This window comes from Carassius auratus, chromosome 22 (assembly GCF_003368295.1).
Source record: "Carassius auratus strain Wakin chromosome 22, ASM336829v1, whole genome shotgun sequence".
NCBI classification, from domain to species: domain Eukaryota; kingdom Metazoa; phylum Chordata; class Actinopteri; order Cypriniformes; family Cyprinidae; genus Carassius; species Carassius auratus.
This window is the reverse complement of record NC_039264.1, coordinates 11626636-11763571: the sequence shown is the minus strand read 5'-3', so window position 1 is coordinate 11763571 and position 136936 is coordinate 11626636. Positions and strand designations below refer to the sequence as shown.

The following is a 136936-nucleotide window of genomic DNA, read 5'->3' as shown; positions in this document are numbered from 1 at the left end:
AAGAAATACATGAGTACTGTTAGGCAAAAGTTGAAAATGTGTCAAAAAAAATAAATATATAGTCATGTTTATGTATGCATTTAGTCTTTTCCTTTTTTTCCACCTCCTTTTTAGTTACCATATGACATCTTTAAATATAGGGACTTTCAATATCAATGGATGTCGGGACTCAGCCAAGAGAGCTGCTTTATTTGATTATTTAATCTTAAAAAAAGCAGATATTGTCTTGCTTCATGAAACCCATACAGACATACAAAATCAGACACACTGGGCTAGAGATTGGAAGGGCAATGCTTCATTGAGCCATGGAACTAATTTAAGTGCAGGTGTTGCCATACTTTTCTCATCCCGTATTGGTAATCAACCAGTAACGGTAGAAATTATGCCTGGCAGGATTTTGCGAGTTGATATTACTCTTGGTGGAACTGATTATACTTTCTTTAATGTTTATGCACCAAGTGTTGGACAGGATCGTGTACTATTTTTTGGAAAACTTTCTGATGCCCTCTTACAGTGCCCTCATGATAATATTGTTGTAATGGGGGGGGGGGGATTTTAACTGTACAATTAATCAATTTTTAGATAGGAATCACGATGAACCCCATCCATTGTCTGCTGGAATTTTGAAAAATCTGATTGACTATCATGACTTTGTTGATGTATGGAGGGAGGCTTTTCCTGGGGTTAGACAATATACTTTGCTGAAGAGAAATTCAAATAGATTGTCTGGAGCCAGATTGGATCGTTTCTATGTTAAAAAAACACATAGAGATAGGTTCTTTAATAGTTGTATTTCTCCTCCTTTTCTCTCTGATCACCATTTTTGTTCAATATCTGTTTCTGTTGTATCTTCTTTAAAATCTATAAATCACAGTGGCGTTTCAATAATAGACTTTTACAAGATCACAATTTCCTTCAATCTTTCAATCTTTTCTGGGAGTCTTGGAGAGAAAAGAGAGATAGTTTTCAGTCATTAAGTCAATGGTGGGATATTGGCAAAGTCCATATAAAGATCTTTTGCCAACAATACAATGCAGAAAGTTTCGGAAGCTTGAAAGATGAAATGGAGATTCTTGAAAATAGCATCCTTGAACAAAGCACCAAAAATGCTTCTGATGATTTAACTTCTGTTGATCATATCACAGAGAATAAGCTTCTGTTGAAAAATCTGTTGGAGGAAAGAGAAAAATTAGCTTTTTTAAGAACTAGATTTTCCCAACTTAATGAAATGGACATTCCTACACCATTTTTTTTTTGGACTTGAAAAAAAGCAAAAAGAGCAAAAACAATTTCATCAATTGAAACTTCCAAATGGCCGAGTGACAACAAATCAACAAGAGATCCAGTCTCATGCAATTTCTTTTTATGAGGACTTGTATTGTTCTGACCAGTGTGATGATCTAAGAACAGACCAATTTTTACTTGAATTGCCAAACATCTCAGAGGAAGAGAGGATAGAGCTTGACAATCCTTTAACCTTTTCCGAGGTTTCACAGGCTGTTCAGGAGTTGAGCCTCGGGAAGTCACCTGGGTTAGATGGGCTTTCAGTGGAATTTTTTAAATCCTTTTGGAGTCTAATGGGCCAGGATTTATATGATGTTTTTGTTGGATGCATTAATGGAGGGACTCTACCTTTAAGTTGCCGGAGAGCAATGTTAACATTGATCCCCAAAAAAGGAGACTTTGGATGCCTAAAAAACTGGAGACCGGTTTCACTGTTATGTGTTGATTTTAAAATCTTGTCGAAAACTTTGACCAACAGGCTTAAACAACATATGACATCCATAATCCATGTGGATCAAACATTTTGCATCCCTAAACGGACAATCTTTGACAATCTGTTTTTGTTGAGAGACCTCATTACTGTTGCAAAAAGACATAAGCTGGACATTGGTTTGCTTTCTCTGGACCAGGAGAAGGCTTTTGACCGTGTAGACCACCACTATATGTTTAAGACTCTGGAAGCTTTTGGATTTGGTCCATATTTTGTATCTTTCATTAAGCTGCTGTATAATGATGTTTATAGTATGCTTAAGATTAATGGATCTTTGACGAGGTCTTTTTCAGTGACCAGAGGCATAAGTCAAGGCTGTCCGTTGTCAGGCCTTTTGTATGCGATGTCTATAGAACCACTTTTGATTATGCTGAGGAAACAGTTGTGTGGTGTTTCCCTTCCTGATTCCCCTGAAATTGCTCCCATTAAACTTACCGCTTATGCGGATGATGTAACGATAGTTATAAAAAATTTAGAGGATATTAACAATTTAACCTCTTGTTTAAATAATTTTCAAAAAGCATCATCTGCTTGTATTAATTGGGAGAAATGTACATCTTTTTTGTTGGGTGATTGGCAAACTGTTGCGCCCCCAAAATTGCCAAAACAGTGTAAATGGGGCAGGGATGGTTTTAAAATGCTTGGAGTTTACTTTGGGAATGATCATTATGAAAAAAAGAATTGGGAGGGTCTAGTTGATTGTGTTAACGGTAGACTTCAGAGATGGAGATGGCTGCTTTCACAACTTTCTTTTAGAGGAATATGCTTAGTAATTAATAATTTAATTGCTTCAATGTTGTGGCATAAGTTTACTGTTCTAGACCCTCCTAAAGACTTGCTCAAAAGTGTTCAAAAGACATTGTTTAATTTTTTCTGGGATTGTTGTCATTGGCTTCCTCCAGGAGTACTTTACCTTCCAGTGGCAGAGGGAGGTCAAGGGCTTATACATCTTGAGTCAAAGATCTTGGCAATGAGGATGCAAACATTGCAGAAACTTTTGTATAGTTCACATGATTTGCCCTGGGTGCATTTTGGGAGATCTATACTTAAGCATATTGGTGGAATAGGTATGGACAAACAATTGTTTTTAATGAAGAAAACGTTTGTCAAAAAGTTTTCTGATCTGTCTTTTAGCTTTTATGTCTCAGTGCTCAAATCATGGGAATGTTTTGATATATTCAGAACTAGTGAAGAGCACTTTGGTGTGGAAGAACCTATTTTTTTTAACCCACTTTTTGAGCTTCCTTCAAATGTATCTCAGTCTTTAATCAATAGATTCTTGAATTCTGGTGTTACTAAAATTATTGATTTGATCGATTTAAGTAGAGGCCAGTGGAAAACTTCACAGTCACTTGCTGATCAAGTTGGCTTTAATTCTCTTAGAGTAATTGATGGGTTTGTTAGGGGGTTGAGATCATCCATTCCTCTATCATTTGGTCAATCTGTCAGTCATGTTTTGGAGAAAGGTGTTGTATTGATGAATTTCCCTAAGTTAAAGGTGGTTCCCAGAGAATGTGGTATTGATGAAACTGGTTATGTTTCCTTACTAAAAGGTTATGGAGAATTGACCTTTGATTGTATAGGGAAAAAAATACTATACCACATATGCATTAAAACTTTACATGTTGGTCAGTTGAAAGAAAAAGTTGATACTAAATGGAGATCTCAACTATCTATACCTGAAAATATTCTTCCCTCTTGGAGACTTTTGTATAAACCTCCAATTTCTAAGAGATGTGGTGATCTGCAATGGAGATTGATCCATTGTATTCTAGCTACAAATAAGTTTATTCAAAAATGAATGAAAATGTTACTTCGATTTGCCCATTTTGTGATGCTATTGATACAATTTTTCATATGTTTTGTGACTGCTCTAGACTTGACCCTATTTTTGTACTGTTGGAAAGAATTATATCTAAATTGGGGTTCCTGTATACTAACAGCCTTTTTATTTTAGGCTGTGGTTATAGGAAATCTGCACAAGAACAATGTGTACTTGCTAATTTTGTCGTAGGTCAAGCTAAATTGGCAATTTTTAAGTCGCATCAAGAAAAAAATGCAGGCAGAGATGTTTGTATGGTGGCTTTATTTAAATCCTTAGTGGAATCAAGAGTGATTATAGAATATACATATTACAAGCATATTAATAATGTTCTTTTTTTTTAAATGGAGATGGTGTGTTAAGGAAGCACTGGTTATAGTGAATGATAATGGGGGGTTGTTTTTTAATTGGTAATTTTGGTAATGCTGGTATTTATTTATTTAAAAATAAAGAGGAAATGTGTGTAATGTGATTGTGATGTAATCCCCCCCAAAAATTGTTTTAACTATGGTGAATAAAAAAAGGCGTGTAAAAGTCAAAGTCTCTCTGTCTCTCTCTCTCTCTCTCTCTCTCTCTCTCTCTCTCTCTGTCTCTGTCTCTCTCTCTCTCATTTTCCTTTCCTATTTTTCTGAACTGTAATTCATAAATGGGTCACACATATTTTTCTTTCTTTCTTTCTCTTGTTCATCATGGCATATTTTCACAGCTCAGAATCAGATTTTGATCAGTTCTTGTATTAACAGGGAACTTGAACTCGAAGCTCAATGCTGAACTTGAAGAAGTTTCCAGTGAAGATGAAGTCCTTCAAAGGTTCGACACAGGTAATGTTGAAGATATGTAGTTATAACTGATTTACTTTAATTGATTTATCCTTACTTTATGTTAATAACCTTATTTATAGTCCTTCCTTTCAAATATTTTGTTCACAGATCATTTCTAACACACTGTCTAAACATGTATGTATTAAAACAACAACAACAACTTGTTACTTTTTCTTTATTCCAGCTGAAAAGGAAGACCATGGGCCTGTCAAACCTTGTTTGTGGAGAGGGATGAATTTGACCATCTTGTGTGTTTACGGAGAAGACCAAAAGCTGCTAAGGCAGATATTTCCAGAGGTACGTCTGTGTTGATCTGAGCACCTCGACAGAACTTTACTGCAGTTACATTTTGCACCGAATTATATGTTTTTTACTTTTTTAAATACCTCACGACCCCTTCAGTACAAACCCCATGCTACGTCAAAGTATTAATTCATATGATATTGTACAAGCGTACTCTCCAGCTTTTCCTCCTGCTGTCATTGACCATCACCTCAGCTCTCATGCAAACTGTGCCCATTGTAAGTAATCAGAGCGTTATATCCTAAAGTTTACATTGAGTCCACTGTATTCTTTATTAGCACAGTCTTAACCCGTTCTAACAGTACATGATATCTGTCCACACCTCACAGTCTGCCTTTATTTCCATGTTGATTTTAATTGAACACATCTGTCTAAAAGCAAGTCAAGAAATGCTGTGTAACTTGTCATGTGACACATCAGGGGCCGGTTGCGTAAACATAGCTATTATGTTAAGACTGTGACCAACTAGCAGTTAACCAAGAGATAATCAGTCTCATATTTCTTAGTAAAATTGGACCAATCTATGTTTTTGTAACTGACTTTAAACAATTAGGACCAGTCTAGAGTAAATCAAATTATATGGCTAGTAAATCAAATTATATGGCTAACTTTTTTAAGATTAGTTTAAGCAGTTTATGCAACCGGCCCCAGGTCTTTAATTTATTTGACCAAATTAGATCAATTAAATGTGTTTTCAACAAGAACAAGAACTATAATGACTATTTTAGCATCGCTACCAACAAATTATAAAGTTCTGTTTATTATTATACACGCTGCAGTTATGTTGTCTTTAACCACTAGCCCGCTGCGAGGGGGAAGTTGTGTCTTAGTGGTTAGAAAGTTTGACTCTTAACCATAAGGTTGTTGGTTTGAGTCGCGGCCCGGCAATACGACTTTTTTTGCCCCAGAAGCAAGGCTTCCAGGGCTGCCTCCAACTGCTCCCCGGGCACCGCAACATAAATGATCCCCACTGCTCCGTGTGTGTGTGTTCACTGCTGTGTGTGTGTACTTTTGATGGGTTAAATGCAGAACATGAATTCTGAGTATGGGTCACCATACTTGGCTGTATGTCACTTCACTTTCATTTGTTGTCAATGTTTTAATTACTCATCATGTGATAAATTCAATTTTTTCCTGTCTTGCAGGACTTCTCCATCAGCTCTCCACAATAGCAGCCCTTCCAAAAGGGTGTGTGTGTGTGTGTGTGTGACCTTTAAGGTCATTTAATGATAGAAATGCATTTTCCAGCTGAAAATTATTTATAAAATATAATTGTTATTAACCGTATTATTTTGGCTTGCATATATTCACAACAGAAGCGATCAGTGATTACAGGAGATTAAGAGGTAATAATGTGAAATATTAGTCTTAACAATATTTTTCTAATTAGTTAATCACTTTTAAATGGAAGAAAATAATATGATTTCAGCTGGTGCCTTGCAAGTCCTGGTTTGTAAAAATATTATTTGTCATTTTATAAACTTCTCTGCAAACAAATTGACAATTTATATTTATTTATTCATTTTTTGTATTTTATATATATTTTTTTTATATTAACCAATTTAGTTTTAAAGGGGCTTTCTATTACATAATTCTGTCTGTACCTATTAGTTACTTAATCAGTAAGTAATTTTTAATATTGTTATATTTCACAATAATATATTATTTTTTATAATAACTGCTTTTTTGTTTTTATTTCTTCATAGTGACAAACTAGAGAGAAAGAATGGTGTTATTGGCATTGTTTGTCTGAAAAGTTTGACATATCAATAAACACTGATATGGAAATTACTACAAATTTTTATGAATGTGTTTTTTAAATTGTATTTATTTATTTATTTTTATTATTATTTTCCTTTTTTTCTGTAGTTCAACTGATAGAGCTAAAAATTGCAAGATTGTAAATACATGTATGTATACATTTAATACACTATAAATATATAAATATAATATTTTTTTTTATACAGTATATGCAAAAATGTTGAGCTTAAATATTGTACATTAATATGAGGGTAAAGAATGTGTATAATGGGAAATATGAGGCCCTTGTTTGAAAATAAATAACTGTAATCAACAAATCCATTGCTGAATCAGGTTTACCCCACAATGCAAATCCGTCCTTTTAGTTGTATATTTAGTGGGTGAAAATAAATTCACCACAAGAACCCGGAAAAGCCGGTCATGAATGGCCGTATATGGACAAGTAAGTGTGTCGCTTCTGCTCAACTGGATTTTCATTGGCTTTGAAGTCCACTTGGCACTCGAGGACTCGCTGTGATTGGACTTTCTTTTAGCCCAAATTAAAAAACGTTTAATGTTGCAAAGTAAATTTTGCTGTTATTATTACGTTAATAATACCTTCAGTTAACAATGGTGCATTGCTATATTTTGTGAAATTACCTCTTTACCGAGATCCTAACCTTAAACCTGAACATAACTTAATTGAACTACAAAAAACAGCGCCATCGATTCACTTTCCATCGATAGAATGGCTAAGGCTTATGGGCAATGTAGTTTAAAATGTTTCATAATGAAAGTCTTTTTTTAACAAAGGGATATCTAAGCATGTTGATTGTGCAAAGTTCGATGACATATGTGAGAGGCAGGCTGAATTTTTTTATTTTACTAAGAGTACTTTTATAAACACATGTATAGCACTTTTCTATGAATGTTTGAAAGCTGTGCCAAACATTATTTAGTAAACATAGCATAATTAGTTGTCCTACCAATTTTCTTTTTGAAACTATAATCAGATTTTGATTTACAGCCATTTGAAATGTTAATTGTTTTGCTCTTCAAGGGGACTCTACTGGGCCCCTGGGGATGGAAGGGCAGGAAAAAAATGCACAGCTCTATTCTCATCATTGGCAACAAACTGTTGAGACACATTTTGTAGGTTGTCTTTTCAAAAGCATACCATTATGTAAGTTGGAAGTCATACTTATCTTAGAATTAAGACACCAGAAAATCAACATAAGTGCCCATTTGGAAAGAGCTCAAATTATTTCATAAGATCAAGAGCAAAAATACAGTGCTAATAGTAAACAAAGACAACAAATACACATTCTGACACTTCATCACACAAGGCCAATGTTTCATTCAGTAAGACAATGTGTGACTGTGCAGTTTATGGTTCCATACAATTCATGCAATTTAAAGAATCATAATATAAAATACCTAATTCATAAATCTCTGTAAAGAATGTCTCTCTTTTTTTGTCCTGCTCAGGAGCTAGACATCAGTAATGTGCATGATCATTTTCATTATAATACAGGACAGTATTCCTTGATTCATCTCCCTTAGTTGTGCATGAAGTCCATGCAGTCTCTTCTAATGCAGCTTTCTGCCAGCTCTTCATCTAACTGAATTTCATTAATATGACTAAATGTTCAAGTCTTAATCAAAACAACCATGGTGATTATATGTGTTGTTTACAAAATTAAATGGTGTATCTACCAAAAACCATCTCTAGTACAGAATGTTCACCATACTTTATTATCCAACACCATACGCAATATTTTACTAGGATGCAGCATAAAGACAGATAAAGTAGCATATTAAGACAAATTATATTCAAGTCAAATAAAAATGGGTTACATAAAAACCATATTATTTTAATCAGATGAAGAAACCCAGATGAAGGCATGGTGAAATGTCTTGAGCACCAAAGAATCACATCCAGTTTCCTTCTCATCATCAGAGCTCTCCTGGTTTTCTTCAAATCCATGTCTCTATCATGATCTTCTTCAATGTCATAAACAATTTGCAACTGTTATCCAGCACAACTGATGAACAAGTCATGTGACCAATTCAAATCAAATCATTTTATTATCACAATACCATGAATGTAAGTATACAGGTGGTGAAATGCTTTTGTGCAAACTGCAGCATGACAAGTACTGAATATATTTGCAACACATATACAGTATTAAAAATGTAAACCGTATACATAAGAGCTCAATACAGGTAGAAAATATAGTGCAATACTATACTAAACAGAGAGAACAAAATGAAAACAATAAACAGCAATCACTGTATACTGTAGATATACCTCTGCCCACTGCTCCGGGTGTGAGCACAAATTCTGAGTATGGGTCACCATACTTGGCTGAATTTCACGTCACTTTCACTTTCAGTACAGTATGAATTAGTGCAAACAGAATATCAGGCTGCAGAATAATAGTGAGTCAGAGTCCAGTCAGTGTAGCTGATAGAGTGTGTGTGTGTGTGTGTGGTGTTACTGGTACGAGTTCAGTTCAGTCTGATTGGAACTTGTCTTGCAGTCTGCTGGTGCTGGTTCTGTGATAACGTCTGTCTGATGGTAACGGTGAGAGCAATCCATGGCTCGTGTGGCTGGAGTCTCTGAGTCTTCACAGTTTCAGGCTGCAGCGCTGCATTTGGTGACCACTGACTCCTCCATCTCTGGCCTCAGACCCGCTTCTCTTTAGTCTGGAGTGAAGACAAATGTTCTCAGTACCAGCTTTCCTTCTACTGCAGTCTTTCTGTACAAGTAGAAAATAATAAAAGCAGTCATAACAAATCAGTAATGTATTGAAAACTCATAGTACATATGAAGACTTCAGATGCAAAGGCATCTAAGTTCCACCTGAAATTTTCTTCTAAAATTCTTCTTAGAAGAACATTTCAGACAGAACTTAGAGGCTTTTGCATCTGAAGTCTTCATATACAACACATCTCGTTCTTCATTTCTCCATCAACTGACTTCATCCTCCTTCAAAAACTATAAGTCCATAAGAAAAATAGTTTTGGTGAATACAGGTGCAGGTGTCAGTACTCACCATATTCAGTCATTTTCTGCCCAAATTCCAGAAATGATGCCCTGGTGATTTGTTCATTCTAGGACTTATAAAAAGATGTATATGTGAAAAATGATAATTGCTGACTTGAATAGAGATCAACATCATATGCTGTACTAATGCATTGCTTGAATACAGACACATCAATGGGGATGAGCACCTTTTTACTCTTTTCAGTTTGGGCACAATAGAGCCATGTTCATTCCTCATCCCCAACAGGACTGATGTTGTTTGTGTTTTTGCTCTTCAGCTGTAAAACAAAAATATGTCTATTAACCCCATGTTTAATTACTATTGCTGGTTAAACATATGAATTAATACAGATATAATTAAGTTAATTCACCAAAAGATTCAGGTTAGAGGATTAAATTAGTATTGATTACAATTTTCTACAAACCTTTCTTGGAGAGGGCTGATCATGAAAAGAACTTGCTGAGCCTCACTAGTAGACGTTCAGTTGATAAACTGAAAGAGGCCAGCATGCATCCATCCGCTCGGTTTGTACCTAACAACAGAGCAAGAGAGAATGTGTGAGTGAGGGGAGAGAGTAAAGGACTGTGAAGAGAAACAAGCAAAGAAAGGCAGAATCTTGCGTTTGAGTTTAACAAAATGAGAGGGAAGAAAGCTGTATCTTCAAGCTATATTATTCTCAATTATTTTCTACACTATAACATGCAGCAGGATTGTTGTAAGCTGTTTAAAGACCTCTTCATACCAAGGATGAGTCCATACTGCAACTATTTAACATTTAATGACACAGAGGAACAACATCAGTGGAATATACTTTCCAGCTGATGAACATTAAACAGCCAATCAAAATGCACATTTAAAAAGCTTGATCATTTAAAGTGGCAGACATCAACGTCGCTGCAGTGTTTATAATAATAAACATAACTTTATCATTGGTTGATGTTGGTGTGAATGCTAAAATAGTTATTGTAGTTACTATTCTTGGTGTGAACAGCCTTAAATGATCTAATTTGGCCAAATTAACTGAAGATCTGATGTGTCACATGACAAGTTACACAGCATTTCCTGACTTGCTTTTAGACAGATGTGTTCAATTAAAATCAACATGGAAATAAAGGCAGACTGTGAGGTGTGGACAGATATCATGTACTGTTAGAACGGGTTAAGACGGTGCTAATAAAGAATACAGTGGACTCAATATAAACTTTAGGATATAACGTATTGTATTACTTACAATGGACACAGTCTGCATGAGAGCTGAGGTGATGGTCAATGACAGCAGGAGGAAAAGCTGGAGAGTACGCTTGTACAATATCATATGAATTAATACTTTGACGTAGCACGGGGTTTGTACTGATGGGGTCGTGAGGTATTTAAAAAAGTAAAAAACATAAAATTCGGTGCAAAATGTAACTGCAGTAAAGTTCTGTCGAGGTGCTCAGATCAACACAGACGTACCTCTGGAAATATCTGCCTTAGCAGCTTTTGGTCTTCTCCGTAAACACACAAGATGGTCAAATTCATCCCTCTCCACAAACAAGGTTTGACAGGCCCATGGTCTTCCTTTTCAGGTGAAATAAAGAAAAAGTAAAAAGTTGTTGTTGTTGTTTTAATACATACATGTTTAGACAGTGTGTTAGAAATGATCTGTGAACAAAATATTTGAAAGGAAGGACTATAAGGAAGGTTATTAACATAAAGTAAGGATAAATCAATTAAAGTAAATCAGTTATAACTACATATCTTCAACATTACCTGTGTCGAACCTTTGAAGGACTTCATCTTCACTGGAAACTTCTTCAAGTTCAGCATTGAGCTTCGAGTTCAAGTTCCCTGTTAATACAAGAACTGATCAAAATCTGATTCTGAGCTGTGAAAATATGCCAATATGAACAAGAGAAAGAAAGAAAGAAAAATATGTGTGACTTATTTATGAATTACAGTTCAGAAAAATAGGAAAGGAAAATGAGAGAGAGAGAGACAGCGACAGAGAGAGAGAGAGAGAGAGAGAGAGAGAGAGAGAGAGAGAGAGAGAGAGAGAGAGAGAGAGAGAGAGCTTCATAAAGAGCTGCTGGACACTGAATGTTGTTATAGGAGCTGGAGATGTATTTGATATGAAGAAACTGCAAAACTGAAAAGAACAAAAAAAACACTGAATTACATTACATTACAACAAGGTATAAAAGGCATGGCAAATTATGTGTTTAATGTGTTACATAACTAAAGAGTACACAATAAGCACAGTTACTGTGGTTAGAAGAATGGTTACGTGTTTATACTACAAATACCAAAGTAAAACTACAGTTATGACGGGAGATACATGATGTTGTGGTTACTGAGGTTTTATAACACGTGACATGGTTCAGCGACATGTTACTATGGTAAATACATGGTAAATGCGCGACTTTTACATGACCTCTTTCCACCACAGGCGAATTTCAAACGAATTTCACAATGAAAACTAACTTTATAAAGCTGCAGAGTTCGATTAAATGATTTGAACGTCAAACTGGTTTAATAGTGTGTGTGTGTGTGTGTGTGCACTTTGTATGGGTTAAATGCAGAGCATGAATTCTGAGTATACAGTAGGTCACCATACTTGGCTGTATGTAAGTCACTTTCAGACTGAATAATATTACATTTCAGTTTGCCTTTATTTCAGAGTCATTACGGTTCAGAAGAATACGAGTTGGGTCTTGAAAGTTATATAGTAGACTTTTCTTACTTTCTTTTTTGGATTACAAAAAAAGTATTTTGTGTTATATTTCCACTTGCACTTATCTTAAAGTTGCTTTGGGTTTGTGTAAAGGTGTGTTGATTTATTATATATTTATTAAATTAAATTTATTTGAATGTTTTATTAATAAAAATTCCATTCAATTCAAGCTAAAGTACATTCAGCTGATACTCCCCTGAAAGTTTTCCCGAATTAAATCAAGTTGACCAACACCTCTGGAAGACATGCTGTGAAAATTACTGCAAGTTACTGAAAAGTACCATAGGGTTTTAAATGGGCACACGCCCTACTGAATAAACAGAATGATCCTTCTGATCCTTCCCCCTTTATTTTAATTGATGAAATTTTAAATGTCTTTCCACACAAGTGTTAATTTAACTTCTCAAAGCAGCTTTACAGAAAATGCATGTCTACATTACAATTTAGCCTGATCTGTACTATAAATACTGTATTTTACAACTTGAATAATGTTGTATCATGTGATTTATAGTGATGCTATGGGTGTACTCACTTCTGTTACTGTCACTTTGTTTGACTAATACACTGGAAGCAATATTGATGTGACATACTGATACAATTCTTAACAGCTAAGTAGTATGGGTTTAAAAGAGGATATGTAGTAAAAAAAGTTCTATGAACATGCCCTCTGTAAAGGGGTGAAGGATCAGAAGGATCAGATTTTTGTTTGTTCCCGGCAAAGATGGAGATGAGATATAATCTCTGTCTTTAGTTTCTCTGCTGCACGTGCATGTAAGCAACCAAGTGAATGCAGAGTGAAGCAGCCAAGCGAAAAAAAGTTTTTTTACCGTATATATGCAAATGTTTGCAGTATGATCATGTATGTTCAATTTTATTTCATTTTTTTTATTGTATTTATTTTACATGTTTGAAATAAAGTTGTACTGGCTTTCCAATGCTGTTGCTGTTGATAATAGGCGTAAGCAAGTGTAGAACGCGTACAAACAGAGTCCATGCAGACGGATGTAGATGCATAACAAATGTATTTCTTTATTACTTGAGCTCCATTAAACATGATCTCAAACTTCTCGTGTCCTCTCCTTGTTCACATGTACACACAAAGCCATACCTTATGGACCGCATACAACTAAAATCCTCCTTGCAAGCTACTCTGCCTTGTGCTCAAAAACTGTGTGCTTCCCAATTACCAACACACACACACACACTTGATGATCAGGACAGGTGCTCTTTTTTTTTATTTTTTTTTATTCCGTAGCAAAATTTTCATCAGTGTTCTAGCAGCTTTTACATACTTAAATCTACATATTTCTATTTCTATACATATCAGTATGATTTGTGTGCGTGTGTTTGTGTTAGTGTAACTGGGTGAGGGAGTGGAAATATATGAATAAAGGGGCATGTAGGGAAGTACAACAGACTTAGACTTAAAAAAGAAAAAGAAATGGTAATAATAGTATTAGCAGTAGTAGTAATGATAAACATTTATTAACAAATATTTCTTCCAGAATGAGGGGGAGGTTAAAGGATCAGGAAAAGGACAAATAAAATAATAGTAGTAGTAATAATAATAATAATAATAATAATAATAATAATAATAATATTGACACAGCCATTGAAAGTAATGATAATAGTAGTAGTTGTAATAATAATAATAATATTGATACAACTATTAATGATAAGGTATTGTAAAGCTGCCTCTGACATCCCTCATGGCCATGGCATATGATAGACCCCCGCCAGCGTCAAGTTGCAAGGGGTTATCAAGGTGAGGTGCTTCGGGGCCCAGGGTCACCAAATCCAAACCCATTCCCAGCCGTCCCAGACATGCCACACTTACCCTGTCTTGTTTTTTTTTTTTTATGAATATGGCTGCTTTCATTGTTATACTCATGATATGATTGTGAACTATTGCGTAATGCATTTAAAAAAGTATGGCGTGCAACATGGAGCCAGCCCAGTGCAAAGCCCAAGCTGCCACGCCCACACCACACTTACCCTATGTGTTTTTTTTTTTTTTTTGGCTTGTTTTATGGTCCAAATGACTTTGTGTGCATCTCATCTGACATGTGATGTATTAAAACAGCGAGACAAGTGCTGAGCCAGCCGGAGACGAGAAATCCCAGGTTAAAAAGTACAAGCTGGAGGACTAAAGCCCAAGGACCCTGGCCCCACATCACACCCACCCACAGCTAATCAAAACCACACATGGTAGGGACCAGTATGCCACAGCCAGCCCGGGTCCAGACGCAGCAAGAGAGAGAGAGAGAGAGAGACGGAAAGAGAAATTTAAATATAATCCTATGAGTATTTTTTTATATATTTGATATATATATTTAATAGTTGGTGTTGTTACCTCTTCCTGACCTCCCTCCCCCCAATCATGTGTGAATATTGATGGTGTATCATTGAAGATAGCTTCAGACAAAGAGGGTCAGTGGATTCATGACTGTTAGGAGTTAAAGAGAGATAGTTCTAGTATACTATTTTGAGTTGAGGTAGACAAGTTTTCCATGGAGATGTACTATATTAGTACATTTTTCCAAGTTGTAATGTGTATGGTGTTCCTTGATTTCCAGTTCATGAGGATAGTTTTCTTGGCGATAGTTAAAGCTACTAGGAGTAATTGACTGTTTGTACTGTTTAAATTGATTATGGATATGTCACCTAATATACAGAGGGAGGGGGACAGCGGGGTGTGACATCCCATAAATATGGAAAGTGAGTTAGTAACATTTTCCCAGAATTTTTTAACTGAGGTGCAATCCCAAATAGCTTGTAAATAGGTGTCTGGAGTGTTTTGTGTGCATGTTTCTGCAGTAAAACCCATTTTAAATAATTTCTGCCCAGTAAGGTGAAATCTATGAAGTACTTTATACTTTATAAGTTGTAAGTTGGCGTTTTTTGTCATGAAGTAGATATTTTTACAGATTTGTGTCCAGAAAGCAGCATGGGGAGCAATGGATAAGTCCGATTCCCATTTAGCACTGGGTAAGCTTAATGTATTGTCTGATTTGGATATTATTTTATATATTTTGGAGAGTAGTTCTTTTGGGGAGGTAAATGGTGCCAAGTTGAAGTTGTTATTAAGGAGGATGTGTTGAAGTTGTGTGATGCCCTTATCTACACATGTGCGCAAGTTGAGTGGCTTCTTGTTAACTATGAAATCTGGGTTATTCCAAATCGGGGTGTATTTAGATGGTGCAAGAGGTGTGTTTGTGATTTGATGAAATTTCCACCAGGCTGTCAGAGCTGCGGCTATTGTTGGTTTTTTAAAACAGTGATGCTTTTTGATTGTCTGATTATAGAAAGGTAAATCTGAAATGTTAATGTCCTTACAAACTGACTGTTCCACATCTAGCCATGTGCTTTCTGATGGGTTAGGATGAATCCATTTATATATATAGGAGTTGATTGTCCAAAAAGTAGTGGTATAAATGTGGAGCTTCAAGTCCTCCTTGTGTTTTTGGTTTCTGTAGTGTAGATAATTTAATTCTTGGGGTCTTATTTTTCCAGTAGAATTTAATGATGATTGAATCTAGTGATTTAAACCAGGTGAGGGTGGGTAGTGCTGGAATCATTGTAAATAAATAGTTTAATTTAGGGAGTAAAGTCATTTTAATTACTGATATTCTGCCCATAATGGATAGTGGTAAATTCATCCAGCGATGAAGGTCATCATTTATTGTTTTAAGTAATGGAGAAAAGTTAAGTCCAAAAAGCTCAGACAGCCTGGGGGAAACATTAACATTATAGTTGGTGAACAAAGGAATAGGTGGTGTTTGGGATGTCATGTCCAAGCTGTTGGAGTGTAATGAAAGCATGGCCGATTTACTCCAGTTGATCGAGTATTCAGAGATATTTGAGAATGGATCAATGAGTTTAATTGTTTCTTGTAATGATGATTGGGGTCTTGTAAATATAGTAATATATCATCAGCGTAAAGACAAATTTTGTGGTGCATGTTTAGTGTTTGAATTCCTTTAATGTAGCTGTTTTGTCGGATGGCTGCTGCTAATGGCTCAATGAAAATGGTAAATAATGAAGGGGAGAGTGGGCATCCTTGTCTAGCCCCCCTTTGTAGTGTGAAGATATGTAATGTTAGTCCATTGGTGATGACAGTGACTGAAGGTGATGTATACCGAATTTTGATCCAATTAATGAATGACTCCCCAAAACCAAACCTCTCTAATGTGGAAAACAGGAATTTCCAATTGACCCTATCAAAAGCTTTTTCTCTATCGAGAGTAACTATGATGGTTTTGGTTTTTTGAGTTGATGAATAATGCATTAAGTTAAAAAGTCTGCGTGTGTTGTTGGACGAAAGTCTACCTTTGATGAAACCGGTTTGATCTGGATGGATTATAGATGGTGTGACTTTTTCTATTCTATGTGCTAGTGCTTTGGCAATGATTTTAATGTCTACATTGATTAGGGAAATCAGATGATAACTTGACGTGATGTTGGGTCTTTATTTGGTTTAAGAATTAGTGGAATAGTGGCCATATTATCTGGGAGTTTTAATTTTTGTTTTGATTCAGTAATCATACGGATGAAAAGTGGCGATAAAACCAATAAAAACGAGTCTTTTTTAACTAATTAAATTAAGATAAATTTTAAATTAAGATGGGTATTTGGCAATAACGAAATTAACATAAAGACTCCACCGGATTTGGGATATCAGGTGGGTTGCGGCCTGATCCGACCTCAGGAGAAGAAGGTGGCAGCTATTCTCTCTGTGCCACGGCCAACCTCTAAAACACAGGTACAGGCCTTTTTGGGGTTGGCCGGATATTATCGGTGCTTCATCTCTAACTTCTCCCCTGACAGACCTGACCAGGAAGGGGCAGCCGGAGAAAGTCGTGTGGAACTCCAGAACAGAAGCAGCGTTTCTCAAGATCAAGGCCACCCTGATGACGGAACCGGTCCTCCGTGACCCCAAAATTGAAGGAACACCTCCCCATTTGCCTTTTAGATGTGGCTCATGTTTATAACAGTAATCTTGGGGGGTAGACTCTTTTAAAATAATGCAATCATCAGGTTTTAGCCAGGTTTCTGTCAAACAGAGCACATCTAGATTATTATCAGTGATCATATTATTTACAAAAGTGCTTTTGTAGAAAGGGACATGATATTCAACAAGCCAAGCTTAATCATTTTTTTTTTTTTATCCGCATTGCATCTGTTTTTTATTTGTTGAACCTCAAATAAGTTGTTACTCTTAAATTGGTTTTGGATGTTTTTTGTTTTTGTATTTTATGGTTCAGGGAACAGACAGTCTCTAGTGTGATATCTAGGTGAAAGAGTCTCTATGTGCTGAGAATTAACTGATTTCTGTGACGTGAGGCAGCTAGCAGACGGTCGGTTTAGCGAGTCTGTCTGCTTCCTGACCTGGGCCCCAGTTAGTCAAGTGCAAACTCTAAGACTATGTGCCATATTTCTAGACAGAAGAGCGGCACCACCCCAGGAGGGATGAAGACCATCTCTTTTAAACAGGTCAGGTCTGCCCCAAAAGCTCGTCCAATTGTCTATGAAACCTATGTTATTCTGCGGGCACCACTTAGACATCCAGCCATTGAGTGACGACAATCTGCTATGCATCTCGTCACCAGAATAAGCAGAGAGGGAACCAGAGTATATTACAGTGTCTGACATCGTGCTTGCAAGTTCACACACCTTTTTAATGTTATTTTTTTATGCAACTGGCATGCTGACTGCATGTCCACCAGAGCTGTTGCCAGTGAATTAAATGTTAATTTCTCTAGCCATAAGATACCATAATAGCCAGTCATCACGCATCTACATTGTTTACCCATTAAATGCACACAATAGGCAGGAGAGCAAGTTTAGTGAGAAACCCATTTATAAAAAAAAAAAAAAAATACAGTTCCCAAAAAGACATGTTAAAAATAAATTTAAATGCAATTCTACAGCATATGAAGGACTGGATTGCACTGTCAAATGAGTGATAAGTGTCTTTCAGTCTAATATTCCTATGCATTTTCTTTTTTAGCTAATTGTTGAGACATTAAAACAAAACAAAACCATTAAGACCATATAAAGTAGCTTTTGTAGCAGACACTGTTGCTTTTGTTCAAGAACAAAAAAAGGGGTCATTTAAAGGGGTCATATGATGCTACGTGCACTTTTACAAGTTGTTTGAACTGAAATGTGTGTTAGCAGTGTGTGTACACAACTACCCTAAAATTCTAAGAATTTTTCACCCCTGGCCCCTCCTATGATAGTTTGATTAACAGTAGCGTTTCAGCACAGACTGGACTGGTGTCTTACTTTAGCTCCACCCTGAGTGAGCTGTTATCAGTCCAGCATGGTTTCACCACAGAGCATATGTAGACAAGAATGACTCCTGAGCGATTGAGGTGTTCTGTTGTTGGATGTAATAATAAACACAGCAGCTAATTTACTCCCCACATCTGAGCTGCTGAAGACGCAGTGGATTACATTTGTTTCTGAAAGGAATGCTTCCCCAATCTACATAAATGTGTCTATGTTTGCACAAATCATTCATGATCCAGCTTCACCTACAGAAGAATTTTTTTATTTTTTTTTATAATCTTTGCTAATTGCCTTTCCTAATAAGTTGCCAATTGTCAAGTTTCACAATGAATGAGGCTAAAATAAACAGTGCCTCAGAGAGCAGCTTGGAAGAGAGGGGCGGGGTCAGCAGAGATCATTAACATTTAAAGGAAAATTATACAAAACTGTGTGCTCTAAAAAGAGCTGTTTTTGACAGGGTAAAAAGGTGTTTTTTTACACTACCATTGAGAAATTGTAACTAAATTAGAAAAGATTTTCATTTGTGGAGAATGGGTACCCTATGACCCCTTTAAGAAGGAAAATTCACCATGATGCATTGATTTAAAGGCTCAATGTCATAAGAGTAGTAGTTACATTCAAGTTCAACCTAAAACCAGTAATAGAAAAATTACGATTTCAGCATGTCTGTTCTGGTAAGACAGATGATACACATATTCTTCTTTACACAGTAGTGCAGAAAACAAATCACTCTTTACAGCAGGTGTCTTCTCCACCTGTTGGGGAGGTTCCAAACAGTCACTAATGAGAATCTGTGCCGGTCTTTAGCTGGAAGAATTGTTGCTGTCAATTCCACATCTCTGCAAGCTCTGCCTGCTTCTCATCTTCAGATTCTGGTTGGTTTTCATCGTCACCATTGTAATTTGCCACATCATCCACTAGATCTTGACCAACACCTTGATTTTCATCTGTAAAAATGCAGAAAATCCTTTATAATAATCATATAATTTATATATATATATATATGTGTGGTGGGCCGTTATCGTGAGACTCTTATCGGGTGATAAGAAAAACTATCGCCGTTAATCTATTCTCAAAGTTGGGTTGGGAGCTGGGTCTATACTAAGCAAGCTATGATGACTTTCACCTTGAGATTTTATATAACCGCCTGGTCGAGACCAGCCTAAAAAGATGCTCAGGACAGTTGACGGGCCACTGCTGCGCATCGTCATGAAAGCTTATCTTTTTCACATGTTTTTAAGCCTTACCGCTTGTCGACTTAAACATTAAAGCATCCAAACAGAAGACGCGGAAAAGCTGAACAGAGTAGCTGGTTACTCTCGCGCTGTGTTCGGTGCGGAGAGAGAGAGAGAGAGAGAGAGAGAGAGAGAGCCGCGTATCACGGACAGCAACACTGAACCTAGCTCTCTTCTGCGAAGTTCTCCTCGAAGTTCCTCCTGCACCCGAACTAACAAATACAAATCCCAGTTTGAACAAACAAAAAGATGTGAAAGAGCCCAATTCAGTACCGCAGTTTTCTGGTGTTCAGGGCTCACGCAGAGAAAGTTGTCTCAAAACACTTGAACATCGAATTTGCTTATTTTTGCTCTTGTGCCGACAAATACATACAAAATATATCAAAATATCCACCTTGGAAATTATGCTCGAAAAAAATGCCAGGTAATTCTTAATTGAAAGTAAACAGTTGGGGAAAAAAAATGGGATGTGTGTTATATTGGATGCATTCATCGTCTCTTAAAGTGACCGCGCCTAATTTAGCTACTGGCTGCTGTAATGTTAATCCAAGAAAATGAAAAATCACTCACTGAATCTCACATATTCTGAATGTCTTCAGCAGAATTCGAATGAGCCATTTTAATCTAGATTGATCTCTAGATTAATTTCAAGATCACAGTGAGATTAATCTAGATTAAAAAAAGTAATCTATGCCCACCACTAATATATGTGTGTATATATGTGTCAGAATTATATCATGTATATTTCAAATTCTGCATGATATTGAAGAGGACCTTTAATCTTGGACAGCTGTTTTTCAATCTCGCCCTCATCCTCATACATAATGGCACCTTCCTTCCCACCTGCAGCATCTTCATCTTTCCTGTCCTCAATGTTGACATCTTCCTCTCTCTCACCTCCAATCCCCAAGTCTTCTTCCTTTGGGTCTCCAATCCCAATGTCATCTTTCTTTTGGTCTCCAATCCCCAGGTCTTCTTCCTTTTGGTCTCCAATCCCCAGGTCTTCTTTCTTTGGGTCTCTAATCCCCTTGTCATCTTCCTTAGGGTCTTTAATCGCCAGGTCTTCTTCCTTTGGGTCTCCAATCACTGTGTCATCTTTCTTTGGGTCTCCAATCCCCAGGTCTTCTTTCTTTGGGTCTCCAATCCCCAGGTCTTCTTTCTTTGGGTCTCCAATCCCCGTGTCATCTTTCTTAGGGTCTTCAATCGCCAGGTCTTCTTCCTTTGGGTCTCCAATCCCCGTGTCATCTTTCTTTGGGTCTTCAATCCCCAGGTCTTCTTCCTTTGGGTCTCCAATCCCTGTGTCATCTTTCTTTGGGTCTCTAATCCCCTTGTCATCTTTCTTTGGGTCTCCAATCGCCAGGTCTTCTTCCTTTGGGTCTCCAATCCCAATGTCTTCTTCCTTTGGGTTTAAAACCCCTGCTTTATCCTTTACAGTATCTGTATGAAGACAGAGATAATTTGTAATGCGTGTGTGTGTAGCTTTGATGGCTAACATTTTTTTGTTACCCCTACCTGCAGCCTTTAAAGCCTTTGCTTTAACATCCACCACTGCTTCTGCAACTTCTTCATTGGCTGGTTTCTTAAGAGTCTCATTCTTATTGGCAAGTTTAGAGGAGGGGATGGGCTGTAAAATTACAGCACCTTAGAGGAGCAGATAAATGTAGTTTAAACACATGGAGAATTTTGTTTCTTCCTGTTCAAGCCAAGAGTGATAACTATAACTATAATAGCATCCATACTTTAAGTTAATCTCATCTGCTGCTTTAAATATTTGTGCTCTATAAAGTCGGGTAGACTGTCATTGTTTTTAGCTGAAAATGTTTGTGCTGAAAGTGATTCCTCTGTGTTTTTACTGTAGTAGTTGTGGTGTGGACTTTGGTCAGTTTTACTTAAAACAAATGACAGACTATAGACCTAAAGTCAACGAGGGGCTGCCACTAGGGTGCAAATTGTATTTTATCCAGAGGTTGCATGTCATGACTTAACGGATGTGGCGACAGATCTTTTCTTCCATACTGTGATGTATAGGGGTGAAACAATATTCAGACCAAACCGAAAACGGTGATACACTACCCATGATACAGCACGTATCACATTACTCTTGGTAAGTACCATGGTCCGCCTCAGCCCCCACAGTAGTGGCCCTATTGAGATGGACCCCACTTGCACCACGGCTCATCTCAAATCTGACAATACGTGTAGAATATGGTTTGTTGAAAATATCAATGCATAAAACAGACCTAGTGGCTTCCCACATTACAAAAGCAATGATAAAAAATGTCAAATGTCAATTGAAACATTCAAGCAAACAATTAGTGCTTGAGAACTCGGAAACTCATTCGTAGTGCGTGCACACACAGAGCGCCTTGCCAGAAAATGTAAATGCAGACTAATAGATTATATATATATATATATATATATATATATATATATATATATATATATATCTCAAAATCACCCAAACACTGTGGGAATTCTCACTCCAAATTTAACTCAAAAGTTGGCAGCCCTGTCTCATCCCTTCTCCGCTTCCATTTTTAAGCACACATAAAAACTACAAATCTTTTAGTTTACCAATAGGGCACGCTGATGACATTTTATTCTTTTATAGTAACATGTGTCATAGCCTACGGGTCAATAGGTATCATTCTCGTACAGTCTGCATGCATGTCCCACCCGAGTTATCAGTTCCATGTCGCACAGTGTGATTTGCAACGATCTTACAGGTTTGCTAAAATCGTGCTGTGCGTGGAAGGCTTTAAGTGAATGTAAACAGTTATGAAAGTCAGTATTAGTGTACTGAATTAATGTTAAACACCTGAAAATATTATTTTATTTGTATTTTTGCTTGATTGTATTTATTTGTGCTGTTGCATTTAGTATGATTTACTATTTTCATTATTTTTATTTGACCATAAGTCCTTTTTTCCCTGAACCGAACTTTGAGCAATCTGAACCGTTACACTCCTACTGAAGTACTGTACATCCAAGTGTAACAGATAATCAGAATCTAATTAAATGCTATATTTTGAGGTGTGGAGTGAAAACAGGCAGATGAACGTAAGCTTGCAGGAATGGGGTTTAAGCAGACAAAATGATTAGAAAAGTCAGGCTTACGTTTTTAGAAAGAAGTCATTTCACCAGAAGATCTGAGTTACGATATTTTGATTAAACATTACAATGTCAAAAAAAAAAAGAAAACATATGCATGGATAAATCGTTCAAGATAAGATTAATAACATGCATGTGGTACATTCATGAAAACCTAATATCATTGTTTTGTTGAGGAGAGCTTTGCTTTTACTCGTCTGAGTGATCTGACTTTCACTGAATAAGGGACACGAGCCATTAATCAACCACCTAGAAACCACAAAGAAGATTTGGCAACTCATACCTTTCTCATCCTTTTCCACTAATAACTTATTGGTTTGGACGTGAGCATCATTTTTAGACTGTGAACCCACATCTGGTTTGCCTTTTGGAGATTCAGCCACATTTTTATCAGAATGGTTTGTAGAGGGAAAATCAGATTTGGCTTTTGAAACAGAGACTTTCCCTGTGGAACCATCAGCATTCTGTAAAGGACAGAGTTTGTGTAAGTGGAAAGGGGGGAAGAAACACCAAAAGATAAGGATCACTATAAAGGAGCCATTTTAGGCCACTTTTTCCCCTTAACCGTACCTGTAGAGCAACCTTTTCTGATGTCTTTTGCTTTTCCAGTTTGGCAGCTGCAATTTTTGCATTGCATTCGTCTTTCGTGGCCTCAATTTGTTTGTTGCACTGAGTCCTGTACAATCCCATCCCACACAGCCATTATCATACTGATCAAGGACTATAATGTATTTTATATTGTAGATTAGAGCATTCAGAATTCACCTACATTTCACTGGTGGCTTTCTTATTAAGTGTGTCCATGTTACTTTGACAGGATTTCAGCTCACTCTGACTTTTATTAACATCCTCCATTATGGACTTCATGCGGTCTAGAAACGGAAAATAAACAGTAATGTGAAGGAAAGGTGATATGCATCATAGAGCACATATAAAAGGACAAATATGAGGTAGACACTTACTCTTCATGTCCTGCAGTGTTTTAATACTGGAGGAAATATTGAGCTTCAGTTTATCCTATGACAGAAAAATGAGTTTTAGAACCAAAAATAGACACCTAGTGTATCCAGTATGACAATTTTGTCCATCAAATCCTAGTCACATGCCTTCCTAAAGAGCAAATTTGGGTATAATATTGGGTATACATAGACAGTAGGTGTGTAACGGTCCACAAACATGACGGTTCAGTTCGTATGTTGCGGTTTGGCATGGTTTTGGTACAGCAGGACGGAAAACTAAACATAAAATAACTTTTTTTATATTTAACAAATATTACATCAGATTCTGCTCTAAACTGTTGGTGAAATAATAATTTACACAATGGCTGTCATAACTTGTTTCATAACAGAATTATTTAATTAAGACTCACAAACTGGTAAAGTAATATAATCAGTATTTAGTCTAACATTTAGCTAAATGCTCTTCTCTAGACTTCATTTCTCTAGCGAACTAATGTGTTGCGGACACTGACGACTTGTCTGAGGTAAATTAAATGCTGTGTGGCTGTTTACAAGCCGTTTTATTGATGAGTTTCCACAGTTGAAACATTGATTGAACAATTACATGAGGCGTGAAAGGTTTATTCATGTTTATTTCACGTTAAAACTAGTAAGTTAGTAAAGAGGAAGGGACGATCGCACTGCCGTTTGAACTGAGGTGTTTATACAGTGATCGCTCGTGGCACATCAGAGCGCTTCAAAACGGCATTTATTGTTTGGATTTCCTAAAAAAATTGACATAATTTGAAAGAAGATGAGACTTTGTTTAGTTATGGAAAACAAAACTAGAGCTAGAGAACGTTTGAATGCTGTAATATAAAATAGGGGTTGTGAAACAATGGTATACAGTTTTTTGTTTATCAAAACAATTGTGAGCTGCCTACAACCAGCATTTTTGGGAATCATAGAATATATGCCTAACTAGACAGCATTTTTTGGCATCAAAACCTGGTGATGCTCATGTTTCATTACTGTTATATAACCCTATATCACCATCTAGCGTCCCAATTTGTACAATGAAGGATCTGTTAATGGCAATTTTAGCAATAATTTTAACCCCAAAGGCTAGATGATTTCGTCACTAAAATTCTTTCACTGTGAAAACCAAGAAACCAAGGCTGCACATATTTGATTAACAAACACAAAAACAGTAACACTGTAAAAAATAAAATAAAACAAATAATAATCACTACCTGTTTTAATTTATTTTAAAATGTAATTTATTCCTATTATGCAAAGCTCAATCTTCATCATTCCTCCAGTCTTCAGTGTCACATGATCCTTCAGAAATCATTTGAATACGCTGATTTGAATTTATAAATTATTAATGATGCTTGATTATTAATAATTGTCCTTATTCAGCTTTGCGTCACAGGATTAAATACTTTTTATGCATTTATTTCATTTATTTACTTTAAATGTTCAGTTGTTGTCAACATTTTATAGTATCTGCAAAATGTTAATTATTTTACCAAAATAAGAGGGTCATATAAAATGCACGTTATTTTGGCTGCACTGTCTATATACACACAACCGTTCAAAAGTTTGGGATCAGACTGATTTTTTTACAGGAGATTCTTATGGTCATCAAGCCTGCATTTGTTTGATCAAAAATACAGGATAAAATTAATATTGTGGAATATTATGATTAAAAATATTGTTTTTCTATTTTAATAAACATTGAACTGTAATTTCTTCCTGTGATCAAAGCTGTATTTTCAGCATCATTAGTCCAGTCTTCAGTGTCACATGATCTTCAGAAATCATTCTATGACATGATGATTTTATTGTCAGTGCTGGAAACTGTTGTGCTGCTTAATAATTTTATGGAACCTATGATAATTTCTTCAGGATTCTTTGATGAATAAAAAGAAAAAAAGAAGGGCATTTATTTACACTACAACAATATACACTACAGTTCAAAAGTCTGGGGTCAGTACATTTTTATTCTTTCTTTTTTTGAAAAAAATTAAAACTTTTATTTGGCAAGGATGTGTTAAATTGTTAAGAAGTGATAGCAAAGATTTATATTGTTAGAAAAGATTGATATTTTGTATAAATGCTGTTCTTTTTAACTTTTTATTCATCAAACAATCCTGAAAAAAGATTTGCAAGCACAACTGTTGTCAACATTGATAATTCTGATAATAAATCAGCATTATAAGAATGATTTCTGAAGGATCATGTGACACTTTATACTGGAGTAGTGGCTGGTGGAAATTCAGCTTTGCATCACAGAAATAAATTATATTTTAAAGGATATTAAAATAGAAACCATTACTTTATATTATAATAACATTTTGCAAGATTACTGTTTTTTTTTGTATATTTGATCGAATAAATGCAGCCTTGACGAGCAGAAGAGACTTCTTTAAAAAAAGTCTTACTGATCTCAAACTTTTGAATGGCAGTGTGTGTGTGTGTGTGTGTATATACACACACACACACATATAAATATATATTAACATTAAAAAAACATACTTATTCCAAACATTTGACTATTGAATATATTGTATATTGTAATTGTAATTAGTTTCTTAAATCACAACCAGAAAGTGAGTGTAAGAGGGGTGCTTTCATACTCTTTCGTGTTTCCAGGTGATGAGAGTGTTCTCCTGCTGTCTCTGGTGTGTTTCCTCCATTAACTCCATCTGATCCTTCTGGCGGCGTATCTCATCCATGGCCTTCAGCTTGCTCTGCTGCTCTTGGTCTCTGTCTGCAGCCAGCTCCCTCATGTCGCCCTTCATCTCCAATATCCTGCTCTGGAGAACAACACACATCCAATCACAGATAACAGCCACACACACCACCGCTTGCCACAGACTCCATCTAAACACGGAGTGTCAAACCTGCAGCTCGCTGATTTTTGAGTTTGAGACCCAGTAGTTGAAGCCGAGGAGCAGGACGCAGGAGATGAGAGCCGCCATCATCAAAGTCAGGGAGCGACCGCCACGCCGAACGTTTCCGAGTGCACCCTTCATGATCATTCACAGTCCCACAAACACCTTAAAAATGGCTTTCTGAAAAAGAAAGCATAAACTTCATATACAGTTGCTGGTCATATAATTAGAATATCATCAAAAAGTTGATTTATTTCACTAATTCTACTCAAAAAGTGAAAGTTGTATATTATATTCATTCATTACACAGACTGATAGATTTCAAATGTTTATTTCTTTTATGGTAATTTTGATGATTATAAATTATATTTTTAATATTTAATATTTAAAATTAATATTTAATATTTAAAATTGAACAGAAAATAAAAATTTTGATAGACATACTGATAAATAAAGAATGTATAGCCTGAATGCACTGTAAGTCGCTTTGGATAAAAGCATCTGCAAAATGCATAGGCCTAAATGTAAAAGTAAAAATATAAAGTCTAAAAATATAAAAAGTTTTTAATTTGTTTTTCCTGGCTATTATTTAATATTTAAGGGTTTAAAATGTGAAACCCTAAAAAAAAATAAAAAAAAAATAAAAAAAGATTATTTTCTCAAAAAAAATTTTTTTTCTATTGTTGTTTTCCGTGTGTGTCATCAAAACCTGCTAAACCACCCAAATCTCCAGAGAACAGCGAATCTCCAGAGTACAGCGAGCGCTTGTGCACACCAGGAACAAGTGGAGGAAACCCGAGTGTAATTAACAGTGACTGTGCAAATAATCATGTTCAACAGAGACTTTACACGTTACAACTGTAACTGTTGTGCCTTTTAAATTAAAATAATAATAATAATAATAATAATAATAATAATAATATTATATATATATATATATATATATATATATATATATATATATATATATATATATATATATATTGTAAGAACGATTAAAAGTATGAGAAAATGAGAAAGTATTACTGTTATAATAATACAAACAAGCCACACATTTAAAAGGTAAATCTATTTAGTACGAAACTGCTTTTGTTCTGGTAGCTTGCTAATACCGCTAATGTTGCTATAATCTTCACGCTTTCCTCTTTATTTCAGATAAATGTTGTATATTAGTGTCGAATTGTTCTTACCGGAGTTAAATGTACCAGGTGTAGTCAAGAAGAAGGATGGCCTGTGGACACTTATTGATATTCGACGGATTCTTCCGGGTTTACGGTTTAACCGGTTTCCGCGTTTGTTATTTCCAGCTGTGAAAACGATCCGCCGCAGATTCGTCATTTCTGCAAACATGTGCAATAAGTCCATTACAATAAAGCGTTCTCACTACGTGATATTGTAATAGTTTGTTAAAAAGAAAATACTAGATTTTATAACCTGTAACGGCAGGAGTACGTTTATTATTATTAATAATTAACAATTAACACGGCCTAATAATAATAATAATAATAATAATAATAATAATAATAATAATAATAATAATAAAAAGGTTTTGGTCGTTGGTTTTGGATTCGAACTCGTCTGAAAGAACTGCAGTCATTTGCAAATTTGACTGAGTTACGTGAGATCTGGTGGTCCTTGATTTCCAAAGAATGAACTATTTTCTGTTTACAATGGGTTGGGATCGTGTTAACTGCCTTATGCTCACAAGCTTATAATATTATGGAACGCAGGCTACCTTATAAATGTCCATTCGGTGAAGACAAACTTGCATTTGTCAGTTATTTTAAGGAAATAAAATAAGAATAATACCGTGTGACACTCACATGTCATCTTCATATATTTCTTGCGAGTTAATATCTCGCAATTCTGACTTTTTTTCCTCAGAATATGTAAAATGTGTTAATATTTGGAATTCCAACAGCTTTGAACTGACATTTATGACAAATCTCCTTTGTGAAAAGGAGTTAATCCTTTCAGGTAAACATTTATAGCCTACAGTAAACCCTTGTCTGAGTCTATGCAAGTGGTGTTTAATTGTGTTTGTTTGTTACTTGGTCAAACAAAATGTGAAAATAATGGGATTTTAATATGGAGGACAGAATTTACTAATTGAGCTTTAATACACTGCAAGATAGTAGCTAAACCATGCTAAAATTATTATTATTATTATTATTATTATTATTATTAAAACCATTTTTAGCTCATTACATTACATGGCATGAAATCATCATTCAAAGGCAAACTGATGTACAGCTCAGGTCTATTCTCGAAGAATCGCTTCTTTGCGACATATCAATAGCATTAAAGCTTTAAGTACAAAATAGTAGTAGAAAACTCTTATGTTTATATATAACTGTACCGATCTACTACGTCAATCTGCCTTTTAACCATTGATCTTTTTTTTTTTTCAATTACATTTGTTTTATTATTTCTTCTTTAGCATACATTACAAAAACATTTATCAACAATACATCCAAAGTCAACAAAACTAATGGAAGAAAAGGAAAGATACAAAAAAAAAGAAAGAATAAACAAAAATACAACAAATCAAGTATTAATCATTGTACAAGAAAGATCTCATCATATCTCCTCAAAAAAGAAATACATTTTTTGTTATTAATTAGTCTTAGTGATTTAATTAAATATTCTACTTCACATAAGAATTCTATAAAATTAGTTTTTTTCTTAAGAATTCTTTGTTTGTGAAAATAGAACTTTGCTACAAGGATAAGAAAGTTAACAGATGATTCTAAAGATTTTTTTGGGATTTCAAAAAAACAAACAACATCCTTAATGAGTAAATTACAATTCATTTTAACTTTAGAAAAACAGTAAACACTCAAATCTTTCCAGAAAAGTGATGAAACATTGCATGAGAAAAATAAATGCCAACTGTCTTCACTCTTTTTACAGAAGGTACATATATCAGCTACATCACAGAATTTAGACACAAATGCATTGCAAGGGTATATATTATGCAGAATTTTAAAGTGCACTTCTTTCACTTTATTCGGTATGCAGTACTTATATGGTAATAACCATGTTTTTCTCCAATTAATATTAGCTATTTTAGAACCCCAAAAAAACTTCCCTTTTGGAGAAATTGAGGTTCGAGATTGAGAAAGTTGACGAATAAATGTATTATTACATTCTTTACTTAAAAGCGAAACACCTCCCAAACATAACTGTGAGAGTTGTTTTGTGCATGAATCATAGGAAAGGGAAGCTTTCATTAGACACATTAAACCAGCAGGAATCACCTTTATAACAGAGTTAAATTCTTTAAACGGAATGGGACATTGATGGATATTCATAAAGCATTCATAAGATAACAAATCACCTTTAGAGTTGAAAAGATCAGCAACAAAAATTATGTTTTTATCAAACCATTTATCAAAAAAAAAAATTATCTGTTCCTAATTGTAATATCCATATTATTCCATAATATGGCTTTGTGGGGGGAAAAGTTGTGGTTGTAAACTAGTTTCCAAGCTAACAATGCTTGTTGATGAAATCTAGCCAATTTAATAGGTAATTTACCAGTAGAGTGGTTGCATTTCATCAAAAAAGAGAGGCCAACATGCCTCTTAAATATATTAATAGGAATAAAATACCACAAAGAATCTGACCCAAACAAACATCTTTTCATCCAATTAATTTTAAATGTATTGTTAGTATCATCAAAATTCAAGACTTCAAGACCCCCCTCACTCCTTTTGTTTGCTAAAACATATTTCTTCAATTTGTGAGATTTATTGCTCCAAATAAAAAAAAAGGAAAATCTTATCTATATTTTTGGAAGTGTGATTATCTACAGCTAAAGACAGGGAAGGGTACACAAATCTGGATAATCCTTCTGTTTTGGATAAGAAAACTCGGCCTAAAATTGATAAATCTCTTTGGAGCCAATTAATAAAAATCTATTTTGTTTTCATTAGCCATTGAGAAAAATTCAGAAATTGTCTACTAATTAATTTTTTTGTCATATGAATTCCCAAATATTTAAGTTCGTTTTTAATAGGTATATTTTCAATTTCATTTTCTACAGTATCAAATAAGCAAATAATTTCACATTTATTTAAATTAAGTTTGAGCCCAGAAGCGTTAGAGAAATCATTGATTGTAGTTAAGACTGGAGAAACTTGCTGTTTATCCTTCAAGAATAAAGTAGTATCATCTGCTAATTGTGAAATTTGAATCTCTGTTAAAGATATCAAGGCCAGCAAAGTTATTATTGTGCAAAATATCAATGGATAATATTTCTACAACAAATAGAAATAAAAAAAGGACTTAAAGGGCAACCTTGACATATTCCGCGAAGAATAGGAAACCTTGGTGATGTACGTGAATTTAAAATTATACAGCTATCTATTTCTTTGTACAGCATTTGAACAATATTTATGAACTTTGAAGGAAATCCAAAGGTCTCTAAAGAGTTAATAAGGAACTGGTGTTTTACAGTGTCGAAGGCCTTATAAAAATCGAGGAATAAGATAATAGCATCAGACTTGATTTCATCTCTATAATCAATAAGATCCAGAACAAGTCGAGTATTACAACTAATACAACCTTTTATAAATCCAGTCTGTGTTTCATTAATAATGTGATGTAAATGTTGTTTTAATCTCTTGGCGAATATGGAAGCAATTAATTTATAATCAAAATTAAGAAGAGTGATAGGGCGCCAGTTATCAATTATAGTTAAGTCTTTGTCTGGTTTGGGGATGAGAGATATTACCCCTTGTTTCATAGTAGGAGTCATTGTACCATTTTTAATACATTCTTGAAGCATTAAGAAAAGCGGTTGCTCTAAAAACTCCCAAAAATGTATGAAGAATTCTAAAGTAAGGCCATCAGAGCCAGGTGATTTTCCCTTTTACATTTATTTCATTGCATCTCTAATTTAATTTAAGGAAACAGGAGCCTCACAGGATAACTTAAATTCATCACTTATTTGAGGTATATAGTTCTTAATCTGTTGCAGGTATGACTTACTTTGGTTTGCCTGTAACTCAGGGGAGTACAGGTTCCTATAAAAGTTTGTAAAAAAATTCTCAATTTCTTCAGGGTGTTTAGAAATTGAATTGTTAATCTGTAATGCAGAGATGCTTTTCCTTTTAAAATTCCTTTTTTCAAGTGAGAAGAAGAAGCTCGTATTTATCTCTCCTTCCTCAATCCATCTGGCTCTGGATCTAACAAAGGCACCTTTAACTATTTCTAAATATATATGGTCTAATTCCAATTGCAAAGTTTTTAACTGGTTAATTTCTATAACAGAGAGATTCTCTTTTTTGATTAAGGTATTAATTTTAATTAGCAAGTCAGTTTCCTTATCAGCATTAACCCTTTTTAAAGTTTTAGAACTTCTAATTGCTAATAATCTTGCTTTATATTTAAAATATTCCCATTTAGCACAATGAGACTCAAATTCATCATTTGAAAAAATTCCTTCAACTAATTCCTTGATTTCAACATTAAAATTTTTGTCTTTTAGCAGATTATTATTCGATTTCCAGTAACCACGGACAGCACTCTCCCTGTGTTTAGTCTGCAAAATCATCTTAATTACTAAATGGTCAGAGAAAGGAGCATATTGGTGACTGATTGCTCCAAGTATATTCCTTTAAATCAGGATGATAATAGCGCCATGCATCTGCAATATGAAAATAATCACACAAAGTACAAATAATAGTATTAGTGTGGCCCATTTTAGGAGGAAATCTATCAGCTGAATTATCCAATACATCATTAAAATCTCCAGCAATAATAATAAAGGCTTGTTGATATTTCTTTTTCAAAGCTTCAATATTCTTCTGTAATAAGAGAAGAAGAGACTTGTTGGCAGATCTTAAGTTGTGGCCATATATATTACAAATTCTAAAAGTAGCATTATCAAGTTTAATGACAATAATAACCCATCTTCCTTCCGTCGAAATCAACGATTCAATAATGTCTCCTTTAAATTTGTTAATCAAAGTGAGAACTCCTGCGGAATGGTTAGATCCGTGACTAAAGTAGGCCTTATCACCCCACTGTGATTTCCAAAAACGAACATCACTCTCACAGGAATGAGTTTCTTGTAACAGTATTAAGTCAGCATTGGTTCTTCTACAGTATAAGAATAAGGCTTTTCTTTTAGTGAGATCTCTCAAGCCACGAGTGTTTAATGATATAATACTTAAAGAGTTAAACTCAAAGTCTTGCATTTGCATAAAAAAAAACAGAAAACAAAATAGAAAAAAACAACAGAAAAGAGTAATTTGAATAACAACACTAACAAGAACACGAAGGTTTTAAAATTTACAGCTGTAAAACTGCGTTGACAAAGAGGTAGCTAACACATACCCTCTAACTTAACCAAAGTGCAACTGTATGGGAGGGCATAACTTACTTCTTATGAAGGAACCACAACAGAGTATTAAACTTACACGTTGCTCCGTTTATCGGACTGCAATTAGTTTGTCTATGCACAGTCCAGGAGACATGTTCGACTGTAGATGCTCCTTTAAGGTAGTCATTAAAGGGAATAGACTATAAAATAAAATAAAAAAAATTGTCCTAACACAAAAGTAATGGAAAAGTGGTTTGTATAAGGAAGACTGATAAAGTGCAACTCCTGAGAACAAGGGTGCAGTCTGTCCGCAAAAACAAAAAAATTTTCGAACTAAATTAAAAATAAGTTGCTCTTTGGACGCAATCTGCGAATATAAACCAGTACGTTGTACATCTCAAGAGTAAAGTTCAAGTTTTTTCCCACCGACAAAAGCATGGGGACCCTTCCATGAAACCTTCTTCCCCTCCTCACGAGCTTTCTTAACCAGTGGCTATAATTTGTCTCTAGCCTCAACATCTTGTTTGATCAGCGCCTCCTTGATCCGAAGCTTGTTTTCTTTTAAATAGCGAGAGTCTTTTGCAGCCCGCCATACCACGTCTCTGAGAGCCCGGGGAGCAGTTGGGGGTTCGATGCCTTGCTCAAGGGCACCTAAGTCGTGGTATTGAAGGTGGAGAGAGAACTGTTCATGCACTCCCCCCACCCACAATTCCGTCCGGCCCGAGACTAGAACCCACAACCCTTCGATTGGGAGTCCTACCCTCTAACCATTAGGCCACGACTTTTCACCTTGCAATTCCTTAATCTCCTTTTCAAATTGAGCGATCTTGACAGCGTGCATCTTGACCTCTTCACTCATATGTGAGACTTTTTCAGACAATTTGTCGAGTTTACAGCAAGAAACGACTACCGTTTTATCAATGGAGATCACCTTGTTGTGTGTTTCGTCCACTTTAGCGGTTAGCTTCTGAATCGCGTCAAGGAGTGTATATAAGGAAACTTCGTTCCTGCCTTTTGAACTCACAATATTCTTAGATGGAGTAGAGCAAATAGGCCTCGCATCAACCTCTTCATTGGCACCAATTTCTGTCTCTAGATTAATATTCTCCATGTCAGTCAACTCCGTGCAGCATTCTTCCACGAGGTTTCCAGCTAGTATAGCGCTTTCGTCAAGGGACTGATTTTTCATTTTTTTGCCCATTATATCACGTCAGAAGGTGCTAGTTTAGCCAGAAAAATATTGGAAAAAGCATATATTTTCACAACTGTACCTTTACATATTCAAGTTTCAGTTCGTTAGCTTCAAACTCCTCAGACTACTTTAGACGCATATAAAACGTGACCATTCACACCGCTGCCATCTTGGCTCCTCTTTTAACCACTGATCTATAATATAGAACTGGATTGCTCTTGGCGTCATGAAAGTGAAGCCGCCTCGCCGCCATATTGGTAATCCCTAGTGTGCGTAAACGTTCTATTGAATTAATAGGAAATTGTATGATTTTAATGAGAAAACATCACCTAACAAGTCAGCGTTTATCAATCTGAAGTATTTCTGTACATTATTACAATGCAAGCACCCTAGGCATGTAAACAGTTATTTTTTAAATGTCAGGAATTTTCCCTATTTATTAAAAAGCTACGTTCATTAGTGAACATGAACACAATAAACATCAGACGGACACGACCTCAACATACAGCCATGCCCACAAATATTGGCACCCTTGGCAAATATGATCAAATAAGGCTGTGAAAATTCATCTGCATTGTTAATCCTTTTATGTTTTATTTGAAAAATTCACAAAAATGTATCCTTTCATTGGATAATAAGAATTTAAAATGGGGGGAAATGTCATTATGAAATAAATGTTTTTCTCTAATACACATTGGCCACAATTATGGACACCCTTTTTTTGAATTATTTTTTAAACCTCCATTTGCCAGTTTAACAGCTCAAAACTGTCTCCTATAATGCCTGATGAGGTTAGAGAACACCTGGCAAGAGATCAGAGACCATTCCTTCATCCAGAATCAGTCCAGACCCTTCAGATTCCCAGCTTCTCCTCTTCAGTTCACTCCTCTCATGTTCTGTAGGGTTCAGGTCAGAGGACTGGAATGGTCATAGCAGAAGCTTGGTTTTGAGCTCAGTGACCCATTTCTGTGTTGTTTTTGAGGTTTGTGTTTGGATTATTGTACGGTTGAATGATCCAAACATGACCCATTATAAGATTTCTAACGTTGCAATGTTTGGTCTCCAAGAATCCTTCTTCCTGGAGCCAACAACTCTCTATGGTGGAGTACGCTCACAATTCGTTACCAGTGTCAGCCACGGGCCTCTCTCCGTTTCAGTGCAGCTTAGGTTACCCACCACGCCACACCTTCACCCAGTCGTTACACAGAGCCCTGCAGTATTAGATTGAACCCTTATTAAACACACCTGATCCAACTAATGAAGTCCTTCAGGCTTATTTGAAAACTACATGGTATGTTTGCTGGAGCAGGAATGGAACTAAACTCTGCAGAGCTCCTGCCCTCCAGGAACTGAGTTTGACACCCCTGCTATGAAGCAATTATTAACAGTTAACAATTTTTTTACTATAGCATTTTTGCAATCTTTGTTGTAAAAATATGACATTTCTCAACTGAGAATGCTTCATAAATTTCTACTCAATTCCTGAATTTGAGGTAGAAGAACCATGCTTAATTTCAATAAAATTTTATATTTAAGGATGTATTATTAAAGGGGGGGGGGGGGGGTTGAAATGCTCGTTTTCACTCAATCTCCTGTTAATCTTGAGTACCTATAGAGTAGTACTGCATCCTTCATAACTCCAAAAAGTCTTTAGTTTTATTATATTCATAAGAGAAAGATAGTCTGTACCGATTTTTCCCGGAAAAACACAACCGGCTGGAGGCGTGACGTGTGGGCGGAGCTAAAGAATCACAAGCGCCAGTTTTGCGTTGAGCGCGTTTGGAAGCTGTGACATTACCTTGAGGAAAAAAACCATCATCCAAAACAAACCACGGCTAACAGTCAGATTCAGCCGTTTATTTATGATCCAGAGGCAGAAACTGAACGAGAGCAGCAGCAGCAACGACTCGCTCCGAGCGGGGCTCGAACCCGGGTCTCCGGCATGTGAGGGGACACACTAACAAGGAGGCAGAGATATTTGAAGCAGTTTTACTCACCGCCTGCGGTTCCAACACACGATCGTGACCCTTTTTCGTTGGGATTGCATCATCCTTAAGAAATAAACGATACGCAAATCCGTCGTCAAACTGGGCCTTGTTTGTAAAACAAGCATCTTCGAAATGCAGGGAACAAACACAAACACTTGCACAACTCCGTTGATGCTCTGTAAAAATAAACTCCATCCACTGGTCCCTTAATGCTGTTTTTTCTTTGGTAATCTGTGCAGGGTTGTCTTGCCCTGGCAACCAAAAACACACTCCTTTTGTGACATTTCGCGACGCTCTCGCTCTGATCAGTGAATAGCTCTGATCAGTGAAATGTGTGCTCAGCCTCGCTATACGGGAGCGCGCGCTCTTCCGGCAGAAGTGCCCTCAGGACCCATATAAGGAAATTCCGCTCCATCTAACGTCACACAGAGCCATTCTCGAAAAAAACTTTCTGAAACTTGTGACAAACCGGAAGGAGTATTTTTGGAACAGAAATACTCCTTCAAACGTACAACTTAATTTTTGAAACTTTGTCCATGTTTAGCATGGGAATCCAACTCTTTAACAGTGTAAAAAACTCAGTATGCATGAAATAGCATTTCACCCCCCTTTAAAATAATAATTTAACCACTATAGCTTAGTTTAGTTTTTAGTACGACATTCTATCTGTTTAACCATATTGTAAAAATAAGATGAACATAATAACCAATATTTAAAATGCCATCTATAGATATTTATCTATATTATCTATATTTACCTATCTATCTATCTATCTATCTATCTATCTATCTATCTATCTATCTATCTATCTATCTATCTATCTATCTATCTATCTAAACTTAATTATTTCAATGTGTAACTTTAAAGTTTTCTGAAAATATACATTATTGTAGGTCCTCTATGCCCCGCCTCTCTCAAACGTGTCATTTTCTACAAAGTCCCTCCTTCAGACAAGTGCAGTCTGCTCTGATTGGCCAACTGACCCAGTGCATTGTGATTGGCCGAACACAGAAGGCCAAATAAAGTGCTTTTGCTTTCTCCTAGAAACACACAGCATCTCCCTGACATGGTTGCTTTAACTGTGTTACTGAAACCATAGCTCCTTTCTTTGAGTGAACATTTGGGCGGCATTATGCAAATATTTCCACACAAGTGACGTAGGACCGCAGGACCGGACAGTTAATGTGGTTTGAGAAAGTTAGCTGATTATCAATCATAACTCCAAGGTTTGTGTCTGTTTTTGAAGGAGTTATGGTTGATGTGTCTAATTAGATGGTGAAATTGTGATGAGTTCTGTGGATTATTGTGAGTTTGTATCAGCTGTTTGGACTCTCATTCTGACGGCACCCATTCACTTTAGAGGAAGTGGAAAAAACAAACTAATCTATATACTGGATTTTCATTTTGGGTGAACTATTCCTTCACTACCATTCATAAAGGTCAGTACATTTCTCAAAAGCTTTTAAAAGAAGTCTCTCCTGCTCACCAAGACTGCATTCGTTTGATCGAATACATTAAAAACAATAATACTGTGAAACAGTATTATTACAATTTAAAATAGCTGATTTCTATTGTAATATACATTTAAATATTTTAATTCTGTGATCAGAGCTAAATTTTCAGCATCATTACTTTAGTCTTCAGTGTCACGTGAGTAATGATGCTGAAAATACAGCTTTGATCACAGGAATAACCTTATTTTTCGGACTAAAAGTCGCACCTGAGTATAAGTCGCATCAGTCCAATTATTTAGAACCAATAACCAAAAGAAAACATTACAGATTCAAACTTTCATTAGCTAACTGCTAAGCCACAGTTCTCTAACACTGGTGTTTTAGAAAGACAAATAAATGTACATTCAAAAGTAATTCATTGTTTGTACATGTACCTGTACAACAGGTATGACGAACGCCAATGTCTTTCACTTCCTGTAGGTGCAGATACACAGATGTCTCTGGGTCTGAAAACACAAAGATAAATGATGCGCTGCTATCTTCTAATGCACTTCTGCTGCTCAAACAAGTCAAGAAAAGTTTAGCTTTATTGTCATTCCGCTAAATGAGTGGACATACAGTGGAACGATATGCCGTGCCTCACAGGACACGCAACATAAAAAAAAAATCATACAACAATGAAGTAAAACAGTATAAACCCATATACAACTAACTGACAGATTTTGACTATAAATATACTATATATACATGTTTACCTATACATAAACAAAAAAATACAAACTATACAAATGCTACACATAAACACTGTGCCTGTACACGACTAACCTAGTGAGAGATTTTGAATATGAATATACAATATATAAATGTTTACCTACACATAGACTGAAAAAGAAAAATATAAAGACTGTATGAATGCTTCATATAATACTGTAAAAGTGCAAAGCAAGCAGCTGGCTGGGGAACAGTGCAAGACGATTTGTAGTGCACGAGCATGTAAACACACATATTACTGAGTCTTTTGTGGGATTATGTTCATACAGCAGTGTGTGTGAAAAGTGTATAGTGCACAAAATAAATTTGAATTGCAAAAAAACAAAAAACAAACAAGGAGCATGGCACTAACAATGACTAAGCCCCTCATGTAAATTGCAGTATAACCATCTTTGTGTTTAATACAATGGCCATAAATCATCGCTCCCTTTAACCTGGAAAGAAGCTCTGTATCCCGTTAGTTTCTATTTTCCTCAGCAGTGTGGGACAGATGCCTTGCACCTCACCGATGGGAACGAGGTTCTTCCTAATGTCTCTCTGAATGAGGCTGTGCCAAACGCTAGAGCAATACTTTTTTGACCTGCAACTGTGCAGAAACATTTCTTTACAGAACACCACATTCAAAACAGTTTCATTCAGAACTTAAAGATATTTCCCATGCTACCTTTTGCACGGTCTTCTCTTTAAAGCCGGTCTGCTGCTTCTGCTTCCTGACTGATCTGACTGTCCACAGACTCTTCAGTCTTCTTACTTTCCTCTACTGTAGGTCACTTTCACTTGTTTCTGTGATTTCTGTGATTTCTACAAACTTATTATATCATTATCAGATGTATCCTATTTGTGGTAAAATGTGCCAAAATGTTTCAAGCCCACCAAAATCAACAAGCTCGTCTAGATTGATTTAAAAATAACCAAACATAGTAGTAAGGCAGCATTACCCATATTTGCACTCTCATATCCTGTGGACAATGTTTGGTGTTTTTTCTTCTTTTTAGCTGAACTGACAGCTTCATCTGCAAGAGCTGTTTTTCCTCAAGTTTTCACTCTTTGTTTTTTTTTACACTGTATTCCCTGTAGTCTCTGGTTCTTCACATTTTCTTTTCTTCTGTTCTTCATCCAGTCTGTTGTTCTCTGGCTTCGACACGCTCCTGAAGTTTCGCCAGTAAAGCTCTGGAACGAGACTCTCTGCTGGATTCACTGCCTCCTCCTCCTCCTCTTCCTCCCCTAAATATACCTGACCACATCAAAACACACGCATTCAAATGGGATGACAGGTTGCAGACAAATAACTTTTTTTTTTTTTTTTTTACCAACAGAGTAGTTTAAGTGAAACTGTATATATTAATGTAGTGTATCTTATAATATTTTTGTATATTTTTCATTCTTTTTATAACCTTTTTGCAATTGCTTTAAACAGCTCTTGCAGTGTGACATGAGAGCAAGTTGCATGTAAAATAAGAACCATAGAAAAATAAGGGGAGGAAAGTAAATCTAAGATGAAGTGTCCTAAGTCAGAATGTACAACTGAACAGAAGTGTGATGTAGTCTGCATCGAACTTATGATTAGAAATAAGAACATCTATGAACTAAATCCTCTGCCAGCACTATACTTTCAATGTAATGAATGTATACCTATTGATCATAAATATGCCATCAAGTGACTCCTGGCTCGTGTCAGAACCAAGTGGACCCTTATTTCAATCACTGGGTCAATCATAAATGATTATAATTGCTGCACGTATCTATGCATAGTTTTCAGAAATATAAACTGTGGACAGTGTACATCACTGTTGCCGACTCTCGCTTCAAAAACAAGGCCAAAACAAACCCAATATTTTTGATGATTTATTATCATCAATATTATTTTTTATCAGTTAGGCCTATTTATTATCAATAAATGAGCCTGCGCCACATTAAACTGAAACAACTCTTTTATCTGAAAATCAAAAACAGAAGCTGTTTTACAAAAATCAGCAAACAGCGATTGAAGTGGGAACAAAACGCATCTCCAATAACCTGCGTGCAGAATCAGATTGGAAAGATGGAAAAGGAGAAAAAACAAGAGCTTCATAGGAGAGCTGTAAAATAGCCACATATTTATAGCCTACTAAAATATAGACTATTTCAACCACATTTCCTCTCATTACTAGTATAGGACTACTTGTTTATATATATATATATATATATATATATATATATATATATATATATATATATATATATATATATATATAATTTTTTTATTATTATTATGAAGTAATATATATATATATATATATATATATATATATATATATATATATATATATATATATATACTGTATAAATAAAAAATCAGACAAAAAGAAAGTCGTCCCACTCCTGGAGGAGAGGGCGGAACATTTCGCAAATTACGCTGCAGCACTTTTATATTATTGCACTATGGCGTTATTTAAATGTCGAGAGCGCATTATTGTAGCGCGAAAGCACATTAATACAATGAGCTTGCTTAACATCCAGGAACCCGCGACCAGGGATTTTTTTTATCGCAACTTTGCTAAAAAAAAAACAAAAAAACAAAAACAAAAAAGAGGACCGAAAAAGAAGAAGTCACGCGGACTTGGCAACTCTGGTGTACATGGGCTCGTGAGTGCAGTCGTCAACTGATGACGTAAAGAACGTTCACAGATTGTTTTTATTTGTATTGAACAAACCTGTCCTAAAATGATTTCCTCAGAGATTTTTGAATTCTATAGTTCTTTATATAGCTCTTTTTTTCTGTATCAGACTGTAATATTCTCTTTGATAATATACACACTAGCATACCGCAGTTAGACCAGGAATTTAAAGACTTGTGTGAGGCTGACATCAAGATAGAAGAATTAGATAAAGCAATAAATAAATTATCTTCAGGAAAATCTCCAGGTCCTGATGGCCTTACTTCCGAATTTTATAAATTCTTTAGGGAAGATTTGAGGGAACTATTATTTCAAGCCTTTCTCGAATGTATCCAAAATAATTAACTATCTTCAACCATGAAACAAGGTCTAATTACTCTTATCCTCAAACTGGGTTAAGATGCACGACATATAGATGATCTTCGCCCCATCACTTTACTCAACTGTGATTATAAAATTCTAGCGCATATACTTTCCAGTAGGCTCAAGAAAAATATAGATCAAATAATTAGTGAATCACAGTCTGGTTTTATAAAAGGTAAGTCAATACATAATAACATCAGATTGGTTTTAGATATTTTAGTTTACCTTGAATATATTGAGGATGAAGGCTATATTCTCTTTTTAGATTTTAAAAAGGCATTTGACACGATCGAACATAATTTCATATTTTACTCCCTCGAAAAATTTGGTTTTGGCATGAAATTTATTTCTTTCATGAAAATGTTATATAAAGACATCAATAGTTCTATATCCCTTTCATTTGGAACATCCCAGAGATTCAACATTTCGCGAGGAATAAGACAAGGATGTCCCATTTCCCCTTTTCTATTTATCTTGGCAGTAGAAATGCTTGCTATCTTGATAGATAAAAATAGCAACTTTGATAGACTTAGTGTATTTGGAAGACAAATTGTCAATTAGCGGATGATACAGTGATCTTTTTAAAGGACCAATTTCAGATTAATAAAGCCATTCAACTAGTTAATCTATTTTCCAAAGCATCAGGCCTATACACTTAAACTTGAACAAGTGTGAGTTACTTGAAATTCATGGCAGCGAATTAGACTCTTTATGTAACATACCCATAAAAACATGTGTAAAATATGTTACTATTACTACAGATAGTAATCAAAGTGTCCAAGAAAATGTTGTTAAAAATCTTTCAAAAGCAAAAGCAATTCTCAATAACTGGCTACAAAGAGATATCTCAGTATTTGGAAGAGTCTTATTGACTAAAATGGAATTGCTCTCCAGGTTTGTTTATCCAGCCTCCTCCTTAGCTATCCCGCCTCATTTACTGAAAGAATCTAATATTGCAATGTTTAACTTTATCTGGAAAAATAACCATCACTATATCAACAAAAATGATTTAGTTCACAATTATGAAGAATGGGGATTAAATGTTATTGATTTAGAAATAATGAATAGTGTTTTGAAAACTAAGTGGTTAAGATCATTTCTTTGTAATTCAAACTGCTTATGGTTCATCGTATCTTCTTCAATATTTGGGAAGGTAGGTGGCTTGGAATTTTTGATTAGATGTGACTTTAATATATCCAAATTACCTCTTAAATTGTCTGCATTCCACCAACAAGTTCTCCTATGTTGGAAATTAGCATTTTCTCACAATTTTAGTCCACACAAAACTTGTATTTGGAACAATCGTTTTATTTTGCACCATAACAAATCTTTATTTTATGAAAACTGGTTTCAATATAATATTCTTTCCCTATTGGACATGACAGACAGTTATGGAAATGTTCTCAATTACAAGGATTTCTGTTTAAAACATGGATTTGCATGTCATCCTAAGTTTTACAGTGTTGTACATGCCATACCAAAAAACATGGTATTATTGGTAAAAGGGATTCTTTCACATTACTCTGTAACATTCTCTGTCCCATCTCCTTGTCTGGGTGAATTGTTTATTAGAGATCATAAATGTAATAACAAATATATTAGAAATGTCTTCATTAATAAACTTCATCCAAATAGAATAAAACGATATTATGTTTTCAAAGAATTATCTTACCTTTCCAAGTCTCCCTAAAGTGAAAGAGCTTCATTTTGAAATAAGAAACCACTGAACATATTTTTTTTTTTTATTGTAATTACTCAAAGTTGTTTTGGGCTCAATTGTGCAGTAAAATGTCATGTAATTACATGGGTAAATCCCATTGAATACAAACAAATTAAGTTTGGTGTACTTAAGAAAGATTACTCACAACATTACTTCATTAACAACCTTTTTGATGTTGCTAAATATTTCATTCATAAATGCAGATTTCTGAAAACCCCTCCATCCTTTCCTCACTTTTCTAATGAACTCAAACTTTTTGCTGCTTCTCTTGATGCTCTCTCAAATGAAAAAGCTACTGCAGTTGCCAGCTTCTTCAGTGAAGTGCTCAATAACTACTTGCTACCCCTTGTAAGAAATTAGCTATCTATAATTGCTCTTTTATTTTATTTATTTATTTTTTTTGTAATTTATTTATTTTATTTATTTTTGTTATTTTTTTTTTATTTATTCCTTTTTGCTATTCATGATTGTGCATTTAATGTATTACATCACTATTACATATTGTATTTGCAACTATGTCTGCCTCAAAGAATTGTTAATATTGTTTATTCTGTACCTGTTTTGTATGTATTTGTTTGCTAAAAAGAAAAAAAAAATTGTATTGAACAGTCATTGCATCTAACTGATACGATTTGATATAAACCAGAAACTGTTCCTCATATTTCCTGGCACTGTCAGTATACCAAAAGGTTGTGGTGGGAAGTTTCTACATTTATAAATAACAAATTAGATTGCAATTTTCTTTTGTTATACGAACATGTAATATTAGTTTTTTTACAATATGAAAAGAGTATGGCAAAGGACGTGAATATTATTAATCTTTTGATTATTTTAGTTAAGTTTCATATTCATAGGTGCAAATTTACTAATCAGAAACCTTTTTTTTTCTGTGGTATTGAAAGAATTAGAAAATTCTATGGTTTCCATTAAGGGCAGTACAAACAAAAAAGCTGTTAAAACCATGTATTTGTTGAATAATACATTTCAAAGCCTTTAATTCTCTGTTTGGTTTATTTAGTTTTATTTCATTCAATTTTTGTATTTTACATTTGTGTATCTTTAACCCAGGCATTTTATTTTATTTTATTTTATATATATCTTTTTTTAATTTTTTAATTTTTTTTTGTGTGTTCATGTTCTGTAATTGTTATTCATGCAATAAATAAATAAATAAATCATTAATGTACTAACAACTCGGCTTTATCAAAACATCTTCACATTACAATATACAGAATAGGTGCATCTAAATACAACAGAAAGAGAGATAATAAAATGAGAGAGAGGGAAAATAAATTAAATAAATAAAAGAAAATTAAAAATAAAAACTTTAGCGTTTTTATTGTAGATCACACTCCATAATAATAGTAAACAGAAATATTAAATTTTTTGTCTTTCATCATTTTACGGGTTTTGAATACAAAACAAACTCATTATGAAACGCATAAAAGGCTGGTTTAACTTTCGAGAACCTAGACCTACGTTCACAGAAATAGAAGGATTGGTTGATTGGGCAACATTTCGTTATTTCAAATAGACGTGAAAAATTATACTGAGTTACTACTTGTATTATTATTTATATTGCACTGTATATTTTTTATTTCTTTGTTATAGTTTATACTTGTTCAGTTATATGTTAAAAAAAATCAAATCAAATCAAATGATTGCTGGTAAGTTACCTTAGAATATGCGGATGGGGGTCTAGAGGTCAATTTTAACTGGTCAGGTATATGTGTAAAAAAAAAAAAAAAAAATCATTATTTAATATTCTAAATATAGGTGATGTCACTAAGGAACATGTACTTTTCTTCGTCCCCTGCAGGAAGAACCACACATAAGAAACGCCTATTAGATATTTTCCCGCCCACTTGGACCGCCAGATGGCAGGGTTTATTAATTTTCTTTGGTTAATTTCTTACCCATCCCTTTACAAACACAGAACTGGACAGAACAAATATCATTGTACTTATTATAGTAGTTGTTATTCTTTAATATTATTTAATAATTAAACAATGTAATAATATTCACTTACAATATACATAGCTTACCAGTCAAGTTTCTTTCTTTCTTTCTTTTTTGGAAAGATGTCTCTTATGCTCAGTAAAAAAAAAATGCAGTAAACATTGTGAAATAATAGTATTAATCATTTAAAATAACTTTAGTTTCAATTGTAACTTATTCATTTCCATCATTTGCAGTCTTCACGCTCACACGATCTTGATGATTTGCTGTATTAAATCAACACAATGACACCTTTTAAATAAGTTTCGTTTATTGTTAGATACAGATTCTACACCAGTGAGTGTTTTGCATAACTCAAGTATTTCAAAAGACAAGTGCTTCCAGATTCATTCACAAGGCCACCAAACAATCATAAGCATAAAAATATATGAACAATCCCCAATCTCACACTCATATAAAAAACCTTTCCACAAAGAGCAATGTGGACCTAAAATTCACCTCCTGTAATATAAACTTTACCTCAACTCTTAGTGTTAGTGAAAAAAAAAAAAAGTGTATCCTGCACCTGCTATTTTAACAGGTGTACTGAAAACCAATGCGGCAGAAGAAATGTGGTTCATGCAATCAGATTGAATTTGAGCATATATGCATACTGCATTTAATAACTGATTTAGTGGATACTGTGACCAGCAGAGATAACAGCGTCTTGTTCCTAGAGCTGCCGGTGTTTACACATAATAAATGGGAATGTGCAGTGTGTGTTTATAGCCTAAATAGAAAACAAATATTACACTGAACAGAATCTAAGTAACATTCTATTACGGCCGTGTGCAATATAATCCAGCATCGATTGGATTTAATGTCCAGCCCAACACTAACGTGCCAAATGAAAAACATCATTTTGAACACTGTACTTCCATAAACACACTGTGCACTAGATTCTGTGTTGCTTGCACAATATTTAGAGCCTATGTCTGCTTGCCTTTAATTTGTTTTCATGCTAAACATGATGATCAGAAGCAAACTCGATATTCAGCATATGGATAATCTAAAAGGTTTTTTAAAAATAGATTTTAAAACTGTCATATATAATGTCAAGACTGCAATTCATTCAGGTTTTTGCAGACATAATTTCCAATTATTTAAATTTTTTTTTAGTTAAAGCAACGTTTGACAATTTGATGCTTTCGCATTTAGTTGTTTGTATAACAAATGCATACAGACATAATACATCTGACAGACATAACCTATCCAGGTCACATTTGACTGCTAAAATCACAAGAAAAAGTAGAGGAAAAGAAAAAACATATAGTTCTTCAATAATAATTAATCTTATTTTAGGACCATTGAGATAAATATTACTATTATTTCATTGTAACACTAATTTGAATGAAATTACCACATATTTATTATTTTAAAATATAAAGTATACCATGCCAGTAGTATTCTTGTACTGAATTTATACCGATTTGAATAAATAAATAAAAAACATAAAGGTGAAAATAAAAACAATTTTTATTGCATATTATATTAATAAGAATTTGGAGGGAAATTGTCATGAAAAAGTAACAATTTAAAAAAATCTTAATGGTGCTTAAAATATGTAAAATACAAATGTGGGGTGAAATATGACCTGGACATTTCTTCCTGAAGGTAAATAATTAATTTAAATTGTCAAGGTATTTTCATAGCCCAGTGGAAGCTGACAATTTTGTGTGTGTGTCCCATAGACTGTAAAAAAATATGGACGTAGTGTCCGTGACGTCACCCATAGACTCCTCAATAGCGGTTTTGAAGCCTAAAGTGTGCAGAGCGTGCCGTCGCCATCTTGGCAGAGCGTCACCGCGCGACTCTCCCGGATAATCAAAAATGGGCAGAAAGGCGGGAGCTGATTGCTGAAGCCACGCCCACCTAAAGCCACGCCCACCTAGCACAACGGCATTGTCAACAGCGGCAATCCACCTGTCACTCAAGTGACCACGCCCTTAATTATGCAGAACTGTAAGGCTTAATATAATTTAAACGGATGAGTTAAAAAAAAAAAATCACCCCCTCACAGTTGTCATGAAGGGCAAAATTAGCAATATAGCCCAAAATCATTTTTTTAACCAGGCTGTAAACATGTTTTTTTCTGCTGTAAAGTTGGGCATTTTAACATGAGGAGTCTATGGGACTGACTCCCTTCTGCAGCCAGCCTCAAGCGGCCAATCGATGAATTGCAGTTTTAGTCACTTCCTTATTGGCTTCACAAGAGAGAGCGCAAGGTTGCCACTCGGTGTTTTCTGAGAGAAAATCAAACTTATTACATATATTTTATTATCATTGGACAGGATGTGTGACTCTGCTAGTGATAGTGGAAAAACCATCAGTAAAAGGATGGGAAAATAATACAAACATTTCATAATAGTGGAAATAATTCTTGCTGAATCCGTTTTCTGTGGACATGGTACATACACAGGACAGAAATGAAGCTCAACAGCATGAGAATGATCTGAGGTAGCAAAAGATCACAATCACAATCAAACGCTGACCCAGAGGTAGACCACCAGAGGCCATAAATGTGCTTCATTCTTGAATAAATTACACTAAGTTTACAGCATTTCATTATCTTATGCTTGAATCATTTAGGGGGCCAAAGTAGTACGGTCCGGTTTCACAGATGCCATTTCCTCAGTGTTTCTCTTGACGTCCTTTAAGGTGGAAGGGTGCCGAGACAAACGGGTCAGCAGAGGTCACCTCAGACGTCACAGAGCTGTGTTCAGGGTCTGTGTTCACAGGTCCTTCGTAGTGTCGGGAATACTTCGAAAGTGCCTGGGGGCGAAAGGGCAGAGGACTCACTTGGCCGAGGATGCTCTGGTCAAGGGAAGAGTTCGGATGGGAATGTAAAAATCTTGAATTGGTGTAAACCTTTCCAGAAGCTTCCTTCTTCCTACCAAAGGGCGCCTGGAGGAAAATATCAGGCTGTCGAGGCTGAGCTGGAAGGCGAGGAAAAGGTGCATTGGCGAACACGTCCCCATCGGCGTCTACGTCTTGTCCGGTTCGAAACGGAGCTTTGGAGAAGACGTCGGTGCTTGGATCTGCGCCTGAATGCTGGGCTTGTGATTGCGAGTGGTTTTGAGAAACCAAAGAGGACTCGTTTTCAACTGGTTCCTCAGATTGGGAAGACATCTGGAGGTTTCTTGAAGATGCTGGACTTTGGTCGTCGTCGTCATCCGAGTCTTGAAGTAACGGTCTGGAGCCACTGCAGTCTAGACTTGGCGTTTCTTCGCCACTCACTTGTGACCTCCCTGGTTCTATTTCTCCATCGTCTTCATCGCTAGAATGAAGACAGCCCTCCTCCAAAGGGTTCTCGAGGTCACCTCCCTCCAAAAGCGATCCATATCCAACACTCTTGCCTCCGGCTTCTGCAAAACAGAAAACCGTAAAAAGGAAATTGATAGTTAATGACATTTTCACCAATACACTAGAGTTTGAATTCAATAGCAGGAGGATCATTTTGAACAATCAATGATTATGACCAAAAAGTATTTAAAATAAAAACTGCGACCTTCTAGAAATACACAGAATTAAAAAAAACTAAAGATTGGAATATCCAGAATCCTCTATTGTTGCAGCCATTATCGGGGACAATTGTTGCAACATTCACCCAAAAATCAACATTCTGTCATCATTTATCCCCATGTCATTCCAAACCCGTATGACTTTCTTTGGTGGAAGACAAAAGCCATTCTGAAGAGCGTTGGTATCCAAAGTGTTTTGGTGACAATTGACTTCCACTGGATGGGGGGGGGGGAAATAATTCTCAGAATGTTCCATAGAATAAAAGGTCATACAGGTTTGGGAAAATATAAGAGTGAGTAAATGACAGGACTTTAAACAAGTGAATATAAAAATGGGGAGTCCTCTGTCACACTCCACTACAAGATGATTACACAATGAAGCAATAAAGCACAAATAAAGCACATTCCACTACAGTATAATACACAGAAATACAGTACTAACTAATACCACAAACAATCAATGTCTATGACAGTTACCACTGACAAACACCAAACTTGTTTCCACAAACTGTCACTATTAGCCTTTCAATAAACCAAACACATTTCTGAGAAATTTCAGAAGTCTAATGAGAGAGAGAGAGAGAGAGAGAGAGAGAGTGTGTTCTCCCACTTCCATTTAGTTATTGATGTATCTAGCAATAGACAAATGACCCTAATAAGCATTGAGAGCCATGGAAACAAGAAGGTTACAGAAAACACAGACTGAACTGAGATCAGAGCAGAGACATGATGGAAGTCTTACCTTCATGAAGAAGGAAATGGTTGGCATTAAATTCAGGATTAATACAGCGGCACACTAAGAATTAGTTAATGCATCAGTTTTAATCGGTGTAAAATGTGACAGTATCTGTGAAAAATCTGTGAAAAATACTTACACAATAGCATTCATGAGGCAGGACAAATTGCTCAATATATGAGAAATGCCACTAAAACTAAAGCTTGAACACTTGTGCAGATATTGCATTGATTTGAAAAGTGTGAACATATGATGCAGTGCAAAACTCTAAGATGTGGGGGGGGGGGGGATTTCTTTCAACATTTGTTCACCTTCGTGTGTATGACTCAGTTTTTTCAGTAGAACATAAACAAAATATATATTCTGAGAAAAGTCTCAGTGTTATTTTGTCCACACAATGGAAGTCAATGGTGATCAAACATTCTTCAAAATATCTTTGTTTTTTATAGAAATAAAGTCATACAGGTTTGAAATGGCACGAGGGGGAGTTTATGATGACAGGATTTTCATTTGTAGGGAATTCAAAATTCAGTAGCCTCACATTTTGAATGCATGCTGTTTATGAGGTCACATAAAATTATATTTTGATAAAAGCAATGTTTCAAAATTTTAAATTAGCATTTAACTGGCATGCTCATGTAAGCTAACTATCAATCCCTCATTGAACAGGTTATAATTTATAATAATTAATCAGGACAGTGTGTGTTAAGTTAATTTTAATCACAACATGGGCATATTCATCCCTAAAGTTAGAAAGTTTAATTTTGCACAACAGGACCACACTGTACACCCAAATGTTGTCTTTACTTAAATATTTAAGTAATCTTGACCAGACGTTACATTACGGGTCCATAAATCAAAAACCTTTGTGTAACATTTTTACATACAAAATATGTAAACTTAAGATTTCTAGAGTTGTCAACTCAAAATACTGAATTATTAAAACGGCTCAGTCTGGTCTTTATATAATGTGATTTTGTCTGTCTCTCAAGATCTGCACTTACCAGTTGGACTTCATTTCATAAAAAATACTGAGATTTAACAGAGATTAAGAAGTAAATGCTTAACTGAAAAGACACAATTTAGTAAAGTCACCGTGATGGAGATGAGTGTTTGGTTTAATTGGGACTTGATTTCTTAAACATTACTTTTTCTCTTGCTATCTAAAACACACAAATGCAAGAAAAAATGTGATCAGGTCATATTGGTTACTTGTTGTTGATGATATAGTCATCATTTGAGTCAACTTATTAGGGTTTTCAGTGTGATCCAAGTAGTGTTTAGTCATATAGCTTGTTTAGATTTGGCCAAGAAAATAAAAAGATAAGCAAAAATCTTGCTTAAAAAGGTGTGAAAGCAAAAAAAAAAAATATGACATTTAGTCACAGAATTTGAATGTGGCATGATAATGATAATCATGATAATCCATGAACACAGACTAGGACACAACTATCTGTTCCCATTGACACTTTTATTCAACATCCTTCTTTTAACATTTTCATTGGCGCATAAAAGATAGGGCTACAGAAGGAAAAAATGGATAACACAATAGCATTCCAGTATAGATAAGACCTTTTTTGTTGTCGTCATTATTTTCTCCTGACATGCGCTCTAATACACACTACAACAAGATAGACGTCAGACTACTTAGCCACACCGCTAGGTGCATATCTAAGAGTAACATGAGAACTGAAGTCAGATTGCATAGGTCAGCCACATTAAAACAAGCAAAGGGAGGAAGAGGGGAAACAATCACATAATAAAATAATATCGCCAACTCAATCTCATGACATTTCATAATGTCACGTTTTACGATTTGGTGAAATGTTACCTAATTTGTATTAATTTTTACTCAACCCTATGTTTTTTCTATAATTTGCTGACGTCCCACTGATGCTTAGATTTAAGGTAGATCTTCACGCCTACATTTTAAATTGCACGTTTGCATCAAACGAATCACACTGCAAAATTCATAGTAAATCGGCAGCTTGTAAAAGAGTTACATTTTCTCATGAGATTGGGTTGAATATTACACAACAATGTTCTACCAATGCAACATTTGCACAAGCTTTGAACAAAACAATAACTCAAATCATTTAACAAAACAACATTTAGGTATACTCTATAAGCAGTTATATCTCAAAAGAAATGACTGTGTTTTATTACTGCTTCCACATATCTAATCATGAAAATCCAAACGTCATACATATAGTACAGACAGACATATTTTCTTATTGAGCTTTGTATAGTTTTACAATTGATTGTTGGTAAATGTTGCGTTTGCAGAGATTCGTCAAGAGTCAATGTCATGTCTGACACCTGCAGATAGTGATATACCAATATATAGGCCAATATTTTGAGATATTTGAACCGATTGATACTAGAACTGTTTAGCTAATAAACAGAAAATGTTAACCTGAAAAATATTAAGCTGTTTCTTTTGTCAACTTTTTATTTTTGATAAAATCCTGAGTTCATTTCAGAAATTTACAATATCACATTTTTAATTTTGTCATTATATAGGATTATAAGTATTAGTATCCGCATTATCTATGCCCTGCTTTCTAGAAAATTCATTTTGTCAATTAATTTTTATCACGTTTCCATAACATTATAAGTAATTTGTGATTACTGAATAATTGATTCTCATTTGATTCAGACAAAAGCAAATGATCTATTGAGGGGTGTGTTTCCCATAAAACAGTTTTCCTAAAACAGTAGTAACATGTTCACACATCTGTGGTTTGAACCATGCTGGTTCAACAATACTGGACTGTTAATATTGACGTCATGCGCAGTAATATATTTTGCAAAATAAAACTTTATATAGTTCATTTACACAAAAACAACTGAAAGGCATTAATTTTTAAACCAAGTTTACATGCAGTATGTAATTGGTGTACACTTTTTTCCCCCTGTAGGATATACATGTTGTTCATTCAGTTTGAAGTTTACTCCACTTTCTCAGGAACATGGCATCTGAGGACTGTTTGATAATTAATCTTTCTCTTTATTTTTTTTCTTTATTTGATGTTGGATTCATGCATGTAACCACAGGTCAAGGCCTGTGGCACTGCTGTTTGCGAATATTCATTGGAACTACAGTATGGTTTCGGGAAACTCTGAACTGTTGGTAACTAGCAACCATAGTTGGCTAACAATGCTTTTGGGAATCACACTCCAGTTATGAACCAGTCTGAACTAGTGGTGGGCCGTTATCGGCGTTTACGTGCTACGTTAACAGGAGACTCTTATCGGGCGATAAAACAAATATCGCCGTTAATCTATTGTCAAAGTTGGGTTGGGAGCTGGGTCTATACTACACGAGCTATGATGACTTTCACCTTGATATTTTTGCGCAGATGAATACCTAGCCGAATCGATAGGGAGTCTTTAAACCTGTGTGTATGCCTACTGTGAAATGACCACATCAAACGTGACTTGCTAACATGCATGCAGCTAAGATGCTGCCGGGATTGCTTAAATTTTTTCTTAAAGAAGCTTCCCAATGGAAACCTCGACAAGACGCACGCCTGTTTCACACATTATCCGTCTGCAGTGCGTATGCAGTCTGTGTGCGTTACGTATGTGGTGCAGGAGCAACACGGACTCATACTCATTGTGCTTTCACACTGGACGCGTTTGCAGTCCGCTACTCGGTACGTAAACGATCCAGGAATGCACTGACGGACCGCAACCGGGTGAACGCTGGAATCGGATTGCAGATGGATTATGTGTGAAACAGGCGTAAGGTTGTTTGCACCTTGTGCAATGTGGAATTAGTGTACAGCTTTCTCAAGCAGTTTGTGATGCATTTTGGAAACAGGAGATGAGCCCCTGGTCTAATGCACCACCTGTCTTGAGAAACCCGTTATCAAAGACTAAACGTTTCTTTTAGTCATTATTTTATTTGGGTAGGACACATAATCAGAACGCCTTCGGCAGAATTCAAATGAGCCATTTTAACCTAGATTAATCTGGATTAATTCCAAGATTACAGTGAGATTAATCTAAATAAATAAAAAAATTATCTATGCCCACCACTAGTCTGAACACAAAAGAACTGATTCAGTTGAACAATTCACTTGCAAATCAGAATCACAATTACTCAAAAATAAAGTAATATTTCGGCATAACTAGGAGAAATTATATTCATGTTGCAATATCCTGATTTCCAAAAGTATCTGTATTGCCTGTTGAAAAACACAATTCAGTGACAACTAATTTTGTGACGGTAACTCCAGAATGTATCATTGATTATTTTATTTGAATCTCTCATTTCTCGTGAACGTCACACTGTAGACCAGACCTCAGGAGGAGCAGTCCGTCATAGGCTGGGTCTAAACACATTTACTCAAAGTGAACTTAGAAAACTTACAAACACATCTCTTAGGTTTAGATTCAAAATACAGCTAGAGGCTATTTGAGGAGGTAATGAATAAAAATAAATAACGCCTTTAAATGCTGCCTACCGCCACAGCCCATGAGATTTTGGAACAGCTTATATTTATTCACATTTATCATTTCGAACTTGATAGATGAAATGTAATAGAACACAGAATCTTTTCAAAACCGCAGAACTCTGATAGTCTCTATCTGTATATTCAAGTTTATCCAAAATAGCCTTCATATGACGAAACACACAGACAGAAAGAAAATCCAACTGACACTTTGTGCTCTAACATACAGATAAATAATCTTTACATTATTACATTTATCTTGAGTATAATATGCATTTATACAGATTCTCAGTTTGTACATTTATCCTGTACAATCACAGCCTAATTCACCCTCGATACGTTTCCTTTTCATCTAAATGTGTCGTTACAGGGGATAATTCACAACTGGATCAAAATTATAAATATTAAATGTACACTATAACGGTAGCACAGGGCACAATGTATGTCAGACAGCAAAAAGCAAAGAAAAAACAGAAGCATAGGGTTTAAATGAACAAGTGAAAGAAGGAATGAATTAAGGAGAAGAGACCGAATGACAGAAAAAAAATAAATGAGGGGATGAAAGACATCACAGAGGACTGAATCCAAGCGATAAATACAGCTATGCGACTGTTAATAATAACCGCAAAAGAGAAACACCTCAACAAGTGTTTATTTACAGCAGTTTATATGCTAATCTGTGATGCTGCATGGCTACTTTGCAGGACACACTAAATCTAATAATGTAAACCTTAACTTTACCACTTTTAAGGACCTGAACAAACTCTGCATAAGTGTGTGAATGCTTACACTTCTGTTTTAATGGCATAGACCTCTTTGGGTACTGTGGTGTGTTACCTACAATACACTTGCAATGACTTCAAACATGTTAGACACTGCTAGCATGCTTTACAGTATCATACACGAGTTTGGGGTCAGTAAGACTTTGTTTATTTATTTGTTTATTTTTAAATTAATTCATACTTTTGTTGAGCAAGGATGCATTCAATTGATCAAAAAGGGCAGTAAAGACATTTATAATGTTGCAAAAAATATATATTTTAAATAAATGCGGTTCTAACTTTTTATTCATTACAATTATCCTAAACACACAATAATAATATTAATAATAATTATTATTATTAATTTAATTCATACTGGTAAATCCTGTTATACATGTAATTATATATCTATATCTATATATTATACATTATATATTCAAATGAAATTTCTCAAAAATATTGATGCATTTTGTGCATCACACTAGTTCTTCTGTAGTTCATGTATAATTTGAAATGTCAAAGAATTTCTCATTTTTATAATTAACCAAATGGGAGGTAAAGGTATGATAACATGGCAACTTTAAACATTTACATCCTTGCACAGTGACATGTTGCTAAGACATTATAAATCATATGCAATATAGTTCTAGTTGAAAATCATTACATTTTGAATGTTTTATAAGCTTAAATTCCACCGTAGTGCAAAAGGTTTATGCTGATTTTGAAAGCAGCACAACTGTTTTTTTCAATACGAATAACAATAATTTAGTTTCTTGAGCAGCAGATCAACATATTAGAATGATTTCTGAAGGAAAAAGTTCAGCTTTACCATAATAATATTCCACAGTATTGCTGTTTTCACCCTGTTTTTATCAAATGACTGCAGCCTTCGTGAACATCAGAGATTCCTTTAAAAAATATTTAAATATCTTACCAACCTCAAACCTTTCAACTGAAATGAAATCAAATCCCTTCCTCCATTACTTGTCATTGAATATGGTTTTATTTTGAAAGATAAATCGATTATGAATTTTCCAAATCTATTGATCACTGACTTTCAACTAAGCGGAGTCATACATTTCATACATGTTTTAAAACCCTGAAGTGTGAAGCATAAATCAATGATAGAGTGATGAGCATGTTTATGGATCAGCAGAACAGAAACATACAGAAAACGTGAAAAGGAAACGTCAAAGGAAAATATGTGCAAGGACACTCAACAGGTTGGACAGGGTTTATGCGACTACTTAAAACTGAGATTTCTAAACTCCCTCTCTCTGTTTTTTCTACAAGTCGATGAGTTGGTCCACCAGCAGAAGGGAGCGTGCCAGCGAGGGCAGACTGGTCTCAGAACTGCCACTGTTGCTGCGCGAATGACCACCTAGAACATCCCGGAAAGAGGAAGAGAGAGAGAAAAAGAGAGAAAGGAAAGGAGGTGAGAAATGTGGGAAAGAATGAGGACGAAAAGAAGATGTTGATGGAGGGTGAGTGAGGGATGAGGCGTGAGAAAAGAAAAGAGGGAAGAGAAAAAGCAAAAACCAGATGAATAGCAGGAAAGAGAAAGCATAAAACGCTAAAAGATAACAGAGCAGCATCAAAGTAAGGATCATGTGTGGGAATAGCAGAATATTTTAAAGAGCATGGCAGGCCCAAAAAAGCTTGAAGGGTGAATTCTATTCGCTGTAATGCTACTTTAAGATCATAGATTACATTTTAGGTTTAGTTTATAATGTAGTACATGACACCCACTTACTTGAATTTCTAACTTGAAAGTCATCTTTCATCCCAAAATCAAAAGAAAAGAAAGTGCACAAAGAAATTACAAAAATTCAAGCCAGTTTTATTTCTCCTTTTTTAACAGTATTTTTATAGGCATATTGTCCCTCAAACGCTCATTACAAGGAAGTAAAATAAATAGAAAATATATACAGTACTGTCAAATATTTTATTTTATTCTCAATCTATGTTTGATTTGATCAAGAATACAGTAAAATGTTGGAAACCTCCGTGCTGCTTGAACTTTTTGTAAAAAAGGGGGAGCAATTATTCTTTGATGAATAGAAACAGAAACAGAAAAGCATCATATCTGAAACCAAAATCTTTTGTAACATTATGTTTTTGATCAACTAAATGTATCCCTGCTGATTAAAAGTATAATTTACTTAAAAAAATATAGCTAATTGACCCAAATTGCACATAAAATAAATATATATAAATAAAAAGTGAAATAATTAATGTAAACATTATTTTTTTTTCTTTAATGAGAATAACCATTGACAATAATGGGTAAAAGGTCGTTATGACCAAAGAATAAACCATGACAGCAATCTAAGATATTACAGTATTGAGAATTTGGCAAAATAAATGTCACAATGACATAATTCTTCTTCTTTTGATTTTGGGGCGAAACAGGGCGAAGACAGTTTGTAATGCAGAAGTGAAATCATGCGTGTCCGATTCTATTTCACAGCTCAAAGCCAGGGTCTAACAACCATACGTCTGCACTTGGATGCATGTGCGCTCTTCCAGAATCTCCCTTACCTTGGCTGGAGCTTTTGGAGAGAAGCACTGGAATTGGGTCAAACTGGTTGTCTGAGCTTTGGTCCCCAGTCTCAGAGGACTGGAAGACTGAGAGCAGCTGAGCAGGATCAGAGGCTGAAGGAATGAGGTTAGTGCCACAGCAGACCGGCAGAGAGAAAACAAAAACAGAAAGAGATCAGGGAGAAGGTTTAAGAGACGGAAAAAGAGAGTGATGAATTTAGATAAGCAAGAGCAGGTAAGGAGTGCTTAATTCGTCAAGGCCTATTCTGAGCACAAAGCACAAATTTTCATCATTTGACTCCGCTTGTAGGCTATTTTGTTTAATTGTTCGGCAAATTAAAATAGTTTTTTATTTCACAGGCTAATTCAAACTGGTTTCTATTTCTGCTGCAGGGTTGAGAAAGTCATTGTGAAAACATGCAAAAAAAAAAAAAAAAACACAATGCGTGTTTTGACAATTAAACACAGAACGTGTAAAATCAACATTGCATATCAGTGTCATCCCAGGGTTTTAATTTACTTACACGACATGCCACTGAGGTGATCGTGCATCTGTTTCTTACCCTGGTGGTACGGTCCACTGCTCAAAGCAGTAGTGGTAAACTGGTCCATAGATGGTGCAGGGAGAGATGAGGGTGATGAGGCCAGAATTAGACCCCCAGTGGAGGGGTGGGAGAGAAGCGGCCCGTCCAAAAGTGAATCCTGTCCCACCAAAGAGTCTGGAGGACACAGGGCAAGCGTGAAGAACAAAGAAGGACAGAGATCAGAAAGAAGAGTTACCAGAGAAAGAGATTACTGAGAATAGAGAGAGAGAGAGAGAGAGAGAGAGAGAGAGGTGCAGAACAAGAAGACATCTACCAAGTACAGATAAGATTAGGGAATGCAAAGGAAATATGTAAAGACCAAGGATGGGTAGAAGGTGGCAGTGAGAATGGTGGCAGAAGTGGATGAGGCCCACAACATACTCTACGAACGCTTGATTTTACTGGATGCTGTGTTCAGAATGTGAAAAAAAAAAACACAACTATGTTGTTTTGGTAAGTGTTCTCTGTCAGGTCTACTACTGTCACAGCGGAGCGACCTTTTAGTAAAAAGAAATTGCACACACGCCTAAAATGTTGGTTTGTTTTAAGCAACATATCTATGAAATCTGTTTTTTTTTTTTTGGATTCCATTTTAAATGTTTAATTCAGTTTTAATAAGGTGTCTCATCAATTGCATTCATGGAACATTAACAATTTAATAATTATAACAAAAATAGTGCTTAATGATTTTTTCCCCCTTGTAAGCTCTGTGTTGTCCATTTCACACACACACACACACACACACACACACACACACACACACACACACACACACATAAATGTTATTATTATTATTTTTTTTACTTTGTTTTATGATTTAACAAATTTATATATATATATATATATATATATATATATAAAACTGTCAATTAAATTTGAACATTTACTTAAATTTTTTGGAACACAAAGTGCAGCACAACAGGGGTTTACGGTTTACATTAAACCATAGATAAAAACTGTGTGATATTCCTTAAAATACAATGTTTTAATAACTGTATAATAAACTGTACATTCTAATATTATATTTTTTTCTAAACCTTTATTTTGAAAACCTGTGTGTATCTGACAACAGTTTTATCAAATGAAACCATGACCTGTTTGTGAAGGGACACTCAGAGCAGCTCTGGAGATGAAGCTCATGTGTTCATGTCCTCATACAGTGAGACAGATGCTGAAAACACCATGAGCTTCAGTATGTGTAGTAGACAAAACTGTGCCGCTCACTCATTCTGAGACACACTTACTAATGAACAGATTTCATATCAGTGATCAATATCACAATCTGAAGTGTATAGCCCTTCTTATTTGTTCATCCAAATGTGACCAATATCTCTGTTATAGTGTTATAAGACGATTTTCCTGTCAAAAATAATGCTACTAAGTTTCAAAATAGTTTTTGGGGTCACAACAATGTCGTTGAAAATACCTCATTATGCATGATAATGCAACAAATAACCAATAACTAAAGGCCCATAGAGACACACTCGAAATAACCCCAGAGCAGTTATGTGAAACACACTGGGATGTACAGTAGATAGCCATTTGGTCACCAGGTGGCCCTACTGACAATATAAACACACAATAACACAGTCTGACCTGGAGAGCATGCATTGATTTCAAGAAAGGTGACACAGCACTTTGAGGCTTTTAAAGAAATGTTCTGTAGGTCATCACGCTAGTATGACCAACAATGTGCCATTTGTTCAGACTTTTTCCTGCCAACATCATCAAGAATTTATCATTCAACCAAAGCCATCCACATGTTCTCATCAACAAGTGATGACAAGTTATATCCCTGCTATGTGAGCTCATGTGGTTACTGTGCAGAACAGAACGTATCAGCTTGATTTCATCAGTGGATAGACTTACTGCTGTTATTGATTTCTCTTTTTTAAGATCGCCACAGTGAACAAATGACTGTAATGCACCAAAGAGCCTGCATTATTTCCTGCTACATAGAAAAAGTAGTTAATCTAATAACTGCTAGCTGAAGAAGAGCAGGAAATGTGCCAAAGCAATCTCAATAAAACAATAACACTAGGCCTTATCCAGCAGACCAGTAACCTGTGATCTATCAAGTCCCACACGACCACACTCTCCATGTGCTGCTTCAGCAGTGGTCTGCACTGAAGAGTTATATTTACAGTAAAGGGTTTGTTTAAAACCATAACCTTTTACAGGGAACTTATAGGTAGTGACATCCATGCTACCTACTTATTGAGCTGCTAGAGTAGTTATGTTATCCAGAACACCTCGCAGATTTTCCCAGCCTGACGTCAGCTGAGTGATAAAGAATAGGAGCATATTTAGAGAACTGCTGACCTGGAAGTGCAGCTGACCCAGGATCAGTCTGGAGAGGATCCAGACCAGGGATCAGAGAATCCATCCCAGCTGCAGAAATGAAAAAATAAAGAAAAGAAATCAGACAAATATGATGCTTGGTGTAACAAAGGTAAAGGAGATATAGATGACCATTGTGACATCAATTCACTCCATGCATCAAGCAGCTCTCTCTTTCAAAGATATACTGATGTTTGAGGAAGAAAGTTTACAACAACTATCCAAGCGGAGCGATGAGACCACAGTGGAGATTTGAGTACAGGACAGACAGACAGGAAGTAGTCATAAAAAGGGACTATTCGGGACGTCCAGGAGTTCCAGGTATTGCTCTGAGCTGAACCGAGAAAACAATCAGCATTAAAAGACCAACGGAGTCCCCTGAAGACCGCGCTGTGTGTCGGCTGTGGGGTTACAGCCAAAAACAACAACAACAAAAAACAGATAGTTGTCTGATTACCATGATTACAGTCTGCAGGGCTGAAGGGGTCATTCAAGGGAAGGTCAGGGAGGATCAGGGAGGAAGAGGGCTCTGGAGACTTCAAACCCTCGATCAACTTCTCTGCTCCATGAGAGAAGAGGAAACAATGAAGAGAAGATGGAAAGAGATGAAAGGAGTGAGGAGAAAAGAAGAGGAGTCAGTAAAGGGGTGATGAGAGAGGAGACAGTGAGAAGAGGAGAAGGGGAAAGAAAGCAGAATCAGGAGAGAGTGAGGAGGAGAGAAGGAAGAGAAGAAGCAAGGACACCACCGTAAGGAGAGGAGCGTCAGCAAGTGATAGAGGAGAAGAGAGAGTGAGGAGGAAAGGAAACCGTGAGGACAGGAGAGTCAGTGAGGAGTGCAGAGGAGTTAAGCGAAAGGTGTTGCTCATGAGAAAAACACAACATTTATTAAGAGAGTTAGTATAAGCATTTATCATGCTGAATCCTGCTGGTAAGAGAGGAATGCAAGAGCACAAACCACTTTAACTGAACAACCCAGCAAAATCCTTTAAAACAAGCACAACAGAAGGATAAACGGCAAGAGAGAGAGTTCAGAACGGCAAACTTCTTGCACTCTTCAGTATGCTGCATGTATACAGTGCACAGTATGGCATAGCATAGTTAAAATGCTTGGAATAGCCAAATGACTTTAAAGCATACTATGGTCTATTTTCTATTAACTGTTAGACAGACGATCTTTATTTCACAGGCCTAGGGTTATAACTTGAGCTGGAGGAGGAGAAGGTACTCTATTAGTTAAACTGGCACACGGTCACGATGCATGCGGATCAGCTGAGAGTAGGACTCTTCGTTACAGTGCTACAGTTTACTTACAGAAAGGAAAGGACTTTGGGATGAGGGTATGGGGGAAGGAGGGGGTACTCAGGTCACAGAACAGCAGAACGCCCGCTTTCCCCCTTTCACTAGGGCAGAGAACGAACCATCAACCTTTAAACATGAATTAAGTCAAAGTTCTTCAACTGCTTTGAATAATCGGATGCAGCTAGAGTGTTGCGAAAGGTTGCCAGGGCATAACTACACTGTTTCTCAAGTATTCAGAGTAGTTTTGATCATATTGTTATGCAGTTTCTATAGCGTTAAAAGATGATTGCTAACTGGTCTCTCAATTGGTCCCTAGATATTGCTCCTAATTATGTCAGGAAAAGTGTGCATGTCATAGATCACCAAGGAGCTAGTGTACACACGACTGCCAATTTCATGACCTTGCATCCCATGGCTCTCGAAAGCTTTACCTGTGCTTTTAATGTACCCAGCAATCTGGTGTGTCATCAGAGAGGATTAGCAGACTGTGCTTATGTAAGACCTCCAAGCGTTAATCCATTCTCTCTGCTTTCTGCTGAGAATCATCATGCATCTCTATTACACACAAATTCTAACACTCAAAATTTCAAAGAGATAACATTTAAAGGGATAGATCTCTACCATAATGTGCCATTTTATACAGTGTAGTAGAATATGCTGTTTATATAACTGCTTTTATCATGTGGCACATGCAAAAGAGGACCTGAAATTCATAAATAATGTTGTGTTTTTACAAAGGTTTTGAATTGTGAACGTTTAGGTGAAATTAAGTTTAAGTATAGAGATAGAAATCAATCAGGATTCATTGAAGATATCTCCATTTGTTTTTCAAAGATCACCTAAAGTGTGTTGGTCACACACAGCTCTCCTCAACAATCCCTTTCATGCATCATTAAATGTCAGTGTCATAAATGGTGTTAAAGGATGAGTTACTCACCTAAGTCTGTCTAAATGCCTAACCTTAGTTTTGAGCAATACTGAAAAAGCCTCATCTAAAGATTCATTCTCCTTTTGATGTACAGAATTAGCGAATATCTGTGAAGAGAAACTGTACTTAAAAGGTCTCAATAACAGTTTTGATCAAAGTTTGCATCTGATTACTGACTTATTGTTTCTATCTACAAAGTTTACAAGAAAGCAGGTGGAAGTGGAGTGCGCTATCTGTCTTTTATCTCTATAAATAGGAAGAGGAAAGGCTTATCGCAAGGCTGCCAGCAGGTGAGATGCACAAGTTACTTTATTTCTGGAAGGCTCGAGGAGGTCAAGTACATTAACTGCTTTTTAAAGTCACTGAAAAAGCCAGACTGTTTCAAAGTCACGAATCAACATTCACACCCCATTTTACTTCTGCAACGTGGCATGTTTCTGGGTGAAATTGGGAATTATATGGACTGTGAAAAAAGGGCATTACATTCTAGAGTTTGCAGAAATTATGAAAGAATGTCCCCCTTCCTGAAAATCCACCAGCACCCACTGGTTGAAACTATTCCTGCTTTCAAAGTAAAAAATAAATACATAATCGAACACATAGATGGATAAATAGACTGTACCTCCTCCTTGGAGAAAGCCTTTACTGGAAGACACAGACTGCAACCCAGAAATCAGATTTTCAGGACAGGGTCTCTCATCGGTCTGAACTGGAAGTACATACACAGCATTACTGTAGTCTCTCTGTAGAGGGCTGTTTGGTTAACTAAAATAAATACGGTGTGTAAAAAGAACTTGGAAAACTTGATTTCATATACAAACACTGGTTTTACCATCCAGCTTGGCAAAATCCTTGTTAAGCAGCTCTTCTGCTGTGAGTTTAGCAAAATTGTCATCGCCAAAAGGGTTCCAGGATGCTGTGGCTCCAGCCGAGGGTCTCGAAGCCTCCCCTGACTGATAAACACTCTGCTGTGATGAACACGGAGAACCAGAGGGAGTGGTGCTAGCTGACCTACAGCGGAGAGGGGAAATAACTATCAAACATTCAGTGTTCTCTCGTGACCTCAGCATGTTGCTAAATGTTGCTAAACTATTTGCATTTTCAATTAGATCTTTGCATAAAACTCCAAGGCCATGACACACCAAGCCAACAGTCGGCTGCTGGCCAAAGTCAGGTGATCGTTGAGTGTCTTTCAAGCCAGATTTTGCAGAGTGTTGCAAACATTGGCACTAGTTGGACCACAATCTGAAGTTTTTTGGCATAATGAGCTTGCTGAATGGGCTGCAAGTAAGAGGGAGCGCTCTGATTGGCTGTTCAGCTTAGCGAACGAGAAAAAAAAAAATGAAAGTGATGAAAGCTAGCAAACGATAAGTTAAGCGTGCAAACATAGGTTCTTCTCATTTCAATTTATCTCACCATTCCAATGTGTGAATATTTTCATAAAGACATGGCTGTGTTGATTGTTGAAAGTGAAGACCAACTGATATTCAAGCTTTATTTTCAAAATGGTAAGCAGGCACCCCTTTGTTTTATGGTTCATAAATCAGTCTTAGTTTTGGCTTCCCATTTTGAATGGAGAATATAAACTACTGCCACCTGCTGGTCTGGAGAGTTATTTTCTCTCAGGCTGGGGCAAGTTCTCTGATGTCAGCTTGGTGTGGCAAGGCCTTAAAACTTTAGCAATCCAAAAATGATGAATAAACCCTGCTAAAGAAATAAACAAACAGCTTAAAACAGCATTAGAATATATGTTTTTCTAATCCCAGCTTGGTGTGTCTGGGATGTTGGCTTCTAGAGGTTTTGGGCACTTTTCAGTTAAAGCTGGGATGCCAGCGCTAGACCACCTAAAACCTTTTCAGCAGGGAGGATCAAGATGTTAAAAACCCGTGGCATGAATAACTTCCAGTTGATTCGTCATACTGGAACTGAAAGGTTCCTTTCGAGCACACTGCATATAGCAGAATATAATACTGAACAAACGTAATGTCTAAATACTTCAAAAAATCCAGTTTTTTTTTATCTGATTTGACCCTTTAAATGGACCCCTAATGTTGCCATTTTGCTACTTAGTTATCACTGTTAAAATGTAGAGCCACTCTTACTCCAATATCGTCTTTATTTTGATTTTGCTCAAAGCTGGACAATGTAATGGTTGAAACTAAACAATAACATGATTGATTAGGTATTTCCTTGATTTACTTAGACTTGTTAACGCTGGCCTCTGCAGCAGCAGCTTGAAGCAGTTGAGTGGACTTGCTCACAGGAACTCCAAATATGGTGCTGTGTGTGACATCACTCAGGATTCGTCTGTGGCCTCCTTTTGGGGCGGTCTTTGGAGAAGAGGGTGGAGTCAAGGAGCCGACTTTATGCACCCCACAACTTCCGCCGACAGACTTTTACAGAAAGAAAGGTATAGAGACAGAGCAACATTAAACGAAGTGAAAGCTGAAGGATATTTATTAGAGAGTTACATTTTTTATATATCAAAACAGACGAAGATGGTGGTCTTTGAAAGGTAATGACAGAGAGCTTAAGATATACAAAAAAGACAAATCTAATATCTCAGTGACTTGTTGAAAAAAGCTAATCTGTGAAATGAAAAAAACATCTAAAAAGATTGAAAGGTGGAAAGTCTGTTATCAGATGGATCGGTCATTTCTTTTCACTTTTATAGAAATTCATTCGCCCTCATGTCATTCCAAATCCACAAAAACTCATTTTTTACATACTTTATTCTTTTCTTTTACTTTATGGGGGGAAAGAGGCAGTGTGAACATTCAACTCAACTTATCCTTTTGCACGTTATGGAAGAACAACAAAAACTATATGACTTGTATGACATGAGGTTGTTGAAAGATATGCAGCACCATATTTAATTTTTGATAGGAATGAAAACAAGGATTTTTGACAATTTTGGAAAATTACTAATCCTATATATATATATAGATGTCCCTCAATTTCATCAGTGTAAAACTCAATTTCATTACAATGCTAATTCTTCCTTTTTTTCCCTTTTTTTTTTTTTATTAAATAGCACCCGAAAATCATAACAACGAAGTGGGGATACTTCACAAAAAGTCTGTCATCATTTACTCACTCTTATGTTGTTTCAAACCTGCATGAAAAGAAGATATCCTGAAGAGTGCTGCTAACCAAGTTGCTGGCAGCCATTGACTTTCATAGTATGGAAAAATAAATAGTATGGTAGTCAATGGGGACCAGAAACTGCTGTGGTCTTTGTTCAGCAAAATAAATGTATACAGGGTGAGTAAATGATGACGAAATCATACTTTTGAGTGAACTATCCCTTTAAGACGCAAGGCAAACCAACAAGGGGAGTTTAAAGACTTTAGAAAGCAAGAAAAGAAATCACTCTAACAGAGCAGGGACAGATGTTCGGAGGGTTACCCTCTGCTCTGGGTCCACTTCAGAGCCAGCGGATGGTGCTGAGGCGGTTTTAGGCGGAGGAAGGGTGGAGGCATGTGATGCAGGGGGCGGAGGTGCCATAGCTTTGGTTTTAGGCTGGGCAGACACGGTCGCAGTGATATCACCTTCTACATTATTACTTTGTGAACACACTGGGGGCGGAGCTTTGGTTTTTGTCTGTGTGGTCGCTGATAATGTTGTCAGGCCTTTGGTTTGAGGGTGGAGCATGGGTGGAGGGGGAGCCCTGTTCTTAGGTTTAGACTGTGTAGAAACAGGGGTGGAGGATGATGCAACCGTTTGTGCAGATAAGAAGGACGTCTGCGCTGAGTGATGCTGCTAAAATAGGATGTAAGTGCAACAACTGGCATCACGTTTGACAAAAATGCAAAAACCCATCATGAAAATTACCAGCATTTTCCCAGATTATTTATTTTAAACCCACATGAAACGGCAATTACAAACCCATTTACTTTCATAATGTGACATATTTGAGCAAATCGCGCATTCGATGAGAAGAAAAAAAAGATCTATTTGGCTTCGATTGGATCAGAGTCAGACCTGAATCTGAGTTTACAGTGGTTTAAGGAGGTCACAGTACGACATAAATGGGTTCAAATCTTATTTCATGTTGACTTAAAATGTTAATTTTATTTCCAGAACTGTTCATGTAGCAGTTACCTGTTGTTGAGCAGTAAAGGCTGTATTTTGCTGCTGCAGAAAAAGCTGTGCGTGCTGGGGTGTGGTCTGGGGTGGAGAGGGAGTGGCCTGCAGAGGAGTGGGCGTGGCTTGTTGCTGACTGACAGGAACCTGCGATTGGGCAACAGGCTGGGAAGCTATGTTAATACCTGTGAACCAATAGAATAACACAATATATATATATATATATATATATATATATATATATATATAAATGCCAATCAATGCAACGAGTGAAGAGTCATCACGAGGAGAAAATAAATAAAAGTGGAAAAAAGAACGTGCATAAATGACTGAAGCCACATGCACGAGTTTGTTAGAATGTGGACGCCTATATAGTGTTTGATTTTGGTTGAAGGTGGATAAATGAACACTCACTGATTGGCTGGCTGGCTGCAGGTGCATTGGCTCTCTTGCGTGGGGTGAGGGCTGGTTGGATGGGCAGGATGCCTGCGATTGGTTGAGCTTGGCCAGCCTTGGGACGTTGGCGTGGTGCTATGGATGTCTCAGTCGCAGGGATTGGATCAGTGAGCCTGAATGAGCAGAATAAGAACTACCAATCTATAAAACACTAGATGCATCCTAAAACTAATGGAAAAAGTATGTGATAAAATGCAAAGTCACTTCAAACCTCTGACAACACACAGATGAATGTCAGTCTCACCTGGCTTTGTTTTGACTCTTCTTGGCCACGGCTTCACTGGCTCTGACCGGCTCTGGGAGTTTAGCTGGAAGAGGTGCATTCTAGTTGAATGAGGGAAATATTGTTTAATATTTAGTAGTTGGTTGTATTTAGTCAACATTAAAAACAGTATCAACTCATTCCAGTGAAACAGGAAACACACCCTCATTATAGCTAATGTAAATAAAGCTGAAATGAAATAAAATCTAAACATTACTGATAAAAAAATAATAATAATAATAATTAAAAAAAAAAAAAAAACACTTACGGAAACATTAGAAATGTTGCCTTGGCAACAGAAAAATGCATAACATTACTAAAATTAAAAATAAAGTTACAGAAAAATATAAAGAAATTCTAATACTTTACAACAAGGTTAATTAGTAAACATTATTTAACTACTTTAGTTAACAAACTAAGCATGAGCAATACTTCTACAGCATTTATTCATCTTAGCTTATATTCATTTAAACATTTATTAATGCATTATTAAAATCAAAAGTTGTGCTTGTTAACATTATTTAATGTGCTGTGAATTAACATGAACTGACAGTGAACAAGTGTGTTTTCATTAACTAACATTGACAAAGATGAATAAATACTGTAATAAATGTGCTGCTCATGTTAACCAACATTAACTAATGGAACCTTATCGTAAAGTGTTACCAAAGAAACTTTTAATAATGACAAAAGCGCATAACTAAACTAAATGGAAATATAAAAATAAAAGTGAATTCAAACTATTAAAACACTCCAGTTAATTGTGCATTAAGACCAGAAACATGAACAAAGTATTTCAGTGTCATTTTTGTATTTATTTCAGATTGACTTATACGTTTTAAGTTAAGTTATTCAATTTTTACCACTGTGAAATCATCCTTCTTACATACATTAATTTTCATGATTGTGTAAAAAAAAGTGAAGACGACATCCTCAACAACAAAAAATGTGCATGTCTTTGGCACAAACACAAATGTGTAACACGATTAGCATGATTAGTTCCTGTATTGAACTCTAAACAGCATTTGTGGGTGTCAGTGTTAATATGTCTTTGATTACGGCTCAATGCTTCCATTATGTTATCAATACTGCCCCGAGAGGGAGGGGCCTGTGGATGTGTGCCAGCTGGCAGCCACCAGCGATATTCCCCTTCCTGTGCTACTGCAAGGGATCGCATGAATTAAACAAAGATTAAGAAGTATGTGCCTGAATAAAGAACAAAAGCTCTGTGGAGTGTGAAGAACGGGTGAGAAGATCAGGGCAGGTGCACATGGTAGGAAACAGGGCGAGAGATCTTCCCAGTGTGAATGAGCAGGTCTTACGTGGATATTCTGTACTGGGCAGTCTTTCCGAGCCAGTTTAAAGGCGAAATATGACACCTGGTAGATATCTGGCCTTATGTCAGGGTCTGGCTCCAGCATGTAACCTGAGACGGGAGGAATTACATCAAAACATTAAAGTGTACAAATGATCTAAATATTGAAACATAGATTTTTCTTGTCCTAGAGAAAATGAACGTGAATTTTGTTAATATAATTATTTTTTCTTTTAGTTATATAAAGGTTTTAGGTAACACTTTAGAATAGGTAACACCTATTAGTTGCTTATTAGCATGTATATTACTAGATTATTAGCCATGTATTAGTACTAATTAAGAGCATATTAATGCCTTATTCTACTTGACCTTATTCTACATCCCTAATCTTACCCAATACCTAAACCTAACAACTACCTTATGAACTATTAATAAGCAGCAAATTAAGAATTTATTGAGAGAAATGTCATAGTTAAGTTAACTATTCTAAAGTGTTATCAGGTATTATATATATATATATATATATATATATATATATATATATATATATATATATATATATATATATATATATACACACACACACACACACACACACACACACACACACACACACACACACACACACACTATGTTCTAATAATTCATCGGCCCGTTGTCAGTTATTCCTTACTTATAATACACTATACATGTAATAAACTACTCTTCAATAGGTTTAATATTTGGGTTCAATATTCTTGACAGAAGTCTCGGTTGCACTTTATTTTACAGTATGTGCACTAGGTAGGGGTACAGTAGGTTTAGGGGTAGGTTCAGGGTTAGTACCTAGTTATTACATAGTTATTGTAATTACTATAATAAGTAAATAGTATGTACATGAGGAACAGGACTGTAAAATAAAGTGCTACCGAAGTCTCTTATGGTCGCCAAGGCTGCATTTACTTGATATAAACAGTACAATAAATACAGTATAGACAGCAATGTTGTGAAATATTATTACAATTTAAAATTCATTTTTTAATATATTTTAAATAATTAACTGCAACTTTTAAGCAGTCTTTAATCGAGTCACACGATCCTTCACAAATCATTTTAATATGATTATTTGGTGGTCAGTATTAATTTTTTATTATTATCCATGCTGAGAACCGTTAAGTTGCATATTTTTGTGGAAACTGCTGCATTTTTTTATATTTTTTATTCTTTAAGATAAATAATGCTCAAACCAAACAGAAATAGGAAAATATAAATATTTTTCTAACATTATAAATGTCTTTACTGTAATACTTTGATTTATTTAATGCTTTATCTTTAATAAAAAAATAAAATAAAAATAAAAATATTTTACTGATCCCAAAACTTTGAACCGTAGAGTGCATATTTTTTTCATACAAAACATTTAAATTCACAATAATCTAAACAAGAAGGAAAACAAACTACTTTAATATTTAATGTGTGAAAAATTGAATTTTTCTAAAAGTTATGACTGTCCTTAGTTGATCCACCATCAGTTTTGTCCCTAATAATACTTTTATTTTTTATTAATGCATAGATTTACACACGTGAACAGAATATTTGATGACATAATTCCCTATCAAGGTGTAATTTTTACCAAATTACATAAGTGAAAATACAGTAATACTTTAGGATATGGATCACTATTAACTAGTCGCTTATTAGCATGCATATTGCTAGCATACTTGGCAAATTTTTTGTATTTCTAAAGCAGATATTAATGCCTTATTCTGCGTGACAGACGAGCAATCCTCAGCTGGACTTACGGATGAGACAGTGCATGTCGTGTGAGTAGCGAGAGTTGTCTGGGATGGTGAAGCTGCCGTCACAGATGGCCACCTGACTCTCTCCAAACGGCAATGTGAAATAACACAACTTGTACAACAAGCATCCCAAAGCCTGACGACACAAATGAGCAGGAGTCATTAAAACATCCTATATACATATAATAATCACCTACAGAGACAAAAGCTTTGGCTGCTGCTGAATTTTTCTCTAGTACTCTTCACCTCTTTGACTCACCCATATATCTGCTTTAGTAGTGATAACTTTGCCCCCATATAGATTCACCATTTCTGGGGCCCGGTATGAAAGCGTAGTGTACCTTAACACACACACACACAGAGTGTAAGATTCAACTGATATGAACACCTAAAACTGGTGTAAAGCAACAAACCGAAGCTCACTTCTTGATTTCTTCTTCTACGGCCGCCACACCTTCTGTTTGTGGATTCTGGGAGCGGTTAATGGCACTGCCAAAATCACACAACACATAGTGTCCTCTGTCATGCAGCAAGATGTTCTCCACCTAAAGAGACACAAAGAGAGGACACACACTTGTGTTACAGTCAGATATGCCCTAGAGTTTTCTAAACATCACAAATGAGCTCTAAGATGGCTTTGTAAAAGGGTTCATTGTAAAAGGGTTCAAACATACAACATTTTTTTTTTAAGCTTTGACTGGTTTCAATGGAGACCCATTTCCATCAGTGAATAAAACAAATAAAAAAAAACAAAACATGTAATTGCAACTTTTTTATCTCACAATTCAGAGTTTTTTTCTAAGAATTGCGTGATATAAATGTGCAATTTCGAGTTATAAAATAAGAATCCTGAGATATGATTATTTTTAATCTTGTAATCGTAACTTTAAAGTTTTATTCTCAAAACTGGGATTTCTATCGTGCTCTTCTGACATATTAACTTGTAACTGCGGGTTTATATCACGTAATTCTGAGGGGAAGAAAAGTCAGAATTGCAAGATAAAAAGTCGCCATTACCTATTTCAATTTTTATTTTCTATTCAGTGGCAGAAATTGTCCTCCACAGGTTTCTTTATGCTTTAGTTGAATGGAAAAGTATAGCACAGTAACAGTATATATATGTATTTAATGCCATGTCAGGATCAATGGCTATTTTGATGGCCAAAAATAATATAAAAATACAAATATAACAAATACAATACAAACCAGCAAACAAACAAACGCAAGTTATATCACACAAGATTGATTACATTAACGTGATGAAAATTCTAAAACATTTCCTGGCAAAATCTTGTTAAAAAATATTCAAAATTTGACTTTTCAATGACCTTATGTTCCAATATTATTACAAGAATGCACATAAAAACAAAATAAGAATAAAAATCTATTCAAATTCAATATTCAATATACAATACTTTGCTATCTATATGTTTTAATAATAAGTACAATCTGTGAGTGTGCCAGACATTACTCCACTCAGAGAACATATACTGAATATTATAGTTTATTTAACCAATTTTATTAACTAAACTCGGGACCTGAATTTCATTTTGGTGTACAGAAAAATACAGAAATTAAATAAACTGTAAATTAAAAAGAGATGAATCCTTAAAATTAAAGTTACAAAAATTATTTGGTCAAAACAGTGATAGATTTTTTTTGTTTGTTTGTTTTGATTAACATTAATGACAGACGGCATAGATTTATTGGGCTGCTGTCCCTTTAAGACTGAGTGCATTGATCAATATTCATATACACACGTTTTCTTTTTTCAATCTTACATTCATTTAAGACAAAACCCAAATGTTTCATGAGGGTACCTGCCGGGATGGGCACTTTGACATCATTTTGAGTGTATTCAGCTGCTAAAGCTTAATAAGCTGCAAAAATAACTCAATTTGGTATCATTGAGGTGTTTGCAAGACACTCAGAAAACCAGTGTGGAGTCGCTAAAACCGAATGATGTAAAAGTATTTTAAAAGAACTTGTTTTGTGATGATGCAATAGTGATTAAAGAGAGAAGACGATGTGTATATGCCTGATTCTGCACCGACCCGATTTAAAAATGTCTTCTATGGACAGAAATAGACTTTACCAAAATTCATGTTTAGTGACTTTTCCAGGCCTGGAAATTGTCATTTTGAAATTTCATGACTTTTTCAGGTGTTTCATGACCGTACGAACCCTGCACCTATTCATACGGGTTTGGAACAACATGGAAGTGACTAAATTAATATTAAAGGTGTAGAGTTCATACCTTGAGGTCCCGGTGGATGATGGGAGTTTTGCACTGATGTAGTCGAGCGACAGCTTCACATGTGTCACAGAAGATCTGCAGCACCTCCGTCTCGCTGAATCCTGTCTGTAAGCGCTGGTTCATCAGGTTCACGACCTGGCCACCTGGATTATCACACACAAACAATGCACAGTACGTCCAGACCACCAAAACCTCTGAATCTCAAATCACATACTGACCTCGACAGAAGTCCATCAATATGAGAACTTCCCAAACATCTCCTGATCCTACAGCTGTGATGCTGGAGTCCAGGAAACCAACGATGTTTTTGTTACCCACAAGATCCCTCTGTTCAAGAAAACCAACAGATTCAGACGGGAAAAAACTCTCTCTACGAATGTCAAGGAAAAAATATTATGAACAACTATATGACTATTATTATATGATGAAAAGTGACAGTAAAAATATCTGTAATGTTACGAGAAAGTCCCATTTCAAATAAATGCTGCTCTTCTTTTGAACTTTCTATCCTTGTTTCCACAAAAATATTGTGCAGCACTGTTTTCAATGCACAAAATCTTCATTTAAGACTGATTTCTTAATTTTTCATGTGACACTAAAGACTGGAGTAATGATGCTGAAAATATAGCTTTGCATCACAGGAATAAATACTATATTCAAGTGTATAATCAGTTGTTTAACATTAAAAATAGCTGTCTGTAGTTGATAAAGGTACAATTTGTAAGATATTTGCAGTAAAATATCCAAAAACCGCTAGGCTAGTGTTATATATTTTGTCCAGCTGATTACTAACAATATCTATATTGTTTTCAACTACTTGTAAATCATCAGAAAATTCCCATCTAAACAGTGACACGGGGCAGTTTAGTCGCCTGTCAATGACGTTAGTTCCCCTTTGTTACCGTCTTTACTGACGTAGAAATCACATGACAAAGGTTTCATGTGCGGAAGTAGCTTCGCGTCAAACTTCAACTAGAAAGAGATGCCGATCTCGCTTGTGTTTTACTCGACAGGTGAGTTGTTTTGATTCGTATTTTTACAGGAAACGTATGCTATTATAACGATCAACAAGATTAGTATTATGGGGCATACACGCTAATGCGGGGCATCACGTCTCTAGACCCACGCGAGGACGTGTCTGATCCATCGTCTGATCGCGTCTTTGCATTGACTTTGTATCTAATCTACTCGCGGAAATCACTGAACTCGTGTTAAATCCATGATTTATCTTTCCATCTGATTGATGGCCGTCAGCGGTTGGGTAGAAGACAACAAATCCCATCATTCCACGCTCTTTCTTAGCGTCATCAAACCACGCGATTGTTATTGTTTTGGTAGTGCGCCCTCTAGTGGCAGGTCCTACAACCTGTACCTTTAATACGAAGCAACTATTGCATTCTTATTTAATAACTTAAAGATTCGGTATAAAGACTCCCGACTCACACTTTGTGCATACCCGCCATTTAGTGTACAAACAAGTACTTTGTAATGATTTTAAATGCCTGGAATGTGAAAGCTCACTTAGTTTTCTGACCATTTGCTAAAAGCTCAGACAATGGGTCTTTGAGTCGACTAAGTCAATGCTAGTTTTTAAATGAAATAGCTTAGCTGTTCAACGTCCTTTCAGATCGACTCATTCATTCACAAATTTGAAATGCCCCTGTTAGCGGTCTATTTAGGAGCGCACTGTGAGCAGCTGCTCATTTGGAAACAGAAAGACCCTCTGTGATCCTGAAACAGTGCTGACATTTTCCTCTTGTCCATTTAGTAGGGCTCACAGTGAAGTACGGCGGGTTTCCATTCTGAAGTCAGTCTCGGAGGACACGAGTGACCTTTACCAGCACTGTACTGTTCTCAGCACTGTATTTACAGCACCACGTGCGAACCGAGGAACAGGAGAGCTCAAATGCATGGGTCCGTTTTGAAGATCTAATCACAGTGGTATTAAAAGGAGCTAAGACTCGTCCATTTGGATGCACTGTAGTGACCGCTGAAGCCATGCAATATCTTTGTGTCAGCAACAACCATTATATATATATATATAATTTAACAATGTACAGCCAGTTGATTTTTAATCCAAAAATGAACTCTGAAGGGTTTTATGGAAATCCTCCGGTTTCATTTTTAATAAAATCGACAACAGAGATGCAAGGTGGCACCAGGTCATTTGGTTCGAAACCAAAAAAAGGTTATAATCAATCCTCTATGTTGTCACTCAAAACATCTTGGTCAGCAATGACAACACACTTCTATAGCTCTTGTGCATTTTGTGACCAAATGTCAATGCCTTTGATTAACTGCAAGATTAACTGTTAATAAATAGGTCTTTTAACGAGAGCATTGGAAAAACGTATGGAGGACCAGCCAAAACAAGCATGAACAAGCCCACAATGGCTTTGTCCTAATCCCTCCTCCTGAACACAAAGTCGTGTCTTCATGAAATTTGCTAGGCATCATTTTGAATTTGAGGACATGCCAACTTTACAAACGGCAGGTGAAGAACCGTGCATTAGGGAACGTCTCACCATAATCTGAATTTCCCTCTTGCATACTTGAAGGTCGTGTTCATTGTTGACATACATTCTCTTCAGTGCACAACGGACGCCCTGATGAGTCCTCACCAGAAAAACGATAGCAAAACCACCTGTGGAGAGAAAACCAACAGCCTGAAACTCTTTAAACACAGAACAGTCGAGCTACTGAGAGCTCACATGCTGAGAAAGGCAAATCGATCTCATTTGTGATTCAGCTAATGTAACACAAGGAACACAGACAACCTTTGTGCAGGGAAATAAGGAGGCATTGGACACTGGTTCCCTTGTGCTTTCAGACCAACCGTCAGTGGCACACAGTACATAATCATGTAATTAATAGGTTAAACTCATTTTAATAATGTTAGGCCTGACAGAGGAGTTGTTACAATAACTAATGCTCACACTCTGTGTTAGCCATTTAAACCAAAAATCTAACTCCCAGAGTTAAAGTCCAACAAATAAGTCATCTCAGACCATCTGTGCTAGGAATATTACCTCAAACCGTGTGGCTCATATTAGTTTGATATTAATTCTAGCTCATATTAATTTAGGTTTCTCTTGCACACTTCACTGTTGAAGTCTTTATTCAGTAGTAGTTGAACAATAAGACATTATATTAATGCAATGCAAACAAAAAGAAAAGAAAATACTGATACCAAGATCTAAGTAAATATCATGAGGGAAAATCTTTTATAGAAAAACAGAACAGCCCGACTAGCAACCACCTAAATAACCCCAGAAAAATAAATAAATAAAAAATACATACATAAAACTAAAGAATTAGAAACGTACTAATATTAATATTAATTATAAAACAATATTAGTGATAAAGCATAGCTCTTTTATTTATTTTAATTAACGTTGTGCAATGATTACAAAATATTTTCATGGTTAAGTCATTATTTTTATATTTTTACAACTATTTAAAAGGCTGTAATGTGAGGTTTATTTTTTTATGGAACATTTCCAAAGCTTTATTTGAACATTCACATTAGATACTGTAACTCAACATGCTATTAAACTGTTGTCAATGGGCTAGTTGCATATCTCCGCCATCTTGGATTTCCGGTCTTGCGAGTGTGTGCGTAGATATTTCCGGTTGTGCTTAAAGTCAGTGCAGAAAACTGGAGGTGTCCAAATATTACCTTCTATATGTTTACAGGATTTATAATATCACTTCATATGCAAATAAGATATACACTGCTATTATCACTATACTACAAATGTTAACTGAGCCAGTGGATTTGAAACGTGTGTATGTTTGGGTCCGGTGAATGATTTAAATACACTAATGTTCACTACTGTTCAGGAAATGAAAGTTGAACTCATGGCGTGTATACACAGCTATATAATGTATTTTATCTTACCAAATATGTAAATGTACAAATTACTTATTTCTCGAAAATGTTTGCATTATTATTATTATTTTTATATTAAATATTTACCTCGTGAGACGTGGTCTGCGATTTATCTTGAGAAATATCTATTTCTCAATTGTACACATACATCACTCTGTTTCATTTTCACAACATATTTTATTATTTTACACAGTAAAAAATACGTGACTAATTTTAATATGTTTAATCTGATAATTAATGCAAAACAATAACAATATACATAGACAGATAATGATTTATGCTACATATCTCATAAAACAAATAAAAACACACATGAATGCAAACAGCGATCTTTTATTTAATGCAAACATACCATAATTATATTACGTTTAATTGTACAGTTAGTTATAAATTATGTTATCAAATAAAGTTAATAAAACATGCTTTATCAGAAATCTCTGTGCGTCTTGTTTGACAGTCAGAAACATTTATCTTACATAACAGAACAAAACCTGCTCTTCAAAATGAAAAGTATTGCATATTTGAATGGTTTGTGTTTGAAAAAAGAAATCCCTGTGGTCCTGACCTGACGCTGATCCGCATAATCAACAGAAGAATAAAGCAATCTCCGCGTTGTATCTTGATGAATTTCCACACAGATGTACGCAAAATATAGGGAGGATGTTTCCCCATGTTTTTGATATACCACTATCGGCTGTTAAATTTGAAAATCATTAATTATATACATCTAGCCAAGATCCGTGTGCAAGTTTCCATTACAGTCAATGCGAGCGTCGCAAGACCGGAAATAAGTACGCACACACTCGCGTCGCTGAAGCTCACCGGCGCCATCTTGTGCACCTAGCCCATTAAGTTGTCATTTAAAATCTGAACATCATTGGTAATATTATTGTTTTAAAAGTTATTTTTCTTGTTGTTTGTTGATTTTTTTATTCTTTTTATTTGAACGCAGAACTGTTCAGCTGCACTGCTGCTGCAGGACAATAAACACTGCTCGGTTTATCCAATTAAATTGAAAGTGCATAGTAAAAATTATTTTAAAAAATATATATTTTTAATATAATTAGTTTATAATTATTTTTTTTAAATAATATAAAAAAAAAAAACTTTTGTGTTAAGCACACTACAAATGTTGATTTAAAAAAAAAGCTGATTAAATCAAATGCTCCATGAAACAGTAAGCACACATACAGTACACAGATCCCTGCTCAGATAAACACACTGAAAATAGCAATTACTTCAAAAACAACAAACCACGCCTGTGCCCTTGCAGCGACACACACACACAGACACACACACACACACACACACACACACACACATACAGACACACACACACAGTGCCCTCAGACGAGGTGTGGTGTAGCAGTAAGTAAATGGAGAAGCTGATTATGTAAGGATCTATAAATAGCACCCCACTATCTTGTTTACAATGAGGAATCTGTTAGAGGGAGGACTGAGAAGCTTACTGTACTCAGAACTGAAGCATCTTACAGGAATACTTAACATTAGACGCTCGTTAACATTAACTCGGGTTGGCATGAGATGACAAATGTACATCCAATCTTTCAACTTCCACCATGTCGAGCTACTAAAGTAAATTCGGTGACTTCCACAGAAGAAAGGGACATGGAATGGGAGTAACTCTTTAAATGCAGCCTAACAGACCTGCAGAGTTGGGTCATTTTTATAAATTCAGGACAGTAATAAACAATAATGACCAAAAAAAGAAAACTACTCACATGCCATCATTTATTTCTTTGTTACAGTTTTTTTTTTTTTTTTTTTTTTGGGAAAACTACTTGGAAAAGCATGAAGTAATATTTACTTAATTGAGACACAGAATGCAATATTCTGTTTCAATTGTTAACATTTAAATAAAGTTAAATAAATTTAAATAAAGAGTGGAGTCTGTTCATATTCAGGTTTTTGCCAACAATTGTATTATGCATTGTGCTGTATGCAATTCATAAATGTCAGGAAAATGGTCTAGAAAAATAAAATACAATAAAAAAAAAAAAGAAAAAAAAAAAAGAAAACTATATATTTTTTTATAAATACACGGTGCCAAAATTCATTTTTATTTTATTAATAACATTTTATTTTCCGGACTCCTTTTTAATGGTTTTATGTTGATTTAATTAAAATCATGAAACTTATACAATTTAACAACTTTAAGTTAAGTTGAACAAAAACTACGTTTAGGGCCCCATGAAATGTTTTACCTTCCTCACCTTATGTTTTATTGTTATAAATGATGTGTTTTTATGTGTCTAATTATTTGAATGCATAAAACAACTTTTATTTATTCTTCCAATAAATGTATTTTATATATTTATCTTTCTCAGGAATTCTGTGTTGTCATTTTAATTTTTCAGGTTATCAAATGAAGGCATAAAACATTGATTTAATGTATCTTTTAATTAATGAAACTAAATAAACTAATTGTATAATTTGCAAACAAAGGGGATTTATTTATTAAATTAACATTAATTTAAGATTATTAACTATTAACTATATATTAAAATCAAAAGTTGTCCTTGTTAACATTAGTTAATGCGCTGTGAATTAACATTGACTAACAACAAACAAGTGTGTTTTCATTTACTAACATTAACAAAAATTAATAAATGTAATAAATGTATTGTTCCTTGTTTGTTCATGTTAGTTAATACAATAACTAAAATTAACCAATGGAAACTTGTGTTACCTTCAAATAAAAACATGGAAGAAGTATTGTGTGATTAATCCTTAAAAAATAAAGTTTAGGTAGTAGTAGTATTACATACAGAACAATATTTCTAACACAATGTCTTCAAGTTAAACCAAACTTTTATTCAGATTTTTTGTAAACATTGTTTTTTTTATTTTTTGTGCCACCTCTGAAACAGCTTTACTCTTGGCTGAACCTCAACAAGCTCCTCTGAAATCAAGCAATGTTGTCCTCAATCTAAAGCACACTTCTCTGGCTGTACTTTGATGTTTCTGTGCCACCTCCATTGTGATCTGATCCCTGTGTCCCAGCATGCACTACTCCGGTTTCTTGACTGTGTCTCACATGTCATTTCTCTATTGTACAGTTTTACAGAGATAGAAAGATAAAATTACATGTTTCCAATACTCAAGGGCAAATGATGACATTGTTGAACAACGCTAAGAGACATTTCTCTGTCCTCACAGATTTTTAGTTCATTTCATTTCTGAAGTGCTGAGTTGTGGACTTTGTAGTAAGTCAATCCATTTCTATTAGGCATGGTACGGCACGGTCCGGTTCACTTTTGGGGGGTTTTCCACTGGGTACAGTACATGGTACTTTTTTTAGTACCACTTCAGTTAGGTTCCAAGTGAACCGTTCAGTTAGAAAAACATAATGTGTAAGCTCTGCTGATGACAGATTAAATCTGCACAGCCGCAGTGAAGGATTGAACGCAACTGTTTTGAACAAGCGCACCTTTATTTAAGGTGGGGGGTACAATGCTGTTTCATGCATTCAGAGTTGTTTACACTGTTAAAGAGTTGCATTCTCATGACAAAGTAAAAAAAAAACTATTTTGACATATGATGGAGCATTTTTTCGCAAACATTTTACTTCCGGGTACGTACAAGTTTCAGACAGGTTTTTTTTTTTTTTTTTTTCTCAATCGTGGCTCTTCATGAAGTAGACGAGAGTGGAACTCCTTACATGGGTATTTCTCCTGGAAAAACATGCCTGTGCATGCATCGTCCGGAACGAGAGCGCGACTATCAACAAGCTTCATCTGGTGACAGCGCTGCACGGGACTTGCTTGGGAAGTATGTCTCCAAATATTTTTTTTTTTTTGGTTTAAGGCAAAGATAACTCTGTTCAGCTTCCTAAAAGAACTAAAGACTTTTTGGAGATATGAAGGATGCTGTACTACTCTATAGGTACTCAAGATTAACATGATATTGGGTGAAACTGTGTATGCCCCCTTTAACAACCAAAAAGTGTCTGTTTCATTCTCTGATGAGGAAGTACAGACGTTCCTCTCGTTGATTGCAGTGGAGCGGAGAGCGAGAGACTGATGGGGTGACGCGGAATGAAAAAGTTTTTCAGGAGTCGCGACAGTAGAGGCGGCGCAACTATAACGACATGTGAATAATCCCGTCCACTCTATAACGATAATAAACTGCAGTGGAAACGCAAACTGAGCTGTGCTGAGCAGAGTCTTACCACGCAGTGGAAAAGCGCCATTAGTCTGACCCATTCTGTCCATTTTGCAAACTGTGAACATGACAAATGGCCATTCTCACAATGAAATGGTGATCAGCCCATTATAACATGATGAAGACACCTCATCTCACTTGACATAATGAAAGAGCTCAATGAAAACACAATGAGCTAAAATAGGTCAAATTCAAACATTTGCAGAGAGATGCAGTGAAATCCCCATATTTTTTGAAAATGGACAGTACAGGACCTCAAAAACGAAGATATCAAAAGTTTTTTTTTAAATACAGAAGGTATACTATTGAGATGTCTTTAGTGATTCTGGATACAAACTTCGGAAAAATAATATTTTAAAGAGCCACACAGATGGGAAATCAAAAATTACCTGTATTACAGTGTATGATGTAGCTGTCCATCAGTGTAAACAATGTGCAAAGTAATTAAACCAAAAAGTACACGATTTATTAAGTTATTGGCTTCTAAAGTAAGGAGTCGACTCTGAATCGCTGAAACGAGTCGTTATAGATTTCAAATCTTTTGCCCATCTCTATGTATACTGGCTCTGTCTATTAAATGGCGCTCCATTTGAAAGCAGGTGATGCTGATGTACCGCTAATCAGGAAACCGGCTTTACTGACGAAATCCACGTGACAATCGCATGCAATATATCACCAATCCCTAGTATCAGCTATATGCAAAGTGACCCACATTTGGTTCTTGACCACTGAACGTGTACAATTTAACACTTTACTCAAGGAGCCACATTTAAGATCTCCATATCTTATTCTTTGGAACTGAAACTTACAGGGTCTTAAAAATGAAGAGTACAAAACAAAAAGTTTGTTAAGACCTACCATCTAAAAGAAAATTGAGATATCTCGAATTGTTCTTGAGTTAAAGGCATGAAAACTCTGAAGAAAAAAAAAAAGTGTGTTTCACTTTTGCTGAAGTTGCTAATATTAAATAATAATGCAGCCATCTTCTTTTTCTTCTTTGTCTCTTCAAAGAGAAAACACCCCAACTTTAAATGAATGGAAGTAAATCAAACTGCCTCACAACAGCAACAATACAAACAAACGTGCACAAATATAAAAACACACACAGACAGTGACTCAGGACAGTGCTAAATTTGAACAGCTTTTCTGGGGAGGAGGTATCGTTTCCTTTCACCCTCCATCTCTCATTTCCTGTCGTCTTTCTGGTGTGTTATAAATATCCCCACAGGAGGCTGAAGCAGGCAGAACTGGCAGCAATACAACTATGACTCATCCATTCACACACCCACCAAAACACTGTGGACCTGCATATACAGCACTCAACCAGCTAATATAAAAACACTGAGATTACGTTTCCATTATATCCAACCAAAGCCCCAAGTATACTTCATTTTTGTAAGAGTACCCTAGCCTATGCGTACAGTCGAATGCGTAGCCTTAAAGTATACTCTATTGGATGTTGTGTGCAAACACGGGGGGGTCGACACTTGTGCTCTTGAAAGCTTCATCCATGTCTAGTGTCTGCTCTATTTTTTTCCCATAAGTTATAGCCAATACCAAATACTCATACCCTCTCACTCACAAGTGTTTGTCAAAGCCACCGTCTATTGTTGTTGCAGTCAGAAACAGCAGTTTCCTCCAGCAAAAATCTAATGGCCTCTAAAGTTATAAAAATCAAAAGTTTTTTCACCCCATAGAATGGTGCCCGGCCAGTTATTTATATATTTTGCCATAGTGTGTCAGTAGAAAACATCAGTTTACATTTCCAAACATTCATTTTGCCATTAATTATAATAATAATGTAGTGAGATGGAGCACCAGCTGTTGTCAGACTCCCTGTGCATTAAAAAAATCTCACTAGAATATTATTAAAATAAACGGCAAAATTAATGTTTGGAAATGTAAACTGATATTTCCTGCTGACACAGTACATCAAAAGATATAAATAACTGGCTTAAAACCCTTTTTTGGGGTGAAAATACTAATGTGCCTAAGACTTTTACACAGTACTGTACTTTACTAACGACATTGTTGCTACTTTATAAAGAATGAGCATACAGTAATTCACAGAACTGATTAAAGACTGTGACAGACAGCACTCATCTTAACTAAATATCAGAGCGAGTGACAGAGACACAGTAGAAACTTTATGTGTGGTTTTGTATTAAACAATAACCCAGATCATGAAATACATTTATTAGCCTTAGATTAAGGGAAGCTTGGGAAATGAGAGAATACAAGGAGCGTGTGAATGCTATGGATTTATTTGAAATATTTTTAATGTTCTTTAATGTTATCCATAGCTTTTTGTGGGTCTTTTTATTTTAGTATCAGTTTCAGGCACCGTTTAAGCACCAGTACTGTTTTAAATGTATCGAAATGGCACCAGTATCGTAAAAAACTCTAGTCCTCGCACCGCCCAGCTCTGAATATTTCGCACATCTCTCTTTGCTATCACACCTAATTCAGATAATCAGCTTGTTAAAAGTGAGCTCAAATTTACCAGTAAATCAGTTCATCAAAGAGTTTACCGGTATTTCAATGTGAAAGGTCTCTTAACAGTAAAACAACAGAAAACTGTCACTTGTGTGTGAACAGTATATATAGTGCAAGGTCAGTCTGGTAATTTTATAATTTACAATGTGTGGAATATAATTTTCATGTGTGAAAGGGGCTACTGTTTCATCCACTGGAATATTCCTTTAAGAAAGACTCAACCTTTCAAGACCAGACTAAAGCGAACCAAATCCACTAACACAAATCGATGGAAACAAATACAGCAGCACACACTGAGGACGACAGCTTAAGGTCGACAGATGGTGGCCATTAGAAACATTAATGAATAAATCAGTTGCTGTCCATCTATTATTCACACACACACACACACACACACACACACACACGTCCCATTCAACTTTCAGAATGAGGCAAAGACGCTCTCTGATGGCAGTGTGATGTCTACTCAATGACAAAAACATCAACAATCTCCCCAGAACCTCAACACAATGAACGTACATGGGACTAGCCTAGGAAAGCCGGGCACATATGGTGCATTCAAAGTTTGTATTCATGAGTTTGGAAGTCGCAATTATAAAGTCAGGAGCATTTAAATCACTTTATTATGAACACGATGGTGATGTACCTTTTCTGCATCAAAGTCTATAAAATCATAAATAGAAGGAATGTGCATCGAGTTTGTTTTCACTTTTTTATTGTATTTATGAAGGAGCTGTAAATTGAATTGTGTATTCTCAGAATTGTACAATACAATGAATTTTAAGGTTTAAAAGGTGCCATATGCAAAAATTTAGGTAAAAATATCCATAACATGACCTACACGCATTAAAAAGAATGAGAAGAAATAAGGGCGATGGATGTCATAAAAAAATTTCAAGTTATAGTGCTGCAGAGATATCAACCTTAATTAGCATTAGCATTACTAGCCCCGGCCCGACAGGTGTCGTAATACCAGTTTCGGCCAATGGAGGCGGTATGCGGGCAACATAACCACCAGCCAACCTGCAATACACGAATAACTCGCACGGCTTGTGGGCGTGTACTTGAACCTGATGTCAATCGTGTGGAAAGTATAGCCCACTACTTCATTTCAGTTCAGGGATGAGAGAGAAATGATGACTCAAGCCCTTGGCAAGAGACCCCTACCACCATCACCCGCTACAGGGAAACAACTGCGCTCGGAATCACAAATCAAATCCGATAAAAAAAGGAGCCGACCCAGAGTAAACATCGGCACTGTTTTCAATCACTGGAGACAACTGATGGACCATAAAGAAATGAGGCTCAACTCTGAACTTGCAACATTTCTAACAGTAAGTTAGTTGCTGTTAGTATTTCGCTAGAAGTTTGTTTTATATGTTTGTGTATTTGTTTTCGGGAAGTTATAACATAGCAATGTATCGAAGGCTGTTCGATAAACGTGCTAATGTTAGCGATGGCTAACCGTAGCTGCATTTGATAATTAGCTAGCTATAACTTAACATTACCCATTTTATTATATCATAACTAACCTGCTCTGTCTAGTATGTTGGTCTCCGTGTCCTCTTTGCTTCGTGGTTTTTCTGTGCGTGAAAAAATTGATGTGTGGCGTGAAAGCGTGTGAAAAGAGTCAATTGCGTGTGTCTCACGCTGAATGCTTGAGAGTTGGCACATTATTTCCCAAGCAGAATAAAGGACAGGTTGATTATTGCTGTTTAGCATTTGTATTAATCTATGATGTGTCCCTGTTTGAGTACAGGGACATAAAAAAATAAATTAAAAGTGATACGTGGACCAAGGTGTCTGAGATTGTTCATTTTAAGTAAACGATCCTAATATTTAGTCCACAACAATATCTTCTACCATCAGACTGCTGAAAGACCTTGGCATCCATGGACAGGCTCTGCGACAGACAATTAAATCAGTCTCTGAAGCGGCCGAAAGAAGCAGCCAGTGGATATGGATTAAAAGGAAGGACCCTTGTTGGGCTCAAAGAGCATCAACATGACCCACTCACTAATCCCCCCCACTCTATAACCCACTTGAGAACCCAGGTCACAACCCTCCATGAAGAGGGTGAACAAGGTATGCGGTCAGCTCTAGGCTTGACTCAGGGAAGAGGACGCCTCCTGCCTTGCATAGTCCCGTGGGCTGCGCCATTTAAACAACTAGGCAATTTTCATGATTGGGCATGGGACACAAGCTCAGGTTTGATCACCCTGTTGCTGGCCACCTTTGATGAGGGTGTTTAGTATTGAAAGGCCGAAACACCCCATGATTCAAAGGCATACTACTGATGATGTGTCCCAAATTTACATCTTTCCCATATCTGAGGTACAGCTCCCGCGCCACTCTTAACATCAAGGCAAACCTCATGTGCATACCATCCATTGGCACAATGGACAGTTTAACATCACGTCCCGTGTTTTTTGATTCTGAATATCTGGACTTGTCCAGTGACCGCTGTGAAAGGACAGCTGACAACATAGGAAAGTCTGTGTGACAGCTTGGAGAGACTGCTGACTGGAGGGAATAGTCCCCACTGGGGCTGTCATGGGCTAGCTACCCATGGCGGCAGTCTCCGACGCTGCTTCAGTTTGTTGGAGACACCCGCTAAATGCTACAGAAAGTGAACAAAGGAACATACCCCCAGAGCCTGCGAGAGCGGGGGCGCAAGATGGCTCAATGACTGACAGCATGGTTACAGACTCAGGAACGGACATGACTACGAGCAAGAACACGGCACATGAGACAACCACAGCAGCAGCTGGACATTCTCTTCAAGTGTGCACCTGTGGCTGGGCGAAAATAACATCATTCAGGGGATTGAGGACCCACCAAGGAAAGAGAGGGTGCTTAAGAGAGCAGAGACAAGGGCCTCGCATTGACCAGTACTTCCTACGAAGCAATCAGTCAAATCAGTCGATTGAAGCACAGCGACGGGATAAAAACCAAAGTTCGCAGAGCATCAGTACCAGTGTCCCTGAGGAGGATAATACAAGCACAGAAATGCCGGTGGAGGAACCCACTCAACCACAGAGACCTCCCAAGGAGGAAAAGATCAAAGGGCACAGACCGAGTGTGAAGTGGCCCAAAGCTGTTGAAAAGAGAGAGTGGGAAATAGTCAACAACGACCTGACAAAAATCCTGGAGCAACAAGTGGGCACAGCAGGGAAAAAGCTGGAAAGGATGGTTGACATCATCTACCACTATGGAGAAGAGCGCTTTGGAGTAAACGCTAGGAGAAGCAACAAAGCAATATCAGCACCAGCCAAATCCAGGAGGCAGCAAGAGATCGAAATTCTGGTCAGAGAGAGAAGGCAGCTGAGAAAGCAGTGGAAGAAGGCCTCTGATGCAGAGAGAGAGGGTCTCATGCTACTCCAGGGGGACATCAAGTGTCGGTTGGCAACCTTGCGAAGATCAGAGAACCTGAGGACACTTCGCAAGAAGAAGGAACACACAAGAACACGGTTCTACAAAAAACCCTTCAAGTTCGTTAAAGATCTCTTCGCTAAGGAAAAAAGCGGAATCCTGAAAATTCCCAAGGAGGAACTGGAAGAACATCTGGAAAAGGGCAACCATGACCCAAAAAGGCACGAACAAATAGTTATCCCACATGACATCCCACCTATTCAACCTCCCGAATTCAATCTGGAGACTGGCCCTCCAAAATGGAAGGAGGTAGAGAGTATAGTACGGCGCGCAAGATCAGCATCAGCCCCTGGGCCAAATGGAGTATCGTATAAGCTCTACAAGAACGCACCAGATGTGCTACGCTATCTTTGGAGGCTCATGAGGATAGTGTGGCAGAAGGGAATAATACCTAAGGGGTGGCGAAGGGCTGGAGGGGTGCTAATTCCCAAGGAGAAGGATGCTACAGACATTGGTCAATTCCGGCCAATCTGCCTTCTCAACGTTGAGGGAAAAATCTTTTTCAGCGTGATAGCACGGAGGTTGTCCACCTACCTGGAGAAGAACAAGTACATTGATACATCCGTACAGAAGGCCGGCATTCCTGGGTTCTCTGGTTGCTTGGAGCATACCAGCATGATCTGGCATCAGATCCAAGCGGCGAAGAAAGACAAAAGAGACATCCATGTCATCTTCCTTGATCTGGCTAATGCCTTTGGATCAGTTCCCCATAACCTCCTCTGGGAATCCTTCAACTTCTTCCACGTTCCATCATCTGTCACTAGTTTAGTAAAAGCCTACTTCGAAGACCTGCAACTGTGCTTTACAACAGCCGACTTTACAACATCATGGCAGCGCGTAGAAGTAGGCATCATGGCAGGCTGTACAATCTCACCCCTGGCCTTCACAATGGCCATGGAGGTCATCATCAGGGCTTCAAGATGGGTTGGTGGGGGGTGAGTGAACTAAGAACGGGATCCGCCTTCCACCTATCCGAGCATACATGGATGACATGACCACTCTGACCACTACTGCAGCATGTACCAGGCGGCTACTTGGTAAACTGCAGGAGAACATCAAGTGGGCCCGGATGAAAATCAAACCGAACAAGTCACGAAGCATCTCAATAGTTAAGGGACAGCTTAAAAATGTGAAGTTCTGTATTGGTGATGACCCAATACCAACAGTTTCTGAGCAACCTGTCAAAAGCTTGGGTAGATGGTACAACGCAAGCCTCGGAGACAAAGACCAAGTGCAGCAAGTAAGGCAGGACATTACCAACAGTCTGGAAGACATCAACAGTACCCTACTGCCAGGGAAGCTCAAGCTCTGGTGCCTGCAATTTGGACTTCTCCCTCGGGTAATGTGGCCACTCACTGTTTATGAGCTCCCAATAACAACGGTGGAGAAGATGGAGCGAACCATGACTTCATACATCAAGAAATGGCTCGGCGTCCCACGCTGTCTGACTAACATCAGCCTCTATGGCAAAGGGGTCCTTGAACTGCCTATCACAAGCCTCACCGAAGAGTACAAGTGTTCTAAAGTGAGACTCCAGATGACTTTGAAGGACTCCAGAGACCAGACCATCAGCAATGCCGTTCCACTCCTGGTAACCGGACGGAAATGGACACCATCTGACGCGGTGCAGCAAGCTACCTCAGCCCTGAAGCACAGTGACATTGTAGGGCATGTCCAGTTGGGAAGAGGAGGCTTTGGCCTTACGGCAAGTAAGCCAACTTGGCGTAAGGCCTCAACATCAGAAAGGAGGAAAATGGTGGTCGAGGAGGTGCGTCGTCAGGAGGAGACGGAAAGAAGCGCAAAGGCTGTCTCTCTTGTCAGACAGGGACAATGGATGAGGTGGGAAGGTCTGGAGAGGAGAAAGCTTAGCTGGAGGGAGCTCTGGGAAATGGAGGCAAGCAACATCCGCTTCATCATCAGAGCCACCTATGATATGCTCCCATCTCCAAAAAACCTCAACCAGTGGTATGGCGAGGACCCTACTTGTGCCCTCTGCCCAACTCCAGCGACTCTTAAGCACATCTTGGCCGGTTGTAAGACCTGCCTCACACAAGGTCGTTACACCTGGAGACACAACCAGGTCCTCAAGAGTCTGGCAGCAGCTCTTGAGAGCCAGAGGAATACCACTAACTCCCTGCCCCTGAGAGCGATCGATTCCATCACGGCCCCAACCTTCATCCGAGAGGGGCAGAAAAAGCCCAAACATCCCCCTACCAAAACAGAAGCTGGACAGCTAGCCATGGCCCGGGACTGGAAGATGCTAGTTGATATTGGCCAGCAACTAATCTTTCCACCTGAGATTGCAGTCACCACCCTCAGACCAGACTTGGTTCTCTGGTCCCCTTCATTGAAGACTGTTTATATCATAGAGCTTACAGTCCCATGGGAGAATTCAACGGATGAGGCCTATGAGCGCAAGAAACTGCGCTAAATAGAACTGGCAGCAGACGCTCAACAACGAGGATGGAAAGCGAAAGTCTATTCGGTTGAAGTGGGATGCAGAGGTTTTGTAGCTTCTTCTACCATCAGACTGCTGAAAGACATTGGCATCCATGGACAGGCTCTGCGACAGACAATTAAATCAGTCTCTGAAGCGGCCGAAAGAAGCAGCCAGTGGATATGGATTAAAAGGAAGGACCCTTGTTGGGCTCAAAGAGCATCAACATGACCCACTCACTAATCCCCCCCACTCTATAACCCACTTGAGAACCCAGGTCACAACCCTCCATGAAGAGGGTGAACAAGGTATGCGGTCAGCTCTAGGCTTGACTCAGGGAAGAGGACGCCTCCTGCCTTGCATAGTCCCGTGGGCTGCGCCATTTAAACAACTAGGCAATTTTCATGATTGGGCATGGGACACAAGCTCAGGTTTGATCACCCTGTTGCTGGCCACCTTTGATGAGGGTGTTTAGTATTGAAAGGCCGAAACACCCCATGATTCAAAGGCATACTACTGATGATGTGTCCCAAATTTACATCTTTCCCATATCTGAGGTACAGCTCCCACGCCACTCTTAACATCAAGGCAAACCTCATGTGCATACCATCCATTGGCACAATGGACAGTTTAACATCACGTCCCGTGTTTTTTGATTCTAATGAGGTTAACTTATAACTCCTTGTGGTTAGTCTGCACGAGATCAACAAGCTTGTTTGCTTTGAGGCCGCTTTAAATACAAAATATGCATTCGATCTACGTCAGAGCGTCTGAGCGCTCACAAATCTTTCTGCAGGGTCGTGAGCAGAGCGGTAAGAGCGATTTTTAACGCTCTAGATGCCGGCAGTGTGAACGCACAGTTACCCCTGTTTTACACCGCAAGCGTGAGCGGCGCGCGAGCAGCGCATATTTTTTTCGGCGTCCATGTTAATCAATGAGTTCATTCACACCGGGACCATGAGCAGCGCGTGAGCATCAAGCAGGAGCGTTGCGTGAACAGCAGTGAAGCGGGGTTTTCGGCTTCCGGTCTATTTTTGCTGTGCTGCTCACGCTCAATTAAAGTGAAAGCACACTTTTGATGGAAAAATAAATATGATTTTACACAAAACTTGTTCAAAATGCACAGAATAAGCATGTCAAGAGTTTTAACAACAACGACAATGTCTAGTGTTTTAACAATTATGCCAGAAAAAAAAATTAAGTATAAGAAATATGTATTTACCAATTTAAACTTTTTAATTATTAATTTTGGGTGAAAGTATGGTGTATTGTTATAAAAACAAATGTTGAAAGAATTATACCCATTGTTTGAAATGGTTCTACTGTCTGCCGAACACGCTTTGCAGCCACTGCTGTGATGCTGTACTTATACGCTTCCAGTGTGAATTCTCGCAAGAGTCTGCTGCTGCAGTGACGATGTAGTTGCGCGGACGCGCTGCCCGCGCACCGCTCACACTTGCAGTGTGAAACAGGGGTTCGGCTTCGGCTATGGCTGTAGTGTTGTTGTGAAAGTAGGGGCGGAGCATAGAGACTATGCCGTTTCTCGTTTGTTACTCTAGAGTAGACCAATTCACTTCATTGAGGCATACTGCCCCCATCTGGTATGGAATGTGCAGTATGACTTGATTTTTTTTGCCAAACATAACAGATGGCACCTTTAAAGGGAGCGTGACCAAAAAAGTTTGAAAACCACAGCACTAATGTTAATTATGAACACTTGGTTGGACAGATAGCATGCAATTTGGAACGCAGCAATTTAAACAGCTAGAAATTCTAGAAACTCAACAGAATGGATTAACCTCATGATGTTTGAGACGTGTCTTGTCAAGTTTGAAAATAAATATGTAAATTTGGACCATTTATTATTATTTTAATTGTAAGTTAATCCATAATGCCATGCAATGTAAAGTAACCTGTGGCAGTCTGATCATCAAATAATGAAACGAAAACTGATATGGCCTCAGGTTTGTTCTTCTCAGTTGTCAAACTGAGGATCAGATGCAATGTGCAATGCAGTGTAGGTTAATTTTGCATATTAGCCATAGTACACATTCGGCATACTAATTTCTTTAAAAAAAATATCTCTCTGTATATCAATGTGAACATTCCCTGCACATGTCTGCCCTCTTTAGTGGTGTGGCATGCATGTATAACCTTTTTACATTCAGGCCATAAATATTCCTAAGGCCAAGGTTATGGGTGACACTCACAGCTGTTGACATTGACTCGTCCTGTTTAAATTAAGATCATGTAACAGACAAAGTATGTGCTGAAGTTATGGGTGGAGATACACACAACCTCTCAGTTTCATGTAATTAATTGAGCCAGGTCTTCATTTCAATGTCTTCAGTGTGTTGATCCAATTTACTTCCATCCGCTTGTACAGTTCAAAGACTGTATGCTTGAAGTCAAGCATCATCGCAGAGTTTACTGCAGCTTTAATTAGTCTGAAATGAGCCTACAGTTGCATCTGTAGATTGGATAGTTAATTCCTAAATAGTTATACTTAGCATAATAATTTAAATAATAAGTTTTAATTAAAATTTTTTGGATTGACCATCCATTTAAAGGGATAGTTCACCCAAAAATGAAAATTCTGTCATTAACTCCTCCCCCCTGTCTTTCTGAACCTGTCAGACCTTCGCTCATCTTTGGAACATAAATTAAGATATTTTTGATTAAATCTAAGAGTTTTCTGACCCTCCATAGACAGCAAGAGGACTTCCATTTTCAATATCCAGAAAGGTAGTAAGGATATTGTTACATTATGTGACATCAGTGGTTTGACCTTAATGTTATGAAGCTGCGAGCATACTTTTTGTGCACAAAGAAAACAAAAATAACAACTTTATTCAACAATTTCTTCTTTTCAGTGTCATCTTTTGCCGTGTGTTCATAAGAGTAGCATGACGCATGTATGTGATGATGCTGCTGACACAGAACTTGCGCTGTGGCTGGTTTCCAAGAAGAGGTATGCATACACATGCGTCGTGGTACTAGGGCTGGGTATCGATTCAGATGTTCCAGATCGATTCGATTTCGATTCACAAGCTCTCAAATCAATTCTATTTCGATTCTCGATTCGATTTTCTATTTTCTATTAGAGCTGTAATCGTGCCTTAAAAGTTAGGCCCGACAGGACCCGAGCCTGACAGATTTCGGTCCGAGCGAGACAAGTGTGAATCTAAAATTTTCATAGTCATGAAAATAAAGAAAACTCTTTGAATGAGAAGGTGTGTCCAAACTTTTGGTCTAGGGCTGGGATAAACGATTATTTTTTAAACGATTAATCTAACGATTAATTTTTCAGACCGATTCGATTTCGATTATCTCCCCATTAATTGACTACTAACAATTTAAACATGTTGATTTACATATCTGAATGAAAAAAAAAACATTAATTCCTTAACATTGCAATATATGTTTATTGCTCTTAAAATCACAAAATAAAAGACTGAGTAAGAATGCATTACTTTGCACTTGTATAGAGATAGCATTCAATAAAACCTTGAAGCCTTGAAAACACATAGCTTACTGAAACAAGCTTATTGAACACATAGGGCCTAGCTTACTGAAAAAAAAGTTCTTCTTTCAGATGAAAATAACAACAACTTGATGTCTAGCATTCAATAAAAAAGTCAGAGAGAGAGAGCGCAAGACAGCACTCGTGTAGTTTGAAGACTGTGAGTGCATGAGCACGCGTGAAACTTTGGTGTTTCGCCCTTTTTCTATCGTGTTTAATGATTTTGATTAATATGCACAAGGGAGAGAGAGAGCAAGAAGCGCTCGTGTTGTTTGAAGACTGTGAGTGTGCGTGCGCAGCCAGGGCTCTCTCTCTCGTACACGCCCTGTTAGGCGCAGAAGTCATTCTATTCCACATCACTCACCGATCAAATAAGGCTTTGACAACCGCCAAAAAAAAGATCAATGCAGAAAAACCCCTGGATTGGTTATATAATGTTGGACAGAATTTTGATCCGGCCATCGCGTATATTCAGCGCACATAAGGTAAATGTTTTGCAAACGTTTTTTAGAAAAATAAAAACAGTTTGACGAATCGATGCGCATATTTTGCGTCTACGTTTTTTTTGGGCAGACGTCATCGATGACTTCGACGCGTTGTCCCAGCCCTATTTTGGTCTGTACTGTATAACTGATGGTGAATATGCCGCCGATATTAACGTATAAAAAAATAATTATGACTATTTTGATTAAAATTATAATCACGATTATTAATAACGATTATTCTATCCTGCTGGAAAAAAACCTGCTAAAACTAAACTAAACTACCTGCCTAAACTTAGCTGGTTTAAGCTGGTCAAACTGGTTTAAGCTGATTGTTCCAGCTAGTCTCTCAGCCTGACCAGCACCAGCTAAAGAAGTGGTCAAAACCCCTCTAAAACCAGCCTTCTGACCAGCAAAGACCGGCTGGATGACCAACTAAAATCATTCAACCAGCTGTATACTGTAACCTAAGTATAGTTCCTTTATCCTATATACAGTACCAGTCAAATGTCTGTACACACAAATGGGAAAGTGTCCAAACTTTTGACTGTTACTGTACTATAATATACACAAAGAATACAGGCCGAAATATCTCTATTGGTCTTCTTTTACTTCCTTATATCGGTATCGGCCCCACAATAATAAAAAATAAATAAATAAAATAAAAACATATCGGTCGGGCTCTAATGTTTATACCAATGTTTAATGCAACTGCATGCCATATTTTTATATGGAAATAAACAAGCTGAAAACACTAACTGAAAAGTGCTTCTCTATGGTATTAAGCCTCAAATGTCATTTGATGTCATATACATTGGATTGGTTCCTTCTAAAATGATTTAAATAAAAATATGAATGGTATTATAAAATGTAAAAACCCTTAAGATAACATAGAAAGAAAAAAAAAAATCTTAAGTATGCAGAATAACATTCGCTTTGAATTTCAGAATTGTGGCATCCATTATTGTAATCGCGATTAGAAATTTGATTAATTGTGCGACCACTATATTTCCAAGTTAGAAATTCCAGTATTATGACAACACTAACCCTACTATGTTTTGTTTGTTTGTTTTTTTCTAAAAATCTAAAATTTCATACAAACCACATAGTATGAATTCAAACCGAAATGCAACTCATAAAACAATTGTGTTTTCTCATCTATCCAGAAGCTGAGGATACCTTGAGAGCTTTGCTGAGGAAATTAACCGTTCGTTTGGTTGTTGACTTGTTCATAGATTTGCATTGAATTTTTTCAGGTAAACCACAGTGTGTGTGTTTCTGTAGTGAGCGACAACCTGAGTCAGTGATGTAATAGTTTAACAACGTTGAGTTAAAGCTCGAAGGCCTCATAAACTCATCTGAATGACTAGGCGGAAGTCAAACATCCACTGAACTGTGCTTCAAGGTCAAAGCCTGTAGACCTTGACAGTTTTCCCTTCACAAAATGGCTTAGACAGCACAACGGTCCACTGTCCTGAGGTGGCCCACTGCCATGATGTTGTTCTTCAGAAGAGCCAGCTGTTGTCAACCAGTGAACAACTTAAGGGTGAGTGAAATTTCGGTGTGAACTTTCCCTTTAAGAAATGCCTCTGAATGCCCATGAAAAGTCTGAAATGCATTCAAAACATGTTTGACTTGGATGGTAGTGGAATAAAAAACAAAATCAAAAGCAGATTTGTAAAGCCCTGTTTTGTTAAGATGTACAAACAGCATCAGTTCGAATGAGAAGTAGATCAGATCAGGACATCACAATGCACTGCTCTCCAGTTAACAGCTGCGTTTCCAACAGAAGCATTATTCTATAGAAAAATCCTTCATTGACAAAAATATCACCTCATACTTACATATCACATACTCAGTTTCCCTAAAAACTGGCAGGAGGCCTTGGGTATCCCATGAGACACAGTGACTCAAATTGTGCTTACAGGCAATAATGACTTGTGTAATGCATTCATAACTCTCTTTGCACTGAGATCATGACATGAACATATGACAGCCGATTCACTCTCTCTGCCTTGATAATATCGTCTGTCTCTGTAGCTCTCACAGCGTAACCAGTGTTGAGTTCCTGACACCCTGATTATGACACATTACTAGGACTCTTCTTGTGACATCTCAGAGCATCAGTGGGGGTAAGACTTCAGATCTGCTTAAGAGACTTAAAGCTGGTGACTCATGTAATGCATCCAGAACTCTCCACGCTCAGCTCCAGAACCACAAAGGGCTGCATGCAAGTTACAGAAACAGATTTTAGAAGGATTTACTGTTGTCATACGATCACATTTATATCCTTCTGCCTGTATGACTTACTTTATTCAGTAGAATATGAAATTATGTATCTTGTAGAATATGTACAATGCTCATTTCCATACTACAAAAGCAGAACAATGGTCTAAAATGACTGAAAAATACATATTTTAATGATAATAACAATAATAAAAAGTGAAAAGTTAGTCTGGGCTTTTTATTTCCATGGCAGAAAGTGGGTTTGGAACGACATTAAAGTGAGTTCATTATGAAAGACTTCGATATTATGTAACCTCTTCCTTTTATGATCAAAAGACACAAATATGGCTTATAAAACAAAAGAAACAATATGGTTTTGCTGTTGACTGTGGACATGCAGGCTTAGGGCATGAATTAAATTGAAACTGTTCCTAAATCGAAAAAAAAAAAAAAAAAAAAAAAAAACATGGTTTTGAGAAGACTTGTATTCTTGAGTCACTTTATTTACTTCAATGTCACTTTCTGGAGCTTGACCTTTCCAGTTTTCATCCAAATCTCACCATATGGAAAAGAACAGCTTCAATATTCCTCTAAATTTCTCCTTTTGACCTCCACAGAGGAAAGTAAGCCACACAGACTTAGCAAACGATCTACAAACTTTCCTTCTGGAGTTAAATGTTAAAGTAAACCTCCTCTGCTGATGCAGCAGATATTGAGATGACGCACGAGTGAGTGACGTCACAGGCTCAGATTCATTCATCAGGCAGCATTATTTATTTATTTATTTAACCACAGACCATAAAAGCATCACCAGCACGATCATTAAATTTGCTGTTTGTCCATAATAAAGCATAAAGTCGCTTACCCTCCGCCACAGTCTCCTCCGCGGTCACCTGATATCGTCCAACGGAGAAAACGCGTCCGATAAACGCGCCGGACCCCGCGCCGCCCACCCCAGCGGCTCCAGACGCGGGCCCGGAGCTCACCGTCTCCCGTCGGCCGTCGAAGAACTTCTTCATTGTCCAACCGGCAGCACTTTAACACATTAAACCGCGAACACCCGCCTGACTCTCTCTCTCTCGCGCGCGCGCTCCGGCGAGGTTTGACGGACGCGCAAAATATAGAAAAGTGCGACAATCTCTCAATATAATAAATACCGTCCGGATAGAGACTCCCAGGGTCATGCGAGCTCAGCGCACCTTCATCACAATATCGTTAAAGTGTAGATCCAAAACAACTGATCAGGAGGAATCGGCAGGATGAGTCACCACTGACATATCTTCATATCTTTATACTCATAACAGCAGCTCATAATAAACTTAGTACAGTACTAGCTTCATCTGTACTACAGGAATCCTCTGTCACAGTGCACTTGTTATTCCGCAGCACAGCATTCAGGAGTCTCTCTCTCTCTCTCTCTCTCTCTCATTCAATCATCACAGCTGATCCTTGCCCGGAAACCCGGAAGTGCAACGTATGCATCGGGAAACAACAGGTTCGACGGGGCTTTCCTGAATAAAGGTGATTAATCGTGTTAGCGCATTGAGTTTAAGTCACGAAAGGAGCCGTGCACCGGTTGAGAACGAGAACGAAACGGACTCGTCCGCTTGCAGTCAGTTGTAGTTCAACAGGACGCGGTGACGTCAGGGGGGACGTGCACGTGCGTGTACGGTAACAGCCGCTAGGGGGGCTTCACAGTACGCCACAAAATCATTGTTGATGCATCACATTTTAATCCTAACATACACCAAAATTGAAATAGAATGACTTGACTGTCGCAGAATTTACCTAGTGGAATAAAAGCACTTATTTAAATGCATTTGCCAGAAACGACCTGTTTTTATGCAGTATGGAAACGTGCAGTATGTGACATCGCTGCCCCCTACAGGGACATATCTTTCTCCACACTAACACAAAACTAAACCGGTCTAGAAATAGCTTTCACTTGGAGAAACAATAGACACATTGAATTAAACGTTGAAGTAAAAAAACTGAAATTTCTTGCAAAAAAACAAACAAAACATGGTTGACTGTTATACGTGTTGTTCTATTTGTTAACACATTCTCTGTCAAATCTCATCAAACATTTGACAGGCTAAAGTTTTTAACTAAGTTTTTAACTTTTAGCTAACTGTTGTAGCTGTAGGCTTGTAACAACAACTGACACATCTTATCCCATACTCCTTCACTGTTCAGAGTAACTGTGAAGGAGTAGTTCGGAGTAGCTCAAGTGTTGTGTGTGCAGATGCCAGCTGTTTTGATGTTTTGTTATCTAATGCAATGTCATTCTTGCATTTTATGTGGAAGTGTCTTTTTGCAGCTTCTGTACTCTAGGTGCAAACGTAAACTTCCGTAAGATGGTGTTTAAATCAGTACTACATGTGCATTACAGATTTATATTTACATGAAACATTACTTTTAACCTCATCTTAGTTTCTGGCTCAACCAAACATAGTGTGGTTACACTTTTTAATTTAAGGTCTCCTTCATACAGTATAATTATACCCATAAGATCCGAGTTAAACTATGTATTTGTTATAGGGTTAGGGCTTGGTTTAGGGTTAGCTGCCCGTAATTATGCATAATTTACTGTTATTACTATATGTGTAATGTGTAACAAGGACATTGTAAACAAATAATATCGATGTAACTCAATGCATTCATTAAATAAATATATATAAGTAATGAACGGTGAAGGGACACAGCCTTTTAATAACATTTGAAGAGGAAACAAAAATGACGCTTGGTTATTAAAATCATCTTATTTTCTCTTAACCAGCAGCACAAGAAAACCTAAAACATGCAATGTCTTTAATCAGGAATTAACAAACCTACATTTGTGTTTTGATGAAGATTCATTTAATACAGTAAAAATGCTGTTGTCCAAAAAAATAAATAATAAAAAAAAAAGCTTGCTATAACCATAAGTTTTATATATATATATATATATATATATATATATATATATATATATATATATATATAAATCCTTCCAAAAAAAAAAAGAAACTTTATTAGGAAAATGTATCTCATGTCCAGTGCTTATTGAAGTTCTTTCCATTTGCCTTTAAAAACAAAAAAACAAATCTATACTAGTTATGGCCCAGCAGAAAAAAAAAGGGGGGGGGGGGACCCCAAAAGAACAACGACCTTCAACCCTCTCCATCCATTTGTTATAGTTAAAGCACTCAACTTTATGTTTCCTCTGTAAAAGAAAAAAGAGAGAAAGTTTTACTGGGAATGCCTAAATGATAAAAACATACAGGCAATATTTTTGTATCATACTATTTTAATGGAATGCACACTTGCTTTAAAAAAACCTGATGTACAAGGTGAAGGGGTTTTAAATGGTTCACTACTGAAGAATAACTTACAATCAGCACACATGGATGTGATTAAGGTGGACAACTATGTACAAAATTAAATACAATGCTACAGCACATTAAGAGAATTACAAATGTTCATAAAAGGCAAATATTAACATGTGGCAAGATGGACCTGATGATTAATAACGTCTGCCCCCTCGTGAGAGCGTCTTACGTTCATCTGAATACTGAATCTAATGATATTAACTATGGAGGACACCAAATGTACCACGGTGTGAATATTAAACGGTCTCTCTTATCATAGGGGTCATAAAATAAATCAAATCTGGCTTGTTTCCCATCAATATTAATTATACAAATGACAACTCCCCCCACTATTTTATATTGTGTAACTTTGTAAATAATCATGTGGACCCACAATTCACTTCATCCACCTTCATTTAGTTCCAAACCAATATGACTTTTACCACTAGTGAAAGAGATTATATTCATGCTGCTATTTTCCATAACATTATACAGGTACAGAAAAAAGCAGCATGGACATTCTGCTAAATATCTTTTGTTTTCCACTGAAAAAAAAAGCCATACTGGTTGAAAAAGACATGGAGAGTAAATTATATATAAAAATTAGCATTTACAAGTGAACTACCATTTTAAAACCTATACTGAAAAGACAGTTTATTAGCTATGAGAGACCACTGAGCCAAAAAAAAAAAAAAAAGTAAAATCTCATACCTAGTTGTCCAAATATATTAAAATTTGCCAGTGTAGAAGATCTCAACAGCATTTCTCAAAGGCCCAAACCCTGAATGCTTAAAGGCAGCATTACAGTTTCATTGTCGATCAAAACAAACTTGGCATTTCCTTACTCAGAAAAAGAAAGAAAGCAAAAGAGAAAAAGAAAAAAACCTCAACCCCCTTTACGCACCATTCTTCATCAATAACTTTAATTTCGGGAAGGGGAATTTTAACTAGCAAAGGTTTTCCCTGTGTCTTCCTTGCCTCTGTAAGTTCTCTTCCCATGTGTGAAGGGCAGGTATCTATACTTGATCATGTGCTGCAGAGGAAACACAAACAGAGTCACATCACTGCAGTTTCTGGACAAATAGAGCTCTATATTTAGATAACTAGAAAAGCTTCCACTGCTGTACCTTGATCTGCCGTTTCATGGTGATACAGAACAGCATGATGAAATACATTACGAGGATGGGCCAGAACACTGGCACGTTAAAGGCTTCGAAGAATGTGCAAATCATAGCGATGATGATGCCTTTCGTCGCTGAGTGCCTGAAACATCAACACGCACGTTAATCAATGCACTCGGAACCAATATAAAACACTTTACATGTGAACATGGAAGAAACAGAAAATAACTCTGGCTACGTCCACACGAAGCCAGAGCTTTCCCGATCCCAACTTTTTTTTTTTTGCTTTATCTCAGGAAATATCTGCTTCCACAAGAAACCGAGACAAAACGATGTAGTTTAGATGGCAGACCTGTATGTGGCACAAAAAAATATCGGTTACACTCTCCTAAAACGCCGGATCCATGTGGACGAAACGCCTAGACGATACAAAATTTATGCTTATAAATATAAACGTGTCTCCTCCTGGAGTCTTTAAAAACAAAATCAGTGTGGGGGGAAAATATTGATGGAGGGTTTACTGATAAGTTTCTCTGTTTTGACTTATTTTACCTGAAATGAAAATCCCAGCACAATGAAACTGAAGGTTGAAAGACGAGCAAACATGCAACAATGAGCTGAAAATGGAAAAAACGCAGTGCATCGGTCACTTTCTTCGACATGAATTCTGTTGAATTTGCATAAAGCGCGCGAATCGAACTTCAGATTTATAGAAATTTTGTGGAGAGTGGAGATGCATTTATGTGGCCAAGTGAAAATGAAACCTTTTTAACAAGTCAGACAACTATCCAATCAGAGAAAATGCATGAAGTTACCAGGTGTTAACAGGTCCTAAAGAAAACTCATCAAGTGATTTCAAGAGCTCTTAAAGGGACAGTTTAACCAAAAAAGAAAATTTGGTCATTGTTTTCTATAGGGCTCTCACTTTTGAGAAAAATCTAATTCGAACGGATAACAAATATCATACAATGTATTAGAATATCTACATGACACCCTCAAGTGTCTGAAGCTGATTGGTTAGTTCTTGTCACATGACCCGCGGTGCACTTAAGGGCGTTCTAAAAAGTTGAGATGTTTTTAACTCGGCTACTAGCTCTTATTCGCTTGATTTGGTCATGAGCCTTACGCTACAATACGTCTAGAGTGCCCTTTATCTGATAAGATGGCAAAGAATAAAACAAAAATCAAACGGTCTAATCATAGATTGTAAAAAATGCGATACACATGGCATTTAAAAAAACGGATATCTTATTTATAGTTCGATTAGGAATATTTCAAGTCATGTTCGAATGCATATTCGAATATCGAATAAAAAGTGACAGCCCTAGTTTACTAACCATCAAGTTCTTCCCCAGCTGTATGAATATCTTTCTTCTCTAACACTTTGTTTTAGGATGTCCTTGTTACATGTTCTTACTATTATAATAACAATTAATTATGCATAATTACATGCAAGTAACCCCAGGCCAAACCCTAGCCATATAGTATGTACCGTATTTTCCGGATTATAAGTCACAGTTTTTTTCATAGTTTGGCTGGTCCTGCCACTTATAGTCAGGTGCGACTTATTTATCAAAATTAATTTGACATGAACCAAGAGAAATGAACTGAGAGAAATGAACCAAGAGAAAACACTGTCGTCTACAGCCGCCAGAGGGCGGTAATGTTTTCTCTTGGTTCTAAATAAATGCGACTTATAGTCCAGTGCGACTTATATATGTTTTTTTCCTCATCATGACGTATATTTGGACTGATGCGACTTATACTCAGGTGCGACTTATAGTCCGAAAAATACAGTACATGTAGTTAATTAATATTACTCAGTACTTTAATCTAGAATTACTCTATAACAAGGACATCTTAAAAACAAAGATATTTTAAGAATGTTGGAAACCAAACTGTTGCTTGTAGCCACTGACATCCATAGTACTTTTTTTCCAATGGCTACTAGCAATTGTGTTCAGCAGAAGAAAGAAACTCATACAAACCAAATGATGGTCAAATGTTCATTTTTTGGGTGAACGGATACCTTTAAACTCCATAATGTGCCAACTCACCAGAATTTGAACTCTGGCAGCCTCCTGATGAACGGCCGGAACTCTTCATTCTGGTTCGTGGGTAGTTCTGGACCCTCGTCTAGTGAAGAGACATCAATTAGGGAAAGAAACAACACCTCAGTGATGACAGTGAGATCATTTTAAATCTCAGTCCTACCTGGATCATCCAGCAAGGAGGGATCCACTTTAGGTGAGAGGAAAGCAATGAAGAGGTTTAGATGGTAGATCCCAAGAGCATATGTGACTATGTACCACCCCTGACAAAAGACGCAAGCGTTTAGTTACATTTAATTCACCTTTTGTAATAAAAAATGCAAGAAAATTCTCATCAGTCTGCAACGGCATGATTGTCAAAGCATAACTGAATCGGATCAAACCGATGCACACATTCCTAAACAGATGTGAGAATATTATCGGTTTTACCTGTAGTATATAAACTCGGATCATATATAAGGCCGTTAGGATAACAGTGACTGTCCATCGCACTGCTGAGAACGGCGTTGACTTGTCCAACCATGACTGATAAATCTGCATTTCAGAGAGAAACAGTTCTCATTACCCGAACACTCAAAATCAGTCGAAGAGTCATTTCCAAGAGCCTGACCTGGCCGAGCCGTTTAAAGAAGTTTCCTATCGCTGATGGTTTCCCATGGATGGATTCACCGGCACTGTCTCCTTCTGGCATTCTGTCTGTGAATCCAGAGGAACATACTGAGCGCACAGAGAAAACAGGAGTATACTATTCACAGTTAGATCACAAAACTAAACACTACTCGGTACTCCCTAAAGATCAAGTCAATCACATGGGGACAGACAAGATTTTTACATTGAACGAGTTTCTTTAAAGAGAATTTGTCTGATTGGTAATCACACTTGTCCTATGTGGTAACAATTTCTTCTGAATTAAAAGATCAGCTTCATTTGTGTGTCACGATGTGTCAAATCCAGTACACATTCCTCAAGGATTAGTTTTTTCTGTCTTTCTTTGGATCAGCTGATTTGCTGTCAGTGGGTGAGGTTATGGGTGGTTTTCAGTTATGTTTTGGGTTTAAAATGCAAACATTTGTTTACAATATGATCTATCCTGACATTTTCCCCCATTTCCGTCAATGATAATAGAATGGACTTAATGATATTGGTTTCTGGTCGTAAACAAGGGGAAGCCTCCATGTGATAATAACCTACAGATGTGATCTGAGGCAAAGTCCAAAACACAGCCACGTCAATGAACAAGAGGATATTAGAGTATAATAATCCTCGGAAATCAAGATCCTTCACTAAAAAAGCGCATAAACTGAATGAAGAACCGGTTTGGTTACTCTGTAGAAGCCCCAAAGCAGCTCATCGGCCTCGTCTTTAACTCACTGTTACGCGATCTCATGCATTAATCTGATGTGAATTACACACAAATGCTTTGTATGTCAAAAGCTATAGTGATGTCAGTGCTGGGTTCAGATACGTGTCTATTTCCTGACGTTACACCAAACAGCACAGAACATGGAAATGGACAGTAACGTTAGCTTTAGTAACTTACAGAGCTATTCTCAGTCAGCTGTGATTAGTAAACCGGTGCGACAGACACTTACCTCAAAATGTATTACATAAACTCCCTATTAATATAACCAAATTACTTGAAGGCTAATAGTCAGACCTTGTAAGCTAATTTGCTTTTTAGCATCGGTGGTTAGCCTGAGCTGAGTGATTCCTTTAAGGCGCAAAGCATGTTGGTTAGTGTGGTTTTTAGACCAGGTATTCTACGTTGGACCAACATGCGAATCACAATATATAAACTACACTTCCCATCGCCCTACACGAAATCATTCGCCTCAGGCGGAAACACACGGGTTGTAGTTTTTATATGTGAACGTGTAATCGAAACTAATCCAGGGAGACACCGAGAAGAAACTACAAAGACCAGCGGACAGGCGAAAAAGTGGACAACTCACATCCGGGGAAATCCAAACGCAGGCGTTTGAGGGGTGAACTTTGAACATTTTCTTGTTAAAAATATATAATTTTATCGCCGCGCCACTGGAGGACAATACAATTAGACGGACGGTTAGCACAGTCGAGTACTCGCAGCGCCAGAGAGAGGTTCAGAGTATGAATGTGATGAGGGAGATGTGTTTGTCTTACCCGCTCGCGCCGCTGTGTCACTCTCAGCTGCCGCTCCGCGTCGCGCTGCTGCTCTACTGCGCATGCGCACGTCAGTACAGCCTGCTAAAAGCGCAGCCGCGCAGAGCACAGCAGCAGAGCACAGGCAACTCAAAACTCAAACCCAGTTACCTGAATCCACACAAATCCACATGTGTTGGTATTCACGTTATTGTGGTTTGCGCACAGGTGTTTTGGCCAGAAGCGACCGTTTCAAGTTACTAGATGTCTTACAAACATGCAGCTTTTGGCTTCATAAAGCATTAACTGGTGGACTGGAGTGGTGGGGATTATTGTGATGTTTTTATTAGCTGATTGGACCCTTTCACTGCAGAGGATCCATTTCTGAGCAAGTGATGCAATCGCTCTATTTCTCCAAATCTGATGAAGAAACAAACTCGTCTACATCTTAAATGGCCTGACTCTCTGTCAAAATATAGTGATGTCTCCAAAATATCATTGTTGTTACATTTTCCTTGATTTTCATATCCATGTATTCACATTATTTATTACATATTCATTTAGGCTATTCTTGTATTATTCCACATCACATAATCATTTTTAAGTATGTAGCCTACTCATTATTGTTACTCATGTATGTTTATCTTTTATTTTCATTTTGGTTTATCTTCAAGATTTGTAGTATTCTCTAGGAATATGTGTGATGCCCTCACATTTCACGTGTGGTAGTGAAACTGATGTTTTGTTAGACATTGAACATCTTTCAGCTGTGCCTACTCTGATTCCTTACTTCTTACTTTCTGCAGATATCTGACTACTGTTGAGATTTATTTTAGTCTTTTACTGTATTAATAATTTGACACTTTTATTTAATAAATTTGTTATTCCTCTTTAAATTGCTCTCTGAACTAATCATTACTCGTCTTCCTGGATCTCACTGCATCGAGTTATTATAGTTGCTACTGTAAAACCATAATGAATTAAACAGAGATGATAGGCTAATATTAATTAAACCTTCAGTTAATCAATATTTTGCTGCTTTTTTCTTACTTTTTAACTGCACCTAACCAAATGGATAAAACGAGCCAGAACTCTCATTATAATGTAATTCTCCACTCAGATAACCAGTGAAAGGCATAAACAATAAGTAATACAGGAATTGTTTATCTATTAATATATTCATACATTATTCATATATATTTATCTATTATATATTAATACATCTTTGCTTTGCTCACTTTAGTATTTATTAGAAAAAGAAATCACTTTACATCATTCAAACATGGCGATATAAAAAAAGAAAGTGTTACAGCTCTTTAATGAAAACAAGATTAAAAAAAAAAACATTTCTTAAATCTGTAGTTGTCAAAATGACACAGCATGACATAATACTGACTGATATCAATTGTGAATATAACATCATATACAATATCCTAAATCCATAAAGTGCTTTGATCTATATGACGGTATTTCACCATCACGTCCAATTTCAAAACATTATTTTTTCCTTATTTACCTCCTGGGACCCAGTTTAAAATGTGTTGTTCTTATTACATGAACAACAAGGAATTATATGGGTAACACTAGTTATTTACAAATGCATTTTCTTGTTAAATAAAGATGACAGATGTAGCTCTGACCACATACAATCCACCAAACAATTCATGTTCAAACGGCCTTTAGTTCAGTTTTATACACAGACTTTAAAGGGGATACCCATTTTCCACAAGCTGATATGACTCTTTAGGGTCGTAAAGAAAAGTCTGTAACATAGTTGTTAAAATTTCTCAATGGTAGTGTAAAAAATTTTTTTTTACCCTGTTAAAAACAGCTAAGGTAACATACCCGTCCAGCCTGTGCTGAAACGCTACTGTCATCAAACTATGGTGGGAGGGGCCTCTGAGATTGGCTCGAATTTGAGCAGATAAAAAATGTTTTTTATCAATATAGGTTGGTTGTGTACACACACTGCCAACACACATTTCAGTTCAAACAACTTGTAAAAGTGCACGTAGCATCCCAAGACCCCTTTAAAGGTGTTAGAAATATAAATATATTCCTTATATACCACAGAAGACAATGTTCCTGGATGACGGCTCTGTGTGTAACACTTTCCTGCTTTCCTCTGTTATTATTATTATTATCATTATTATTACTTTATCTAAACAAGACACAAGCAGTGGCTTTTGATGGGTTCACATCATAACAATTGTGTGGGTTTGCTGAACAAAAGTACTTCAAACTTATTAGTCATTTTCTCATTACTATTAAAAGTGATGTTAAACTGAAGCTAAACAGTACATATAAGACTTTGTTGTTTTGTGTTGGAAAGGTGAGTCTTAAAAAAATATGTCAAGGTCTTTTTTCTTCTCCAAAATAGAAAAAATGAATGATAAAAAAAAATAATAATATTTTGATTAGAGACCAATTTTATATATTTATTTGTATTTCTTTATTTGTATTTGTTTAGTTTGAACAATTTAGCACATTTCTCCCAAAATTCTTATTTGTTGTAAACTATTTTTATTTATTTATATATTTATATTATATTATATTATATTATATTATATTATATTATATTATATTATATTATATTATATTATATTATATTATATTATATTATATTATATTAGCAATTTTGGGATGAAATGTCACCTGGATGTTTTTGTAAGATTCATCTTAATACCTTAAATAATTTGACTCTTTGATGAAAACATAATAAAATTAGAGACAACTTAACAAGACGGTGAATCATGTGCTAAACGACAGTACAGCATGATAAATACAACCTTGTCCTGCAAGGTTAATACCACAAAAGAGGTGAACTTTAAAAGTCTGACAACACCAATGATGATCCAGTGTGTCCCTGTCAACAACATAACGCTTAACAGATCATACGTAAAAGAAAAAGAAAAGAAAAGGTTGCAATGTAAAGCACCACTTAAAAAAAAAGTCAGTTTAAAAAAAAAAAAATAATAATAATAATAAAAAGTGAATAACTTTTATGGCGTTTTCTTCATCAATGTCACTGTTAAACTTTGATGAACTAATTATAGGTATGGTAATGACTTATTAAAACAAAGTGACTCTGATAAACCTGTGTGTTTTTCACAATAAGTAAATAAAGGAGGATTTTGTGGGTCAAGCATCTACTTGATCTATGGGCATTACTTTAGACATAATTAAATATCATACATGATTGCACAATTATTATTTACACCAAGCCGAAATAAATAAGGCAATGTTTAGAAATCATACACTGTATTTAACCGTTCATAACTATGTCCTAATAATATAGAATTCATTTTAGCTAATGGATAATTGGTAATATGTGATGTAATATTAGCATAAGGCCACAAATGACAATCAAACAGTTGGATTCATTTGAACCCTAGTCTTAATAAAAGGGAATTGTTTGCAAAAAGATTTTTTTTTTTACCCTCAAATAATTTGTCATCAAATATGGAAGTGCTATTATATGGAAAATACAAACTGTCCGTCGCAGTTTACGAATGCATCTGGTTCTTCTCAGTGAAGGTCGCTCTCTGCGAACTCCTCTTTAATGGAGTGCTTGTGTATCCTGCAGTCAGGCATGTCGAAGCCGAAGTCGGCCCACTCCTCTGCTCCTGTGGGGGCGCTGCGGTTGGGGATGGTGATGGTGTGCCGCACTCTGAAGTGCACGGCCTCCATGACGCGCTGCCGCTGCAGCTCTCCTCCGGCGCCGAGGGCCATGCTGGCCATGTTACTGCTGGAGCGGATGAGCTGCTGGCCATAATCCTGGCCCTGCTTCATGTCCTGCAGGCCCCTCCAGATCGCCAGCCGGAACTGCTCAGGGATCTTCAGCGCCCCAAGGTCCTGAGGAACACAAGAGTGCCACATACAGTGACTGCCATACTATCAAAGGGCTCCATTTCATGGCCTTTGTGAATAATATCATTCTTTTACAAGAGTAATAGGTGTATCCCAGTAAATTTAGGGTGGTTATATAAAAGTATCTGTCCACAAACACTGGGTTTCCGATATCGGTTCAGTTTCTCCACAGATAAATGTTGAGTTTATAACCTACAATACTTTGAAGAAAGATCTGTTGTGAGCTATGAGGATAATTGACTTGAAAAACTGCGAAATTCCACCATATATATATATATAGGTAGACCTGTCCAATTGCTTGGTAACACAAATTGATAATCAGCCAATCACATGGCAGCAACTCAATGCATTTAGGCATCTAGATGTGGTGAAGACGACTTGCTGAAGTTAAACTGAGCATCCGAATGGGGAGGAAACGGGATTTTAGTGACTTTGAATGTGGAATGGTTGTTGGTGCCAGACGGGCTGGTCTGAGGATTTCAAAAACTGCTGATCTACTGGGATTTTCTCACACAACCATCTCTAGGATTTACAGAGAATGGTCAGAAAAAGAGCAAATATCCAGTGAGCAGCAGTTGTGTGGAGAAAAATGCTGTTGATGTCAGAGGTCAGGGGAGAATGGGCAGACTGGTTAGAGATGATAGAAAGGCAACAGTAACTCAAATAATCACTCGTTACAACCAAGGTATGCAGAATAACATCTCTGAACCCAAAACACATCGAACCCTGAAGCAGATGTGCTACAGCAGCAGAAGACCACACCAGTTAATGCTCCTGTCAGCTAAGAACCAGAAACAGAGGCTACAGTTTGTGCAGGCTCAGCAAAATTGGACAATAGAAGATTGGAAAAACGTTGCCTGGTCTGATGAGTCTCGACTTCTGCTGTGACATTCAGATGGCAGGGTCAGAATTTGGTGCAAAGAACATGAAAGCATGGATCTATCCTGCCTTGTCTCAACTGTTCAGGCTGCTGATGGTGGTGTAATGGTGTGGGGATGTTTTCTTGGCAAACTTTGGGCCTCTTAGTAACAACTGAGCATTGTTTAAATGCCACTGGGACCGCTGGAGACAATGCTCATGTCCGTCTCCAGCGGGTTATTCGATCTCAAAAGATCCAAGCTGATCGACACAGACGTCTACATCCTGAGTATCAGCCAGGTCAAATGGTGTGGCTTTCCACTCGTGACCTAAGCCTGAAACTCCCGTGCAAGAAATTAAGTCCAAGGTACGTTGGTCCTTTTAAGATTATACGTCAAGTTAATCCTGTTACATACTGTTTAGAGTTGCCTGCTAATTACCGCATCTCTCCGTCCTTTCATGTGTCCCTCCTGAAACCGGCCCACGGCCCATTGAGCCCCGAAGACACTGACGAAGAACCGCCTGCACCGCTTGAGATCGAGGGAGCTCCTGCCTACCTAGTCCAGGAGATCCTAGATCCTCGCAGGAGGAGGGGTCAGATGCAATATCTCATTGACTGGGAGGGATACGGCCCGGAGGAGAGATCGTGGGTATCAACTAAGGACATCTTGGATTCATCACTTATCAGAGACTTTCACCAAACTCACCCAGATCGTCTGGCACCCAGACCAAGGGGCCGTCCTAGAAGAACACCAAGAGGTGTTCCTAGGGGGAGGGAATCTGTAACGTTTGATCAGGCTCCAGTCAACCAGAGGGAGCCTTCACCTGAATATTGAACTCTGCCTCTTCCTGTTCCTGCCACATCATTTCCTGTCACCATGTATATAGTAATTTGTTTGTACTGCCACTTTGCGAAGTATTGCCAGTTCACTGCCTTACTAAGCGTTCTTTCATTGTTCCATTGTTGATACTTGTTATGACCTTTTGCTTTTGCTCTTTTGACTCACGTTTTTGGATTACTGTTTTGGATTTGTCTGCCAGTGGATTGTTTTGCCTGTGTTTTGACCCAAGCCTGTGACCTGGCCACGAGTTGTGACTATTGTTTGGATTTTATGCTCAGATCCTGTAATAAAGACCCACTTATGGAATCCATTCAGCCTAAATCCTCCTTACAATAAGTACTTATAATATAACTATTTAATAGTGAGAATTATCCTTAAACTAAAGTATTACCATTTTGTATTTTTCTTATTTTAAAATAAATCTTTTCTTTGAATCAATGTTTGCAATGTGATTCACCTCGTAGCTAGCTGGTTTGATTCATTGCTTTTAACTTTGAATGACTTTTTTTTTTTTTTATCCCTATGGGAAAAAATAATTGGAAAATAGGATAAAGCTGAAATCATGTAAGAATGAAAAGAGCGTATTGAACTGAAGTGTTGGTTTACCTCCATGGAAAGAGTCTGAAGGTGGTAGACACTCTGGAGTCCCTGTGACGTGAAGTAGTCGATACAGTTTTGGCAGCCCAGGCTGGTTAAGAAGCTGTTCAGAGAGAAAAGGAACCCCACTAAGACCAAGCGGCTGCGTCCTGTGAATTACATATTCACTCATGGAGAACATAACCAGCAAAGCACCACGGCGTTTGCATCTGCACAGGGATCATGATCAAGAACTGATGGAATGATAATGAGAGCGCATTTAGGCAATCCCATACTTAATTGAAATAAAGCATTTGTATTGTAATCATAATTATGAATAAATCAGTTATGATATAAATACCTTATGGGGGTGAAATATATACTACCATTCAAAAGTTTGGTAAGATTCTCTCTCGTTTTTTTTTTTTTTTTTTTAAGATTATTATTATATATGTATAGTATTTTTTTTTTATATATTTAAATATACTTTAAAATATAATTTATTCCTGTGATTAAAGCTGAATTTTCAGCATCATTAATCCAGTCTTCCGTGTCACATGATCTTCAGAAATCATTCTTGTTTTAAATATTTCTGATTTCAGTTAAATACTTGTGCTGTTTAATATTTTTAAGGAAACCATGAAACTTTTTTACAGGATTCTTTGATAATTAGAAAGTTCAGAATTTATGGATTTTATGTAAATGTAAATGCATCTGATCATCAATGCATCTTTGCTGAGTATAATTAATATTATATGAATTATATATATATATATATATATATATATATATATATATATATATATATATATATATATATATATATATATATATATATATATATATATTACTGACTTCAAACTTTTGAACAGTAGTATTGTTAAATGAAATGCTGCATGCAAATGTTTGTGTATTCATTTTTCTGAAAATAATTTAATAATTTAATAAATGATTAAAATAATTTAAAAATGCAATCAAAACATGCAATTACATTAATGATGCATAACAAGTTTTTCATTGTATTGATCTTTTTATTATAAATATTTCACCAATAAAATTCATACTGTTTTTTTTGATACAATCAAAACAGGAAATGTTGTAAATACGTAAAGCTGACAGAGTTATTTTAAAGGTAGAGCAACTGAGATAAACAAAACTACAAGAAAGTGAGGAAAGTATGTGTAATCTCTGCATTTTAAATCATATTAAACAAAACATGGATTCAGAAACATTCGGCTGCTTTGCCACAATTATAGACACTGCTTTTTAAATTCACCGTGATACATTAAGTATTAAATGTAGATGGAACATTGGTTTTAATAATCAAATGTGACAAAAGACTCTGTAAAACATTGCAATGTGCATCGAAAATGACACATTTAGTTGAAAAATAAATCTTACTCTAGGTGCCAATAAGACTTATGACAGTAGCACAAATGACAATGCGATTAAATGAGTAAATAATGTAAACAGATATCTGGGTGGAGGTACATCTCAAAAAAACCTCTCTTGAAAAAGTAATCCAGGGTCATATTTCTCTCCAACTAGGAAATTATATTTGGCTGAAAGAACCTTAATAGTTTTAGCACCTTTAAGATTTTTTTTTTTTTAGATTGTTGCACCACTTTTAATGATATTTATTATATTACTATCTTTTATATTACACATTTTAATTATTATTCTTAATTCTGTGATAAAACTATAAAGATGTTATTTAAATTGTAAATCATTTATAAGAAAGTACCGTATTTTTCGGACTATAAGTCGCACCTGAGTATAAGTCGCATCAGTCCAAAAATACATCATTATGAGGAAAAACACATATATAAGTCGCATTGGACTATAAGTCGCATTTATTTAGAACCAAGAACCAAGAGAAAACATTACCTCTCGCGGCTGTAGACGGTAATGTTTTCTCTTGGTTCATTTCTCTCGGTTCATGTCAAATTAATTTTGATAAATAAGTTGCACCTGACTATAAGTCGCAGGACCAGCCAAACTATGAAAAAAACTGTGACTTATAGTCCGGAAAATACGGTAGTATTTGTTTTGCTGTCTTTAATGAACATATATTTAAACAACTACTCGAGTGAAAAAATTGCTTTTTCAAGTTACTGAAAAATTACCATTCAAAACAACGAGAATCACACACACACACACACACACACAACTCACAGATTAATGGCAGTAATGAGTATTTCTGGGGGGAATGAGCTTAACTGTCATGAAAATAATTGTAAAATGCAAAAAAAAAAAAAAAAACTTAAATGGTGCTTAAAACCAATCAAGCTAAATATAATTTCTATTATTTTTCCTTTGATTTCAAAAGATTCACCCTACTGATGAAATTGCACAGGCCATTAATCAGAAAGGCACCTCGCCACCCCCATCCAGCCCGATGAGATAAATAACTGTATGTGTACAGTCGTATGTATAATCATGAAACATAAAGTGGTTAACAACTGACATGACATGTATATTAATGTTTTGCACACTGAAGTGTGATTTGAAGTCAAAAAGCTCTGACCAGCAGAGAAATATTTAGAAAGATATTAATACTCTTATGTACAAAAAGTTCAGTCTGAAAAAGAAACCTGAAGCCTCTTTAAAGCAAAGGGCTCATTATTATCAAAATCCTCTTTTGTGTATTAGCACAAAAGAAAAAGCATTTTTCCATGTTTCTAACTATGTGAAGACAAATGATGAAGTGGAGGAGAAATAGAGATGCATCTAAAGAGTCATTTAAGGCTGCTTTATCTTAATATAACACGACAACCTGAAGCTACTGTTGATAAAACACATCAGGCAGACTTCAGTCACTCTTCTGTAAAAATAAATGGCTATTTAAAACTGCAGTATTGTAAAAAGGAGCCGTACATCTTGTGTAGTGTGTGTGTGTGTGTGTGTCAGGTTGGTGCTACTGCAGGGTGTAGTACCTGACGAGGCTGGGGTCGGGGTTGTAAGGTGGGGGAGGGGTACAGTGAGAGGTGGACACTATAGACTGTGATGCATGAGCTCCGTTCACATCGCCGTTCGACTGCATGTGGTGTCCACCCAGCATGTTCGTACCTGCAGCGACAAACCCACGAGACCCAAATCAACAAACACCACAACTAATACACACACAGACATCAACACTCAACTAACACTGGATGAGACTCACATGGGATTTAGGGAGTAAATATTGGCCACTGTCCGGTAGATGAGTGCAAATGTCATTGATAGTGTCTCACTTTTTATTCAATACAATCAAATCAGATCAAACAGGTGCCCTTGTGAAAAAAAAGCATGCTTAATTGTATTGGATGTTCACGTGTAGTGTACTTTAAATCGTATAAAAAAATAAATAAAAAACTTTGTTTGCAGATTATATAATATTACTTAAATAAAAGGCCATTTTAGTGTACTTAAAGTGAGATACTTTCATGTTTTTAACACAGTGCTTAACAGTGTTAAATTTAATGTACTTTAAAGTACATTTTAAATCATAGTTTTATCAATATTTTACTATGCTTTAAAGACTGCAAATTAACTTGATTTAAATTTTTCAACTGTAGTGTGTTTGATATTGCTTTTAATAAAATTACTTAAAAATAACTTTTTAGATTAGGAAACACTTTTCACTAATAACTAGTTGCTTATTAGCATGGATATTAGTAGAAAATTGTCACATTGACACATTAATGTCATTGGTTCTTGCAGTAAATAAAAAATTAACCAATGGCAAGACAGCAGAGCTGCATGAGCCTATGGCCACAAAGCCTGCCAAAGCCTGTCCACACAGAGAGGCTTCCCCCGTCTTCTTCACTCAGCCAGACTAGCATCTGCCAGTGCAAGCGACCTGTTCTCGTTCGGTGGGAGTGACAATGAGCTGCTCGATGACAGCGGAGGAGCTGATGGGCTCAGTTAATGACCCAGCCCCATTTGCCATCATACGATCGCGGCCTCCTTCAAAGTTGAAGACTCTTACCCTCTCAAGACATTTCAGAAGATGACATCTCCAGTGCTACAGCTGGGCCTCCTTCGTATGTGGCCCTTTCAGTACCGGCTGAAACCATGAGTCCCGTCCCTCGCCTGTCTATCAAGGTGGACCAGGCTTGTGTGGCAGCTCTAGCTCCTTGAAAAGACCTTCAGTGAATGAAGGAAAGTTGTCTCAACAGCGTCCAACACGGGTTGGGGAGCTCTGTGCAATTGCAAACCGACTTTCGGCCCTTGGTTGAAAGAGGAAAGTTGGCAACACATCAGCTGCCTGGAAATGCTGGTGTGTTGGGCCCTTCAGACCTTCTTGCCAGACCTAAGGGGACACCACGTTCTAGTCCACTCTGACAGTATGATGGTGGTGTACTATATGGTGTTAGCAGCTTCTCATGCTCCTATAGCCTGTCAGTTGGTGGGCAGGAGCAACGTTTTTTAAGGGGTCCAATAGGCTTAACCCGGCTCGCCCTTTTACCATCCCTACATGGGATCTGCCCACTGTTCTCAGGAATCTTATGAGTTCTCCCTTTGAGCTGCTACAGTTGACTGACCTTTGGCTCCTGTAGCTGAAAAGCACTCTGCTACGGTCTTAAGCATCGGTCAAGTGAATGGGAGACTTGCAGGAACTCTCTGTGAGGCCTACCTGCCTTGAGTTCAGGCACAGTGACTCTAAGGTCGTCCTGAAGCCAAGGCATGGTTATGTACCTAAAGTGTTCTCCACTCCATTCAGAGCACAGGTCATTACACTCTCTGCACTTCCTCCCTCGGAGGAGGACCAGGAGTTTAATTTACTCTGCCCTGCCAGGGTGCTGAGAATTTACATTGTGCGTTTAGGCAGTCGGAACAACTCTTTGTTTACTTCATCCTATCACGGAGACTTTTCCGATGGATATCTGATGCTATTATGCTAGCATACTCTTCCTTGGGGCTGCAATGCCCCACTGGAGTACGAGCCCACTCCACCAGAGGTGTGGCCTCTTCTTGGGCTTGGTCTAGTGGTGTGTCTATCTCAGGAATCTGTGCAGCAGCAAGCTGGGCCTCACCATCCACTTTTGCTAGGTTTTACAGGCTAGGGTCCTTTCTGCTTAGTTTGCATGCACCTGCCAGAAGGCAGAACTAGTTCCTAGAAGGGTTTGGTCATAACACACTCAAACTCATCAGGATTGCTTTACTTCTTGTATGTTCTTGGCCCTCTCTAAGTGGCGAGGATGTACAAGTTTTTTCTGGAACGACTGCTCAGGCTGGGCGTGACCTCTGTGTGTTTAGCCCATTGCCACATGAAGGTCTTACCCTATTATACTTGTCCCTCCGGGCCCCTTGGGTGCTTAAGGCAAGTTCACATATCATTCATTCCTCTACCAGAGCACAGCATGATTATAATGGTTCCTCATATTGTCTTAGTGATGCAGTATGAGTAAAGTATCGAAAGGGAATGTACTCAGTTACTAACATAGCCTCGGTTCCCTGAGATACGGAAATGAGTACTGCGTTGCTAGCCATGCTATGTAGCTGCACGTCCTATCCTATATCCGCGATCCTATACCAGAATGCCCGCTTATATAGCCAGATGGCCCCGCCATATTGGCAGGCTCTGGTGGGCTTCGTGGCCATAGGCTTGTGCATCCCCATTGTCTCGCTAATTGTATAAATATGTATATAAAGACATTGAAATCTTACCCATATGTGACATGGACGCAGAGGGTCCTGCGCTCTGGTGAGTCTGTTGTGTCACGAGCTGATTCACTGAGGGAAGCTTGCTGATGGGCCCGTGGATCTTATTCATGTTATTGTGTGTGCCATATGGAGACGGAGAGGCAACATAACTCCTGTCAATCACATGAGAGGCATATAATTAATATACAGCCCACGATGTGGAACACTAAAGTACTGAATGCTAAAGAAGGCATATCACGGATAGCTGAATATGCTTTCCTTTTATGAATAAATCTAACACATGCTCTTATGTGGACATAATCAAACAATTATATTATAAAGCCTCCTCCTCAGTTTACCAAGCCTTTTACTGAAACTAAGCTGGCTTTTATTAAATTTATGAGCTATGACAGTTATGATATTACCATGAAATACAATCTGTAACATATGACTCATGTGGTCCACGTGTACTTCTCAAGACCTGTATTCAGCAACTTAGCAGGTATGTTTTACTCCATAAAAAAAAGAAAAGAAAAACCTGTTACTTTTTTTCTTTTTTATGGAAAATAATGCATTACATTACTTTTGATTTACTTTTTTTGTCACCTGGGTTGGGCTTACTTATTTATTTATTTTATTAGCAAAAACCTTGACTTTGCATTACCCCCAAAACTTGATGCTACTAATGTTAACAAATACAACTTTTGATTTGAATAATTTATTATTTATTGTTTATAAATATTTTATTCCTGTGACGCACAGCTGTGTTTTCAGCATCATTACTCCAGTCTTCAGCGTCACATGATCCTTCAGAAATCAGTCTAATATGCTGATTTGCTGCTCAAGATCCATCTTTTCATTATCAGTTTTGAAAACAGATGTGCTGCGTCCTATTTTCTGGAAACCATTTTTTTTATTTGATTAATAAAAAGCTTAAAAGAACAGAATTTATTTGAAATATAAATATTTTGTAAAATATGTTTTACTGTTACTTTTCATTTATTTAATGCATCCTTGCTAAATAAAAGTACAAATTTCTCAAAAAAACAAATCTTACTGAAGGATAGTGTATGATGCCTATATAAAGACTCACTGTCTCTGTAGGAGCTGCTGTTGTTGTTGTCTGTATGAATCCACTAACTGTTGTGGTACAAACTCCACAAGTTCCAGACTGTCCTTTATCTTCATCAGAATGTCAAAGTTTTCCCGGCCTCGCACCTTCAAAACAATCCAAGAAATATTAGAATTTGGCCTTAAAAAAACACACACACATTAAAATAAATCAATCTGCATGCTTCCACACTCACTGGTAAATAATACGTCTCCTCTTCTCCATGTCGCCTCTTCTTGATGTTGATGCAAGGGCCTGTAATATTGGCCGGCGTCTGTTTGAAATCTGTGAGATCAGAAACAGAAGCTCTAGGTAGAACCAGAGATAACACTGTATGAAGAATGAAGTCCTTGCAGAAATACATTGATGGCTCACTTCGTTTATTGACATTTCCATTTTTGGCCACGCTCTCGTTTAGAGCCTGTTGCTCCCTGAAATGTTCCTCGTCTGCCTTGCGGTCCCGACCTGGACAGGCACAAATCCGGCCTTCAAACGAACGCCTGCCGAGAACCTGGCCACTGAGGAAAAACACAGAAGAGTTCAGCTTTAACCTCTGATTTAACCAAACCATTCGGCCTGTGTCATGTTAATAAAATGCATGTTGCTGACATGCAGTTCATAATTAAGATGAAACCGTTCAATGCTAAATCCTAAGCAAATTTTCATTCACAAATTTTGTTCAAAATCATTTAAAGGGATGGTTCACGCAAAATTTAAATTAGGTCATCATTTCCTCACCTTCAAGTTGTTCCAAACCTGTATCTTCAAGATATCCTGAAGAATGTGTGAAACTAAACCAATAACGGTCAACCAGCATTGACTTCCACAGAACTATTTTTTATTCTTTTTCCGTACAATGGAAGTCAATGGCTACCAGCAACTTTCTGGTTACACACATTCTTCTTTTGTGTTCACCAGAAGAGAGAAACAGGTTTGGAACAACTTGAAGGTCTGTATGAAAGAAAGAAAGAAAGTAAAGGCTCACTAGTGTTCCAGTAGTTCAAGTGGTAGAGCAAAGTTTGGGGTTCGATTCCCCGGGAACACACGATAGGTAAAAATTGATAGCCTGAATGCACTGTAAGTCGCTTTGGACAAAAGCATCTGCTAAATGCATACATTTAATTTGATTGAATTTACTCACTCTCGTGTCTCCAGCGTGATGATGATGAGGATGGGCCTGCGGTTCATTCCACCGACACAACTGCTGTTGCACATGAAATTATACAGAATCGTTGTGAACTCGGTGCCCACCTTGAGAAACAGATAAAAAGAGAGAGTTTCCAGAAGCATTACATTATATTGCAAACACAGCATATAGTTCCCTGTTCAGGGAAAAATATTGGCATTGAGAAGTTCACTTTAAACTAAATTCATAAAAAAACGGGAACACTTTACAATAAAGGTCCATTTGTTAACATCATTGAACTACATTAGCTAACAAACGAACGATTCTAAAGCTTTTATTAATCTCAAATGGTAATTAAATGTTAAATTAAAGTTTATCTGTCGTACCTAACCAAACATGAACTAACAATAAACAATCATATTTTTATTAGCTAATGTTAACGAACAATAACAAATACTGAAACGAATTAATTGCTCATTATAAGTTCATTTTAGTTAAATAATGTTAAAAAACGAGGCCTTCTGAGTCATCAGTGATGTTCAAGAAGTCCCTTTTTACTTGACGTGTTCTTTCCATCTTTTGTTTATGACTTTTAAAAAAAAAACACTTAATGCATTTATTTGAATAAAACGTTAAAAAAGCAACGTGTTTGTTGACCGAACATCAGCACTGACAGTGTGTGAGAAATATACACCTCTAGATGGCGCCAACCATGTGATATTTAACGCAGATGAAGCAACAGTGTAAAAAGAGGAATAACTGCAGGTATTGTTACTGAGAATAATCCCTGGGTTATTTATATCCAGTCAGAACACGTTAAGCATCCTGAACTCAATGATCGCGGCATGCTTCGGCTCGTCAAAAACACGTATATGTAAACTTGTGCATAATGCATTTGTTCGCAGAGAATCTGCAATAATAATTCCCAGTGTGTTTGTGTGCTGCTGTGACTGCAACAGTCAAGTGTTCAACGATTGAACTAACCTGCGGATCCTCATAGGGAACGAGAACGCTCTGTCGGCCCGTCACAGGATCATCCACATACTGACACAGATTACTGCCCTCCACCCGAATCAAGTGACTGGCAGGAGCCGTCTGACCTGGACAGAGACAGCAGGACAAGGACGCTTCTGAATTAGAAGTGGAAGGACAACAGGAACGGTTCCTTTTGTGGCACAAATCAAAGTGACCAAGTGTAGACGAGTGAGCAAGTTAGCTTTATTTTAACCATCTCAATGTCCCGTTTCAGAAAACAAGAAAATCTTTGTTTACATTTTTATCTAGTGAATTTAATATGAGTGAACGAGCTGAGGAAGTCTGAAGTCTCTATAACTGTTGGTTTCACAAGTTTTACAATTGATCTGAGTACACTTTAAAAATTGTAACCTGAATAGTTTACTTTATAATTTTTTTCCCCTACATGATCTAACAAATGCCTTTTGTTCATGTAACCTTTTGTTATCAGGTTGGTTATTCTAATAATAAATAGTAATTAAAATTAGTTCGGTTTAAAAAATATATTAATAAAACCAGCTGATAAAAATGTTTACTACATTAAGCACATTTTGTTATAACAGAATTATACATATAAACAATCTATTCTACTGTTTTATTAATTCTGCTGCTTTATGACTGGGACTGACTGGAAAATTATGGGAAAAACATATATTACTTATAATAAACTTATTTTATTATTGTGTGTATTTATATAAATTTTTTTTTTTGATTTTTCATTTATAAATGCTTCCACATGTCTGATCGTAAATAAAATATGTCTTTTTACCACTAACATGAACAGTGGAATAACAGAGAAAGAGACATACTTTCATTGAAGTCCCGTCCGAGTTCATGGTTGGGACAGCGTTTGACCACCTCTGTGACGTGTTCGGCCTTCTTGTAGATGGGCATGGCTCGTATCACGCCGCCGTTTGGGGGCGAGGAAGCCAGCTTGATCTGAATCGGACAGGTCTTGGCAATCTGACAATACAGCTTCTTAAGCAATGGAGAGTACTGCAGGAAAAAAAAACAAAACACAAATAAACGCTTGAAATATATCTTACACAGTGAATGACTCTAAATAACCACACTTTACAAATTCCAGTTCATTAGCATCTGATGAAGTCTCTCTCTCTCTCACACACTCACACACACACACACATACACACACAAGCATGTCAGAGCTTGTCTAAATCGAAAAAGACATCCCAAATATTCCCTCAAAAACCAAATGTACAAGCCTGCTTTGTGCGGACTTGCATTAATGTGATTCAGATTTTATGAAAGGGAGATTTTACGCCAGGTGCTGCAACAGAATAAATATCATGAACACTGTTTGCCGAATGCAACTGGTGTTGCAATCACACTTTATACAGTCGTAAACGATTCCCACCAAATAAAGCTCAAAACTACATTAGAAAACCACACTGAATCATTGTCTAGCTTAAACAGTACAAGTGACATCTCTGACCAGAATTAAAGTGAGTGTCAGAATGAAATACCTAAATGCAAAACTAAAATAGCTGAGTAAAAGGAAAGCAGGAAATATATTAAAAAAATATTTGGAATTATTAAATTGTTTTAAGTTCTATATATTTCTATATATCTTTGAAGAAGCACATTACAATTTCCAAAAAAATAAATACAAAGAAAATAAATAAAAGTGATTTTGATTTCCCTGCTAATCTCATAAAACTATTGTAAGTGGTGCAATTTCGTCTGTCTATATAGTGTTCAACTGTAGTTGTTTTACAGCACTCACACACTTTCGCTGAGAGATTATGTAAATTAATCACACACACACACACACACACACAGGCAGGGGAGAGCAGCATAAATCATTGGGTGTAGGTGTGTGAGCACAGGCAGACGTCTCAACACGCCCATCTCACACCCTTACACACATCACCCTGCCACTGTTTCACACTCAAGCCATCTACTCAGCATTTCACTCAATTTCAGTTGAAATGATCATTTAGTTTAAAGAATTTAAAAGACTTAAAATAAGGCTCGAAAGAGAAGGACATTAAAGTGCTGACAGCACACAGGAAGAGGAAGAGCTCCATTAGTGATGCTCCAATAAATGAATAAATGAATAAATAAAGGTTTTATTTATTCATTTACAAAAAAAAAGAGGTTTTTTTTTTTTGCAACAATGTCACAGAAGAGCATTTGCAAAAGAAACTTTCAGGACCAGTTCTTAAAATAAACTTTTTTTTGTTCTTAGTGTGCAGAACATTTTGATATTCAGAAGAACCATGTTCCACTATAAAGATCATTTTGTGCAATGGAAAGGTTCCATGGATGTTAAAGGTTCTTCATTGAATCTTAAACAGCATTAAACTTTTAAAACTGTTAGACAGATTGTTCCTTCGTAGCACATCTTAGGTTCAGCAATGAACACACGTGTTATCAAGAACCATATTTGCTGCAGGGTTTCTAATCGTTCTTGAAGATACATTACAGGTTCTCCAGATCAGGGTTTTCAGTTCTAGATTCTTTAAATAACTTAAATATTATGATGAACTGGAGAATACATAGTTACTGGCATAAAGTTTTTCTTACACTAAAATAAAGGGGGGTTTCACAGCGATGCAAGGGAAGAATCTTTGGGTTCTCAAAATAACCTTTCAGTGAACTGTTCTTAAATAAACCATTTTTGAAGAACATTTTAATAGTCGGAAGAGACTCGTTCTCCCTATAAAGAACATTGGAAAGCATCCATGCATGATAAAGGTTCTTCATGGAACCATAAATTGCAATAAATAACCAGTTTTAAATGTCTGAAGGTCAGAACCCACTGCAGGATTGAAAGCTGGACCCACCTGTGTGAAATTCTCATTAGTCAATGAATGCTTACATCAAGAGTGAGCTGCGAAAAGTTAAAAAGCTTGAGTTGCATGAGCATGTGCATGTAAAGATTTTTTTTAAACAAAGCCCTTTACACTGCAAGCACGCAAGACGGAGCAGGAAACATGCATTTGGTTGATTGATCACACTGTCAGCGCTGCACGGCTCGCCTGCAGAGGAGACCCAGTCTAAGTGCTGTAAGGTGGAATAAGATGATGGGATGGAGGAAGGTGAGCATTGGGAAGGCGCAGGTTCGGGCAGGCTCGGCGGACTAAGTGATAATGACGAGTCTGACAGCCTGATGGACATGTTTCAGCATGCCACCCGCAAATCCAGCCAACTCCCCATCACCGTCAATAAATTCACAAATGTGCTGCCTATGCTAACGGCTGTGAAATTGCAGCCAGCATCACATACGCTAGCACTCCATTGTTCCTCCCAATACACGCTGAGAGAAACAGAAATGAGAAAAAGAAAACAAAATACTCAAAAGTGTTTTGAAAATGAAACAGTAATAAATGCAACTTAAAGTACACGAGCAATAAAAATCATATTGCAGTAAATAATATAAAAGTTAGAAAAAAAACGTAGATAGCATAGACAGTTAAAATGAACAAAGAGGATTTTTTCTTTAGGTAGGAGTTTATTCAACCAAAAATAAAAGTTCTGTCATCGTTTATTATCCCTGTATGAATTTGTTCTGTGTAACACAAAAGAAAATATTTTGAAAAATGTCCACTGTTGTTTGGGACCCCATTGATTCTCATTGTATGGATGATGTCAGATGTTTTCCCAAAAATCTCCTGAGCGCAGAGTACATAACTCATTTCCATATTTTTGGAGGGCTGTACTTTGGAGTTGGCTGCTGTTTGCTGACATGTGGAAACAAGTATTCTTTACAGGGAGGGACAGACCTTTTTTTTTTTCTTAAAACAATTCTTGTTTTGTTCAAATTTCACTTAAGAACCCCAAAAACATTTCTTTCCAAATTGTATTGTAACAAAATGTAACATTTCTTTCTAAATTGTAAACCATTTTGCTTTGCATGTTTCAGTTTAGTGCCAAAACTCTGTTGATGTTAAAATTACATTAAAAGTTTAGGTTAAAATTGTTTAGGAAAATGTATAAATAAATAATATATCATGGATGATGCAACTGATATGTTTTTGTAGAATGTCCCTCTTTTACTGCATGGGAAAAAAATAAAATAAAAAAGATGGTCAATCGGCTACTTTTTTTGTGTGTGTGTTCTATGCAAGAAAGAAAATATTTCGGTTTGTAATAACAAAAACATTTTCATTTTTGTGTGAACAATCTGTTTAAGTTCAATCGATTTTATACTTAAAAATTTACATATTTTGCATTCCTTCTGCAGTGTCTGTGCATTTATATGAAATCTCACCAGTTGTGTGTGTTTTGTGATTTTGAGAGGAAGGATGCACTGGCTTTGGGCCGTGTTTAGACCCGCTCGCTAACTATGAGGGTAAAAGCTGAGAAGAGCAGCCTCAAATACTCCAGAAGCACAGACGTGCTCGGACTTGCCCTACTTATATGCCAACAATAATAATAAAAAAAAAAGTGTGGGGGTCTTTATTGGAAAAGCTGAGGTGTCAGATCTCATTTTCATCCCTTATGACAGCTCTTGCTTTAAGCCTATAATGTGTGTTTGAGAGAGAGCTTTTAAACAGTTATCCCTAACACACAATTTGTTTTTATGATTCAGTCGGTGATATCATACCATAATTGGGGCTCTAAAAGACAGAGGCAAAGGCCCAGGCAGAAACAGACATGATTCAGGAAGATAGAAGAAAAGGAGGAAAAAAGGAAAAAGCCCCATCATAGGACCTTGCACAGGGTCATCTGAGAAACACAGCTGAATGAAGGAAGGACTTCAGAACCAAGGACAGGGACGTGGACACACATACACAGAGCATTACACATTATTAGTAAGAGAATGATAAGAAGAGAAGTGTTTGAATAAAAAAAAATATATATATATCATTCACACTCAAATTGTTTTTGCCAATTTGAAATATGCCCAAGTGCAAATGAGATTTAAGTGCTGCTATATATATATCAATGTTTTCAAGCAATAAAGATTAAAACTTCTGATCTCTTCTCAGAAGACTTGGAATATAGTGCACAAGTGGTATGGATCTATTTCAAATAATTTGTTTGTTTGTATTTTTATTAATTTATTTTTGGTCATTTTGGAACCTTACATCCATAGTTGTTAACTACAATTAAAAGTATTAAAATCCTTTTCATGAATTGAACTAAATCTGAAATACAATGAAATATAAATGTAAAATTAAGAATCGATTTGCCTTGGCAAATAACCTAAATTAAAAGAACTACAATTACTAAGTGAAATAAAAACAAATTAAAGCTAAATAAAAATATTTTAAAAGTGCAAAAAAAATGAGTAAAAATTTACAAAAGCACCTAACAAAAACTGAAAACTCAAAAACCTGAAAATGCTATTCAAAATATTAATAAATACTATAACAGTATGACAATAATTTATTCAGTTCATTCTAATTCTAGACAATTCTAACCCAGCCGATAGAGCAGTTCACGAATGGTTCATCCACGAGGTTGGCTGAGAGGAATGCTGTTTCAGGTAGCGGTAAGAAGCCCACTGCGGATCAAGTAGATTACAGTCAGATGCCCTCATGCCTCTCCCAAAGCATCCCGAGGCTACACAAACTCAAGAGCATCATGCTCTTACCACTTATACAATAATCCCAGATATCCTCAGCCTGCAAGCCTTTGTATTACACCTGGAAATTCCCCCAGTTTGAGGCTGCATGGCATTCCACATATCCTGACAATAATCCTGAGCCATTTTTCCCTTTCTCCGCTTCTTTTAGAGGACAAAGTAAACAATTTAACCATCTTTAGAGTGGGAGGCAGAGTGAAAACGAAAGCTGTCACCAGAAAAAAAAAAAAAGAAAATGAGGCAAGCAGCTTCTTGTCTTCCTGTGACGGACATTTACATCTAGTAGATGTTCTGAAGTTACAAAAAAGGCATAGAATCTATGATATCCCTTAAATTAATCTGTGTACAGACTAGGGATATGCCGGTATCAAATTTTCCTGTTGCGATTAATTGCTAATGTTTTTTTATCACGGTATACGGTATTATCACGATATTTAAATGTAGTTTTAAACAAGTGGTTATAATACAGTATAACGGGTTAAATAACTTTTTTCTTATAACAATAATAACTGGACATTTAAATGCCAATACAAAGCAATACAGAACAAAATATATAAAGTTAAAAGTTTTACACAGATTAAAGTGCAAAAGAACTATAACGACCAATCTATCACTTTACAATAAGACCTCATTAGTTAACCTTAGTCATTTGCTACAGAAGTTATTAATCTTTGTTGAAAAATACAAGTCTTAGCTCATTAAATTACACAGCTGCAACTTTCGATTTTAACAACGTGTTATTAAATACCATAATACCTAAGAATAATGAATGTTCAGAAGAATTTTCATTGACAGTTTGTTAACTAATGAATTAATTAATGTTAACCAATGAAGCCCTAATGTAAAGTGTGAAATAACAATAAAGAATCAAAACACTTTCAAACAATATCTAGAGCATGTTGTAGTCCAAAAGGAGGAAAAAGTTAAATAAAAAAGAAAATAAATAGCCTATTTAGTGTAAATATTTAAATATTTGGGGCTGTGATGAACACCATAGTAAATACACAAATCTGAATGGCTATTTATATATGTTTTAGAAAGTTGTGCAGCTGCTTTATTTATGGGGTTTCCAGAGTAAAGGCTGCATTTTCTACAGTTTAGCGCCATCTGCTGTCAGAGAGTGAATGTGCTTTCACTCAGCATCTCTCACATGTTCCTCATGTGTTTCTCATGCGTGCTTTCAAGCAGCATACAGCGGTGTTGTTCATTTTGACCAGTTGATGGAGAAATTATTCTTAAAATGCATTCCAAATTCTGGATAATTTGTAATATATAATTATTCACTGTATTTCGAAGTGACCACGATAACAATATCATGCATATTCGTTACCGTGATATTATATCACATTACCGAATACCGGCACATGTCTAGTACAGATAAGGCTTCAAAGACCTTTTGTGGTCTTTAGCATGTATCTTAGCTTTGACTGCAACTGTACCCCAGCAACTTAAATTTTAGCAGACAGAAAGTTAAAATATTTAGTAACACTTTAGTATAGGGTCCAATTCACAGTAATATATAGTTGTTTATTAGCATGTCTATTATTAACATATTGGCTGTTTATTAGTGCTTATAAAGTACATATAATGCATGACATCCATAATCCTCCCCAATACCCTAAACTTAACAACTACTTTATAAACTATTAATAAGCAGCCAATAAGGAGTTAATTGAGGAAAAAGTCATAGTTAATGGTTAGTTAATAGTGAGAATTGGACCCTAAAATAAAGTGTGACCAAATATATATTTTTTTATTTTTTTCATTGCATTATTAATTTTTCTATTCCAATAAAAAAAAAAAGAAAGATCAAAAATATTGATGAGTAAACATATTTCTGTCCAATTAAATGCAAGAACGTTGCTATGATGTCACCTTCAGATGTCACTTTGGATATAAGAACCAATATTAATTTATGGATTTGCTTTCAATTTGTATATGGGATGAAGACTTAAAAATAAAGGTTCTTTATTGTCATTGTTGGTTCCATTAGGAACCACTGATGGAACCTTTCCACTTCACAAATGTTCTTTATAGTAAAAATATATATTTTTAGATTGTTAAAATGTTCTTTGTTTCAAGCTGATGTCACATAATCAGCTAAATGGTACTTTCTAAATCTCGATAGCCCTCCTGTTACTGGATTCTTCAGGGTACAAAGAATAAATAAATCATGGGACAATGAGATTTATTCTACAGTGGCACATTGCTAATCTAGTTTGATTGCGGCATCAGCTCTAGTAAGTATCAGTATAAAAGTCAAGACTTCTGCCATATCATTCAATGCAATGAAAACTAAAAATATGTGTTTTTATGTGGCACTGGGCCATACAGTCATATTGAATTTATACTGACAACTAGTGACATGGAGAATCATTTGCAAACAGCATCGGGCAAAAAAAAGCGAAATATTTCAGATAAGTATGCCATTGCAGAAATGCTATTTTTTTTTTTTTTTTTCACTTCACCCAAAAATCAAACTTTTATTACTTATCATTTAATTGCTCTCATGTTGTTTTAAACCTGCATGTCTTTCTTTCTTCTTCAGAACACAAGTTAAAATAAATAAAGAAAAAACATGAGACAATAATAATAATAATATCACAAAAAAGAAAAAGAAAAAAGAAATTCAAACGGGTTGAGAATAGATTAGGATTATAGTTCTTAATCACCTGAAGAAATATCATATATAAATAGGTATGACATAGTAAAGCAAAATCATTTTTGATCAGAAACGCTAACATTGATATTTTGATTCAGTAGCATTATAGCTATGGTGCTAGCTCAGGAGCCAAACACTCTCAAATGTTGGGCCCATTCTCTAATCCTCAAACGAAAACAGCAATCTGTGCTGAAAACTCCACTTCTGCCCATTTTAAAAGCTTTACTGCTGTGATTGGAGCTCTCAGAGAATGGAGCGTGACGGTGTGACACTGAGTGATGACCCTGGGACCGCTATCACCTTACACGTCCACAGAGAGTCAGAGACCAAGCCTCACGCTCCACTTCATCCTACAAACATCTGACAGAGGAAAGAGCCCCGTCTCCTGTTTCAGAGAGCCATCTTCATGACAGACTGATGTAGCACATTTCTTCAGGGCGACACTGAACTTGCTCTGGTTTCAAGCTTCCCTGCTTGACATTACTGATTTTTTTTTTTTTCTATGTGGATGTATGTTATGAATGAGATAAACTTATGAGTGGCATCTCTCTTGTAAAGATCTGAACTAACCCATAACCCTAAGTATTTAACTTTGTTACATAATTCTGTAAGCAGCCAACCAGAACATCCCAGCAACCACCAAGCAATGCTCTAGCAACCACTCAAAAAGCCCTAGCAACTGCCTTATCCACATGCTAAAACATGTAGAACACCTTACTGTGATTAAATACTAAAGTAACGCCCTGGCTTAATGGTGCACAAGGACATTTTCTCTTTAAAATTTCAGAAATGTGCTTGCAAAGTTTCATTAGTTTACTTTAAAACTCCATGAACCACGTGCAAATGGTGACTGAAGAGTGTCTGATGATACACTGTAGATCTTTATCTAATAACTTGCTTCAAACTTCAACAAATTCTAAAATCCAAAGCAAACAATGTTGGATGCAGATGCACTAAAACAATGTAAACGTTACGTTTCTGTCCTTTTAAAGGTTTACTAAGGGATTCAGAACAATCGTAGCATTTCAATAAAACAAACTAAATTGCATTGAACATAAAGGATTTGCATTTTCTGAATAATTGTTTCTCAAAGAAGGGGCTGAGAACTGGATGCAACAGTTTACTTTAAATCTAGAGTCATAAAAGTACACAGGAGTAGCCCAACTGAGAAACTAAAAATGAATACAAATAAAGCTGACAAATAACACACCTTATTTTCTTAACATCAAGTATCAATTTATATGTATGCTGAAGGAAAGGAATATCTACTTCTCATCATTTTTTTTTTATATTGTCAAATTTTTGCAATTAAAAAGTTTATTTTGCAGCTCGTAAAATTCCTAAAAACTAAAAAGTCCATAAAACTTCTCAATCTGAATCAGGACATATAACTGCTTGTATAATAATAATAGAAAAATGTTTTGGGGTAAAGTTTAGGGTCAGTACGATTTTTATTAAGAAATAATTTTTTTTAATAAAGCGGGGATGCTTTAAATTAATCAAAAGTGACAATCAAGACTCTTACATAGTAACTAAATAAAGTTATATTCTCAAATATATATAAATCTATACTTAAATAAATGCTGTTCTTATGGATTTTCTTTTTGTCAAAATTAAGTTTCCATGATAATATAAGAACGATTTCTAAAAGATCATGTGACTGGTTTTAATAGCTGCTGGAAATTCAGCTGCACCATCACAGGAATTCATTTTTTTGTTTAATAAATGTAAAGAGTTATTTTTAATTGTAATAATATTTCATATAAATGTAGCCTCTGTCAAAATAAGAATTTTCTTTCAAAACCATCTAAAATCACACCGACCCCAAACTTTTTAGGAGTAGTGTAGGTTATTCGGAGAATAATGGCATGTCACACCACGAGACACTGCTTGAAATTTCATGTCAGCTGCTCCTATACAGATGTTTCGTTGTAAGATACACGTTTAAAAAGAGGAACAAAGCGGGAACGCCGCCAAAATGAGCGTCTAGAAAATAAGCCGCCAAAAACAGAGAGCGAAGAAAGGGCAAACAAGGAACAGAAGAAGAGTAGTATAACGTACGCCTGCACTTTGCAAGGGAAGCCATCGGTGAGTGTGGGAAAACAAGCTCACGTGATACGGTTGCACCACGGCCGAGACGCTGTACTCACCGTCCAGGTGGCTGACTTGGCCGTGCTCGACTGCTGGAAGGTGACCTCGAAGTTGTGCGGCCCGGGGTAGTCAGTATTGGAGGGGATGGCCGGGGCTGGAGACATGGCCTCGAAGGTCGAGTTGGGCTGGGAGTAGGGTGACGGCGTTGGCACGTTGGAGGCGGTCTCTGAGTTGTAGGGACTGCTAGACGCCGCTCTGTTCCCCAAACCTTGTTCCATACTGCTGCTCAGTAGGCTGTACTGAGACTGAGAGGAGACGAGAGGCAGAAAGAGACAGGTAAAGGAGTGGGAGGGAGGCAGGTGAAGGAGGGAGGCAGAAAGTTGACATTAAGTGAAAGAGGGAGGAGATAAGACTCCATCCACTCAACTTCTCGAGCTCCAGTTACACCGCGCCGGGACGTACGAAAGGGAGTCATGCCTCCAGGCCAAGGGTAGGTTGTAAAACACAGCCCAAATCTGTCCAATGTCTAATTGCCTGCCATTCTCTTATCTATCTTACAAACACAAGACTCACAGATCATGCCCACCACACATAAATTAGGAAGTGTCTCCATGCGTTGTGCCCCAACAAATGTGTTAAAAGTAAAGCTCAGCTGGACATTATGAGATGATACCTTGTGCTAATTTGGTAACGAACCATGCTTTTGATGAGCCCACACTTTTCTATGTTGTGTTTTATTTGTTTCATATTTCTATGCATTTTGAACAAACTGTTTAGAAACGTTAGCATCACTATTATTCATATGTAAGGTTAGTGGATTACTTTAATCTTCCCATACCATTTGTATGAAAGCCAGTTTTTGCCACTGCATTATTACTATTATTATTATTTATTTTTTGCAACTTTTATTCAGAACTGTGAATTTATATCTCAATTCTGACTTTGTTTCTCAGAATTCTGACATTATAACTTGCAATAGCACTATTATCTTTTTTTTTTCATTATTCAGTGGCAGAAATGGGCTTCCATATATTTGCATGGACATAAATGAATTATGCAGTTTGTTGAAGAGATGTGGGTTATTACTTTTATGATTTTAAACTGCAAAATAAAAAAATAAAAAACACTCACACGCACAAAAAAAAATTGACTTGGAAGCCAGAGTTATATCTAAAAACCATAATTTCAGAAAGGATCCACCAAACAACCACCCATAACACCTAAGCAACTCCCTAGCAACCACCCATAACACCTAAGCAACTCCCTAGCAACCACCCATAACACCTAAGCAACTCCCTAGCAACCACCCATAACACCTTAGCAACGCCCTAGCAACCACCCATAACACCTTAGCAACACCCTAGCAACCACTCAGAACAGCCTAGCAATGGCATAGCAACATTTAAGCAACCACAACTTAACTGTCAAAAATTTCACACAAATCAAATGTAAAAATATTTACACTGTCATTATATAAATCCGACATAATATGATCTTCAAAACCTCAAAAAAAATAAAAAATATCAGAAATGCTAACATGTTCACTTGAATCTTGCAGACATGTTTTGATATAACAACTCAAAGTTCAGGAAAAAAGACGATGGGTAATGATTCCCACAAAACCTCTGAACCAATGTGAAATAAGATAACCAAACTGCAACACGAGTCAAGCGAAGAGAAAAGTCGGTACCTTCTTTTTCACATAGTACATGATCCAAACTGACAGAATCACATGTCCTCGGCTGATGAGCCCACAGTGAGTAAAACACTCATCAATCAGCTGAAAACTAGAACCGTGTGCTGCTTCCTGCTAAATTCAGCACCGAAATTCAAGGTTGGTAAGTGGTTATTTACAGGCCCGAGTCAAAAGCCCAACCCAAATCTCAATATCTCTACTTCAGTGTGAATCTATAGGACTTTTCCACCTGTTTTTTTCATCCACTAGGAGAAAACGCCAAATCTGACCACTACAACAAGCCACATCTCTCAGCAAGCTGCAAGATCTGAAGAATCATTCATGCTACTTTTGATACTTGCCTTTGCATGCATCTGCACTGTAATCTATTTCCTCATAACAGATTTTGGTAACACTTTACAATAAGGTTTCATTTGTTAATGTATTAACTAACATGAATCTACAACGAAAACAGCACATTTATTACAGCATTTATTCATCTTTATTATCTGTTTGTTGTTAGTTGATGTTAATGCACAGTGCATTAACTAATGTTAACAAGCACAACTTTTGATTGTAATAATGCATTAGTAAATGCTGAAATTGACATTAAAATGAATAAATGCTGTAGAAGTATTGTTCATGCTTAACTAAAACAGTTAACTAATGTTAACTAATGAAGTTTATTGTAAAGTGTTACCTGGATTTCTAATAGATTTCAGTTTTTGCCTCATATTTATGAACATTATAATGTGAGAAATAATATTTCAGATCAACCACACACACACACACAGACACGCACGCACACACACACACACACACACTCAGGAGTGCCTCATCATCAGTAAGTCTAAACATGCTCTGTGACAAGTTGAAACAGAACAGAAGCATTGTTGTGTGTGTGTGTGTGTTTGTGTGTGTTTGTGTGCATGTGTGTGTGAGTGTGTGTGTGTGTGAGAGAGAGAGAGAAAGAGAGAGAGAGAGAGAGAGAGAGAGAGAGAGAGAGAGAGGGAAAGTACATGCATGTCATGTGAACTTGTGTATGTCTGTGTGAGTAAATGACTCAACATTTCAATTTGGGACGCACATGCTCTCTCTCTCTCTCTCTCTCTCTCTCTCTCTCTCTGTCTCTCTCACACACACACATGCACACACACACACACACACTCTCTCTCTCTCTCTCTCTCTCACACACACACACACACACACACTCTCTCTCACACACACACACACACACACACACACACACACACACACGAACACACACACACACACTCTCTCTCTCACACGCACACACACACACACACACACACACACACTAACTCTCTCTCGCTCTCTCTCATTCTTTCAGTCTATCTGGATACAATTAATGAATTGTCCTTTAAACTAACATCCATGTCATCATGAAATGTTAATATTCTTTAACTATAACTGACAGCATATGTCTTTAGGAATTGTGTGGTTTTTGTTTTTTTGTGATTTTTTTTTTAATTTTAAGGTTTAATGGCAGGTATTATTGTGACAACTTACACCATACAGTACTGAAATTGTTCAGTGAACTACTGAGTGTGACCATAATATATATATATATATATATATATATATTTATACATCTGACGGATATTAAGATAACATATCAGCATGCAGATGCGTCTGTGAGCTGCAGAAACCTTTACTACCCAAACATGTAGAAACAGCCCCCTCTGCAGCAAACTGAAAGGACTGACATTATCACGTCTATTTCAAACCAAAGCTGTGCTCAGAAAGAAACAGCTATAGCATCACAACGGCTGAAGGCTTTCTATCAAGCAGCATGTTCAAGTCACTTTAATAATACATCAACATGCATTTAACTTTAGACCATATGAAAGCTGCCTTTTGAGGAATCATTAAGCATTTCCACACATCTCTGCAATCCATAATACTAGCAACTATAAGTTGTATATTTATCCTTCATAATCAAATTATTATTTGCAAATCAATTACAGAAAAACCTAGTAATGAGGATTTAATTAAAAAAGCAGACTGCTATTTCAAAAGATGTGTCATAGGGGATCAATTTCTAAATGTAATTTATATAATGATTAATAATAAATAAAATAAAATAAAATAAAATCTCTGAAGTTGTTAAGCCAGGCACAATGAATCTGTGGTTCAGAAACTGCTGACCTACCGTGCTGTAGTGAAGAGGCAGGTCACGGACACACAGCATTGTAGCGCTGCTCTGTGCAGAAAAGACAGGGGAGATGCTCCCACTGCTCTGGTCATGTGACTCACCCTAAACACAGGTGAGCTCTGCAATCCTCAGTTCTTCACGTCTCACGCCTTCACTTCAGACACTCGGAGTGAAACTAACTTGACACAACAACTCCAGGAAGGGAAACGCACTCCGAGTGGGTTTTTTCTGATTTTCCGCCAGCTCTTCTTGCTCTGTCAGCTTCTAGATGCAGCCAACAACAAATCTTTGGTCCTCCCACTTTTTGTCCTCATGACTATTCATTAACTAAAAAGCAGGCCTAGACTTGCCCACTTGACTTTTAGACTATACCACTTTTCGCAAAGGGAGATGGTTAGATTGTTAATTTTATACGTATATATAAATATATAAATATATATATATATATATATATATATATATATATATATATTAATTTTTTAGATTGCCTACACCTTTCATTGCTAGGAAAAAAAACGAGATTACAAACTTGGAGCAATTTACTAAAAAGCCAAGTGAAAAACAAACATCTGCAAATCAATACATTCTTGAAATTATTTGTCTAAGTCTAAAAGTGAACAACCACAACATCTCAATAAAGAGAAGAAATCCATACGACCTTGAAGAGATCATTACCAGAATTCTGGAACTACTGATGCAGAAAGCAACGCACAACATATATATTACATTCATTTCACAAAATGTGTCTTTGTAATATGTTTGCGTCATATTTCACCCCAAAATAATAACACGTATAATAATAATAATAATAATAATAAAAACTAATAATTAAAATACATATGCTATTTTAGGACAATTATTATGCACAGTAGATATGCTATTTTTGTTTTATTTATTTTGCATTACAGCAATATATAAGCACATTTCCCCAATTCTAATTAAATTAAAAAGTAAATGCATTTAATTTGTATTTTATATATATATATATATATATATATATATATATATATATATATATATATATATATATATATATATATATATATATATATATATATATAAAACGAACCTGTCTGCCTAAATATATTAAAATGATCCTAATGGTCCTAAAATAGGCTTCCTTTTAATGCTAATATAATTTCTTATTTCTTTGTTTTGATTTTGGGGTGAAGTTTGATCTTGTGAGATCCATCGATCTCTCCGTCCTGTCTCCTGCTCTCTGTTTGTCCCAGACGGGAGGCAGGAGCAGGTGTCTTGTTCGGGGCTTGGCTTTTCTCTCTAATTAAGCCTCCCCTCAAACACTGGGAGGGAGGGAAAACAGCACAGGAGAGGGAAACTGGGGACTGAGGAGGGAATCCTGATGGGTAAGGAGGGAAAACCAACACAGTTCGGTATACAGGCTGTGTTTTGTAAATGGGAGGTTGACTGGACATTGCTTTATTCTCACTAAATCTCTTCACTTTATTTTTTTTTTATTATTGTATAACTAATAAACCTTACATGGAGTTAAAGGGATAGCTGACCCTAACATTAAAATCCTGTCATGATTTATTTACCCTCAAGCTGTTCCAAAGCTGTATAAGTTTCTTTCTTCTGATAACTTGTGTTGTATTTCTTTCCATACTATGGGGTCGATGGGGACCATCAAATGTTCTGCTATCCACATTTTTCAAATGATCTTCTTTCATATTAATACACTAGCCTACATTGTGCATTATTTAATTTTTTTTTATTTCATGTGTTGTGTGTTTGTAAATCAGCATGCAGTGAATTCTCCATCGGCTTCTTACCATGACGTTGTCGTTCATGTCTCTCATGTGGTAGACGTCCATGCAGACCTCAGCGCGGTTTCTGGAAGGCACCCTGTCCCTTGAGTGTCCCGCCTGAGGAAGCTCAAAATATGTGCTGTCTGGCTCACTGCAATAACACAGAGAGAAGAATATAAGCCCGTCCAGAAAACTGCTACTAACATCAACATAAACTGCATTATGTCAGTGCATGCAAATGAACTCACAGGGTACTCCACAAGTTTTCAAAGGTTGTACCCTCATCAGCGGTGGACGACTGGGACATCTTGGATGTTGGACAGTCCACCACTGGACAGATCACAGTGAAAATCACATAACAGACCGGGGTTACCAGGCGTACATCCTTAAAGCAAAAGAAACCTTTAAAACAGTCAAATGTTTGGTGGAGGAGAGAGCTCAATGAAAAAAACACCTGCAAATGAACAAAACATCAGTTCGACAAAGCACGTGCTGCAAATACTTACAACCAAATACAGAAACGAGCTGGAAAAATACGCACAACACAAACAAATACAGACATGCTGCAGAAACAGGAACGCGCTGCAAACACCCGAATACAGCACTGTAAAGATGCACAGACCACATCGGAAATGTTCAAGAACGCAAGAAGTGACGAACCTGTCTGGGACACACTTATCAGCGTCTGAAAGGAGAGGTTTTTATTTGTTTAAACATCCTGATCACATGATTCCTTAGCTTTTTTTTTTTTGGGATATTAGCCTAAAAAATCTGACAAAATACAGATTTACCGTAACTGTGAAGCCCTGTGTAAGCTGAATGACTTACTTTTATAACTCATGCTGTACTATAAAAAAAAAAAAAAAAAAAAAAAAAACATTGTTATTATAGTTAAACCATGATAACCAGAAATGAACCATGGTTTTGCTACACAAACAGTTTAACCACAGTATTTAAACAACTACGGTTCCTACACTTTGACTATAATAAAATGATGGTTCATTTTCATAAGCATTGTTGGGGTCCCCTTAAAACATTTCACTTATGAAAATTAACCATGGCTTTGTTATAGTAAAAATGTAGTACTCAAGGGTTTTTGACATATTTTACTACCAGGCATTTAACTACAGTTTTACTACAAATATCATGGCTAATTTGTGGGTTTAACTATAGTAACCATGTTTTTTTGGTTTTATTTCAAGTAAAACTATGGTTTCTTTTCATTAGGGTCCCATTGTCGTCTGTGCTATTTGCAACCTGTTTCTGTATTTGGTTGTGTTGAGAGTTTTAGTGGTCTAAATAAAAATATTTAGGTTGATCCAGCCATATTAAATTGACTTAAATAAAACCAGTTATTTCCATTTTAGTTTCCTTTTTTCCGGTGTAGCACATGGACTTCTTTACATCTTGTGTCACGCACAAAAAAACAGAAAGTCACAGCTGGGTTAAAAGAAAAACTAATAAATACATAAAAATGTCTTTATACAGTTCTACAGTAAAGAACAAAAACACATGAGGCTGAATACATTATTATAGAATCTTCATTTAAGGATGAATTAGTCCTTTAAAAATTATTTTGAGTCTATTTTTTAATCAAACTGAACTGAATACTCTGAAAAAGAGATAAATTAAATGTTGAATTAATGAATTTAATCGATTTTTTATTTTATTATTATTACATAAAAAAGTAATCCTCCAAATGGTATATAATAATATAATGGTTCTACATCTTAATCATAATTGTTATTCATTAATGGACCCAGCAATTTTATAATAGACACTTATTCTGAAGGAAAGGTATATTATAAAAGCTCTGTATTCATGCTCCGTAAAATAACTCTCTGAATCTGAACTGCATCTTTGTTTAAAGACTGAACACACACGCAAGATTCGATTTCCAAGTCATTTCCACCCTGCTGCTCCACGCATCTCCTGAAGTTTGAATCCTGCAGATTTTGAGGCTGGATGCATAGATTGAGAATAAAGATGCCAGGCTGGACGTGTCCGAACCTGCCTGCAGTGCTCCACTGTGACAGCACACACTTCCTCCATCACATTACTCACAGGACACGAGGCTAGAAACCCCCGTCCTGACCACACAAGAACAGACCATCCAACTCTGACATATTACACACCCCATACACAATTATCAGAGTCCATAAACATAAACTA

At 36.6% G+C, this 136936-nt stretch overlaps 4 protein-coding genes and 1 long non-coding RNA gene across 15 annotated transcripts; 1 reads left to right on the top strand and 4 right to left on the bottom strand.

Annotated features, from left to right (window-relative positions):
* Positions 1-4656: 4656 nt before the first annotated feature.
* On the top strand, positions 4657-6511 carry LOC113040654 (uncharacterized). The gene is made up of 2 exons (XR_003275271.1): positions 4657-4714; positions 5866-6511. It is a non-coding gene; the product is annotated as an uncharacterized LOC113040654 (long non-coding RNA).
* Positions 6512-18729: 12218 nt separating this feature from the next.
* On the bottom strand, positions 18730-28018 carry LOC113039705 (Golgi membrane protein 1-like). Its single transcript, XM_026197737.1, has 10 exons — positions 27892-28018; positions 26711-26881; positions 26444-26623; positions 23826-23880; positions 23633-23735; positions 23434-23539; positions 23147-23327; positions 21265-21393; positions 20527-21189; positions 18730-19464 (listed from the first exon to the last, which is right to left on the bottom strand). The coding sequence occupies exons 2-10, from the start codon at positions 26846-26848 to the stop codon at positions 19343-19345; spliced, it is 1677 nt and encodes a 558-aa protein (XP_026053522.1). The 5' UTR covers positions 26849-26881; positions 27892-28018; the 3' UTR covers positions 18730-19342.
* A 19411-nt stretch (positions 28019-47429) lies between these two features.
* LOC113039704 (AP2-associated protein kinase 1-like) lies at positions 47430-97007 on the bottom strand. 6 transcript variants are annotated; one of them, XM_026197730.1, is made up of 20 exons: positions 96038-97007; positions 75025-75143; positions 72718-72826; positions 72500-72642; positions 70666-70787; positions 70502-70583; positions 70246-70378; positions 68472-68575; positions 67132-67211; positions 66846-67000; positions 66450-66616; positions 65754-66107; positions 64545-64738; positions 63178-63356; positions 62968-63054; positions 60576-60677; positions 60101-60169; positions 57758-57913; positions 57195-57308; positions 47430-48540 (listed from the first exon to the last, which is right to left on the bottom strand). In XM_026197730.1, exons 1-20 carry the CDS (start codon positions 96189-96191, stop codon positions 47807-47809), a joined length of 3357 nt encoding a protein of 1118 aa, XP_026053515.1. In that variant the 5' UTR covers positions 96192-97007; the 3' UTR covers positions 47430-47806. The 6 variants fall into 6 exon arrangements, with proteins under 6 accessions (XP_026053515.1, XP_026053516.1, XP_026053518.1 ...); XM_026197731.1 differs by lacking the exon at positions 60576-60677 and having other exon boundaries at positions 96038-97004; XM_026197733.1 differs by lacking the exon at positions 65754-66107 and having other exon boundaries at positions 96038-96994.
* Positions 97008-98249: 1242 nt separating this feature from the next.
* On the bottom strand, positions 98250-103935 carry LOC113039703 (protein RER1-like). Of its 5 annotated transcripts, none has more exons than XM_026197726.1 (8): positions 103837-103915; positions 102305-102411; positions 102124-102228; positions 101858-101957; positions 101701-101779; positions 99650-99785; positions 99427-99555; positions 98250-98377 (listed from the first exon to the last, which is right to left on the bottom strand). In XM_026197726.1, the coding sequence occupies exons 1-7, from the start codon at positions 103898-103900 to the stop codon at positions 99466-99468; spliced, it is 681 nt and encodes a 226-aa protein (XP_026053511.1). In that variant the 5' UTR covers positions 103901-103915; the 3' UTR covers positions 98250-98377; positions 99427-99465. The 5 variants fall into 5 exon arrangements, with proteins under 5 accessions (XP_026053511.1, XP_026053513.1, XP_026053512.1 ...); XM_026197728.1 differs by having other exon boundaries at positions 99501-99555; XM_026197727.1 differs by lacking the exon at positions 98250-98377 and having other exon boundaries at positions 98442-99555; positions 102305-102390; positions 103837-103935.
* A 2527-nt stretch (positions 103936-106462) lies between these two features.
* LOC113039702 (tumor protein p73) lies at positions 106463-135108 on the bottom strand. Of its 2 annotated transcripts, XM_026197722.1 has the most exons (13): positions 135013-135108; positions 134789-134915; positions 129207-129452; positions 119650-119836; positions 118811-118926; positions 117842-117951; positions 117076-117218; positions 116897-116985; positions 116683-116807; positions 115614-115762; positions 112898-113030; positions 109992-110085; positions 106463-107670 (listed from the first exon to the last, which is right to left on the bottom strand). In XM_026197722.1, the coding sequence occupies exons 1-13, from the start codon at positions 135069-135071 to the stop codon at positions 107344-107346; spliced, it is 1905 nt and encodes a 634-aa protein (XP_026053507.1). In that variant the 5' UTR covers positions 135072-135108; the 3' UTR covers positions 106463-107343. The 2 variants fall into 2 exon arrangements, with proteins under 2 accessions (XP_026053507.1, XP_026053508.1); XM_026197723.1 differs by lacking the exons at positions 134789-134915; positions 135013-135108 and adding an exon at positions 132996-133277.
* Between the last annotated feature and the right edge of the window lie 1828 nt (positions 135109-136936).

What these genes read in the sequence shown, in the direction of transcription:
- LOC113039705 (XM_026197737.1), bottom strand. Translation starts at nt 26,848, where the DNA reads ATGATCATGAAGGGTGCACTCGGAAACGTTCGGCGTGGCGGTCGCTCC. An exon ending in AAGAAAGCCACCAGTGAAAT is followed by an intron (nt 23,540 to 23,632) that starts GTAGGTGAATTC and finishes GGGATTGTACAG; the next exon opens with GACTCAGTGCAACAAACAAA. An exon ending in CAGAAAAGGTTGCTCTACAG is followed by an intron (nt 23,328 to 23,433) that starts GTACGGTTAAGG and finishes TGTCCTTTACAG; the next exon opens with AATGCTGATGGTTCCACAGG.
- LOC113039704 (XM_026197730.1), bottom strand. Translation starts at nt 96,191, where the DNA reads ATGAAGAAGTTCTTCGACGGCCGACGGGAGACGGTGAGCTCCGGGCCC. An exon ending in TGGGTCAGCTGCACTTCCAG is followed by an intron (nt 57,914 to 60,100) that starts GTCAGCAGTTCT and finishes TGTGTCCTCCAG; the next exon opens with ACTCTTTGGTGGGACAGGAT. An exon ending in CTCCAAAAGCTCCAGCCAAG is followed by an intron (nt 48,541 to 57,194) that starts GTAAGGGAGATT and finishes TCTGTTTTGCAG; the next exon opens with AAGCCGGAGGCAAGAGTGTT.
- LOC113039703 (XM_026197726.1), bottom strand. Translation starts at nt 103,900, where the DNA reads ATGCGCAGTAGAGCAGCAGCGCGACGCGGAGCGGCAGCTGAGAGTGAC. An exon ending in TGACACAGCGGCGCGAGCGG is followed by an intron (nt 102,412 to 103,836) that starts GTAAGACAAACA and finishes CTGTGCGCTCAG; the next exon opens with TATGTTCCTCTGGATTCACA. An exon ending in CTCCTTGCTGGATGATCCAG is followed by an intron (nt 101,780 to 101,857) that starts GTAGGACTGAGA and finishes TCTCTTCACTAG; the next exon opens with ACGAGGGTCCAGAACTACCC.
- LOC113039702 (XM_026197722.1), bottom strand. Translation starts at nt 135,071, where the DNA reads ATGTCCCAGTCGTCCACCGCTGATGAGGGTACAACCTTTGAAAACTTG. An exon ending in GAAAACTTGTGGAGTACCCT is followed by an intron (nt 134,916 to 135,012) that starts GTGAGTTCATTT and finishes GTGTTATTGCAG; the next exon opens with TGAGCCAGACAGCACATATT. An exon ending in CGGACGGGACTTCAATGAAA is followed by an intron (nt 118,927 to 119,649) that starts GTATGTCTCTTT and finishes GTCTCTGTCCAG; the next exon opens with GTCAGACGGCTCCTGCCAGT.